Source organism: Oenanthe melanoleuca, chromosome 3, assembly GCF_029582105.1.
Source record: "Oenanthe melanoleuca isolate GR-GAL-2019-014 chromosome 3, OMel1.0, whole genome shotgun sequence".
Classification (NCBI taxonomy): Eukaryota; Metazoa; Chordata; class Aves; order Passeriformes; family Muscicapidae; genus Oenanthe; species Oenanthe melanoleuca.
The window spans coordinates 52,308,680-52,452,858 of NC_079336.1; the positions used below are offsets into that span (position 1 = coordinate 52,308,680).

General features: G+C 39.8%; 2 protein-coding genes across 7 annotated transcripts; one reads left to right on the forward strand and one right to left on the reverse strand.

The window, feature by feature from the left end:
* Positions 1-503: 503 nt before the first annotated feature.
* AKAP7 (A-kinase anchoring protein 7) lies at positions 504-81,081 on the forward strand. Of its 6 annotated transcripts, XR_008840056.1 has the most exons (9): positions 1,753-2,033; positions 7,345-7,494; positions 8,541-8,686; positions 11,996-12,132; positions 16,234-16,394; positions 22,943-23,055; positions 33,012-33,156; positions 78,849-79,162; positions 79,811-79,899. XR_008840056.1 is itself a non-coding variant. In XM_056487051.1 (8 exons), exons 1-8 carry the CDS (start codon positions 529-531, stop codon positions 79,049-79,051), a joined length of 1,074 nt encoding a protein of 357 aa, XP_056343026.1. In that variant the 5' UTR covers positions 504-528; the 3' UTR covers positions 79,052-81,081. The 6 variants fall into 6 exon arrangements, 5 of the variants coding, with proteins under 5 accessions (XP_056343026.1, XP_056343025.1, XP_056343023.1 ...); XM_056487051.1 differs by lacking the exon at positions 1,753-2,033 and adding an exon at positions 504-547 and having other exon boundaries at positions 78,849-81,081; XM_056487050.1 differs by lacking the exon at positions 78,849-79,162 and having other exon boundaries at positions 1,751-2,033; positions 79,811-81,081.
* MSH5 (mutS homolog 5) lies at positions 27,280-29,802 on the reverse strand. Its single transcript, XM_056487047.1, has one exon. The coding sequence runs from the start codon at positions 29,794-29,796 to the stop codon at positions 27,361-27,363; it is 2,436 nt and encodes an 811-aa protein (XP_056343022.1). The 5' UTR covers positions 29,797-29,802; the 3' UTR covers positions 27,280-27,360.
* Positions 81,082-144,179: the final 63,098 nt, after the last annotated feature.

A 144,179-nucleotide genomic window follows, 5' to 3' on the forward strand; every position in this document is an offset into this window, starting at 1 on the left:
TATGCAAATCAAATTAAAATTCCATATGAATGGCAAACACAGCTCTAAATGGATCAAAGGAGCAGTAAAAGGAAGAGCCAAATACAGGAACTGCCTCATTTTTCACTTTTCTTTCAACCAGCTTCTAGCCTCCAGCAGCCACACTGTATCCTCCAACCATCCTATTTTATTTATTTGCTTTTGCCATCTATGGAGAACCAGACATAAGCATTTTTTTGTCTCAAACATTGTGCCTGTTACAATGGGAAAGGTGTGATCTAAAGGTGTAGAGGTGGGGCAGCACTGTTCTGACCCAACTTCCTTCTCCACCTTGACACCTGTGCTCAGTGCCCCTGTCCCCACTCACCTCCTGTGGGAGGGTTCCAAGGGCTGGCTGTGCACACGTGAACAAAACAGGGCAAAAGATCTGGTTTACATAAGAGGCTCGCACCAGGTTATCTATAAAAGAAAGCAGGTCAGACCCTCTCACAGTCTTTTCCTTCTCTTTCTCATCATTCCAGCTCCAGACCCTCCAACACAGCAGGACTAATGCAGAATCTGAGGATTGGTGATGCTCTTTGTAACTCTCTCCCTTTTCTTTCTTTCTTTCTCTCTTCTCTTGCTTTGCCTGGACAAAACAAGGCTGTCATATTCTACCTCCCATACTGAACTTTGTTGTAGGGAGCTTGTGGAAGTGTGTTGTGGCTTCCAGGCCAGCACCTTCGAATAGTTTGTTTTACAAGTTGAGAACGTAATGAAGTGTATGGTATAAAATTAAGGACTAGTTAGCCACTGTGTTTGTGGGAATGTATTGTAAGATTTTAAGGGCTTGTCAGCAAACAACTCAGGGAGGGAGGCTCAAGTATGGGCTGGTTGCCAAAGGTAAAAAATGCAAGAGTTCAGCCTGATGAGAATTTACAACTAACATCACTCCTTCACTGATGAGTGATGACACCATCCCTACTGTATTTAAAAATGAAAACAGGAATCTTTATGTGCACATATATCACCTGCTCCCTCAGATCTGGTTTACATGGATAAGCCAATCAGCAAAAGCACCAGGTGGCATTTAGCTTGGCTTCTCCCATCAAACACCCTGACAGGATTTGGCTTCCAAGAGGCACCAAGTCTTTATTTAAGCAGGAAAGGACCATCTCCCCTTCCTTCCCGCAGACAAGCAGCCTCTCCCATAGGCAGCCCTTTTATCTGTTTCTCCACTGGTTCCAGCCACTCTCACAACCCGGTGTGCATACCTTTACATCCTTTTATCTTTCTTTGCTAGTCAGTTTTTACTATCTACTCGGCAACTTCAGGAAAACTCTGAATTTCTATTCTCCATCACCCTTGAGGCCGTTTCCAACACGAGACTGCACAGCCAGAGCAGAGCCCTTAGTGCCAGCGGTTAGAGCGCCCGGGGCTGCTTAAAGCAGAGCACGTTCAGAGCAAGACCGCCTATTCGCCCCCAGACCGCTGCTAAATTACTGATCATTACCGCTTTGCCGCCCTAAGCTACAGCCGGTTATTTGAGGGACGCCACTCCCGCTGGCTGCAGCCCCCCATTGGGGCGAGCGCTGGGGCAGCCACTTTTAGCTCAGACACCGAGCGAAAGCTGCGCTCGAATCGCGGATCCCCGGCTGCAGGCCGCGCCGCTCGCTGTGAGGGAGGCCCCGCCTCCCGCCGCGGAGCGTGCCGGGAGCTGTAGTTCCACGGCCGCACGGCCCCGTGCCCCCGCTGCTTTCCCGAGGGCGGCCCCGCCCCCCGCCGCGGAGCGTGCCGGGAGCTGTAGTTCCACGGCCGCACGGCCCCGTGCCCCCGCTGCTCCCCCGAGGGGAGCGGAGGCTCCGCCAGACCCGCTCCGGCCCCGCGGCTTCCTGGCGGGCAGCGCTGCTCGTCCCGGCCGGGTATGCGGCCGCTGCTGCAGCGGCTCCTCCCCGCGCTGTGCTCGGCGGCGGCCCGAGCCGTGCTCGGCCGGAGGGCCGTGCCCATGGCGCTGCGGCCGGCGGAGGGAGCGGAACGGGCCGGGGGCGATGCGCGGAGCGCGGCCCCGGAGCACGGTGAGAGGCGCGGGGCAGTGCGGGGCAGTGCGGGGCGGGGGCAGAGGACGGGCGCTGGCGGGACCCCGCGCCCGCCTCCCCCTGGGCTGCGGGTGGGCGCTGGGGCGCAGGGGAAAACTTTTAAACTTAACTGTGGGCTCTTGTTAATAGGGCTCCGGCGCTTCCCTGCCTGCCCCGCTCAGTCCCTATGCTTGCGACTGTGTATGCATCCGACCTGATTGAACACATTTTTTCCCCTAAGTTTATTACTACTCCTTTTCTTTTTAGTTCCCTGTTTATCTGACCTAGCTGAACACTAACCCCACAATTTTTTTCCACAGGAAACTGTATTATTATTATTAGTAGTAGTATTAGTGTTATTTATTGTTATTATTTTGTTAGCTATGTAAACTGCAGTGCCAGCACTGGAGGTTCAAAATGCATCGACACTAGACCATCTATTTCTACAGCAGCTCGCAGTTCAACTGTCTCTAAAGAATGCATTTGTTATTAAAAATATGAAGAGAAAGCAGCGGGTCAAAGCTCAGCCAGAGTCAAGGAGCCCCAACCCTCTTGCCATCAGATGGAGGGGAATGGGAATGGAAAAGACTTGCTGCTCTGAGAGGTAGAAGAATCCCTTCCTGGCACCCCCACCTCCCCAGGTGCCCTTGTGGTATATGTAGGGAGGCTCTGGATCCTGAGGGTCATGCAGACAACAGTGGTTTATCTGGGGGGTCTTCCAGACCAAGGGAATCAACCAGGCAGATCACAAATACAGGTTTTTAGAAAGAAGGAGTAGCTGTAGTGGGTGATTTCCTTCTGAGGGGAACTGAGGGCCCTGTATGCAGGTTGGACCCATTCTACAGAAAAGTCTGATGACTTCCTGTGGCCCAGGTAAGGGGTATTACCAAGAGACTCCCTGAGCTAATTCTGCCCTCTGGTTACTACCCACTGCTGGCTGTCCAGGTTGACAGTGATGAGGTTGATGAGAGAAGTACCAGGGTAATCAAACATGACTTCAAGGCACTGGGTTATTTTGTTGAAGGGAAAGGAGCACAGGTAAAGTTTTACTCACTTTCTTTGTATCAGGGATGAATGCCAGAAGGAGCAGGAAAACCCATGTGATCAACAAGCAGCTTAAACATGATGCCTTTGGTGGAATCTGGGGTTTTTTGATCTTGGGGGGATTTATGCAGCACCAGGCCTGCAGATGCTGTTCACCTGTCTAACAGGGGAAAAAGTATTCTAGACAGTGAGTTGGGAGGGCTGACTGAGAAGGTTTGAAGGGGGAAGGGGGTGAGCCTAGGGTGCATGCAGTAGCCCAGCTGAAGTGCATCTACCCCAGTGCCTGCAGTAACAAACAGGAGGAACTGGAAGCCATCGTGCCATGACACCATCAGGGAAATGTGGTGGGGTGACTGTCATGGCTGGGGTGCTGCAGTGGGTGGCTACAAGCTCTTCAGAGAGAACAGGCAAGGAACAAGAGGCAGTGGGGTGTCTCTGAACTTCAGGGGATGTTTTGACTGCACAGAGCTTGAGGATACTGATGATAAGGTTAGGTACCTAGGGCTGAGAATTGGGGTGAAGGCTGGTAAGCCAGATATCCTGGTGGGAGTCTATTACAGACCATCCAGCCAGGATGAAGAGGCAGATGGAATATCATGTAGGCAGCTGGCTGATGTTTCACAATCACTAGACCTTATTCTTGTGGGAGACTTTAACCTTTTCCATCTGCTGGAAACCCAGCACAGGTTCCTGGAGTCTTATTTGGAAGATATGTTCTTGACACAGCTGGTGAGGGAGCCTGCAGGGGCAGTGTCCTGCTAGACCTGCTCTTTATAAATAGAGAAGGGCTGGTGGGAGATGTGGTGTCAGAGGCTGCCTTGGGCAGAGAGACCACAATGCAATAAGAATTTTCAGTTCTTGGTGAAGTAAGGAGGGGCAAGAACAAAACCTCTACCTTAGACTTTCAGAGGACAGACTTTGGCCTATTCAGGACACTGATTTAGAGAATCTCTTGGGAAGCAGCTCTTAAAAACAAAGAAGCCAAGGAAAGCTGGACATTCTTTAGGAAAGAAATCCTGAAGGTGCAGGAGCAGGCAGTCCCTGTGTGTTGGTAGGGAAGACTAGCCTGGCTGAGCAGGAAGCTTTCACTGGAACTTGGGGTAAAAAATAGGGAGTGTATCACCTTTGTTGTGATTATCACAACAATCCCCCACAGCACTATAGGGTGGGGCAGAGTGGCTGGGAAATGGCCTAGTGGAAAAGGACCTGGGAGTAATGGTTTTGATTGTCAACGAAACATGAGCCAGCAGTTTGCCCAGGTGGCCAAGAAGGCCAATGGCATCCTGGCCTGGATCAGCTATAGTGTGGCCAGCAGGACCAGGGCAGTGATTATCACAATGTATTTGGTACTGATGAGGCCAAGCCTCAACTGCTGTGTCCAGTTCAGGGCTCCTCAATTCAGGAAGGACATTGAGGTGCTGGAGCATGTCCAGAGAAGGGCAATGGTGCTGGTGAAGGGTCTGTAGCATAAGCCTGACGAGGAGCAGCTGTGGGAGATGGGGGTGTTTAGCCTGGAGCAAGAGGCTCAGGGCATCTTATCTCTCTACAACTACCTGGAAGGAGGCTGTATCCTCCCCAGGTGGGGATTGGCCTCTTCTTCCAGGCGACCAGCAACAGGACAAGAGGACACAGACTTAAGCTGCACCAGGGGAGGTTTATGTTGGACATTCAGAAGAAATTCTTCATGGAAAGAGTGGTTTGATACTGGAACGGGCTGTTGGGAGAGGTGTTGAAGTCATGTCTGTTTAAGGAAAGACTGGACATGGCACTTAGTACCATGGTCTTGTTGACAATGTGGTGTTCAGTCATAAGTTGGACTCAATTTCAGAGGTCTTTTCCCACCTATTGATTCTGTGATAAACGTATTAAACACATTAACATAAACATAATGAACAGGGAACAGGGCCTGAAGATCAAGTCTCATTGTGATCTGTGATAATTATATGTCAAATAATAGAAGATTATATCTGAAACGATAATCTGAGTATGTAGAGAAGGCAGCTGGTATGAGAGCACAATCAGATATGTTTTTATTGCTCTGTATTTTTGTGGTCTCTATGAGGTAGGTGTATAATGATTTCTTTTTCTGCTGGAACAGATTACAAATGCTGGTGAAGATCAGCAGTGACCTAAATATGAGTAAAGGAATAATGAATACACCTACTCATATATGAAATTTGAGCAAATGTAATTAAGCATGCAATTAAGTAAAAGAGCTTATCCTATAACAGCTTGATGGTCAAGGAGTTCCTACAGAACCTGGTTGTGTACTCTAGGTTTCAGATTATCAATATTATGTCAATAATTTTGAAAAATCTTGTTTTCATGTTGTTTTATTGACTAGAATGCAACTCTTGAATTTTGTTGCTGATTTCTTTAATTAGTAGTTCCAAAAAAGCGAGAGAGTTATTTTTTGGTTTTTTTTGGTAGAGGCACAACCTGTAAAATTTAGACATAGTGCCTGCTTAGTTGGGTTTACTGGAGGTGCATTGTTAATTACTTTAGCTGTGCCTTTACTATTGTGAACAGGCAGCATTTTGCAAAGTGGCACAAGTATCTTGCTTTTTGAGCAGACAGAGCAAAGGAAACCTGTAATCTGCAATATACACCCCTCAGATTTATGTGAGTCCTTGTTCTGTAGCTGGTGATACCTTAACAAACCCCTTTTGCTTCCCAGCTGATGATGATTCTGCACTGCTGAATTTTGAAGTTTTCTGCCCCAGCCTGACCTACTTGTCTGTCGGTTTCATGGACCTCTGTCTTGTCTTTGAGATCTCTTTGGATCCAGGGTTATTTTCTGTATGCTTGTGGATACCAGAAACAATCTGTTTTGTGTGAGCTTTAATCTAAATGTTAAGTAATAATTTTATTATTGCTTTAGCATCTGTTTGTTATGCATAGTTCTTAAGTGTCTGCAGGAGGAACAAGTAACAAAGCTAAATACTTTGTTTCCTTTGAATAGCCTGGGGGGATAAAATTAGGTGTCAAACAACAACCACAGAGTGATTTATGCCTACCTACTTTAGCCTGGAATGAATTAGCATTGAATCAGGTTGTTCTTTTATTTATCTTCCCTAGCATAAAGTGATATGTGTAAGAAACATTCCACAGGATGATAATCACCCACACTGGGTCTGTAATATCGATTTTATGCATGTGTAGCCTTGCATGCCTCAAGAACATAGTGTACATTTTTGCTGCTGAGTTTCCCTCTTAGGCCAGATTTGGGCCATCTGCACTGGTCATGAGAGGAGCTCTGAAAGTGTGTTGTCTGTAGTAATGAGCTGTCCTGGGATAAACTGCAATTCTAACATACGGCTCCTTCTACTACAGTAATCCCATTGTGCAGTTGTCCCAAAAGAGTATTGCTGGGTGCCTGATTTTATGCCCGTTGTTTGCTGCTGGAGAAGATTTTGCTTGTTCTTTTTTTTTTTTAAGGTATAAGTTAAAATGACAATATTAGAGTTTACTGATGCAGAAGCGTGAAGTAGACATAAGGAAATTACTCACGCTCAGTTAGTACTCTTGGGGGAAAAGACCTTTTAAAAAACTTGTTAGTGGACATTATTCTGTCCTGTCTAACTCAAAATATTCTGTGATTGTGGTATTACTCTGGTGTAGAGCTTCGTGTAGAGCTTTGTACATGCGACATGTGTTTTCATTTACACTGATTTCCTTCTTTAGCTTAAACACTAAAAGTCAGTTTTTAGAATGAGAAATTCAGATTATTGCTGTCTAAAATATGCTATACTGAGTGGGAGATGCAGGAATAGTAATCATCTCATTCCTGAATGATAGAGTCAGCTGAGAACCCTTTGTTATATGTGCAATAATAGGATTCCCGTCCTCCTTCTTCATGCCTCATTTTCAGTGTGTTTACAGTGGAATTAATTTGCCAGTGTTTGCACTGAATTTCATATGTCATTACTGTTATCTAAAATGAACTTTATGTGATGTCTGGAGGGTATTATTTTTTTTTGCTCAGTTATGAGTTTGGTGGTTTTTGCAGTAATTTCATTTACTTGGAACCAAACAAGACCATAGGCTGTTAAAACATAGAAAGCAGAATTCTCCTTATTTGCTATTTCACTTAAAATGTTGAGATATTTTTACTGATCTGTTGACAGAGGAGAACAGGATCCTTGTGGGGTTATATGTCAATATTTGCTGATAATTAATGAAATGTTTACTTGGTGTGTTGATTATGTGTAGTGTCTCAGCTATTTATATAAAAAACTAAGACCCAGTTATTCTAAAAATATTACAGATGGGCTGGAAAATGTACAGCAAAAGAAAATCTTTGAAGGGAATAAGGAAGAAACACAACAGAGAGAAGAGCCATGTGCTGCTGCTTCAGTAGACTCTTTAATGGCAGAAATGCCATTTGTGGACACAGATATTGAAGACGAATGTGCTAGTAAGTACATTAAACAGAAGTTACATGAAAGCATAGACACATCATGCACTCTGTTCTTAGTCTTACCTGTTGGTGTGGACACATGGGCTATGCACATGGAACAGTCTCCCTACAAACAGGTTACAGTCCAGAGCTTCTTTTATTAATATTCAGTCCTGCAGGACTTGAGCATATTAAGAATTCACCTTTTTGTTATCCTGTGGAGCAATGAGTCACAAAATAAAGACATTTCATATGTCAATTCACATTACTGTATGTGAGCTTCTCAGGTAATGGGCTTTGTGAGCTGTCTTTCAATATGTATATTCCCAGCATGGGGCTGGAAGTACTTCTAATTGGGCACTGGAAGTCTGCAGCCTGGTCAGCTTATGGGTATGTATCAGGCCATGTGGTGGGAGAGGGTCTGTAAAGGCTCAAGAAAATGAGCCGAGAGAAAAACAGTTATGTGCAAAGGAAGAACTGAGGACAGGCATATTTCTTTCACTATATCAGAAGGTCTCTGGGAAAGGAGGAGGTGGAGAGCAGATCTTTCTGGGATGGTATTTTCTTCTGGGGTGGGTTTGGTTCCTGTGCTATAGGTTGGTCAGTCTACTACAACTTTTTGCTTTTATAATCCTATGCATTACTGTGTTTTATATTTCAAAATGCAGAAGGCATGGGATTTTTGAAGATTAATATTGGCCCTTCTGCTCTGCGGTCATATATATCCATGTTCAAGTGAGGACAATTTGCATACATTGGCTAAGGGAGGCTCAGTGGTTTGGAAGCTGTGTGTCTATTTGTGTTAGCAGCTTATAAACCTTGCTTAGAGGTGTAGGCTGTTAGTTCAGGTGTGGTACTTCATTTGTATGGCTACATTAATTCAGATCAGAGTTGGATCCCAGTCAGACAGTTCAGAGCATGGGCAGAGCAGGTGAGTGGGAAGACATGTTCCAGTCAGCTGACTGAAGTCCAGCTCCTGTTGGTGTGATATTAAGAGTGTCTTTGTTTAAATGTCTGTGTGCTGGAAGTAACTTGGTTTTTTTTTTTTTTTTTTTTCTCTTCAGTGCATGCAACTTCTGAACTAAGTATTAAGAAGAAAAGAAAGCGGACTACTGGAAGGGAAGTTGAAGAGGGCACTGAGAGAAAGAAGAAAAAGAATAAACAATATCAGCCAAATTATTTCATTTCTCTTCCAATTACAAATCCAAAGGTGACATTCTTTATTATGCTAATTTGGTATAACCAGAATTACTTCAACAGCTGTATGTGTTTATAAGAAGAACAGTGCTTGATATGCAAAATAATTTTTTTCAGATATTTTTAAAGAAACATTAGCAGTCTATTCAATGACTAATGATATGTTATGTAACATTTTTGTGAATAAAATTGCTTTTCTAAAAAAGACTGGAGGAAAAATACTTACATTTTTATTCAGTTTGTCAGTCTTGTGGATTTTACTGAAGCTGGCTGAAATTTCCCCTATGTAGTGCTACTGTATTGCCTATTTTGTTGTTCATGTAGAATAAGGAAGAGAGACATTCCTATTTAATTTAATAAGAAAAACTCTAGCAATATTTTTAGATTTCTTTATAGATACAAATTTCTGTTTGGATGTGTTACTGTTTTAACTTGGCAGTTTGTAGATTTTCCAGTACAATGATTCGTCTCATTTAAAATTCAAATACTGTTGTTTTAGTGAGATGTTGTTCACATAGATTCAGGAAATGCAAAGAACTCTTTAAGAAAATGTGTTTTCTTACAATTACATGAGTTGTCTCAGGCAGTAAATGAAAATGATTTCTTACATGCTGCAGGTTGTCTCTGGTACATCTTTGATATCTTTCATGTCTGAAAGAAGGAAAATAGGTGCCTTATGTTTAAAAGTTGAACCCAGCAGTTTAACACCATTTGCATTTAGTTTGTGGGGTTTTTTAATATCAAGAATTATCTCAGATGAATTTTAACTCATCCTACGTCTGTATTATCAGTTTTCTGAAAAAGTAAAAGAAGATTAAGAACGTATGAAATGAGAATAAAATAGGCTTGAAAATGACACTGCAGGCTTTGATTCTTCAAAACGTAATATGTGAAGAAGAGCTTGTAAAGGCTGGTTTTATGAGATCCAGGATAGCCTGATACCAATATTGTAGGATATCTTTTGTGACATCTTATTCTAAAATATCTTCCAGATCTGTTTAACAGGTTCCATGATTTAACAAGTGCAAGAATAATGTGGGGGTTATATAATCTGATAATTGAGAATTCCTGCTGACAATTGTTTCTATGCCCTAGGGTTGATTGGGAAGGTATGCTTAAGTACGCTTGTTTTTTATATGTCATTATTTAGTCATATCATTTACAGAGGTAAAGAAAAAAGTCCTTAAATTAAATCCCAGAGCAATTGGGAATTCTAGGATTTTGCTAGAAGGTTTTGTTTATACTTGCCTTAGAAGTAGAGTTGTTCTGAAAGTAGAAAATACATGTTGGAATTTTTATAGGCAATGTTAGCCAAAATTTAGACACCTGGTTTCTTAATAGCCAGAGTAAATCTGGTAATTGCTGGTAGTATTTCAGTTGGTAATGAGAGACCTTTATTTTTTTTGAAGATCTGATTTTATTCAAATAAATTATTTTAAGCATTATTATTATTTCTTTGTACTTTATTGGTAATTTAAGCTTTACACAGAGGAAATTTTGTAATAAAGGATATTTCTGAAATATTTAATCTACTGTTCCTTTTGGAAAATTAACAGTTTCCTTGTTTTTCATTTTAATTATTTTGAATCTTCAGAAATTAAAAGTGTTCCATTAATTTCGAATTTATATTGAATTTGGCATTATTACTTGTGCAAAAATAGTTCAACACAGTTCCACTTCTGTCTTCTGTACTCTGAAGGGCTTGTACACTTACATTTATTTTTTTTCCTTTGCCAGCTAACAGCTGCAAATTAAATTTAGAAGCACTAGTTGAAAATTGAATGAAATTGTAATTAGTATCACACTTATTTGCTATTCGTTTCTTTGTTTTGCTTTAGGTTATAAACTTGAATAATTATTCAGTCAATGCATTGTAATTAGCAGGGATCACATTTACCAGTTCTTTGCTTAAATATGGGTTAAATTCCTCCTGTATCTGAGACAATGAAACTGTTATTTATCTAGGATAAGGTCAGTTCTGACATATAAAGGAAGATGGTCTTATTACAACATGATTTATGATAAAATGTTGGTGGAATTTTCTTTTATCTGTCCATCACTACTTAAGACACTTGTGGTTTTGTAAATGCCATATCCCTTTTTCTGGCGAGTAGCTTTTACCTTCCATCCTTCTCCCTTACCCTAGCTACCATCGGTTCCTTTGAGTTACAATTTAGTTATATGACACTACTAGATATCTATGGCTCATTAGGTAAATTTCTGCATGGCAAAATTCATCTTAAAAAATTCAATCAGAAAAATCTCATTAGATTGTGGGTTTTTTTCCCCAGGAAATTTGTGTTCCTTAACAGAGCAATTAAAATATATCAATGGGCTTTTTTATACCTAAGAGTTACTTGTGCTTATCTTATAAAAGTGAAGTCTGTGCAGTACATTTGTGAAGTATTCAACACTGAATTTCAAATAAATAAACAACAAAAAAGTGAGATTGGAGTTTTTGGCATGCTTCTTTTAGACTTTATACACCAAAGATGTATAAAGTCTGTAACTTGTCTGTAATGTCTTTGCTCACTGTGCATTTTGTCAGTAATCAGGTTTATTTGACTTGATTTAGTTTTCACTAGCATACTAAAGAATTGTTGCAAGCTTTTGGTGTTTTGTTTTTTAAATTGCTACCGTACAACTAGCATAATGTCAAGCACAGTAAGCATTTTGGATACAATTTATAGAGCATGTATAACCATATAAATTATCTTTAATAAAAAAAATGTAATTCCAGTATTTTTAAAAAGAAAGATTGATGAAGTTAGAACTCTATACCTGTTGGAAGAAAATTTGTCTAAATACATTTGAAGGTAGTATATACGTTATATCTATTGGACAATATAATCAGAATTCCAAATCAGGTATCTCTATGAATTATTTACTGAATATTCTGGTTTTGTGTGTGCCCAGTCCTGCAAAGATAAGTTTTTTCCAGTCACTTACCTGTGCATTTCAAGACAGACGTTTAGCAGAGTGGACAGAGAAATTCCTTGAAGAAGCTTTTTATTGGTATTACTGGCAGTGTTAAACTGGATGATCTTAATCTGCTTCAGGAGTTTATGATACTTATGGAAGGAAGCTCCTATTTAGATGTAATGGGGAGTGTCCAGTGATTTATTAATCACTCTATTTGTACCCAGTTTGGGTTCACTCAGGTCAATTAGCACAGCTTTGTCAGAGGGTAGAACTTCCTTCTGCTAGAAAGGTTTTTACATAAACGTTTGTTTTTAGTTTGTGTGCTTTCTTGTTCACTTGCATGATGGGATACAGTAATTGCTGTAGTGGCTGACTGGTGTTTCTGTGTCTTTATTCCCAGATTACTGGCAGTATTCAGGCTGTCCAAGATGCAATAATACAAAAGGATCAAAGGCTTTCCAAAGCAATGGTTCGCTCTGGCTCATTGCATGTCACCATGTTAGTGATGCATTTATCCAGTGAAGAAGAAATTCGCATGTAGGTATTCAGTGTAAATTTAGTATATGCTAGTATTTTTGCTTGATGTGGTCATAAAGAGACTAGCAGGGTTAACTGACACTTTTTTGTGCCATACACAGCCCTAATTTACTAGAGTTACTGAATGTTTAATTAATGTTGTTTTTAAAACTCTAATCTTAATATTAGCTATTTTCATAACTTATGGTATGTCATAAGTTGTGAACAAAGTGTGTGTTTTTCCCTTGTGTTTTTCCTACTGTGTGCTGAACGTGCACGCACGGATCTTGTGTTTGCTAAAGTAATTATTTTAAAACGATTATTTTGGTATAGGGGACAGGGGAATTAAAAATCTGTTGAAGTGCAGATTGCTCATAAGAAAGTGAGACTCCAAGGCAGAATGTAGGAACCATTTGGTAGTCAAGGGCATGCTTCTAATAAGAGAAGTATTTTGGCTGAAAGCAATTGACACACCTAAAAATAATAAATGATCAGTATATCTAAATCAGTTGCCTTGTTTTTACACACTTATTTTCTTTGAATACTATATCCTTGAGATCTCTGTACTCCTACCTGTCCTGTGAAGATGCAAATTTATCAGCATCTTCAACAGTCTGATCTAAGGGAAGAGAAATAGCCAGGAACAGAGAATAAAAAGGCAAGCAAAGGTTACTAGATCTGGTAGATTCCCTTCTCTCTCCATGTGCCTGGTTAGTGCATAAACTGTGATAGCACCTGCAAATTGGTGAGAACAACCACCAGCTGTTTATGCGAGATTTTTTTTAATGGTTTGAAGTACAAACTTTAAAAAAAAGGAGCATGGGATCATACCTTAAAGTACATGTGCCTCTTCATGACTATTTAAGAGTCCAAAACTGTATACCAAAACAAATATTCTCAAATTCAGGATATTCTGCTGCTCTGTGAGCCTCTTCTCAGCTTTCACTGTCTGAATGCCACCAAAGCACTGACTTACAGAGTTCTTCTCTGCCTCTCCCCCCAGAACTCTACAGTCCAGGCACTCAGAACTATCCTCTAGTCAGCAGCAGCTTCCTCAGAGATTCACCCCTTCCCTGGCCAGATGCTCCTATAGGTTTCTAGCTCAGCCATCCCCAGGTATTCTAGATTGCATGTTCTTTTAAATGATTTTTAAAAACAAATTAATAACTGATGTTTTTTTGTTTAATCTTCTGTGAGATCTCAAAGAGTAAAATGCTGAATTTGCCTCTTTTGCTTCACCAATTTTTGATACCAGGTTAACGGAAAGAAATCAAGATCCAGGCTGGCAAAAGAACCTGTGTGTAATGTTTGTAACTCTCAAAGAAAGTACAGCTAGTCAACTGGGCGTCTGAGAGTTCACAGATCCTTAGGTTTGGATCCATTAAGTTACTTAGATATCTACAGTTTTTTAACTGTGTTTGCACAATAGTGCCTCTGTCTATACAGAAATGAAATGTGTTGAATGCTATTTGAAGTCAGATGCGTGATAAGAATTTACTAAACATAACATTCAGTTCAGCACAAAGCCCTTTGTACGGTATTTTAGTACATACAGCTTTTACCCTGAAAATGGAAGATCTGTATTCTAGGCCGCTCTTTCTAAAGGAATCCAGACCTGCAATTCCCATGTGAGTTTCCTAACTGATTGACTGTGGTCTAGCCTTCATGAATACACTATACATCTCTTGCTGTAGGACTGTATGAAATCAAGAATGTGAGATTCTGAAACTAGAAAGAAAGAAAGCAATCAAGAGTCACGACAGCACTCCCTTCAAGCCAAGAAGTTCTACTCTATGCTAACCTATAGTTATAGGATCAGGTGCTAGAAATCAGGATGTTGCCTTTGCAGTAAATGCCTGATTATGAGATTATAGTGTCAAGTTTTTCTTGCCAGTTTTCTGTCAAAAACTCTCTGAAATCTCACCTTTGCATTACAAATAACTGAACTGATGGAACTGAGTTTGGCTTTTTTGTGAGATTGCTTTTTCTAACAAGTGATCCAAATTAAGACTCAGAAATTTCCAAAAAGAAACTTCGTGAATTTTAACTGCTACAATATTTACATTACAACAATATAGAAAGAAAACAGACACTGCTTGTATAATTCTAGCTTGTGTTCACTTAGAATGTGCTGCTTTTTTTTTTTTTTAATTCCTTTTTGACTTTAGATCAAAGTGCTTGTAAACTTTTGGAGTATCACTGTGGATTAGTTGCGCTGAGTGTAATTACTAGTTGGCATTGTAAATACTATTTGGTATGAATAATAAGTAAATACCACTGTTGAGTTTTTAGCTATTGACTTCAGTGGAAATATTTGTCCTTGTGCATTATTCTTACAAAGCAATTGTTAGACATTATAAAGTGGTTGATAGAATAAAAAAGGCAAGATAGCTAGAGTGAGATGACAACTATTTTTCTACATATTTTAGTGTTTTCAGGATTACAAATAAAAGAAAAAGTAGAATTAGATCTTCAATGCCACAGTGATAAACTGAAAGAACACTGCACTGTGTGGATTGACCTTTCATAGAAGTCATTGGGTAGACTTAGGCTGGTCAGTGAGTTCTGCAGCAGATCCTACAGTATGGAAGTATAAATCTTTGTTCAGCTGAGGAACAGAGCCTGTCATGGACATTCTATGGACTAGTTCTCACATGTAAAAAATCCAGAGATGGATTTCATTAATCATATATATTCATATTTCATTAATCAATACTTTAAAGCCCTCTGCAAGCTTTAACGTAGTTTGACTCAGTGTATTTGAAATATCTGTACTTGTTTTGGAGTAATTTTTAGGTTCATGTTGGTAAATAAATCTATGCCTGCTTTTGTGTGAAGTAATCTGACAGGTAGAACCAGTATTAGATGGTGTTTCTGAAAGATCTAGAAGTTCAGCACGTAGGAAAGACACAGGAACAGGCTTGTCTAACAATGATAAGAGAGTAGGTAAGTGATAGAGACTATGCTTAAAGTAATATATCTTTGACAAGGAACAAGTAATGACATTGGTGTTTAAAATGGTTATAAAGGTGCTAAAGTACTTCTAGCTTATAGATTAAAGCCCTCTAAAAAGACCACAGGAGGGCCTCATGTATTTCTTTACTTGGCCTAGGTTCCAGTTAATGCACAGTTCACACCATTGTTAAACACAATGGGAATGTGTGGAGATTCTTGGAATTGTAGGCTTCAATGAAATCATTTAACCTTCTGTAGAAATCATAGTGATCGCTTTCATTCAGCTTGGACAGAATAAGTAAAAATACCTCTTTTGAACATTTTTAACCTATTACTGCCATCTAGTGTTTATAAGGTCTGCATCCATTTGGGGAAAAGATTAAATTCAGGTTCCTTCAATAGAATTAAAACTGTGAGATGTGAGAGAACTTTTAGCAAACACTAAGAATGTTTGTGTGGGTTTTGTTCAGAATTTGAATCACTTTAAGTGCAGGTCAAAATTATTTCATGTAACTGTACATAGACTTGATGTGGCTAATTAAGATGATTATTAAAAGGTTTGTGCCCTGTTATTGTGTGTGTGCCTCTTAGCTTTTACAGAAAGCAAATGTGAATTGCGATAGTACCTCTTTTAATAACAGTTCTCCATGAGCTTAATTGTAATTGCCATATAATTTTTTCATTATATCTGTAATGTCACATTTGTTTATAATTTAGCTAACACTGTAGTAACTTTGACTGAAAAAGAATCTTAGTTCAACTGATATGTCAGGAGAGGAAAAAATTAATTTAAGAATGGAAAACTAAATACTTCTGAGTAATCATCTTACTTAAATGGGATGCACAAAGTAACAGGGGCACTGTCATGTTAGTATCTGGATACCTTGAGGGCTGAGATAAACTCTTTTGAGGAATTACACCCACTGCTAAGTCTGTCTTATTTGTATGGTTTTACAGCACAGCATATGAATCACTTTACCTTTATAAAAAGGTGGTGGTAATAATAGTAATAACAACAACTGTGTTGATAGGAAGTAGTGCAAAAGTACCATAGTAGATAATAAATTGATACTAAAAAAGACTTGTTGCATTTATTGATATAATGATTAGTAGCAATAATAACAGCAGAAATATATTTGACATTAGTATTTTCTTTCCTCTCGATAGAGCAGTTGGTGCTCTTTCAGACAGCAAGATTTTTGTAGACGATCTCCTGAAAGGAAAAAGAGTGGATTTGTCTTTTCAAGGAATTGATCACTTCAGAAATCAAGTTGGATTTGTGAATTTGGCAGAAAATGATCATACAACACTACTTAAGGAAATTGCAGGTACAACTTGTCAATCTAGTTTAAGTGTTTTAAAGACTTCTCCACAACCTAAATGAGAATGGAACACAAAGATACTAGATGCTAATTTAGTCAATATTAATTTACTTTTAACAACTGTAAATGCTACATAACTAATTTCCTAGCCTACTTCGCATATTTCAAAAGGATGTTAGTTACAGACAGTACTGCTCTATGATAACTTTTTATTTAGTATATGTAAAAAACATAGTGCAAATTTGTAAATGGGATGTAAAGACTCCATGCTACCTTGTTTTGGTCTCATTTTTATCTGCCTATGAGTCTATACTTAAACTATGTTGTTTACAGATATTTAATAAAAATTCTCAAAGAACAGTACTGTCTGTAATTAATTTGTGTCCTTTAAAACTATCCCGGCAATTCCAACTATTCCTTGGAAAGACTCTTTAAAAGAGTTTTTCAGTATTGATGAATTATCTTTTGTGCTCTGAGGAATGTGAGGTCACACCATTTTTTAATAGAGCAATAACCCATATAGGACATTCTGCAGAGTAGCAAAGACTTCTGCTGTCACACTACCTAGTTGCAGTCCAGTAGAAAGGGAAAAATCGACAAAGTCTTTATTAATACAGTGTTTTCTCTAGCAATTCATTAGTTTCATTTCTGAAGTGCAGCTGGTTTGACCTTTTACAAAGACCTCAGCTGAATTTACTAAAGAATCACTCTTTCGCTATTTCAAGATTATGTATGGCTTCTGCTGTGTTCTAAGGTGAATTATGATTTCATGTTGTTATTTTGTGTTGTACGTGAATGGAGAAGAAATATTGATAATATAGAAAATAGAAAATAGATTAAATAAGTTAAATAAGCTTCTAAATGGTAGGAGATGATTTAGTTCCATAAATTATATAGAAAATTGTTTGATAATATCTGAACATGGTCATTGCATGTCTGCTAATACCAGTGTAAATGTAGGTTTGAGAGAGAAGAGACAGAAGTCCAGGAAAAGCAGAGCTAATGTGAATCTTCTGTTTGTTCTGATTTGCTAGTTACTTCCCAAAAATCCTTTAAAAGACATTAGCATAATTTAATTATCTACCATGAATAGTGCTGAACTGTTCTGACAGAGGTTTGAGGCGTATTTTAATAATTTTGTCAAAGTCTTCTTAGAAATTGTGTGCTTACATATACAATTACAGGACGTTTTAAAAAACTTTCTTTTTTATGCTTTGCTGCACCCCAGAATATTTGAAGGACTGTTGTGGTTTAGTCCCAGCTGGCAGCTCAGTCCTGCACAGCCGGGACTCAGTCCTCGCTCACTCTTCCCAGGCTGTTTGGCAGAGAGAACAGAAGAGTAAAAGTGAGAAAATTTGTGGGTTGACATAAAGACAGTTTAATAGGGAAAGCCAAGCCATGCACTCAAGCAGACCAAAACAAGGAAGTCATTTACCACTTTCCATGGGCAGGCTCATATTCAGCCATCTCCAGGAGAGCAGAGCTCTATCACTAAGGGTGACTTGGGAAGACAAATGCCATCCTCCTTCTTTTTTCTTTCCCTAGCACTCTGTATGCTGAGGGTGATACATATGGAATATGTATGGAGTACCTCTGTGGTCAGTTGGGGTCAGCTGTCGCAGCTGTGTCCCCTCCCAGCTCCTTGTGCACCTCCAGCCTGCTTGCTGGAGAGGTGGGCTGAGAAACAGGAAAGGTCTTGGCTCTGTGCAAGTGCTGCTCAGTAGTAACCAAGACATCCCTGAACGATCAAGCCTCTGTTCAGTATAAATCCAAGAAATAACTCTATACTAGGTACTATGAAGAAGATTACCCAGCCAAAACCAGCACAATTAGTAAGTGAATTTGGAAAAGGTAATGAATTGCTTGGTTTTTATTTTTACTTTGATAACTATATTGTAAATTCTGCTTGAAGCTGATAAAACTGAGTAAATGGATCATGTTTTTTACCTACAGGATTTGCAGATGTTGTTTTTATGGTTTAATGATGCATGTTATGGTCTGACCATGAGAGGGAGCTTGCATTTCATGAACAGAAAAGATACTCTTCTGTTTGTATATACAAATATTTCATTTGCTTTTGGTCCTTTATTTTTAAGAAATATTGATTCGTTTCCTTAGATATTTTAATACAGTGAGGACTGCACTGTAGTACAACAGTCAGTTGTAACTTAGTAATTTTATTTCACTTTAGCTGTGCATAAATGATATTTAATCTAATCTCTTTGAACTGGTTTCCTAACAGTCCACACTAAAGAGCGAGAGAAACAGAAAGCGAGTCATACTGCCTATCTTCTTTAGATGCATTACAGCTTTACTCAAGCATAAACTTACATTGCCATCACACCAAAGCAATCTGACCCCTTTATGTAGCCTCATGGAGAATTCAGCCGTGGTAAAATTAACATTTTTACCTTTGTCAGCTAATTTTTAGCCTATTCAGCTTGCCTATGAACTTTACTGTGTAATGTAACATAACTGTTGGCAGGAAAGATAGGAGCAGTGGCAGGCATGGGGCTGAAGAGAAACAGTCTATTCTGATAAGGATGATAGTTTATGAGCTTCTTTAAAAATTGTGAAACCACACATTTAGCATCCATTTGAGGGTGAATTGCATTGCCCTTCCTTCAGGCAGCCTAGGGAAATAGTTTAATTCAGTTAATTTAGTTCACTTTAGTTACAGATGGCTGAAGCTGTGATAAATGAATTTTGCCTCTTGTCAGTTGTTCTTAGGTCATTTCACATGATGAAACAATTGGAAACTCAAAGGTATTGTAGTTTTCCATTTGAACAACTGATTTGTACAAAGTGAACAAAAAAGTAGTTGAATTGCTGCTGTTCAGTTAGGTGAGATTGGAAGTATGATTCTCCGAAATCATACTGAAAACAAGGACAGCAAGTGCTTTTGGATTTTAATCTACATCCTTTTTCATATTTTGCTGCTAAAAACTGAATTGCAATAGCTATGATAATAGCTCACTAAAATGAAGCAGTATTCTTATTGTGGTTTAAAAGAAGGTACTCTTACCCACTTCTTTTGGCGATTAGAATGGATTGAAGCCAGTATAAGAAGCCAATTGTATTAGGAAGTTATGCTTTTTCAGTTTAGGACCTTGCCTTCATATTGTCACTGTCTTGTAAGGCTTACCTTATGTACTGACATGCACAAAGTGGGGATTGCCTGGCCCAGCTGCTCCATGGATGCTACTCTATGAACAAGCTCATCTTTCTTATGTATGTGCATGTGGTGATGGAGAGAAACAGAACAACCCACACATACTCCTGATCAGTGCTTGAAATAACAGTACAGCTTGCTGATACATGGCAGTGGTCTGGGACAGTGACAGCTCACTGAAGAAAAGCCTAATTAATACACAACCAAGGAGCAGTGGAGGAACTATTGGGAAATTGGCTTGACCCTGGCTTAGATTTTCGCCCATCTCTTAAAAAACCCGAAGAACTTAATAATTTTAGCATGGCTTAACATGATAGTTCTAATGGTAAGTTATCTATGCTCAGTTTTTCTTCATTTCCAAGTGTAAAGTTAAAAAAAAAAAATCAATAGAAAGACAGAATACTGTTTCTAAATTATAAACCTTTTAACTGAAGAAACAAGGTTTTGAGACAAGCAGAAATTAATGCCTGGAAGTAAACATACATACGTAGCAGGTTTCTGTATCTAATGACATCTCGAGAAAGAAGATGGCCATTTATATTATGGAATATGGCTCAATATGCAATTTCACTATGAATTGTTCTGTATTGATCTAGCTGTTGAATTTTTGAGCTTTTCCCATGTAAAGTGGTTCTAAGTAAGTTTCATATACCACATTTCCATTCTAATTATAGGGAAAGAGTTGTCTAATGGATTCAGCTGCATCCAGTGTAAGAGGAAGATGACATTCAGTAATTTTGACATTATAAAAATGAGGTACAAAATGATATTACAGAGTACTTCAAACTGCATGAAAGGCAGTCTGAAAGCTGTCCAAAAATTTGTTCCAGGAAGTCATTGAGCTTGTAAAAATAGCTTTAACATTTCTAGGGTATACTTTGAAGCTGGAAACATCAGTCAGCCTGAGGCTAATAAAGGAAAACATAGATTTTGTTTGATTTTTCAGTCTAGGTAGTAATGATAATGTCTGGAGGAAAGATGGAGGATACTCGTTTGTAAAGACCCCTGGGCATTATCTGTCTATTTTTCTCATCACTGGCCTCTAATTTCTTTCACTTTAGGTAATCTCCATCATAAACTTTAACTTTTGTGTATTTGCCAGTCAACAAATCCACTTTTATGCTGTTTCACAATCCTAGAACTTTCTCTTGCCCACAGCATCCGTGTGTCCTTTCCAGTTTCTGTTAAATCCTTTCTTGTAGCTACTTCTTCAAAGAGGTTCATGGATATTAATAGCATTACATTATCTCGTAACCTTCCTGTGCTCTCAGGAAAACATTTCGGTTTTTCCTCTCCACTTACTCAGATTTCATTCTGTTTTCATTATATTTGAAGAAGGAAACATTGTGTTAATTATGTTCATAAATTACCCTAACCAGTAAAATTTCACACTTTCTGTATGTGTCAAATTCTACAAAACTGGGGCTATCTGTAGTCCCAGCAGGCCCAATGTCTTGAGCCTGTGATGTTTAATATAGCTCTGCCATGATAAAGCTGTGTGAGAAGTCTGATGCCCGTGAGAACATGTGAGACCACACCTACACACATGTAAATCTGTTAAGTTTACAACTGCAGTCTCTCTCTGCATGCTTTTCTCTTCTGACCCGGGTTTTCATTGTTTTTTTTGATTGGAATTGCCAGGTATGGAAGAGCATTTTGGAAAGAGAAGTGGAACAGATATTGAACAAAGCTATTTTGCACAAAATGAAGACAGGCAGGCCGGTGGCTCTGTTCAGCAGGGTAAAGTGCAGGTGCTCAGCTGTCCCACCCAATTCCCACACAGTCACAGCACTGTGTGATTGGTCTGCCCTTCTGAGATCCCTGGGCTCAAGTCCCATGATCAGAGGCACATTGGCAAACTTCTGCTCTGATACTAAGCTCTTACCACACCTGGAGAGGTGCAAATCTTCATCAGCACAGATCCTAATTGCAGAATGTGAGATAAGACTGCATGGCCTAAGATGTGATGGCAGAAAAAAAACCTGGAGTTTTCAGAGGGGAAAAAAAGACTGCTACGCACAAGACTGAGTCAGAAGATCACATAGTAGTAAACTGGGGTCTGGTATCACATAGTCAGAAGATCACATAGTAAACCTGGGTCTGATAAGATTTATCCTTTGCTGGAACATCAGCGTCAATGGGTCCCCAAATTGCTGTTCAGAGAATAAATACAGGAGCCAGAAAGCTTAGAGGAGATCCAGTGTAAATTTAGAAATGTCTCCCACAGACAAAATTTAAAATAATACAAGTAGGTCAGGTGTACTTGTGTTGTTTGCTTCCCAATGTAATGTTGTTTCTTCCAGGTGTCAGAAAAAGGACTATTAAATATCAAGAAAAAAAAAAAATTAAATGAACATACATTGTTTTGTTAAGTGATGATTTAATCTATGTGATAGGATTGATAACTTTCCCCTATTTTGATTTTAGTTTGATTGTATGAGCGAGCTAGACCTGCACCTAGTGAAAAATTGGAAGTTGTATTTGCAAAGAAAAAAAAAGCTTAAGCATTTGCAGTTTTTCTGTTTTTCAGTAATAAAAATCCTCTATTTGCCAGTATTATTTTTACTACAGGTTTTTTCAATTTTTATCTAAACCTTTTTTCAAGCAGAAATTTTTCATGTTGAAAGTATTTAATCTAAAAAGAAAGCATGGAACATAATTCATAAGTTACACTGAAGTTTATTTCCAAGAAATTAAACATTATATTGGGCAGATGAGTTGCAAAATAGTAAACTAGGTCAGTGTTATAGAGTTGCTTTAGCCTGGACTGTAAGCAGATGAAAGTAAGAAAAAGTACATTAAAAGTAGGAAATTAGCTTAGAAGGCAACAGTGACACTTTAAAATGCAAGCAAAAATCATCAGCATGCCTGATATATTCTCTAATGCTAGCATGTAAATCCAGTACCAAAACTTAGAGCTTTCATTTCCAAATCTCCTCTGGTCTGAGTGGGAGATTACCCAAATACAGATAATAGAATTCACCACAGAATATTGTTTTTAAATTGAGAATTCTGTTACATACTCAGAGTTTTCCTGAAGTTTCCCACACTTCCAGTGAGAATGACTCCTGAACAGTGTTAATGTTGAGTTTCTATTTTGATAGCAAAATCAGACAGCATGGACAGCTTTCTAATTGCTATTATTTAACTGATAACTGCAAATATTTCACATGAAATATTATATCCATTTTCACATGAAATAATATATACTTCTGAAGAAGAATGTGTACCTTTGAAATTAAGTAGAAATATCCCTACCTTTTAGTACTCTTCTTGTTTCTTTAATATGAAGAAGCTGTGACTAAAATTGCATTTCAAAGCATATTTTAAACATTATATTATGTAATATATTTGTATTTATACACTTTTCTCCTCCTGTCAGAGACTATGAAAAAGATATTTCAAGAAAAGGGGATCATGACGGGAGAAGAAAGAGATTTTAAACCACATCTGACCTTCATGAAGTTGTCAAAATCAACAGAGCTACGTAAGGAGGTGAGCTCATATTTCACATAGCTCAGCAGCAATCTAGAAAGTTTAATTTGGAGATGGACAGTGTTGTTTATGCTGTAGCATCATATTTGCCACTTTGTAACCAGCTGAAGAGGTAAGACTTTAATACGTGGTTTTTAAAGAAATAATTAATGCATCTACTGTAAAAAGAATCCTCTGCTGTAATTTACCACTGTCAATATTCTCAGTGCAGTAACATCATGGTCTGTTTTCTGCTGGGAAATTAAGCAAGGCCAAAGGATAGAAGGGATATATTGTATGCATGCAGTTTGTTTGCTGAGTTTTCTTACTGTATAGGAGAAAATGAGCAAATAAGCAGTGGAATTTCTGTTTGGATTATGCATAGTAGGCAGACTGTTAGTTCCCTTACTGAATTTGCTTTGGTGAAATTCAGAGTAATGAGGAAAAACTGTATTAATACAAATATGTAATATATGTATTATATCTATATTCTCTCTTGCACGCAGTTATTTCTTGCTTATTTATTAGTTTTTTTGACAAAATACACAAATATATGAAAGTAGGATATAACTAATTAAAATATATAGAAGCAATACTAGTGTACCTATTTTTTACTTCATACTAATTTAACTGGAGTACTGTATTATTTAACACAAGGTGTAAGTTCATACATTTTTTACTGACATTGTATAGAATGTTTTATGTGATTCTTTAACATTGTCTAGGAGAATAATTTTCAGAAAAAATAAGAATTAAAGTACGTAAAACTAATCTTTTAAGTTGATATTTCCTTAATAGTGGGCATTAAAAAAAGTGTTTTAAAGTTTAATTAGAAATATCTCGAAAAATTCTGAAGGGGCATGTTTCAATTAATTAGTATTTTGAAATCAGTAAAAAGCAGGTAGTGGGATTTGAGATACATCAAGAAAATTTGAGGGTATGCATACTTTCTGTAAAATAGAAATAAGGACTTATCCACAGGATGGTGGTGGTATATGATAGATATTAAATTTGTAAACTCACATTTTTTTGCTTGAAATGACATTTGGGTTTTTAAAATGCTAATTTTAAAAAATCCACAGATCTTCTAGAATATCAGATTTAACTGGTTAAAACATCTGAGACAATCAGAGTGAGGTTTTTGCTATTCTGTATTTTTACTGGTTTTTTGACTGGTTGGTTGTTTCATTTACATTTATCTACTTCCATGAAATATTAGCCAGGATACATCCTTTCTGTGTTCTGATATTCACTGCTGCTGACAGAACCAGGTCAATGTCATTCCAAATCATCTGCCTGAGCCCTCCATAATGCTGGATAATGCGTATGATCTATTGTATAGAAAGATACTATGTATTTAAAATCTATACATTTTTCTCTGTCAATTTAGTGTCAGGCATTAGCATCAGTCTTTACTATAATTTTTTCTTTCATTGTGTTCCTGCAGTTAGTTAGGTAGTTTCATGCATTTATAGAAAACAGTAAATAAAAATATGTATCATAAGAGGAACAATTATTTTGCAGCTCATTTTAATATGATGTCTAATTGCATTTTCAGATCATACAACAATATGAAAAGCAAGAAAAGGGAAGTGGATGAAGGTTACATGAGCAAGCTTATAAAAGAGCAAATAGTACTGAAGTAGTTGAGTATAATTCTCAGCCATAGCTTTATAAGGATATTAATTTATTTTTTAAATAGCTTCCTTATTTGAAACAATATTCTATTAGTCACCCTCTACTCAATGATATCTAAATTCCACCAAAGTTCTATTTTGGGGGGGGGGGTTAAAAAAAGTCTGTTTTTTAAACCTTAATATAACTCCAGGCATTTTGAAATGCATATATTCTGGAGGAATTTTAACTTTCCCAAAGTTAAAAATTATATTTAAAAAGCAAAGAGTTTGAGAATTCAGAACTAGTAAAGATCTCTAGAAACCAGGTTTTCACTTTGAAGGCACATCATTAAGCTAACAATGGTATATCTAAAACACTTGGAAACAGATATTAATAAAGGATGAAAGTGTGAAATAAAGTGGATTAGAAAAGGGCTATCTGGTTTACTATACTCCCTCCAGCTTCTCAGACTAAAGGACTTATTTAACTACTCAGAAGTGGGACCAACTCGTTCTTCATGCTTAGATGGACATTTCTCAGATTACATGTGCTACTGAAAACTTCCCCAAAACCAGGAGGTATAGTGTGCTCCTAGATGTCCTTGTGGAAGGGAGACAAAGGGATGTAATTTACTTGCACATGTTCAGCTATCTCCAGAATTATTTGAATGATAAGAATCCTGGATTAGTATCAGTATCTTCTATGCAAAGAAGCTAATGAAGCACAATAAAAGAAGCAACTGGAGTTTTGCATTTGAAGATAATGTTTCTGTTTCTGCTTCCCTCACTTGCCTCCTGAGTTGCCACCGGTCAGTCACAAGCCCTGTATTTTCCATTTGTCCAGATTCCTGTTTATTTCAGGATGTGTTGTGAGGCACTGGATAAATGCTGTATGATGTTTTAAGTACTAGTATCCTTTGATATCTAGTACTGCCAGAACTGCAAATGCTATGAAATGAATTTCATAAGTAAAAGATGACTGACAGCTAAATTGCTCTGATGGCATCTGCTTAATTAGTATTAGTGTTAGAGTATATCCCTAGCCTAGACAGTGGTTGACAACAAAAAATGCCAAAATTATAAATTACTAATCTTTTGTATGGTGTGTCTTTAAGATGCTGCATGTATACTTAGTAAGAGAATATATTATTGATAAAAATGTTTCTATTTTCAACACTTTAGAGTGTTGTTCAAGGCCTGATTTACTGTTGCCATTCACTTCAATAGTAACATCACCATGAAACCAGATATTACACAGACAGTATTATTATGATGGCACTGGAAATAGCATTAAATGCACAATTCAGTAATTTACTATTGTATTTTTTAATGTAAATTATGTTAAGCTTCTGTCACTTTCTGGTTTCATACATAAATAACATAAGGTACTTATTTGGTAATAATAATAGTTTCCTTCATCATCAAGGAGGAAATTCCACACTGAAACAAACCCAAAGCAGTGTCTCCAACTTCAGATCTTTTTGATGTATGATGATATTCATCTTTTTGCTATCTTTAGCCAGATACACCACATAACATGTTTAATACTGATAATTATGAAGGGATTTAATTTTTTTAATGTAAATTTTCTCTCAGTTTATGTGACATTAATATTTTTGGCTTCTTGAAATGACATATAGATGACAGATGTCGTATGTCTTTTATTTGCCATAATGTAAGTGGTTAGAGCAAATTTTGGCAGATAATAAGCTATCTAATGTCTCCTCTGTCTTATTTACATGAGGAATCTCAGGCACTTGCCTGCTGCAGGAAAGGTTATTGCTTTTGTAGTACTTAGATATGGCTCTTGTGTCATTAATTTTTTAATGAATTTTTCTTGCATACACATACATAAAATACTGTGTTCAATAAAGATCCTCTGCATGGCAAGAGAAGTGAAAGGGAATCCTCCCTTTGTGTGGTATTAATCCTTAAATGTTAGTAATTGTAAATAGAATAAAAAATGTGAATTTCTCACATTCCTAGATTTGTAATTTTGCCTTTATTTATACCCATGTGCCATAGACACATGGTATATGATACAACTGTATCATACAAGACCTTAAAGAAGGGAACAGTTTTCAGTAAAACCAAGGTACTTCTATTTACCAGCCCCCACTGAATCTGACCACCAGCATTCTTTTTATAGTAACTCCTGAGATCTCTTGGCATTTGGACAGAAAATCTGGTATAAGAAAAGCCACAGAGCCATTAAACCCCTCTGCATTGCCACTTATCTGCTTCTATGTCAGTGATTTGTATTGTGACAACTGTTGTTTTTGAGACATGTATTTATTTGGAATCTTTGATGCTGATCCTAAAATGGCTGAAACGATTGCTTTGGCACAATATGAAACATAAACACATTCCTTTAATAGTCTTCTAAGACCAGTAGAAATGTGTTGTGATTTTTCTACAGTATATTTTTTAATCTGAGGTTCTAACAACTGGGACAAAAATGCATAAACTGGCTGACCCAACAGCTGGAAGAGGTTCTTAAAATTCTTCCTCTTCATACACTCATATGATATACCATATTGCAGGGATATGGAAGTACTTAGTTTAAACAAGAAGAACGGACATAACTACAGACAGTTTATTGTTACAAGCTAAATGTCCTGTGAGGTGTTATGTCATTGTGATCATTCTTTAAAGTCCCAGACTCTCCATGGTGGATATGATGCAGTCTGTGCATTGACACAGACCCTTGCTACAGGACTGAGGCTGCAGAAGGCAACACCTCTTTAGACAGGAACTCTTCCAAGTCCACTTGGGGATCATCAAGGTCTATGCAAAGAAACCTTTCCACAATAGACTTGCATTTTTCCATCCTGTCATCTTTTGAAGGATGATCAAGACGTTTGATAGGTTTTCCATTGCGAATCAGTTCTGAAACTTCCACTCCTCTTTCAATAATTTTGGCTGGCATTCCTGCTAATGCAGCAATATTGGCAGCATGACTAACCGTGGACATTCCCTCTTTGATTTGATAGAAGAATATCAACTCCTCTCCATCCTGATGGGTCTCCATGGTCAGGTACTCCAGAAGAGGTGTGTCAGGCAGGAGTTCTAGCTGCATTAAACTGTGAAAATTAGTGGAGACAAAGACCTGTGGACACTGTGTTCCTTGTCTGATCCAGTACCTCAGGACAGCAGCCAGAAGGGACAGGCCATCCAGCGTGTTGGTCCCTTTACCAAACTCATCAATAAGTACCAGGGACCTCTCTGTGGCATTGTTTACAGCCTTGGCAACCTGGTTAAGATCAATCATGAATGTGGAGAGCCCTACAGAAACTGACTCTCTACTGTGGATTCTTGTGTAAATCCCATCAATTACTCCAATCTCTGCCTCTGCTGCAGGGACATAACTGCCAATTAGAGCCATGAACACTATAAGACCTACTTGCTTTAAGTAAACGCTCTTTCCAGAAGAGTTGGGCCCTGTGATGATCTTTATTCGTCTGGTAGCCTCGCCACTGTCCGCAGGATTGGCCACGAAGGTCTTTGCACATAGTTCCATGAGTGGATGTCTTCCGTCCTTGATGTGGAAGCCGTGGTGGTGAGTGAAGCGAGGTCGGCAATAGGCGTTCTCCCGGGCGATCGCTGCCAAGGCTAGCAGCACATCCAGGTGCGCAGTGTACTCAATCACACTGTAAAGCACTTCAGATTTCTCCAAGATCTTCGTCTGCAGCTGGTGCATGATGAGTGTTTCCTGGTCTCTGACCTCAGAGTGCAAGTCACCCAGCAGGCTGTCTAGCTCCTTGGTCCGGGCACTTCTGTAGTGCAGTTTATCCTCCGACAAGAACATGAAGTCCAAGCCTTCAATTTCAAAGTCAGTCTTATCCACCATATTTGGTAGGCGTGGAATGGAGAGAAGGAAGCCAATCAAAGGAATGTAGATCACAGAACAGAAGGGAATATGGTCGTCCAAAGTCTCCAGTTCTTTTCGTGCCACTTCTGTAAGGAAGTCTGACAGTCCCATCAGCTTTCGTTTCTTCTCATCAATCGTGGCATCGACATTGGATCTAACAGTGAAGCGGCTCTCTGAGAGGCTGCCTTCAAAATCTACCACTTTGCTGATTAGGTTAGCAATGTAGTGCAGATCATCAGTGAAGACACGTGAAATAGTCTGAAAAAGTTCAATAGTATTGGGCAGAGAACGACATGTATCTCTAAGGCACACAGCATTGTACGCTGTCTTATACAGTGCTTGCCAATCACTAACTTTTGTATTGGAAAGAGTCATTCTCTTTAAAATAAGAGGCACATTTTTAATATTCTTGAGGCAGTTCTGAAGAGTGAGGACTGTTTCATAGTTCTGAGCCAGCAGGAAGAAGTTGATAACATCCAGCCGTTTGTTCAGCTCTGTCAGGTTCCGGGTAGGTCGTGTGAGCCACAACCTCAGCAGTTTTTCTCCCCATTTGCATCTGCAGCGGTTTAAAATTCCATATAAGCTAAATCCTTCTTTTAGTCCACTGGATAGCTTGTACACAGAAGGATGGATATCACTTTTAAATATCTGCAAGACACAGTAAGTGTCTTGGTCCATATCCACAGTATCTGACAGTACAAATTTTTTAAAGGCCAAAATAGGAACTGCTATACTGCTGTCTTCAAGTTCAACTCCCACCCTTCTTCTGTCTAGAAACTTAAGGAGGCCCCCTAAGGCTCGTATCATGAGTGGACTCTCGAAAGGGATGATTGAGGACAAATAGAGAATTTTCTCTGTGGCAGTCATATGAGATGGGATAAATGGAAATTGCCTAGACAAAATCCGTTGCTTGCTGACTTCTAGACCAAAATCTATGTTAGGAAATAGGACAATTTCCGGTTTTCCTATGTCTTTTTCAGCAGCAGTAGCTGTTAGGTTGGTCAGGAATTTGGCAATATTCTGGTCCTGTTTTGCACTGGTCACTATGCATTGAGGGTTAAGTTCCCCAATCACTTTTTGCAGTAGCTTGAGGTCTTCATTATCAGGTATCTCAGGCATGAAGTAGACTGAGCAATCTTCTGTATCATAGTAAGTAATTGCCAGCTGCCCTGCATACCACAGAACAGACATATGTGTCTCCGAGCCCTCCTGCTCCTCTTGCTCGGGCTCAAGCGGTGGTGGCAAGGTACAGCTCGTGGCTGATGTGGCACTCATTCTGTTGGCAAGAGGTATTTTTATTCACAACTCATCCAAAACGTCCTGAGAATTGACAACAGGAGGTGAACACTCACTTTTCCAACCCTGGAGAATCTAAGATGCTACCAGGAATTAACTATAAATGTTCAAGTTAGACAAGAAACAGCCACTGTCGGCTTTCAAGGAAGGTGTAACAGAGCTAACTATCAGCATTAGTTTTACAGTTTTCCTTTGTGTCCTTTAATTTTTTTTTTTAAGTATCTATCTACACCCAATACCCATAAATACTGTAACGTGCAGGGACACGTATGTCCATGTACAAAATCATCCTCTCCCAGAGGTTCGTGACACACACCTGCGCTGACCGTGGCTCCCCTCAGCAGTGCAGCCTGGCCATCATTTCAGGGTGGCAGCCCTTTATGCATGCTGCACCATCACACAGCACCAGTTTCTATACAAGCACATAAATACAATCCCTGTCAGCAGCTCACTTCCAATTTGCTCGCTACTCACCTCCTCACCGCAGACAGGCAGTTCCTCTGAGCTGCTGCCCCTCACGGCAGGCCGCGGCCCGTGTGCTGTGCCTTTTCCCTCCCTCTCCGGCGGGAGCTCGGCGCTCTGCGGGGCGGCCCTCAGGAGCCCGGGCCGGACCCTGCGGCCGGGCCGCGCCCACAGCGGCCCTGTGGCGGCTCGGGGGGACCTCGGGCCCCGCCTGGGTGGAGCACGCAGGGCTGTGCTGGGTTATGGGGTCTGGCACGGCGCCGGAGCTGCCCGCGTCTCTGCTCCCTGCGCTGGAGCCTTCCTGCCGCTGGTCCCAGGGCTGACTGTGGCAGTAGCCACGGGGACTGTATGGGATTCAACTGCTGGGATAGCAGGCTGCAGCTTCCCAGAGACACGGGGAGAGAAACCAGCCATTGCAGGGCTGCCAAAGGCATTCTCCCTGGTGCTCTGGCAGTCCTGCAAGAGCTCCTCGTGCCGGCCTCTCCAGGCCCGTGTTACACAGCCATGTCCTTTACAGGCATCATCCATCACAGTGCTTCCTCGAGCATTTCTCTTCCTCCTCCCCTTCCAGCCCCAAAACTTATGAAGTGGCCTCTCAAGTACTCATTTCTCACCCTCCCCCATTATAGCTTATCTTCTTTATCAGGATCTGTACTATTCCCGTGTGATAACAACTTTTCTCTTGCATCTCTACTGCTCCAGACCCTTTCACTTAAGAAATGACCCATGACCTTCCCATACACCTGCATCGCTTCATCCTTTCACATCTCACTGCAACCAGCACTCCAGAAATTGTTGCAGTTACTAAAAATATCATAATTTTCCCATGGCTGCTTTTCCAAATACCTTTCAGTAATGCATCACAAGCACAACTCAATTCCGGAGCATTCAGCATTTGCTTCATCCCTTACCAACCTGTCTTTGACAAGCAACATCCCAGCCTTTTGTGAATGTTATTTTTTTTATTGGAGCATGAAGTTGTGATGTTTATCTTAATTTCATTCCAGAAGTGCTCAAGGCTTCGTATTTTGACAAGTGTTCTCCTGGCTGAAAAGGTCTTTTTTTATTACTAATTGATGTCTAACTGTATTTCCAAGAACTGTCAGCCAAAAAGCAAGGAATGATGATTTAATGTCAGAATAACCTTAGTACATACGGACTAGTCTAGCCATAGAATATAAAATTTTAAGTAATTAATGTGAGGATGGAATAAATGTGGACTCCCAAATTTCAATTTCCTCAAATGAAAAGCATCCACCACTAGATGTCATCATTTCAGAGATTAAGGGAATGAAAAGACATTCGACCTTGCTAAAACAGACTTTACTTTTCCCACTGATGAGCTGCCGAGAAATCACGCACAAACCAGGGCTTTGCAGATGTTGGGATGTACAGCCGAGGGTCCAGGATGCTGGCAGTCTGACTGTGCAAATGCATGGGGGGTGTGCAGGGAGAGAGGTTGGGGAAGATCATAGAACAGGAGTGGCCAGTATGTGCTGCAAAAAGGGCCAGTCCTGTTTAAAATGAGGCTGGTGGGTGCACTTGCCCAACTATTGTCAGGGGCAAATGTTTGTATCCTCCCCATACTGTGTGTGTGGGGAGTGCAGGTGTTCACAGCCAAACTTCAAGCTGGGCCAGCGAGATCCGTGGGCTCAGTAAGAGGTGGCAATCTCGGCAGGGGTGCTGGAGGGACAGAGGGGCCAGGATGGTGCTTCAGGAATGTTCACAAACGTGAACATGGAGAGAAAGTCACGTGCATGGTGACCTTCTGTCCCTGCCAGGAGTGACCTGCACTTGTGTCTCCTGTGAGCCCCATGTGCAGGTGCTGGTGAAGGCAGTGGCATCCATGTAGCCAGCCTTGTCCATGTCCTTTGAGCATGGGTGTGTGTCTCTGGGAGGAGGAAGCAGCAGGTACATCCATCAAAGACTGAGGTTCCCACTGGACTGGAGTCCAGCAGCCAGGCAGTAGGGAGCACTGGGCTGGAGCTGCTAGAGGCTCCTAATATTCCTTAGCATAGAGTAATGATATTCAAATAGCAAACAGCATTATTGGGAGGTGGATTGAAGGAGAAAATACTGAATTTCTACAAAGATCATATATTTTTATAGATGATGCAATGGAATGAGGACCTCTAAACTCTTAAAATAACTACTGAAAAGATGTTTACTGAAAATAGCCTAATAGAATATCATGTTCCACTTCATATACACAGAACTGCATAATGATTCCAATATTATAAATCCCAGTAAGTTTTTGGATTTAGTGAGATAAAAAAGTCTAGTGATAGTAAAATACAACCATTTTTTCCTGTGTGCTGATTTTAATGACTCAGAAAACTGCCCTTGATGATCATTTGAGATTCTTCCTTGTAGCAGCATGCCCACCAATGACATCAAGAATTATTTCCAGTTACACATTCCATGAGCACTGTTGCAAGCCATTGGAAGTTAAAGTAGTTGTGTATGTCTATTTGTTTCCTACAGGACAGAAAAGGAAGTGGTAGAAAGGAGGACTAATGGCACTTTTATTTTATTTTTGTTGTTTCTGCAGTAGACAGTGCTTCCCTAAAACAGAAGATTATGGACATGATTATTTATGTATTCTTTTTGCATCTTGAAGTAGTTTTCCATAGTAAATGTACTTATTGTTAAAATGAAAACTATAGAAATTAAGTATGAAAATTCAGTCTCCAAGTGGAATGCCTAATTGAATTTTATGTTGCATTTTAAAGGTGAAAAAAATTGATTCTAGTCTCTATGAAGATTTCAAAAACCATTATTTTGGAGATGAGATCTTGCACCGCTTTGATCTTTGCTCCATGTTGAAAAAAAAGCAACCAAATGGTTACTACTACTGTGAGTCCTCTATTATTTTTGGTAAGTACATCTTACTTTTCTTCTGGTCAGTTGTGTCTCTGAGTTCAATGTGCAAAAAGCCATTTTTTCAGGAGTGTGTGTTAGGCAATTCTTGTAAGATCCATGTAGTGTGACAGAGGTCTCTCCCTCAGCCTTGGCTCTGCAGGAACTCTGTGCATTGGTTCTCACTGACAGCTAAAGTTTATGTTCAATTATCCATCTCCAGAATCCTGTTCCATTTCTCATGCTAAAATGAGTGTTTGAGATAAGTGAGATGTATCACTCCCCAGAGCTGTTCATCTCTCTGTTGACTTTAAAGACAGGCTGTGTGACTAAGTCAGATTAGACACGGTACTTATAGATGATTAAAGCTAAGTGAAATGTCTCTGGTTTGGCAGAGATGTGACCTTATTTGAATTACATTCATGTACAGAGAGAATTTCAGTGGTACCACAAATCTGATAAAAACTCTTCTTCTTAAGACTTTAAACATTGTACAGAAACATTGCTAGATTATTACAATGCTAGGAATCACAGTTGTGTCTTCCTGCTTTGTCTGAACAGAAATACCACTATTAGAAGTTAATGCTGGTTTCAGGACTATGTGTAGGGTTTTGGTGATGATTTGGTTTCTCCCTTTCTCCCTTTTAAGACTTCTTTGTGCCACAGCATTGTTGCTGGAAGTGCTTACTGGTCTTGAGGATTGTTCTGAGGACTTTTAATTAAATACTTATACAATACTTTAAATATGCCAGGCACTTCACAAATTCTAGTTGCTGTTAATGTTTTGTTTGTACTTAGCTTAGCTGAATTGTTACCAAAAAAATCAAAAGCAGTACAGAGGAAAAAATTATGGGAAATGGCAAAACTATTGCACAATCTAGATCAGTCAAAATCAAAATGAAGTATATTTATACATATTTATTTATCTATAAATCTGTCTTATCATATTTATTACCTTGTACTATGTAAGTCTCAGAGTTATGTTTATCTTTGTGTATATATAACTATATATAATGTCTTCTGTATATGGTTGTGCATTTAAATATTATTTATATGCATCCAAATGCTTCAGAGAAAGAAAAATTACAAGATTGTTTAACATGGTATAAAATTTTTGATTTGGGTGAAATTGAGGCTCTGCTATTTACAAATATTCTTCAGACTCTTCTGGAATATGATTAAGGAATTTGGTATATAACTCATTACACAAAAAAAGAATCTGCTTAGTAGTATATTTGGTAGATATGTTTTTCCCAAACATTTGTTTAAATCTGTCTTATTGAACTTGACTTCTTACTGACATCTCAGATTGCTAAAATGAGACAGTCTTTCAGCAGTCTTTTGAATGTAAGTCCTATTAAATGGTTTACAACATCAGTCAATCAACCAGTATTCAAAGCAAGAATCAGATGCTTGTTTGGCTTTAACTCAATCCCAGTATGACCATGCATAAAGAATTTATGTGTCATTTTCACAGTCCAAACAGAACTCTGCTTTGAATTACTTTTACATGAGCACTACATCTGACTTTCTCTAGCCATAGAGAGAATGAATGTTCTTCACTGATATTAGATTAAGAAAGGCCACTGTTATTATCTCAATTTTTCTCAGTTCTACATGGATTTAAATGCATCTTGGTGAAATATATGCATTTAATTTCTTGATTTTGTACATGTTAATATGTATTTATTTAAAGCCAACAAGTGAAGGCAGACTATATTGGAATGACTATATTAAATTACTTATTTTTTAATTTCAGTGGAGAAGAAATTGTATTTTAATGAATTTTGAAAAATTCATTTTGAAGTGTTGTAAAATGTGATTTGAATAGGGTTTTTGTGATTATAAGTAGATAGGACATTAAAATAAGAGAGTTAATGTATCAAAAATAGTGAAATTGGAAAACTACTTAATACAGACAAAACACTGTATCCAGGTCTAGTTCTTCCTACATGTACATGTACACAAGCACTTATCTTTTCCTTGAAGTACACAGAAATTACAGAAACAGAATTTACTTGTTGCCTAGAGTTTAGTCAGAGTTGAGTGTTTTGCATTTAATAAGATGAAAAGATCTGAAAGGGGATCAGAATTAATGTTAGAAATCCATTCACAGTGGAGACTTGCTTACTACCACGTCCTGGCAGCCAGGAGGGCCATCTCTGTCTTGGGGGCATCAGGCACATCATCACAGCCAGGCAAGGGAGGGGATTGTCCTGCTCTGCTCTGAGCTGGGGCAGCCTCACCTCCAGTGCTGGGGGCAGCTTTGGGTGCCACAAGGTAAAAAAAAACGTTAAATTATTAGAGTGTCCAAAGGAGGGCAACAAAGATGGTGAAGGGCCTTAAGGGTCAGCCAGGGGGAAGTGGCTGAGGTCACTTGGTCTGTTCAGCCTGGAGAGGAGACTGAGGGGACACCTCACTGTAGTTACAGCTTCCTTGTGAGGGGAAGCAGAAGGGCAAGCACTGATCTCTTCACTCTGGTAACCAGTGACAGGACTCGAGGAAATGGCCTGAAATTGTGTCAGGGGAGGTTTATTTTGGATACCAGGGAAGAATCTTTCCCCAGAGGTTGGTTGGGCACTGGAACAGGCTCCTCAGGGAAGTGGTGACAGCACTAAGCCTGACAGAGTTCAAGAAGCATTTGGACAATGCTCTCAGGCACATGGTGTCACTCTTGGGCTGTTCTGTGCAGGGCCAGGAGTTGGACTTCATGATACTGATGGGTCCCTTCAAACTCAGTATACTATGATTCTATGTCTAATAAGTGTCACAGCACCTATCAGCTGCACACTTATTTCAAAGTGTGTTTAAAAATAGGGGAACCAAAAGAGATTGATATGAATAAAAGGCTGAATACAATTCTTGCTGAACTGCATCAGTATGAGCCATAGGTAATCGGGCTTTGACAGAATATTACGGAGCACTAACATCCACTTTACATCCACTAACTTCAGCAGAGCCTACATCTGCACCAGAAGCTTTCTCTATCTGTGTGCATGCCCCACAGGGTATGTGCTCAGGAGTTAAAAGTTGATGTGATAGTGAAGGTAATGTTAAAGCTTAATCTTCAGTTTGCTGTTTAAAGCAAACAAAACAGCAAGGCAACAGTGTCCTTCTTTGGGCCACCCATCTCATGGCAGCTATTGTATGTCACCTCAAATCCCAGAGAAGATGGGTGAATGCTGGAATGAAAGCTTTTCAATATATACTCCTTCACCTGGATGATTGGTCAGTTTTTGATATTGTGGTAAAGATGTTCAATAGATACTCTGACTCTCAGAAGAAGCATTATGTAAATCTTATGTCAAATATACCTTTAGCATTAAGTGTCTCAAATATTTTCAGGATCTATTAATGAAGATTTTTGTAGATATGGTTCAAAGAAAATTTGTTTGTAGTATTATAATGTAAAATGAGATTATATACACATTAAAGAAAGTTATCATATGCCAGTCTGTTTACTGTGATGTTTCTTCTGAGTGGCTTGTAAGAAGTTTATACATCAGATTTCCCCCATGCTATCTCTGAGGCAGAGAAACTTCAAGAAGTCTATGTCTTGGTGGAAACCACCCAACAGGTTACTGTTACTTTCTGCACAGCCAAAATTCATATTTCTGGAATGTGGAGGTTAAAGTACTCTTACAATCCCCCTTAATCCTTGCAATCTAGCAGCAGCAATGTGGAAAACAAAATATCAGACTACAAACGTCTGTTTTATCTGCATAAAAGCATAATAATATGGTAAAAGGTAATGCTTCTCTGTGCTCAAGTAACACCTCAGAGATGCCTTTTTAAGTAGCAGAACATAAGTGGATCAATTTGGTTTTCAGTGGGTCTGTGTACAGGTTTGGTGTCCAGTCTGACCTTGTCACCAAGATCATTCTGCAGTCTCTCTGAGATGAGAGACACCTGCAGAAAATTGTTCTTCTGATCCGAAAAGGAGTGTCTAAGGCAGGATCTAAAAAGTGTCAGTGATAACCAAGCTGTGAGTATAGGATACACTGCTTGAGCAGCAGTTAATATTTGTTAATTAGCTTGCTTGCTAATTCCATATATGGGTATATATAAAGATACAAGTAAACTAAATGGTGAGAACATGCATTATATTTGCAATCTTTAAGTTTCTGAGGGAGATCAATAACAGTGTGCACAGAACTTGTTGTAGTAAAACATAATTCTTGCTAATTGCTCATGTTAGGCTATTTAAGCCATTTAAGTAGCATTTTTGTTGCTTTAATGAACTTTATTAGGCTTTCAGGATGCAGTTTATACTTCCACATTACATTGTACAATGCTAGCCAGGCAGCTGCTCAACACCCATCTCTCAAACAAAGAGTAAGATGCTTCTGATGGTAACTTGTGTATGAGCCCTCCAGACTGAAGATAAGTTTGTCAGCAATAGGTTTGGGGATACCCACAGGGAAGAAAGAATTGCAGAAGAAAGAACAGTAGAAAGACTCATCTGCACCTGAAACAAAAAATAGATAATGGATAATACTGAGAAGAAACAGAAGACTGAAAATAAAAGAATTGGAAACCAGTTGATAGCTGGATAGATTGTGAACATCCCTCAGTTTGCTCTTGATAAAAATCCACTTACAGTGTCAAGCAAAAACTACAGTAGCATTTCACCTTCATCATCAAGGACGAAGACGTTTCAAATATAGCATGCAATTTAAAGTATTGCCAGTTTGTCTGAAAGCTTTTTGCAGTGGCACTACCTTAAATGAAAGATTGCCATTTGTCTCCTGTAGATGATCTCCTGCTTTTCTGTTTACTGGTGGTTTGACCTCAATGTCGTTGATTTTATTTATATGGCAATTGAGCATTTTCTCAAATTGGGAACAGAACTGGTAAGCAGATCAATGCTGCTTTAATTGTCCAGATTCTACACCCAGCAAGATTACACATATTATGGTTTGTTTTCTTTTCACCTTCCTTCTTAGTTCATGACAGTGAATCACTTCATTAAAATAATTATACATTCTTTAGTTTTACCTGTTACGTGCCTTCTTTCTTCTTTGTAATTTCAAAATACCCTTAGGTTTTTTTCCTTCACTTCTTAATTTTCTTTTCTTGATAGTCTATTTGTAGCCTAGCTTCTACTTTCTTCACCCTATTAGATTGTGAATAATGTGTTTGAGATTCTTGGATATCTATGGCACTTCTTCCAAATTTTAATTAATTGTATGGTAGTCATAGTGCTTCTGGATAAAAATGTCTTGGGTGGTTTCCAATGGGTTTTTTCTTAATATTTGAAATTAGTAATTAAACCACTGTTTGTGTTGAGTTTATCCAGAACTGCTGCAATCTTGTGCATGCAGTGTGCTGAATAAGTATTTGCCTAAATAAAAAGCAACAGGTGTTACGTGCTAATGAGTGAAGTCTTTTACTAAAGCACTGTTTCTCAGCTGAGTCATGGTAGAATATTGACTTATAAAAATGGTGCTTTTAAACATGGCAAAGAAAAATTCACATATTGGTGATTAACCTAGAAGCCAGTCTCTTTATTGACACCAACTAGAAAGTAGTCCAGGGGTTTCTTACACACATTTCTCAAACATTTTTTGGTTTCCTAATGACAACAGAGTGGTGCCCTATTGATTCTTTTTCACTACTCCTGCATTAGAACTTGATGGATGGGCTCTAGCAAAGTATCTCATCTTGTATTGCTCCACTGGGCAGTTGCTTCTGTATTTGGCAATTTTCTGCTATTGAAACACTGATTATTAGTATTGCATTTTTCATAATAAGATAACATTTTTACATTAGTTTTGTAATACCAGTTAAGATCTAAAATCTGTATGGGTACTTGCTGTGTCTGGATAAGGAGAAGAGGCTAATTAAGAGGAAAGTAAACAATAAGGTTTGAAAATGGAAGTTTTTATTTCTGGATAATATTTCATTGTTCTGAGGCAAATTCTAATGTTTAAGCTTTAATGTTGGCAAATGTATGACAAACTCTTCATGAGACAATGACAGGGAGCTTCAAAGACAGGACCATGGAATTCAATCATTGGTCTCCTAGTACTGAAAAGAAGCAAAAAACCTTCTCATCACTTTCTGTGATAATGAGATTTATTTTTTTGCATTTGATTATGAGATTTACTTTATAGTATGGGATAATCTTTGCTATGCTCTTTTTAAAATATCATAATGCAATTCTGTTCAAAAGACTATTTTCCTTTGTTTTTCAACAAAAAAAATACTTGAAGTAGTGATGTGCTTTTGTGCCAGAGCTGTCATCAGTAGTTGAAAATAAGTCAAAATACGATTTTCCAGAATGATTTCCAAAAATATGTGAAACAGTGGGATAAAACTGATGAAGTAAATCTAACGGGAGAGCAAAAAATCCTATCTGATGTAAGATTGTGATTCAAAACTGAAAGTTTAGTTGAGTATATGAAGAAGGCAGAATTGATTTTTCACAGCGTAACATAGTGTGCTGTATAAATACAATTTAATAACATCCAGCAGGATTGTAGTGTCTTAAGTATATTTATGCTTTAAAGATATTTTCCTCAGCAGATTTACTGTTCAAACAACTAATTTATTTCTAAATTTAATATATTAAAAATACCTTGAAAATGCATAAAGCATTGATATAAATATACCTTAATTGCAAAAGAGTAAATAGACCACTTAGGTGGTGTGGAGTAAACCAAATATGTAATATTCTATATTGAATGGATTAGTAAATATATAATATTCTTTCATTGAATGGATCAGTAGAAGATAATTAATTTATATTCTTAAAATTATCCTAGCTAGCAAGGTGCTCTTGTTGATACATGTTACTTGCATAGTGTTGAAATCAAATAAAAGGTATGTTTGATTTACCATAATCAAATTAAGCTCTTTCTGCAGTTTCTGAGGAGTCTTCTTCAGTAGCTTAAAGGACCTGGAATGAAAGGACCACCAGTTTTCCATTGTTCAAGTGTCACCATTTTTAGTTGTTTCTAGTTAATGTAGAGCTCTTACCTAGTGTGCTGCATGGTTCCACAGAGAGCCTGTAGGCTTCCTACCTAATCCTTATGAGGTATTCTAATACAAAATATAACCATATAACAGGTCTGTACCTCAGGGATTATGACAAATGCTGACATAAAAATGTAGCTGTTGGGGAAAAAGGCTTGTTTTGAGTAATACTACAACTTGCATTCTCTTTCACAACATTACTCAGCAATTAATTGATACAGATGTTTCTAGGATAAAAACAATAGTTTTCTTATTCTAGACTGTGCATAAAATATTTTTGAGGCCCCTAGTATTTGTAAAAGTAGGTTCTTTTAGTGAAAATAATTTCAAGATGAAATGTGACAGATTTTAAAGATGCATTGTTAATGTGGCTTGTAGTGTCATTTCTTGTTTCCAAGAAAGCCACAATGTGCTTTTTCTCATGGAAGCAGTAGAATGTAAGAGCAAGATTACATCAACCACAAGCTAAAACATGACATCATTGTTTCAACAGTAGCTTGCCAAATTACTTGGTTTTAATCTGTTCTTAAACACAAGAGGGGGTTGTCACAGTACCTATGTGATCTATTTTTTAAATAAAGATACTTAAAATCTGCATTAATATTTGATGACACCTAAGATACCTGAACCACTTCTCTGTTTGTGGGATAGTAAGGCAGTTAGGTACAAAAGGCTGGAGATGTCACTCAAGCAGTATAAAGACCTTTCTGGGAGGGTGCATATATAGCTTGTTGCTATATTACATATGTGAAGAGTTTTCATTTCTTCTTGATGGAGTATGTCTCAAGTCTGCGTGTGGATCCTTATTTGTCAGCCATCCAGCACTGCATATAATCCTCCTGCCCCACACTTACCAGGGGATGTGGGGTTTTACACTGCCTGTCATGCTAGTGGCAATTCCTTACCTGTTCCATTGCAGGATTAACTGTGCTAGCCACCCATGGCATAAGCTTTGTGGTATTACTTTAGTGTTTGATGTACTTGTTCTCTTGTCTTGTGGAAGTGACAGGGAGCGCTTGGGATCATGCAGAGATGACAATGCTAAATGCAGCCGTTCTTCCTGCTTCTCAAGTGTGGGTGCCACCACTAAGCTGACGCTATAAAGTTTAGCTATGTTCTAATTTCTGTACCAGCATCAGCAGTTCAGGAGGTTTACATGGCCAAAGCCATGGTGCCCATGCGTAGGTTGAACATGCAAACATACTCATACTTACCAGACACACTTACTGACATCTGAAGGTAGGCTTCCAATTTTTTAACTTTCTAAACATGCCTACTCTTTATTTTCTGAGACAATGTGGGTTCACACTGCTTGCATTCTAAGCAAATATCCGGGCATATGTGCCAAGGTGCTGATCTTGACAGTTTCTGTTGGCAGCACAGATTTCTATTCACCTTGATTTGGATCAGCTATTGGTACATCAGGAGCGTCCTCCTTAGACTGCATGGTTTTACTTTGGGTAAATAGTTTACTTTCTGAAGTCCCAGGACATTACAGTTGACCCTTTGACACATACTTTTAAAAGCCTGTGCTGTTACTTCATGTTTTGTAAACAGCAGGTTTGTCTTACAGAATTCTGAGTAGCCATCCACAGCCTAGGGATTACACCAGAAAGTAATTGCTGACTGAAGACTCTTTGAAAAACCTTTTGCCTTTTAAATCATTTATTTAGAGAAGCAGTGAAAATGCCACTATTGAATTTTAATGCCTATGCTACCACAGCTCTTTTTTTAAATGTTTAAGATGTTTTGAATCAGAAACCTTAGATACTGAACTTTATTGTTTTAATCATCAAGAGAACAAACAAAAGCCTTTTTTACACATATAAATGCTCCTAATTAAATGGTTTTGGAAAGTGGGTCAAGCTGAACAGGAACAAAGCACTCTCTTATTCCAAAATAAGAGTGTTCACGTATGGAATTATTCAGAAACAGCTCTTAGTACTTTAAAATTCCCAGGCAGTGTTAATCTGGCTTATCTTTCAAATGCAGGCAAGCTCTATAGTTTTCCTTCCCCATTCCTATCATATTGCAGACTGAAAACACATTAGTGTTAAAATTTTCCTCACTTGATTAGGTTGTTACACCACTCTGAAAAAAGAGGAGATTTGTTAGTGTGTCTTTAATATTAGAAATGTTATTTTCACATGAAAGCAAGTAAAAGTAATCATTATTTTGCATGGGATGTACTCTTTCAGATGATTATGTTGAATTCTTTGTAATCTTTATATTGGTAAATTCTGCTTTCTATACATTGCAGTTTCCTTTCCTGATGTATACAATATCTCAAATAACATACCATCCACAATCCAGATTATGATTACAGTATTTCTATCTTCCAGTTGCCTTGCAATTAACTAGTCAGAGCTTCTCGTTTTTATCTTTTTTATTCCCAGAAATATGTGGAATATCTGGTTTAACTTTATTCATAATTCATTACCTGGACTGGTCTGAATGTACTTAGTGGTTATCTGTACTCTTGGCATAGCTTTTCTTAATTTCTAAAAACACAAAACACATGGAGGTATGCTGTATCTCCAAATGGAGTTTAAAATATTATAGTGCAACTCTTTCTATATAAGCACAAAACCCTATGTATTTCAGAGCAAACCAAAATCTATAATTTGAAATACAAATTGCCCTAGTTATTTGAGAACTATTGCAAATATTTCCCAGATAAAGAATCATCTGTATTTTTACTTCTCTGTATCATGGTGCCTTTTATTGGCAGATACCACCGTATTACACTATGATGTTTATTCAGGTGCTATGAGGAACAAGGACTAAGGTTTTCAAGATTTAATTCTTTCTAACTCTTTATCTGCACGTTCAATTTTAAACTCTCCACTCACTTTCAGTCCTTTTCTTCTTTTCTTTCTCTGTTTGAAGCTTAAGTAATACAGGGCCAGTGGTTGTGAGGCTCACCTATTGAGATTCTAAGGAAAGAAAATTATTTTGGGAGAATGTTGGTTTGTGCTAGTCGATTTTAAAGGTGAGACTTATAAAGTAGAATGCAACTGCTGAGTACAAATGTTTTTATTATTATTTGGATATATCTGAACTGTTTACCATCCCTTTTGTTTAGAGAAGGGATCTTGTCTAAATGAGTGCCACTGCTCAAACACATGGAATTAGTCAGCTGCATACACCTGATAAGTTTCTCTTCTGTAGCAGTAGCTATTCTGACTGTTGAATTTTTATTTGAATACTTTTTCTTTCTGGTTTATTTAATATAGTGGAAGAATCTGTAAGGGTTTGTGTTTTGTCACATAGATACAGTTTTTCAAATTAAATTTACATGTGTGTAAATTCAAGTGTAATGATCTGTCAGTGCAGTTATATTAGTAACTTTGTACTAGTAGGGCAATTACAATAAGAAATTGACAGATCTTCAAACTCTCTTTTAAGGGCTGTTTTCCCAAACAAATTTTGGTCCACAATGCTGCCCACAGTCTCTTGCTCTGGAAATATAACACGAACTGAGTGTAGTTACCTACCTGGCTAAAAAGTGCATTTTATATGTGTATTATGTTGAAAAGTCCTTCTGTTTTGTATTAAAGGAGGGGGTTGTTACATATCCTTGCGTATAAATAAAATTTACAAGTAAAAAAAAGGCTTTAGATGAATATTTTTTGTAGGAATTTGGCCCCAGAATAAGATACCTTCATTTCCAATTGTGTGGAGTCCAGTATCTCAGAGTAGAGTCAAGGTAGGCTGAACTGAATGCTGCATTGAACAAGCCAGGTATCAACACCTCTTTGTCTTACTTTGATTTTTGAGTTAGACATTTCACCCAACTGGGATCCAAAACCTCTTCTTATGATACATAGGGTATTTAAATCAGATTTCACTTTTTATTTTAAGGAGGAAATACTTTTTACATACATAGTTTTCTTACAAATAAAACTGGACATTTGGACTTTTTTCTTCTCTCACCTTGGGGAAATTCAAGCCCCCAAAGACTAGCAAAGCCACAAGTGGCAGTTTAGCATGGAAGCTGAATGATGCAAGGAGCTTCAAGGAGCTTCACCAGAGCAGCAGAGAATTCAGATATCACAGAGGCAAAGAATGAGCTCCACCCCTGCCCCAAATCAGACTCTGTAATCCTGTGATTATTTCCTGGAGTGTCTAGTCTTATGGAGGTCACAAGCACAATGCTAAAATGCTCACTGAACTCTTAATCTTGTGGCTGATTTAGAAAAGGGAGTGTCCAGTTTCTGGATCCTAAGCCTAAGCTGTTCAAACAGAGCCAGTTCTGAACATGACTGTATCTGTTACTGGACAACAGGAGTATATGTGGAGTTTATTCAGTTTTTGGATGCAGACTTATCACTCCTGGCTAAATGCTCTGTTTGGTGCTTGTCTTTCTGTGGAATTCATTAGAAACAAATTATCAATATATAGGATTCATACATACCCACATACATACATACATACATATTATATTTATGTCCCTGTCTGTGTTTGCATGTTTGCATGTAGTGCACATGCATGCATGTTTACTGTGATGCAAAACACTGCTTTTCAGCAGCTCTTTTCTTACTGAAATCCTTGTAATCAATTCAGCCACAGCAGTGGGTGATGTTCACGCACATGGGGGAGGTTATAAAAAGCACAGCAGAAAAGCATTGAATACATGTGGGTTTGGACAGCCTTTGTCTATAGGACTTGTATGGTGCCTTGCCATATATCCAAGCTGCTTCCTACCAGTTGCACAGTAGATGCCCCTATGATAGGCTTTGGATTGACTGCAGCCCAGATGTTCATTTTCTCATATATTGTTAGTACATGTTTCATTGAAATGTTCCTTTTCTTTGCAAACAGTTCAGAGACTCTCATACATGCATGTCCATTTAAAGGAACATCTTTTTTGACTGTTGTATGTTGTTATCTTTTGTATGTGAGCTTATTTTTCAAGCTATGCTAGTTTTTGCATTCTTATGTAAAAGTTTCATTAGCACTTAAAAAATTCATGTTTAACATCATAATTAAAATGCATGGATAAATCCTATTTCGTCAATTAGTATAAAATAGCAATTTTAAAATCAGCACAGATATTGGAGGTATTACCAGTGATTTCTACTCTCTCCAAAAATGTTTATCATTACTAAGGAAAAAACCGAATATCTCTTTCCCTTCTCAAGAAGTACACAGAAATTTTATGGAAATTAACAGAATGAGAACAAACAAAAGAAACTATTTTACTTCATCTAATGCCTGCTAACACGAGTAAATTTTGTAAAGAAATACTTTTCAATACATTGAGGCATAGAGAAGGAATTTGTTATTTCATTTAGTTGATATTGTATCCTCTTGTTCACAGGGCAAATGTAGAATCACATTCCCTTTTTTATGACCTTTATAAATACCACTGTGTCCTTTGAGTATAGAAATATGTGGAAATGCTTACTCAGTTAATTACATTTTACTCAGTTAATATAAGTGTCTCAGTCTCCCAATTCTTAAATTCCTTTTTGAGAATGAAAATATTTTTCTCAAAATGGCACAGGTCTTTGTACAAATAGGTCATAGGTATTCATATATGAAACTAAAATTCCAGAACACACTTCCTTCATATTTATATATCTTAAATACTGAGATTGGAAGGCAATAAATGTATTTCTAGGTGAAGATACAAGAAAGTCTTTGAGGTGTAGTCCCGACTGGCTTTTTTTTGAGAACCTTTCAGTAAATCACTCCTAGCTATTAGATCACTTTTGACTCTATAGTTTTCTAGGACTTTGAGATTATGCACTGTCAGTGTTCCAAATTTTATATTACGTAGATATCACTTCTATATCTTTTTATAGAGATGTGAAAGAAAGTCACAATGCATAATCTTTGCTTCACGTGTTTTTACTTTACATTTTACTGCTTCCAATTGTGCATAACATTCAGATTAATTATTGTCAAGTAATCTTATGTGACCTACAAAGAAACTGATCACTTAATTTAAAACTGAAAATCTTTTAATTTTAAATCTGTAAGAGTATTCTGTTAATGTCTGAATATCTTGGGTAAGTCCTATAATTACCTCTACATTATTTTATCTCCAGTATTTTATCTCATCTGTAATTGGAGGCCAGTGAAAAACTGGCAGAACTATTTGTTTGAATCAAAATTAGGACACTGTTGATCTGTAGCAAAAGAATGGCCAGGTTCTAGATGAAGTGTCTATTAACTTTAGGTCAGGACTTGATTTTTTTGTTACTTAGTGGGTTTAGAGAAGAATGTATGAAAGGAATAACAAGAATCTCTGTATGACTAACCTAAATGAGTTTAGTTCACAGTCATCTGAGAAAGCAAAAGCTGGCTGGCATTCCCAGTTCTCCTTTTCTTTCCATTTAGAATGAGTTTTCTGCTTTGGTCTTAAGAAAATTTGGAGCAGAATAGCATAAGAAATGAGTCAGTGTTACTGCCTGTGCTGATCCTTTAGCAGAGTCTATCTGGCACTTCTCTTTGTGATGATAAATCCGGTAGATTCACACACAGGCAGTCATGGCAGTGTAATGCCTTTTGGCTGAAATCACACTAGCAGTTACCCAGCTTTCAATCCTTTGGTGTGTTTGTGATGTGTTGGTAGACCATATGCTAAGGGGTCAACTGCAAGTGATAAATGCAGATTAGTCACTACACTTACTGCAAAGACATATTAATAACGAATGCATTTTTTGCGCCTGTTTTTCAGATGAACATTTCAAATTCCATGCTCTTTTCCCCTTTCTTTTCATAGTGTAAATTAAAACAGTGATAAGAAAAATGCAAAAGGAAAGAAACAGCTTTTTAAAATTACAGTCAGTAAATGATTGTTCACAATATTCAAGAATATGTGAGCTAGATCCTGAAATATTTTGCATTGTCCAATTCCTGTCTTTTTAAGAAGGTGTGAGAGCAAAGTTTTTCTGAAATAAGTTTTATTTTAACTGGTATACTCAGAAGAGAGCTTAACAGTTTAGTGCATTTGTTGTCTGCAAAAGATTGTTCTTTGTTTACTAGTTTTAGCTGAACACAGATTGGAGCTTCAGCTGACATGTACTGCTTTAAGTGACATTGTGCATGTCAGCTGAAAGCCATGGTGCTGCACATTAATCAGACAAAACTATTCAAACAAGAGGGTGGCCTGAAGGATCCATACTTGGTTTCTATATGAAACTCAAGGTGGCAAGCCCTTTGCTGAGGTGAATGGTTTTAGATAGCCCAAAAAGATGATATTCCTGAGGAACCTCACAGATGTGTGGTCAAGTGTGGGATGGGAATATTTTGTTTGCTGCCAATGGCCAAAACCCGGGCACTGGGGGAGAGTTAACTGCTTGGAGACTAAGCTGCTTTCTCGTCTCATTGGCATGGAGGAAGCTAGAATTCTCTGGGCATTGACTTAGGCCTGACTTCTTGCCGATTTTGTGTGTATATGCCAGTCAAGCTCTTAAAATTGAGGATTGCTTAGGACTGAAGATGATCACTGGTCAGAGCATCCTTCTTCCTCCATGCTGCATTTACAGACCTGCTTTCCACTTTTTTGAAGGAATGTTGGCTGTGGAAGAAAAGGCTGAATTTAAGGATTTATTCAAATCCTTAGAAATTCATCTTCTGAAAGGTTTTGAGGTGAAATGTGTGATTTCTAAGGAAAGAATTAATTCTTTTCTTTCAGAATATTTATTTTCTTTACAATCTGACCAAAGAGATTGGTTGTGTTCTGTGTACAGTTTATTAAAGGAAATGGCAGTGCACAAACAGATTTCAGTGAACCATATTAAGGTGCAATCTAGCTGATGACAACCTTATTAATTGTGGTTTTAAATGCAAGTTGTACATGGATTTCCTTTTCCCCCCCATCGATCATAAAAAGCCTTTGATACAGCCTTAAAAACATAGCTGTAACACATGGTAACCAGTATTGGTCCCTGCATTTATTTTCTTAAATGCTAAGTACTAATTTTCACAGTACCAAATACCTCATTTTCACTGGCATTCAGGAATAATATGACAAAAAGGTTGAAGAATTATGTAAAATACAGGGATTTGTTCTCACTAGAAAGTCAGAAAAAATAACCTGTTACTACTGATTTCCAAAATTTCAAAGAGCAGAGGGCATCTGTCTATTCAACATTTAATTTTTCTTCAGACTGTAAAAATACATATTTAAGGAGCCTTCTGTGGTTGTACCATCAAGTACTTCTAAAATAAATAAAAACTTTTACAGAAAAGACTACCTTAAGTATCAATTCTGTTATGACTTGCATTCTTGCCAGTAGTTTTAACAAGCAGGGGAAAAGGAAAAGGAACTTTGTAATTTCTCAGAAAATTAACAAATGGGCACTGGAGCACCAGATACAGGAGATCAGGGAAAAGCTGCAATACTGAGGAGTGTTGCAACTGGAGTGAGAAGGGGACTCAGTAAGGACCTCCCTGCGAAACCTTATGCCAGCTAAATTTTTGGGCACATTCAGTGAGTTATTTATGTATTTAAGGATTCCAAACCCAAGAATAATTTTAGTAAAGAGTGGTAAAAGAGCAATACATCAGCAATAAAATACTGACTAGGGTCAGTGGCAGTAGCAGAACAGATACACAAAGCTGTGGTACAGTGTCATGCATTTCAGTGACTTTCTTGACAGTCTTTGATGGGAAAGAACATTAGTAGTCAAATTAATTGTAATTTCTTGTTTTCCTTTTTAGAAATGTATTCAATTTTCTTGTTCTTAGTGGAAAACTCATTTCAGTTTGTTTTTTTTAACAAGAAATGTTCTAGTCTATGCACAACACTCAGCATTCCAGAAAGAAAGTTTTAACACAATGTGATCAAAAATATATGTTCATTGCAAAAAATATCTCACTCTGCTGTGTGCATAATGAATTTTATTTTAAATGTAAAAAATTGTCATTTTTGAATGGAGAACTAGGGAAGGATTTACAAGAACAGATCTCTAACTTCTTTTTCTTGGTTAGCAGGGTTTTCCAGTTCTTCAAAATAGTAATTCAGAAACACTACATGTAATTAGAAAAATAAAATATTCAAAACAACATTTGGGGGGAAAATGAAAGTCCTCTTAAAAAAAGGCAAACAACATAGTGATAATTTGTTAAAAATTAAGATTTAGCAATGTAGATAAACAGAAATGTCAGAACATAGTCATCAGATCCTTGCCACTGCTACATCTTACTCATTTTATTTTTATACACATGGGAAAACACCTATCATTATTTTGCTATAGTAAATAATTTGAAAGTGAGAGGAATCTTTTATATTCTCCTTATATTCTCCTTTGGTGCCCTCACAGTCAGGTTAACTCTCAGTAAAGCATCACTGGACAATAATAGCCGTGTGTAGCTACTGACCTCTTTGTAGAATTGAGAGATTGCATACTAGAAACAGAACTCTTTCAAGCCTTATTATCCCAGCTGTTCAGTTTGCCTTATTTCACATGGAAAAAGTATGTAAATACCAAAAATTTTCCCTAGACTTTTATTATAGTTTTTTGGACATATGGCATTTAAAAATTTGTATTAAGACAGTCAGGATTTTGAAGGGCGTTTCCCTCACAATAACAAATGTATGCTTCAGTTACTGGTCCTCATGTTTTTATATATTCTTTAATCTTGCTTTTCCACAGAAACAGCAGGAATTACCTGAATATTGAATGAAATTAATGCTTAGGAGGTCTCAGAGGCTTAGGCTTGTAAACTGAGCCTTGGGAAGACCCTGAAGTGTGAGGTGTACCTTGCCCTGGTTTTTCACATTGTCGTTGTCATGGGGCTTGTCTACAAGTCTTGTATGTCAAAGGGGATGCATTCTTGTACTGGCAAGCCAGTATAAAAGTCCCTCTCATACACATCCTCTCAGTGAGGCCAAATCACTTCAAGAATAGATTGGAATGTGTACACCATAGACAGTCATATCCACTCTGCAAAGAGGGGTGCCATGATATGTTTGTGGTTTGCACCCAGAAGTGCTGTATGGCTTATTCTAAACGTGCCTCTAAATGCCTTCCTGAGGGTAACAGTTTGCAGGTTTGGTCTTGAGCCTTGCCCTCAGGTAGCATTAAAATAGAAGGCAGGCTCATTGGTGGCTGGTATCCCAGCCTTTCCTGACAGGTACAGTGGGTTCCGGAAATGGAACTCACAGGAATAGTGATTTGCAGTGAGTAGGAGCAAGATTCTCTCTCTAGAAGGCAGTGTTGTAAAACATATATTAGTGATGAGAGTTCCCTGGAGGATTTTAATGTGGTTTTAAAAAGTATAGCTAAAATATGCACTCATGTATTATAATGCAACTGCCAACTCATTATCTTCTTCTTTTTCCTTTTTTTTTTTTTTTTATATAATGCATGTTTCTAGGATTATTCTTAAGATATTGAAAGAAAATAAAATACATTTAATTTAGGGTCATCATTTAAAAAAAAAAATTGAATTGGAAGTATTTTCAGAAAGGCACAATTGAAGCAATTGTTAGAATCATCCAATGCATTGCAAACCAAGTATCAGAAAGAAGTGGGAACATAGTCTGCACTGTCAAACACAGTGGGAAAATGTTTGCATATTGGCAAGTACAACAGATCATTTGTTTATCCCTGTTTTATCTTCTAAATGGAGATTGTAATTCTTATTTGGTAGGTACTCCCAAAACAAAACTTACAGTGATTTACTCTCTTCTGCACTTTGTGTGTGTGTATGTGTGCTTTTATACATAGGTTTGGGAACAGCTTCGGTTCTCAGTGCAAAAATGCTTTTAAATTGAAATGCAGATCAGCTTTTCCTCCTCACCCACTTTTTACATAATTTGCACCACAAGCATCATCTAAAAAAAGCTAGGTTCCTTCTGATCAGCTGAACAGTATTCAGGAGCATTAAGAAGGCTGAAATTGCCTCTGCTTAAAATGAATACATTTTAGTTTCTCTTAGTCTTTATCTGCTGTGAGGAGAGAGACTTTTCAAGATTCAAAACCATAATTTCTACTTGGGGAGACCAGTAGTTCTGTGTGCTGGTTTTGTTTCAACCACTTTCTTTTGGCTAATCTGAACAGCCATCCTTGATAAAGGATGGTACCTTGCCGTTCCTTACCTGGAAAAATTTTACCTCTCCATTTCAATCCTAAGTCCTTCAGTTTCTCTGCCTCCAACAAAATATATACCAGTATCTTTTGGGCCCTATTCATTTTTAATAATGATTTGGCTGTTTATGCCTCATGTGGCTAAAGTTATTATAATTCTTTATCCAGCCACATGTGCATGAAACAGCTGAAAGCTTTGCTGCTCTGCTGTAATCTCTGTCAAAAATATACTTTTCGTATATCACAAAAATTTCAAGAGATGTCCAAACAGAACAAATGGCAGGCCTTGAGCTAGCAAAGCATTGAAAATATGATCAGACCCTATTTGTTAGTGAATATCATATTTAAAATATCGAAGATGGACCCTGTCCAGTTCTGGAGGTTTCAATGGATTTGATGGTCCCTACCCTCATCTTGGAAGTTGGAATGCACGTAGAATGATGGAGTCAGTGTTAAAAGACCAGGGCTCTCCTAAAATCCTCTGTTTCTTCCTTGTATACACATTTGTGCTTATGTATTTTGTTAGTTTTGCCTAAAAAGTGGCTTATAGATGGATGAAAGAGGTCTATCACTGGTTGTGACTATTCCAGAATTACTCAATAGGTTATTGTCGTCCTGACATCCATGGATTGCTGGGACTGCTTAGAAAGTGATCAGTAAGAACTGTGGTTATTGCATGTTTTAACAGAAGGATTCTTGGGTTTAAGTTCAAGAGGACTTTGTGCTTCTTAATACTGCTTAGTTAAACATACTTGTGGAAAGATGAGAGCGTCAGGAGCTCTGTATTGATTAAGGTACTACATAGATGTGATCTGAATATATAGGAGGAGATTGTGCTTACATAAAACTGAAAAATAAATGGTAATGTTCGTTTTATTGAACATTTTTGACTGTTTGGGTTTTTTCTCTTTAAGTTTTTTTGGTTGAGAATATTTGGAAGGTTTGCCTAAAATTATGTCTGTCTTGTTTTGATCCTGAACAGAATGGAAGATACTGCTCACTCTTAGAAATACTTTCTCAGTGCTTAGATGACTGTCTTCACTTATGCCCTGTAGTATTCATGTTTAATTTATTTATCTTGTAGAATATGGGTCACGTTCTTTTCTTTTTGCTCTGGGTTAGGCTGACAGCAATTCCTCAAGCGAGGGAACTACACAGCTGAAAGGAATTTCATTGAATATAGATCTTAAAAATTGTTACTGTTATTTTAAAACTTGTGTACCACCCTGATTTTTTGTTTCTGCTACTGGAAGATAGTAATTCATTAAACAGTAGATTATCTAGTTATTGTTAATAACAGAGTAGTAAAGGAAAAGAATAAAAATTACCACCTACCAATCTTATGCATTTTGTTTTTTAATATTACGTAGCTTAAAGACAATCCTAATTTTATGAGAAACCATGCTTTACAAACATGTTTAATATGTTACAATTGTTCTTCTGAGATAAACTGACTTATCTCTGTAAAAAAATTGAAATATTCATAGGATTTTCCAGTCTGAGATTCTTACTTTTGGGAGAACAAACATGTAATTTCTTGAATCAAATGGTAGTTTGAATGTGAAATAGAAGAGATTTTTGTGAAGAACTTCTTCCACTGGTTAAATTATTGGCTTTATGTAAAGCATGTCATATGAACTAGAATATTTAAAAAGTGCAGATTAATAGTAGCAGAATTCATACCTTCACCTGTTTGGTAACTGGATTCTTTACTCATATGTAAGTATTAGTCTTTATAATAGAAATAAGAATAATAAAAAGTCATCTGAGCCTTACGTTTTACTTCATCAGTCTGATGAGGAGAAACTTGCATGCTTTAACATCCTTGATATTAATATCAGATGTTAAGAGCCAATGCTCTCACATGCTGCCTGTAATGGTGCTCAAGTGTCAGTGACTGCAGGTATCACCAGAGGAGGTGTGCAAGATTAGGTCTTTTAATGGAAAATAATTGTGGATTTGGTTTCTTCTGATTTATTTTTACCTTCTGAATGTAGAAAAAATTACTTTCAAAAGCAAATTGAGTGCAGTCATGAAAAGCCAGTTTTCAAGTGCACATGGATGATCTCTTAATGAAACACAGTTTTCCTGGATCTCTTGGAGAATTGTGTTGTCGTTCAACCCCAGCCAGCAACTAAGTACCACACAGCTGCTCACAGCTGCTCCCTGTCCACCCCCACCATGGTGGATTGGGGAGAAGAAGCAGAAAAAAAGTAAAAGTTGTGGGTTGAGATAGGAACAGATGAATAATGGAAATAAAATTGTTGTTGGTGATGATGGTGATGATGATGATGATGATGATGATGATGATAATAATAATAATAATAATAATAATAATAATAATAATAATAATAATAATACAAAAGGATATTAATAAAAGCCACTGGCAAATGGATTGTCAGCCTGCCCCCAAGCAGCTATTGGTGCCTCCCAGCCAACTCCCACTGCTTCATATACAGGGCACAACATTCTACAGTCTGCAATATCCCTTTGGCCAGTTCAGGTCAGCTGTCCTGGCTGCACTCCCTCCCAGTTTCTTGTGCACCTGCTCACTGGCAGAGCATAGGAAACTGAAAAGTCCTTGACTTAGAGTGCACACTGCTCAGCAACAATTAAAACATCAGTGTGTTAACAACATTGTTCTCATCCTAAATCCAAAACAGAGCACTGTACCAGCTACTGAGAAGAAAATGGAACTCTATGCCAGGACAGCATGCAGACTTTCTAGTCTAATCCCACAATTTCTATGTACACCTGCATTCCTTCATTATTACCCAAATGAGGATGTGTGGAATGTTTTGCTGATGTGTATATATGTGTATCTGCCCATTACAACACTAACCTTAAAAGTTGCTGGCAAATTTCTAGTAAACTAATCAGATGTAGGAATCTTGAAATATTCAGTATCTACATGTTGGCAGAAATACACATCCCGATAGAAGAGAGAGATATTGTATTAATTCCCACAATTAAGCAAAAACTGCAGTATGAGTTTGAATTTTAAGAGCCACATGGTATCAAGGAATCTTGCCATTACGAATGGCTGGCCATGGGTCAGTCTTCAATACGAGTTCATTGGACACAAGAGAGCTTCTCAGCCACTTGTCATTTACATTCCTTGTTTAACAGAATAGCTTGTGCTGGCAGCTAATTGCAGCAAAAGCTGGGATATTCACATAGACTTGACTTACCCTGTGAAGATGCTTTGATAGCCAAGTGTATGAGCACCCCAATAGTGTTTGATTTCTTTAAATTAAAGGAATTAAAGGAACCACAAGACAAAATAAGTAGAAAGCTGGGTGGTTTTGGTTCTGGTGAGTGGACGAATACTTAAACAAGATGTATGTCTTTTAATTCTTTTTATTGACATACTTTGGAGGAATAGACTCAGTTTGTCAAAGCCGTACAGGCTATGCTCATTTACTATCCTTTCTCTGTGTATGCCAAACTTTCCCTCTTAGGTGTTTTATCATTTATTTACTTTCAAGTCAATAATGACTGTTGAGTAATGTTAGATCTAATACTAATCCTTGTAGGACTGGCTCTGATTCTTTTTTTTCTTTAATCACTAACTAATGTTGCATCTTGTTAGTATTTTATTGCCTTAGGAAATCCTAAGTTTATTACATTCACCAGGTGACCTTCATCACCCACACTTGTAGTACGCACGTGTTGAGAAAGGAGGACTAGTAACCTGAAGTGAAGGTGGCCGGCTCTGTTCCTTCTGAAGTCGGTGGCAAATCCCCACCAACAGCCAGAGCGATAATCCCAGTTTGTTTCTCAGCATCTCAGGCTAGGGCTGCTATGCCGCTCCTCCAGCTGCTTGAGCAGCTTTCTTCCTTCCTTAGTCTTATAACTTAATTTTTCCTTATGGGGGGAAAGAAAGAGAGGCCATGCATTAACTATAAATACTAATATATATATATATGTAATATGGCTTTAACTATATTTTGTCCCGTTTCTCAGCACACGGCTGTGGAGCGCAGGGGAGCAGTGGTGGCAGGGGCGCTCAGCCCCACTGGCCGTGCCGTATTTAAGGCGGCCAGACGGGTGCCTGTATTTTCTAGCGCCCACCCTTCCCGTAATGTCAGGATGGCAAAGGAAAGATCTGTCTTTAAGCAAATTGAATGTCAGGGAGACTGACGCGGGATGCCAGTGATCCCTGGCTCCTTGAGCTGGGGCTGGCGCTGGGGCTGGGGTTTGGGTCGGAATTTAGACTGGGGCTGGTCCTGAGCTGGGCGCCGGGGTTTGGATCGGGATCAGAGCTGGGGCTGGGATTTGGGCTGGGGCTAGGCAGAGCTGGTGCCAGGGTTTGGGTCAGGATTGGGGCTGAGATTTGGGCTGGGGCTGGGCGGGGTCTGGGGTTTGGGTCAGGATCGGAGCTGGGGCTGGGATTTGGGTCGGGATTGGGGCTGGGATTTGGGCTGGTGCTGGGCGGAGGCTGGGGTTTGGGTCAGGATCGGAGCTGGGGCTGGGATTTGGGTCGGGATTGGGGCTGGGATTTGGGCTGGTGCTGGGCGGAGGCTGGGGTATGGGTCGGGATTTGGGCTGGGGCTGGGGCTGGGCGGGGGCTGGGGTTTGGGTCGGGATTTGGGCTGGGGCTGGGGCTGGGCGGGGGCTGGGGTTTGGGTCGGGATTTGGGCTGGGGCTGGTGCTGGGCGGGGCTGGGGTTTGGGTCGGGATCGGAGCTGGGGCTGGGATTTGGGCTGGGGTTTGGGTCGGGATCGGGCTGGGATTTGGGCTGGGGCTGGGCGGGGGCTGGGGTTTGGGTCAGGATCGGAGCTGGGGCTGGGATTTGGGCTGGGGTTTGGGTCGGGATCGGGCTGGGATTTGGGCTGGTGCTGGGCGGGGGCTGGGGTTTGGGTCAGGATCGGGCTGGGGCTGGGATTTGGGCTGGGGTTTGGGTCGGGATCGGGCTGGGATTTGGGCTGGGGCTGGGCGGGGGCTGGGGTTTGGGTCAGGATCGGGCTGGGGCTGGGATTTGGGCTGGGGCTGGGCGGGGGCTGGCGGGGGCGGGGCGGGGCGGGGCCGCTCGCTCCCGGCTCCCGCTCGCTTCCCGGGAGGAATAAGCAGTTTTTGCTCGGACCGCCGCCCGAGTCGCAGGTTTTGCGTAAGGTGCAAGCAGAGGACGAGGGGGAGGCTGAGGCGGCGGTGCCATGGGCCAGCTCTGCTGCTTTCCCTTCTCCCGAGGGGAGGAGAAGATCAGTAAGTGCGCGGCTGTGCGCGGCGCTGGCTGCCGCTGCCGCGGGGAGGGAGCTGCGGGAGCATTCCTGCCGGGTTTTTCCTGCTGGAAATTAACCGATTGCTTTTAGAGAAGGGGTTGAGACAAATTAAGCAGTATTTCCACTAAGTAGATGAATATTTCTTTCTGGTGGAGATAAGTAATCAGGTCTAATTTTGTTTGTGAGCATTCTGTCAGTCCATTTCTGCAAGCAAATGTAGCCGAAGTGAGTATTTTGATTTTCCTTTTTGGTAAGTGCAGTTTAGAGTGAGAGATGAGAAGGTTTTGATGTTGTTAGCGTGTGCATGTTAGTGGTAAAGCTCATTAGCAACAGATAGAAAGAATGGAGATTTTGTTCTTGTGAGTGTTGACAGATGACAAAGGATTTCCATTTGGGTGTTGGTTGGATGTGTAGTTTCAAGGTGACCAAGTGAGGGAACAGTCACACTTTTTGTGTGGATCTGGTAGCGTCTCGTTTTGCTTTCAGTTGAGTAAATGTAAGTTGAATCAGAATGAGCATTTCTGATCTCTTGATCCTTTGGTGTACTGAGTCAAGCTAGCTAATTTGACTGGAATGTTGTTTCTGCTAAATTCTGTGCTGAAAATGATGTTTGTCCTAAATTTGGTTACACAATAAAATATTTACTCTCGACTTCTTGCTCAGTGAAATACTTTCAACCTTTCTTCTAGAAGATGCAGCCAAATTTCTGTCACATTGTGTCTGAAATCAGTTCTAACTAAATTCACATAATTCATTACTGTAGGCTAGAAAATCCAGTTTTCTAATCTGGTTTATATTCATTCTTGTTTCTCAGGAAGCTGTCTAGGCATAAATAAAGTGAGAGTTTATACCATCAATTAAACAATAAATGTCTACCAATAGTGCAAGAATCTAGAAAACAGCCTCAAGAAGATGAGTTGGCAGTTATTTTAAAATGTTTTTTCTTCCCAGGTCATGGTATGAAGATAAATGTTACAAATTTTGCACTGGGGAAATTGCTAGGAACATTGTATATTTCAAAACTATATTTTAACTAGCCAGTACAGAATATCTTTATTTGAAGAGCAAGTAAGTGGTGCATCTCGCTTCTATTATATGACTTGATGAAGACAGAGAACAAGTAAAAATTGTTCTTTTGACAGAAAACAAGCAAAATAAGAAAGCATTATATTCTGCATCCTGCTTCTCTCAGTCCCTTCACTTCACTGCTTTTTAACTTTTCTTCTAACATCACCTGCCATGCACCAGCTTTCTTTGTATGTGCTCTTGTGAGTGACTGGAACATACACTAAATATAACATTTAGCACAGCGTGACCTCAAACTAGGTGTAATCAAAAAAATCATTCAGGAGATGTCATTATGTATGTGCAAAGTCACAAAAGAAAGATGTCTGCTTTTGGCATGTAGCAACTGAAAGGTGTGGCACCCCTTCACGCCTCGAGAATGTGGGAAGGAAAAAATGGGTAGTTATAGGATGAGGGGAATCTGAAGCAAGGAGATCTGGCTGTGGGTGAGGTAAGAAGGTGATGTCTGAAATGAGGAGAAAAAAGTAGATGTGGCAATGTTTTACCAGTGTTCATAGGGGAGTAACCTGACTGAGCCATCTTAAAAAGGGAAAGAGGAAGTATAGGATGAGCATGGTGAATGTGATTGGTTTTTCCCTTCGTTCAGCACTGACTGAAGAAAAGGGACAAAAAGGAAATTGCTTTCCTTTCATCTGGCCTCCCTCCCTCTCTTCTGCCACATCTGTTTCTCCCTCTGTGTGCTGGGAGGAAGCACTGCTGGGCATCTAGCATGACCCCAGCCAGAGAGGCGGTTTGACGCTGGCCATGATGAACAGGCAGAAGGGAATGTGTCTCTCATCCATTTTTCCTCTTCTTATCATATTGGCATGCTGACCTCTAAACTAATTGTGTTTAGAAATTAACCCAGGCTTTTTATTGCCACTAAATTATCCTGGTTGGGAAATATGCAGGTGCAAATCACAATCATGTGGCTGTTGTACACAAGAACCAAAAATTACATTATAAAAGTGCAAGCATGTGCAGTAAACAGCAGCTCACTGTGCTACTTGACTCATTTCAGTTGCAGTGAAAATGAAAATGTATAAACTTCAGTATGGTTTTCCTATAAGTTTTGTTTCAGCTGAGGTGCCTCAAGTGAACTCAGCCAGAGATTGAATTGCTGGAGGTTTGTTCCTTGTGCAGTAAGGAAATGTTTTCATTTCATGTAAAGCATAGTTTCAAAAAGTGTTGTAATTATATTATCTGGTACTGTTGCATAATACATCTTTTTGTTGCTCAGTGCTTTCATAGTGTGCTTTTTAAAATTTCAGTTTAGATCTATTTCACATCAAGTGTGAATTGAATTTAGCTTCAATGCAATATGCATTGTTAAAAAGAATTCAACTATTTTACCTTAGAAATTAATAGGTGCTTATGACTGGAACACACCAAAGTACTGACAAGTGGAAGCTGAGTTGTATTACTAAGTTTTAACAGCCACTTGCTTACATCTTGTATCAACACAATTAGGTATTTCACATCCCTTTCTATTCTCTTCAAATTTAGGTATAGCCATGGAGAATATTTAATCAAGTTTTATGGTTATGGTAAGATCACAAGAGTGATTGTCTAGGCCAGATTTAGGATCTGTCTCCCTAGCACATGCCTAACAAAGCCATTAGAAAAGGGCAGGTCTGTAAGAAGGTGTTTCCTCAAAATAAAATTCTGATGCTGTAGCAGTTCGAGATTTGTGGACTTGGTGAAGCAGGGTGGCATCTTGATAATCATGAGTGTTTAATTATATTTTCCAGTCTCTTCTTAAATCCACAGCAATTTTTAATATCTGTACTGTCTTCTGGCAGGAGGCTTTATGGCTTAAATATGGTTTTTGTAGAGAATCTTTTTAGCCATGCTACCAATGCAATTTTTTTACTGAGTACTGTCTTAGTAAACAGTTTTCTGCTGGTAGAAATCAATTCCCAGAATGTACTCTGGGTAGCAGAGATCTGGGGTGTTCTGCAATGAAGGAGAGGAAAAAAGTATCTCTTCTCACCACTGGCTGTGGGATAGGCAAAAGTAAAGCATCAGTAGAAACTGTTAAAACTTAGACGTGTAGGACCTTCACAATGTGTTCCTTCTGTTGTCTTAGTGAATGGTCATGTGCATCCACTCTAAGGATGAGAAAGCTTTCTACAAGGATACAGACATGCAATTCAGCATAATAAGTTCCAGTGAAGTTGCCTGGTGTTTCAAAATTTGGCTCAGTGTGTTCAAGGAGGAGCCTTTCAAAGAGTATATATTTCAAATAAAGACTAATGTTTAGTCTAACAATTAATTCTTTGTATTCCTGAGATCATGAAGGAATTGCCTCCATGATAATCCTATACTTGCATTGATTTGCTTATGTCAATGCTCAGTAAGTGCTTTTTCATTTTGGAAATGGTCTAAAATTATTCTTAACTGCTTTTGAAATCATCTAATTGTAAGTTCATTTCGAGTCTAAAGTTGTTTGTTTTAACTTCACAGCATGGTACTTTTTAATCTGACATTAAAGAAAGCACTTTACAAAATAAGTATTGTTACACCTCATTATAGCTGAATATGTGGTAGCTCATTTGCTACTTGATAGGGAACCAAGGAACAGAGACTTTGTTGTACTGGCCAGAAATTGTTTAAAAAGTCTGTTAAATATTGAATACAAATATCAAAATTCCTATATTATACAATTACTGATGTCTAATAAGGCTGGTCATATGATCAAAATAGAATCTGAAACTTATTTGCATTCTAAAAAATGTGATTCCCAACTTAAAAGAGCAGAGGATAGCAGTGTGAGCACTTTTGCATGTTTTAATTTAATGAGATTAAACAATTTGTTATTTGATAGCTATTAGAAACAGGCTGAGAGCAGCCCTGCTGAGAAGAATTTGAGGTGCTAGTGGATGGGAAACTGGACATGACACAGCCATGTGCACTCACAGCCCAGAAATCAAGCTGTATCCTGGGCTGCATCCAAAGCAGTGTGGCCAGCAGGGCCAGGGAGGGAATTCTGCCCCTCTGCTCTGCTCTGGTGGGACCCCAGCTGGAACTCTGCATCCGCTGAATGCAGGATGCAGGGGAAGGACATGGACCTGCTGGAGTGAGCCCAGAGGAGGGCACCAAGATGATTAGAGGGATGGAACACCTGTCCTATGAGGAAAGGCTGAGACAACTGGGGTTCAGCCTGGAGAAGAGATATCTTTAGTGTGAACTTACTGTGGCTTTCTGGAACCTGAAGGGGCCTGGAAGAAAGGTGGAGAGAAACCTTTTACAAGGGCATGTAGTGCCAGAACTAGAGAGAATGGCTTCAACTGAAAGAGCATAGGTTTAGATCAGATCAGAAGAAATTCTGTATTGTGACAGTGGTGAGGCATTGGCACACATTGCCCAGAGTAACTGTGGATGCTCCTTCCCTGGAAATGTTCAAGGCCAGTTTGGGTGGGGCTCTGAACAGCCTGCTCTGATGAATGGTGTCCCTGCCCATGGCAGGAACTAGATGATCTTTATGGCCCTTTCCAACCCAAACCATTCTATGATTTTATTATTAGATGTTAATACTCATAGTGCATATTAAATATAGAATGGGTAAACAGTTGTGGAAATGAGTAAATAAACACAGGACCTGAGGCTGTGTAGCCTGTGCAGAGGAACCGAGCAAGCTGGCAAGTTCCAACATGCAGTCCAGATCTTTTGGGCCTGACCAAAAATAACCCAGCTGTATCAAATAAGGGATTGGATTTTGAGGGTAAAGGGAAGTTTGGTGAACAGAATGTAGCTACTTTATTTAAGTCTTAAATTGATTTTGAAAATACTGAAAGTTACATTTATAAATCAATGACTTGGTCAAATTTGCAGTTTGGGGTAAGTTATCATGATTTATTTTGTGCTTACGTAGCTGTAGTACAAAAGTTGCATTGTGTGGCTGTCTGTCATGAGAGACAGGACAGGTTTGCCTACCACAAATAGTAAGTCAATCCCTGTTGTTAAACAGGCCTTGAACATTTGCCAGGCTGTCCAATACTGATTGTTCCCTGTCCTGCAGGTTGTGTCCTTCTCACTTCTGTTTTGTGAGGTTTTAACTCTTACTTGCTCAAAGTGATACCTGCTGTGGTACTATAAAGACTCTGTTCTTTTCCCTTCTTCTTCCTGAAATGTGGAAACACACTCATCAGCTGAGGTTGGTGAGTCCTATTTATACTCATTCTCCAGTGCTTATGTTCTGTCTTGCCAATCTCCCTGTGTGATGTTATTTCTTCACTCCTACACATACGTTCACACAAGATACACACAAAGAGGTACATGATGTGGATGAAAAAAACAAACAATTTGAAGGAAAGGTGCATTCCTTGAAATGACATTTTGAATAACAGCTAGGTGTTGTTTGTCTTTTTTCCTCATAGAACTTCACAGTGCCTGTGATTAGATTGCTAAGATTGTTTCCATTCTCTATGGGAAGAAAAGAAAGGAAATTTAGCAGTCTAAACCAAAAACTAACTATTCAATACTTACCATGTCAAAGTTGGAAGTTACAGAAGTCTTCATCTTCCTGCAACCAACATTGGGTTTAATGACCAAGGCAATAAGCCCAGCCAGGGCCTGAAGGCAGCCAAGACTGTCATTAATGTCAGTAGAATCATGAGTATATTACATGTATGTCCATTCTTGGGTCTGACAGCTGCTGTCAAAAATAATCCCTCAGTAATGCAGCTAGATGCTAAGAGAACATTTAGTATCATCACACTAGTGGAAAAAAAATCTAGGAGAGAAAATAAGGTGTTAAGTTCACTTTCACTGCAAGGTGTCAAGGAGATGGATGATAGAAGGACAGGCTTTTAAATCTGAGGAATGACATTTAAGAAAGCCATCAGAAGTGGATGCCTTTTTGTGGCCTCAAAAATGAAGAATATAGTCACCTTGAAGTGAAGAGCATAAAAATACTGGTGACTGTGAAATTGGGAAGTTTTAAAAATTGCATTGGATATTTCCATGTGTCTTAGGCAATCCTCCTTGAAATTAAAATATCTCAACATATTTGGGGTAGTTGGTTGGGTTTTTTAATTAATAACTGCATTTAGAAAATAGTCCTGCATGATAAGAACACATATTGCTGAATTTTCTTTTGTGTCTGATCTATAGTAATTTTAGGTGGTATTTGACTTTATTTGAAAAGTGGCATTTAATTTTTTTCTCCCTTTGTGTTTGATACAAACACAGGTAAGCCCAAATTTAAATTCCAACCATATATATGGTCTGTGGAATGAAATTAAATCATTGAATTTAATTTTTATACAAGTTTTTATTTGGGTATAAGGAATTTTGAAACATAGAATTGTATTTTTTTTAAATATGCTATGTTTTACTGTTTTACTAGTATGCATCAGAGTGTCTTTCTCTATAATCTATCACACTACAAAAGTTGGGCTCCCTTCCACCTTCCTGACAGGAAGTTTTGTGTAAAATAAATTGCAGCTAGAAATTCTGGAGATGGATCGAGTCAAATGTGATTGCTTTGTGATTAGGTTATGTTACTGATGGTGGGAAAAAGCAAGAGTGTTTATTATATAATTTATTTAGGGGTAGACAGAACTGCTTCTTTTCCTGAATGGAAACATGAGCAAAGTCAGTTCTGTAGTTCATAATCAAAAAATGCTGAGGTTAATTTGTAGCTGTTCTAAAGTACTGAACGTAAATTCTGCTAAAAGACTAATATTTATGTAACATACACTTATGTATGAAATGAGGATGTATCTGGGGCTGAAGGCCTTATTTGGAGTACTGTTGGCCACAGTGATCCTTAACTACACTATACTGAGAAACTTCAGGAAAAGTCTTAACTAATCCTGTTTGTATTGAAGGACTTGAAGAATAACTCATGAGAAGATAGGAAGAGATTTCATTTCATTTCAGCTGTAGGAAGCAGCAGACCAGAATTAGCTAGATGGAACAGGTACAAACCAACACTTCTTTTGATCCCAGTAAGAGAGGATGAGACAAAGTGCTGGAGTTCATAAGACCCTAATGAGAGACTTTGAAATGGAGCTGAGGTTGCTAAAATTGGCTCCATGTTGATGGAGTTGGGACTTTAATGAACTTAATGATCATTTCTCATAAAAAGTGTGTCAGCAGAGAGCCAGTCTCCAGTGAATTGTGACTGTGTAGCAAGATGAGAACTGCTCAGGTAACAGCCATTCTTATTTTAATACACTGTTTCCTGTCTTCCACTGATGCCAATGGGAGAAAATGTCTGTTTAAGATTTTCTTTCAGCTTCCATTTAGGATATTGTTGTGGGCACTTTGCCGCAGTGTGTTGTATCTAGACTGTCCATTAGCTTAAGTGTTCAAGAGCCATTTTACCTTCAGCTTAATTGCCAAACCATCGCTCTGCATAGGTGGAAAAATAAACACCTTTTTGGCTGTCAGGTGGCACATCATATTGTGCAGAAGTATTTGCATAGATTCCTCCTATGTTATTGAAATAGTATTTTTTTCTACATTGTATTTTTTTCTGAGGCCAAATGCTCTGTCTTCCATTCACATGCTACTATTACTTTACAGTCAGTACCTCTGGAACTGTATTAGGTCCCAAACATACTGGGAGAGAGTATCTTTTATATCAGTTTAATGACTGACAGAGGAGGATTTATGTAAGTAACTGTTTTTTGCTTTCACCCTCGCCATAACTCAGTCCCTGATGGGGGAGTTGGGTCTTTGGATAAGACTACCAAGGTGAAAACTGGCCATACTTTTTATAACCCTGTCTGTGGTTTGTGGGAGTTTGCTACAAGCTGCCATCTTTCATAGTGAGTTCTAGTGAGAAATATGTGATCACGTGCAGTACTGGTTAACCTGGCTTCTTACAGATAAATGTTGATAGAAACTAAGAGAAGCAAAACAATAATGGTTTTATGACCATAAAACCCTATCCTCTTCTAGATTAAAAAGTGCTGACAGAAGAAGTTGCAGATCCCATGGAATCATTGCTACCACCACTCCTGCTTGTGTGCACTGTGCACTGGTGATCTGTGCTGTGTAGACTGACCCATAGCAGAGCAGGTTTTATGTGAGTCCTCCTTTAATAAAGGCAAAAGACCCCAGTGAGGTTAAACGCTTCTCCATCATTAGCTGACTAACCTGGGTAATTTTGTTGTAAGTGAATTACAGAATTCTCAAAACCCCTGGAGCAGCTGATTGTAAGGGTCTCATAGCCACAGTAGCTTCTTCCATTGTGTGACTGATCTAGGGAAAAGTAATGCACTAGAGAAATACACAGCTCAGTTTTGTGAAGTGCAGAGCAGCTTTGATACCTTGTGAACATGTGCACACGTGGAGATGCTTCCTACTGCCGGTGGATTGTGCTGGAGTGGCAAGGAGCTGAAGCTTGTGATGCACGTAGAAAGGACTAACAGAGTGTGAAGAGGAGACATGGACCAAAAAAGCTGATTATGAGGTCTTTCTCAACAGAGTATACTGCTGCCTTGGTGTAATGAAAGGGTTTTTACTGTGTTTAGAGTAATGAGCTCTGCCTCTGTGCAGATTGATCCATTGGTACATGTGGGTCAAACATTAAATCATGTAGATGTCAGATGGGTCAGCCCTTCCTGCTAAGTGCAGCAGTCTCAGGACAATGAAATGGTGTCTCTGCACCTACCCTGGACTCAGATGGAGAAAGCAAGGAAGACTTGGTTGTAGCCAACTGCTTTTCAGAAACTTCAGGAAAAAGAGCTGGAAGGGCAAAGCTCTGAGAGGTGTATGGACTCTGTATCACCCTCTGCCACCCCTCCCAGTTGTATTGCTTCATATGGCTGCTGCTCCACAGGATAAAGTCCTGTACTTCTTATTGGCTGGCCAGCTTCCAAGGACCTGTAGCATTTATCATGCTTATATTTCACAGGAAGGTTATCTTTATATTTGTGTGCTTTCCCATCCTCTTCTGATCTGCAGAGCTTTAATTCAGAAATGAGTTTACTGACAAAGAAGTGACTGTTAGTTAATGCCAGTCTGGAAATGTTAAGAGACATGAAAGAAAATTTTAAACTTATGCAAGTTTTTCTGCTGTGAAGGGCATTGTGTGAGCCATCTGTGGATTTTTTAAGTAATCACTGTTTAGTCCTGTTATTACTGCAGTGGATAACTCTGTTATGGGACTTTTCATTGAGTGAAGATGAGAGACAACATTAAAACTGTTTTGTTTACAGCTGAAGGCTTCTCTGCAGATATGGGTAGCAAGCCTGTGATCCCAGTGAGTCCATACAAAGGTCACCACTGCTGGAACTAGCCAGCATGCTTGTCAGGCTGACAGAGGCTGCTGGTTGAGGGGGCTGTGGTTGTGAAGAATGTATTAGAAGTTGTACTGTGGTTATGCAGTGTTCAGAGTGGAAATAAAACACAGGTGATGATGAGTACCATGCAGTATTGCTGCTGTTGTGTGTATGGTAAAATGTTTATTTGACTGCACATTGATTCACTTGATTATTTCTGTGATTAGTTTTCTTGATTTTGCTCTCTATTTTAAAATTTATGGTCAAATAGCATTTTAGTATACTTGGCTACAAAGTCAGACAGTGTATGTAGAGAAGTAATGCACTGGAAAGTTGCTTATGTGGAGAAGTTTCTAACCATGATATTAGCCAGACATTTTGTTCATTGTTTCTGGATAGTATTTCATTCAAAAAAGCACATGAATAAAACCAGCAGATTCCAAAGGAACTGTAGTGTTTTATTAAACTCCTTACTGAGCACATTGATGCTGTGTCAGTTAAATTGATTGACAAAAGTTTGGCAAGACAATAGATGCAGAATTCGGTCCTGTATTTCTTAGGTTATGTAGATATCAGTTAAAATTCCATCCACCACAGGCAATTTCCTTGACCTGTGAGGGGGGAAAAAAAAGGTCCAAAAATATATTCAAACACTCCATTGGCAGTTGGAAAAAAGAAGCTTTATGATGATCTGGAATATGTGCAAATTCTGCTGCAATCACACTGAAATAGCCCTGAGCATTACTGTGGGCCACCAGCTGCAGTGGCAGATTACAGCTGAAAGTTGCATTTAAAATTCCAAACTGTGCTGCTTTTTGGTTCAAAAAACCAAACAGACCAAAGAACAGTGAATGCAATTTCTCATGGGGCTAAATCTTTCAAATGCAATTAGTTTTTTTGTAAATCTCCAGCATAAAGTTAGACAAAAAGCTTGAATAGAAATTAATAACTCTTTTAAAATATACTGTTATGATTAAGTGCTTTTAATCTTTTATAAATGGGTAATAACTGACAGTTAACTATGGTCTATCAATTTGCAATATAACATAAATAAGAGTACATATTGTTTTAGCCCAGAAAATGCATTTCTGTGTAATAAAAATAATTATGCAGGTAATTTTTCTGGTAAGATCTCAGAAAACTTTCCAATGTTCAGTAACTGAATTGTTAATTTTAATAATGTTTATATTAATTAAAAATAATAATTTCAATAATAGTATACCATTTAGTACTGCAATGCTTGAAAGCTGTGTAAAAGGATGCTTCACTTGGAATATTCAATTAGAAACAAGCTAACAGTGTTTAAGGATTTTTGCTAAACATGCAAGTAAAACCATGAAAGGGAAGCAGATTAACTGGGGCATGAATCAAGCAGTACTGAAAATGTCAAGTGAAACCCTTAGCAGCAGTAAGCAGGACTAGTGCTGATTTATACCAACCAAGGACCTGGCCTGCCAAGTGTCGTGGCTGTGACAGTCCACTGGCAGCCCCTGGAGTCCAGAGCTGCAGTGAGATGGATGAGAATATCAGCCAGCCCATTTAAAAGCAGACCTTCTATAAATAATATCAGAAAGATTGGTTCAGATGGCAAGCCAACAAATTGCCAACTCCATCTGGAATCCTCTTTCTAAGTACATACACAGCAAGGGAAGGAGCCTGGGTAAAATGCTGTTTGTGCAGTCCTGGGCATTAAAAATCAGACTGGTAGTCTGCTCCCTTGGCTCTTGCAGGAGACTTCCAACACAATTTCTTCAAGAGAGGGTGAGCCTGGAAAGAAGATCACTTTTAAGTCTGCATTTACACTGTTTTTTCCAAGCAGTGTGTCTCCTGCCATTACATTTTCTTTTTGGGTTTAAAAGGGGAAAAAAAGGCCAAAGAAAAAGTAAATGTACATAAACATGTTGTGGGTGAATCAAAGAGCATAATTTCCTTGATGGTCCTGTATGTAGATGTTCTAGTTAAGAGAAAGTGTAACTCATACTTCTGTGAGTATGCAGGTTAAACATTATTGCTTATTAGTGGAAAATATGTTTGGTATCCACTCCATATACATCTAGATACGAGATATTTTGTCTTTTAAGCTGTTGAAATGATTTAAAGATTATTTTAATAACACTATTGCCATACCAAAAAAAGACTGGGTTCTCAGAGGAGCTCTGTTTGCTTTGCTCTAGATATATTTGAATAAGGCAAAGGCTACAGCATTATATTTTTATTGATTTTCAGAGGGTAAATTACAGGTCATTGCTATCAGATGATATTAAAAGCTGCCCTGTATTCCCAGTGAACAATATCCAAATACCTTATTCTTTCTGTGTTATGGAAGTCCTCTCAGGACTATTTCTCTCCTTCATTATTGCATGCTCCTGTCTCAGTTTACTGAGATTTGTGTGTACTCTGGCACAGTGCCTCTCTCTAGTCACTATACAAATTGTGTTACTCTTTACACACCAAACAGTAGAAGGAGCAGCATGGTTTTCTGAAGTGCTGTAAGGCTTGCTCTGAAAAGTAAAAAGCATTAGAAGGTCTAAATGTTTAGAGCTATGAATTTTGCTTTTTCATGTCGTTGCTTCTTCAGGTTAAATCAGAACTAGTGCAGTCAAGATTTCATTGTAGTAAAAGAGGAAATGGAAATTCTGTTGTTCCCACAGCTTTACTGGAGTCAGGAGCCAAATCCTGTCCTCTGGCACACATGTTGCTCTAGCTACTACTGCATTGCTCTCTGAAATTGTTCTTAGTTCATACTTCTGTTTTCATTTGTGCTGGGCTGCTTTGGAGTTACGATTCAAACCTCTGCCAGGAGAAATCCATTGAAGTAACTGTTCCACGAATGCAGAATTTGGCTGATGTACTTCTCAGCTTTGCTACCTACGGACACAGCCCAGCTCTGTGACTGCTCTGTGCCTTGGACTCCGGTGCACTGCACGCTGGCGTGTCTGGGGCTGCACCTGGACCCTGGGACTGCCTTGCCCATGCCATCCCCCTGGCACTCTTCTGGGCCTGGCAAACGTGCTGGAGAAACTCCTGGGCGCTGCTTAGCAGTTAGCACCAACCCAAGTACTTTTTCAGCAGGTGGTTTGGATCCAGCCACAGCATTTCAGAGGCCCACAGAGCTGGATGGGATGGACCTGAGTTTCTCTGTGCTAACTGGCTGTAGAGCCAACAAGTGCTGGCATTGTAGAGCTCACATGTGCAAACATAGGCAGGTGCCTCTGCATGAAACACCAGGTTTCAGAGATGCTTTCTGTGGTACTGTGAGAGCAGGTGTTTGTCTAATGTTAGCATAGAGCCCGAGCTGAATTTTCCTTCTCTGCTCGAAAGTGATCCATAGGCAAATCCGTATTACAGCCAAATAGAAAGTGCAACATACTAAACATGAAATACCATTCTCTGTTAGTGTATGTGAACAGCTACCCCTTCAATTTAGAAACTCATTTGCTGCAACCTGTTGTCTTGCTATATGCCAAGTCCTACTGTAATTTAATCCCTGTGAGTTTAGAGTAGAGCTGCTCACAATGTAGAAATTGTAGCATATGGGTGAAACATCTATTACAGAAATAGGATAGCCTCACTGGAGAGTGGGAAAGTGTTTGTTTTACAGCCAAAATGTGGTAGTTGTCTACTTCTTCCTAAGTTGATATTGTAAATATACTGTTTTCCCTTTGTACTATCTGATTTGTGATGCTTAATGCTAGGTAATGGAGTGCCGTGTTTGCTAAGGAGAGTGATATTCCTGGAAGCAGACAGGCATGTTCTAACCTTGATTTCAGAAACCATTAAAAATTATTTTTTTTTTTAAATTACAAAATTGGCCTGCACAGCCTCCATTAAAGATGCCATATAATTAAGAAAGAAAAAAATAGTTATTTTGTTTTATTAAAGGTCTAGAATATGGAATATATAGAATATGGACTAATAATCAGACTGTCAATTTTGACATTTCTATACTGACCTGGAATGATCAGGAAGCTGTATTCAGTCCTCTTTCAAAAAGGGGTGAAAACAGATTTCACCTGTGAAAAGGGTTCACTTCTGGGAAGGAAAAAACAATCCTCCAAACCCTTCTCTTTTTTCCCCCCTCCAGCAGGGTCACATGCTGCCAGACCTATAACCTTTTGGCAGAAATGGCATGCATGCAGTTCTAGCTAAATCTGCCCTGGGAAGATCAGTATAACTTTTGTCCTAGAAGCTTATGGAGCAGAGGAAATAGATGTTTGGAGGAAGTACTGTGTTTCCAAAAGAATATAAAGCTTGAAACGTGAGGTAGGAGCCCAGCCTGTGCTTGAGAGAATGGCTGGGAGAATGCGGAGATACATCTTGGGGAGCTCTGAGAGCAGGAGCTAGCTAGTTTGGAAGGGGGAAAAAAAATAAAAAAAAGCTACAAAGCCAGAAGGAAGGAGGAGGAACTGGTTAACATGATTAAGCAACTGTTAGGATAGCATGGGATTACTTCTATTGCATCATGCGAAATAAGAACAAGAGAGAACATTTTGTATATATTTCAGAGAAAGCTTCCTGTCAGTGACAGATGCTGGACTGCAGAGAGTCTACATTTTGCAATGTTGTGACCAAGATTTTGAGATTAAGGCAGATAAACAAGGAAGGCAAGACAAACAACAGGTCCTTGGTCAAGTGAGGGGTTGTCCTTTAGATGACATTGGTCTGTTATTATTTGTGAAATTATTATAGGCAAAGTGGTAAATAAGATGACTTGAAAAGTATCACAGTAAGGCATACTGATGCCTTGTTCAGCAGCTGATTATTGATGGTTTAGTAATGTTTTATGCCAAATCATTTTCCATTCCTAAAATTTGAGTGGTCCTGGTTCCATAAGCTTAGAGTGGGGATTAGAGAAATTTGGGGTATATGGTTGTATATGCTGTGTAAGTTAGCATGGTGTCCCTCTCCATGGCAGAAGGGTTGGTAGTGTATGATCTTTAGGGTCTCTTCCAACCTTAACCATTCTATAATTCTGTGGAGCATGAGATTGAAAATTGTCTTAATAGGAAAATGGACTGGGTGCTGGCTGTCGTTGAGCCTTAAGCAGCTAGAAATACACTGTACCAATGACCAATTTGGCACTGCCAGACTTGTACAATAGTCAGTACTTTTAGACTTGTAATTCTGATGTTGGCATACACAGCTGAACTTTTGTCAGGCTCTTGACCCTGCCTGAATTGTTGTCCTAAATTGGTGTAGGGGGAATTCACATCTTATTAGGTATTTCCTCTGGATCCCAATCCCCAAATCTCAAAATCCACCATTAACTTTTCTGCTGATGGCTTAATCACTTTGAATATCTGCCAGTCTCAGGTGAATTTGATCTGGGCACTTGCTAAGTTTCCTGTGAGTTAAGATCCTCAGGCATGGATAATTCATTTCACTCATTTGAGATTGAATCCTTTTGCTAAGAGGCAAATTGCCTTACCCCATGGTCTATTATTGTGTTATTCTGTTTCAAATCCTAGCAATAATTTTTTAATGAAATTTTATTCAATCTTTCATTTTACTATGAAGCACAATGATTGAACAAAACCATATTAAGACTCAGCCATGCTGAGTGCAATCAGCAAATGTACATTTTTTTCTGTCTTAAAAATCCATTGCCATCTAGTATAGCCTAATGCAGTCAAAAAGTTTTTCCTTTCTTTCTTTCTTTCTCACATCCTCTTTTGCTTTTCACATATACCTCATTAATACAATGTGAGAGGTTTTTCCAGCACAAAATGATGAGTTTACTCTTGCAGTTCTACAAACTGTAACCTGTGATGAGGTGAATTCTAGGGATTGAACCCTCTTCTAAAGTCAGGGTTTCCCTTTCCCTGTTAGAATGAAATTTACTGTAGTGTTTTTATGTTTTGAAGCACAGTTGATCCTCTGATTTAATGACTCAAGAAATCTCAAAATCATGAATGACATGATCTGCTCTTGAGGAGAGCCGTTGCCCATTTCTTTCCTTCTCTTCATCCTTAACAAAATTCTCTTGGCCCCTCTAGCCCAGTATAGAAATGGGAGAACTCTTCTGTATGGAAAACATAAAGACAAAGCAAACTAAAGTACCAGCTTTTGACCACACAGTTGGTTCTGAATAGAGTGAAAAGAAAGGCAAAAACTGGTTATGGCGTGAATATCCACCCTTTATTCTTTTACTCAGGAATTGAGGAAAGGCTGAGAACAATACTGCTTTAAAATAAGAGGACGAAGAAAATAGATGAAGCTCCAAATTAGAAATGTTTAGCCTGATAGAAGTAAAGGCCCAAAAGACCAGCTGGCAAAAAATAAGCAGTTTTCTACTGATGTTGTGGTACAAATTTAGAATTATTGGTATGCTAAAGACAAAGGTGTGGAATTCTGTATACTATATAGGTGGAGAGAAAATTTGCAAATTGAAAAGGAGCATAAAGAGATGAGAGCCATCAGTTTTAAGGCATGGTAATGAGCAGTCCATTATGGTACAGAGTAAATTAGTAAAAATTGTGATGATTAGTTCAGTTTTTTGGCATAGCAGACGTATTTTTCTGATTGATTGATTTCACTGAAATGTTGCTAGAACAGTCTCTGACTCACTGAGTTTGAGGAAATAGAAATATGGGGGAAGAAAGGGAGGGGGAGTTCTTATTTTGCTAGAATGCAGTGTTAGAGCTGTATAGATTTACTCTCATTAAAGAAGTGTTGCTATTAGGTAGGGAAATAGGTTTTTTAAGGAGTTTTATGTTGTTTCACAAAGAAAATGCTTTTATAACTGTTCAGTATTTAGCATAGAAAGGATATGGAAGTAAGGCCCAGTGGTTTAAAACCTGTAATTAGGACTCAATTATTCTTGATTTTAATGGTGAAGCGGACTCAAGAATAATGTTAATTTTGATTATTAGGTGCTTGTTCAGCAAATGAGGTTATTTGTTCTATTCATAAAGAATATAGGATGGGAAAAAATTAGTACTGTCTTCTCATATTCTTTCAATTTTTTCTCATCCTAGATTATAATGTCTATTTTTTCATGTGAAGGACTGATTGCATTAAATTTAGTTTTATGGCATGGTAATGTTTCAGGATTTTTTCATCCACAGAATTTGTTCTGCCATGCTCTAGCAATGATTTTTGCATTTCTGTGAATTAGATTAAGTAAGCTGTAGTCATACCTTCAACATTCTTAGCTCTTTATCTACATTTATTCTGATTTCATGTCTGAGGTCACTCCCATGGCACAGAGCAATTTATTATGACCAAGCACATGCCTGAATTTGTTGTTTATCTTGTCTTTGGAATATTTTTCTTTGGAAATCAAGAGGGGCTTTTTGCAAGGTTATGTGGTGATAGGACAATGGCTGTAAACTGGAAGAGGGTGGTGAGTCCAGAGAAGTTGTGGATGCCCAATCCCTGGAAGTGTTCAGTGCCAATTTGGATGGGGCTCTGAGCAACCTGGTCTAGTGACAGGTGTCCTGCCTATTGCATCAGGGTAGAACTAGATGAGTTTTAAGGTCCCTTCCAAACCAAATCATTCTGTGATTCAGTGTTCTTGAAAGTGGGTGTATTTGGATTTTTAGAGAGCAATAAAAGTTGAGGAAGAGCTTGTTCTGAAGAAGATTCAAAACAATGTTTTTATGCATTCAAGGCCAGAGGATTTAAAGAGAGATCTAAACTTCTATGTACTAGTACTCTCCAAGTATCAAAAGTAAGCTTCATGTTTACAATCCTTTGTGTGGTAAAGCAATGAACATTTATACAGCTACATCCCACAATATCAGATTAAAAACTGATAACAAAATTGTGTGAGAGTCTGTGATAACATGAGTTTGTATGGAGCCTTTTTCTGAGCCCAGGCAGAACAACGCAGATTCAGCTTATTAGGATTCACTTATTAACACTCATTTAACAATCTGTCTTCAACAAAAACCAAAAAAGATTGCTTTTTTTAGTATACTTAACAGTAGCATGGAAAAATCACAGCCAAAATAGCATCCCTTTGGAAGCTGTATAGTAACACATGTATCCTAGAGGCATAAAACTGAAGTTCCCATAGACTATGGGAAGGATAAGGAGACAGTGACAAGAGGTTAATATTGATTAAATGACTTGCCTTGTCATGCTTGTGAGTAAACATTTGGTTTTCATGGTGGACAGGTCCATAAGCAGGGACTTTATGGTTTAATGTAAGCATTAAACTACATTACAGGAGTTGGGGAATTTCTCTGTCAACAAGTCTCTTTTAATAGAAAAATAAACCCAAGATATTTAACAGAACTCCCTGTATGCCAGAACTAGTCTTACACAACTTCTTAAATTTTGTTTGTTCTGGAGGCTCTTGCCTGTGGCATCACATCCCTCAGTGCTTGAAGAGGGGTGAGTATGTTTAGCAGATCACATCCTCTATCTTCATTTAAAGGTGGTCAGAAAAGTTATATCAGAGCTTCACAGGGGTTTGTGTGAAACAAAACAAACTTTTGCCATGTTTGCCAAGTCTGCTGCTCAAAGTATCCTGTGGTTACTCCTGCTGTCATTATAGAATCTGGCAAGAGCACCACTTTCCCCTGAATAGCTGCAACACCCTTAATTTCCTCTGTAGCAGAAATTCCTAACTTTATCAGGTTTATTCCATGATGTGCCAAATTAGATAAAGAAACCTTTTCAGCAAACTAGAAACCATGTATTCAGCATGAAGGACAGATTGGTGTTGCCTTGTAAGACAGTCCTGTATTTACAGAGCAATATATGTAAACCTAAAGAAGTTTGTTAGATGTCCCACATGAGGTGGGAACATCCAATAACAGAAATGTTATCACCCTCATGCCATAATGAGATTATAATTTCACTCTTCCTCCCAGTGCCTTAGTTGTGTCAATTTCTTAAGTGACCACTTAAGAGACTTTTCATGATAGTCCTTCTTAATTAACAAGGAAATGTTCAGAGTTGTGACTTTCCTGTCTGTACTTATTGTGTTGATTAGATATGGGCATGGGCTAATATTTGTGTTCATAGAGTTTGTAAAAACTGTATTAGAAATAATTATTAGAATAACCCAAAAGGCTATTCTGTTACCACAGCCCTCCCCAGGTCACAGAGCAGAACCTCTGCCACCAAATTTCTCAGCAGGTCTCAGTCGCCTATTCAAAATATTAAGGGTCTCTTCTATAATGTTCCCCATGTTATCAGTGTTTTGTTGCCAAGAAGGGTTGTTGGAAGGAAAAACAAAGCCCAGTGTGTTCAGGCCACGAGGGAAGGATTGCAGAATATTGTCTTGGAGCATAGCTGGTAAAAGGTTGTAAAACTGGCTTTTCCTATAAAAGGGATCCCCTGTTGCTTCCTTCAATTAAATCTGTTACAAAAAAAATCACAATCCATGGGCTAATCATATGAACAATAGAGGGATTCAAACTGTCCTGCCTCTCTCCAAATCTGAGATATCTGCACACACTCTAAACAGGCTGTGTCAGGGCCATGAAAGTGCTGTACTAGGACCATGATATCTGATTTGTTCCAATATAATATTTCAAAATTCAGCTCACAATCTTGTAATGTGTAGGGGGGTGCAGACTTGGAGAGTAAACCTAGTCCAGTAGAAGGATCCAGCAGTGAATTTTAATCCAAACTTGGCTGTGGTTGCAGGCATTTGGTTCGTGTCCATAACTGCTAGCAGTAGGATGTAGGATCATAAAGCCTCTTTTGAATAATTCTGTGGAGCTGATAGTTCCCTTTGTAAAAAATGATGGTCATTTCAGGATAACTGGTATGCTTCAGTTCTAGTAATAAAAAAACACTGCTCATCATGAATGCATTGAGGTACATTCACAGAGTATGAATTGGTTTTCATATTTTGAAAATTATAGAAGAGAATTCTGGGATAAACAAAATGAAAGGTTTTTTCGTTGTTATTCTGAGCAATATTGAGGAGAAGACAGTGTAATTTTTTATTCACAGGCACAGAAATAAAGTATTGTCACAATATTGATGCAAATACAGTGCTGTGGTATATCTGTTCCCTTTTCAGAACAGAGATTACAAATAGAGGAAGTGTGAATTTTTAAACCTCCTTTTTGAATCTAAAACATTCATATCTGCAATGATTTCTATAGATATTCCAGTAATCCCAATAATGTTAGACAGTCCACTCAAAGAAGCATTTGCCTGCTGCAAAGGAATTGTATTCATTAAAGAAGCAGGTGAGCAGGAGCTGCAGCATGGAAGGAGAGATGTAAATAAGACAGATGTGTGTTAAATTGTCAAGTAGATGTAGATGATCAATACTCATTTTTATTACATGACCTGTTTCATTTTATCAACAAATTTTCATTTATTCATGAATAGGAATGATACAGTGCTACCCAGCTACCTTGCCAGCCAACTGTGGCATTGCAGACACTCCCACAACTGCTATTTTGGGAGTATGAGAATAGAAGCAGAGCACCAGGGGATCATATAGGCCCCTGTGCCTGTCTGCCAGGATGACTGCACAGATAAATCCAAGCACAATCTTCATGCAAGGATGTGCATGCACTTGCATTCACATGTCAGTCAGATGTGTTTCCAGTGGGAGTGCAGAGCTCTCTTAGGAGGAGCTACAGTCTTCACCCTAGACTTTTGAGGAGCCATGAATATCTCAAAAATAAACAGAAAAAAACCCCCAAACCCCTTCTTATGTAGCTGTATAAACTGTACTTTTAGAAGGCTCATTTAAGCAATGTGACATTTTTCATGCTTGAGAAAGTACTTATAAGTGAGCTACCTGCTTATTTTGAAATAATAAACACAATAGTAGCTATATGGATTTTATATATATCTGTAAGTGAGAATTGTTCTGCAGAAAGTATTCATGGAGAAGAGCTCTGGCCTTTTTTACGCCATAATACATGATGTACTGCAACTAAAATTACTCTGTGAGTAAATATAATCACTACTGTTGTGTGGAATCTGGAGGCCTCTGTGACTGATTAGTCATATTCTGCATATTAAGCACTACAGGGTCAAGTGTGAGAGTGGCTGAGCACCATATTTCCCATTGATTTTGTTCCCAGTTGCATGGATAGATCATTAGCTCTGTGTGAGTAACAGTTTCCATGACCCACGAGCAATTCTGAAAAACAAGAAACTCTGCAACTGGAAACCAGTTTTATTTTAAATAATCAGTAAGTATTTTAATTATTTTTTCTAGTGACTAAATAGACTGGAGCTACCAAAACATTTTTGAGCATCTTTACTGAAAGCAAAGGAAATCAGTAATCAAAAGGCTTCATTTAAAGGAGTGTGTGGGATCAATTCAGAAAAGCTGTGAGGAGATGCTGCTCATAAATACCTTGGATGCCCTGAGGAAGAAGAGTCTGAATAAAGTCTGTCCTTTCTGTAAGTGAAAGGATAGGCTTAGACCCAGGATTTAGAGATAGCAAAAAGTTATGGTAAGCAGTGAGTCAGAGAATGTGGAGTATGTAGCTATTTGGTTTTGGGAATAGTCTCTCTGTCTCTGTTGCATGGTAGCCTGAAATATTTCTCCTTGGAAATGATAATTCTGTTTTTAATGTAATCTTATATTTACATTCTTATAATACATCCTTATAATGTATTCTAAGGTTTGGTTGTAACCAACACTATCCCCCTTGACATTCTTTTTAATATCTTTAGAATATTTATCTGCGCTTTCTCCAAAATGTAAAGAAATGTTTTACCAAGACGTAGGCTGATGATTCTTCAGGGGGAGAGCACAGTTCTTCCATGCCTGTACTAACAGTGCTGGAAGAGCTGCTGTTCCAGAACAGAATGATCAGATTAACAGCTAATAGAGGCACTGCCTCTGAATATGAAGAGTTTTGTTTGCTTCTCTCTCCTCCTTGAATCCCCATATGAATTATGCTTTATCAGTGAAATCACTCCCAGGTTGTGCGGTACATTAGGAAGAGTAATAAAAGCCTTTCATAACTATTATCTAAATGTGCTGGCAAACTTTAATAAATTTACATCTATAAAAAAATGAAAAATTTAGGAACAGTACAAAGCTTTGTGCTGAGAGTGTACAATGATATCTCTTTCACCAGATGCATGTGACTAAGCAGCCTCTTATTACTGGCTGCAGAATGCAAACGCCAGAAGAGGACATGAAATATATGACCTTTAAATATAGATGGAGGGAAACAGTATTTACCTAGTGCTGGGGACTCTAAAATAGCAAATGGCATGACCAATGAGAATGGGATGATAAAATTTGCTTTTCCTGAAACAAATTATTCATAAAAGCATGATTCTGCAGTAGAGTTTATGGTTTATTGGGAAAATGTTTCATGGAAAAGTACCATTTCAAATTACATTAATGATGTATGAGAATTCTCCCTATGTGTACAGTTGGTTTGTTGTGTATGTAATTCATAGCAAAACAGGGAGATGTCAGCTTCTTGTTTTTATCAGCAGATATTTAGGAATGGACTGCTGGATCTTGCAATCCTTTAATTTAGAGCTTTAAGATAGAAAACAGAAGAGAGGCAGGAAGGGACTATATGGTTTTTCTAAGTTTTATGCTTTGTTTAGAAAAATATTTGTAACCTGTGCTTTGAGTGTTTTAGTAATTTTTCCCATGGGAAACTCCTGAATTACAAGCAATGAATAAATAAATCAATTTTAGATTTATTGAGCAAAATCGCAAAATGGTGGCACCTTAATTTAGGAATGCTGCTAAAGTTTAAATATGCCTTATGCTATATTTGACCCTGAGATTGACTCAGAGCATGAGGTTGATAATATCATAGTTGCGAGCTTGATTCCCTCAAGGGCCATGTACTTATGAGTTGGACTTGATGATCCTTATGGGCTCCTTCCAACTCAGAATATTCTGTGATTCTATGATCTTTGCTCAGATGTCACAGGTAATCGTTCCCAGAAAAAACTAAATTTGCACACTTACTCTTCAAAGCTGAATGAGGGGCTTATAACGTTAGCCAGAGGTTTTTGCTGGAGTGTTATACGAAATATGAGCAGTGAAATATTTTTGATCTAATACGCTGCACACATCTTTATGGAACACTTTTGGTTTGGAGCTTGAGGAGGGGAAATATAACTTTTTACAATCAGGAAGAGGCAGCTAGTAAGTTAGAATCCAGCTCAAGTCAGAGGCTCCTGATACAATCACAGCTACTGTCTTTGCATGGCAATGAATTCCTTCTCTTGTCTGTTGTGACGCATAGGTGAAAAACAAGCAGCAGAGCCAGACGATGCAGAGCTGGTGAGCCTCAGCAAAAGGCTGGTGGAGAACGCAGTGCTGAAGGCCGTGCAGCAGTATTTAGAAGAAACACAAAACAAAAGCAGGCAGACTGATGGGAGCCCTGCAAAAACTGAGGAAGCAGCGAGCGGCAGCAAGAATGGGAGCGACAATGATAACAGCAAGTGAGCACTGTGCACAAAGCCTGGGAGCAAATATCCCACCAAGAATAACTACAAAACCGTGTTCCGCTCCCTGCTGAAGTTTGCAAAGTGGTGCTGGTGTCAGGCATTCTGCTTTGTGAGTCTCTTATCAAAAGTTTGTTCTGCATTGTGAAGGACACTGTCTACTGGTTTAGTTAGTGCGTGCACTGCTGAAACTCTGTCGAATGCTGGGAGGGATGGACGGTGCAAAAAAGACAAGAGTGGTGAAGCAGGCGGCTCCGGTCTTCACCTGCTCTCGAACCAAGGCTCCCTTCCTTGCTTTTGAAGAGAAACTGAACATTTTGCATTTGTCATTGGACTGTTGTGGATGGCTGTGGATGAGGCCTTGCCATAAGTGGAAGCGATGCCCTGTGCCCGAGGGCTTGGCAGCGCTGCAGGGCTGCTTGCTCCGTGTGAGAGCACGTGCTGTTTCCTAGTCAACAGCAGTCAATACCGGGCTAAAAATTGCCACTACAGACACTCATCGCAGATACTATTACACAGTATGTAGTAACACAGGAGTTTCCCTTAAATGTGATGCTGTACTGTTCTTTACATTTTGGTAGCATTTGTTGATGTAAATTATATTTTTTGATGAAATACCTTTTTATATAAAATCAGTATGGGCAAAACACTGAGCACTTACTACTGTCCAAACCCAATATGATCTGTTTATCTCTGTACAGTATTGATTCTAAGTCACATTAGTTGTTACAAAATGTATTATATTGTTGTTTTCCTCTAGGAAAGAGCCATGAAGCAGACTTAGTAAAGGAAGCTTTACGCAGAGAAACGCAGGCCCTGTTACCCAGACTGAATCAGATAAAGGAGCTGTTAACGAGTCCTGAGATCCGCACAAAAATTAGCAAAGAGCTGTTTGAAGACAGGCACAACTCTAACAGTAAATGGAAAAGTTGTATTGACTGTGAGTCTCCAAATGCATGACTGTAAATTGCCATGATGGAAAATCTCATCAGGTTGTTTAAAGACAAAATATTGCGGCAAGAAATTTTCAGGTTGGTTTGTTCGGATGTTTTTAACTGAAAATGTGAATGGGTGCAAATGGCTCATGAGATACTTGCATAGAAGGATTGTATTTCATAATAATGAAGTATAACTACTTCTCAACACTGCATTGAAACATGTTTGAGTGTGCAGGTATATGTCATGACTCCAAAATGGAAAAATACTGGTTTCAAATAGAGCTGAGCAAACACTGTGCCCTTCCTTTATCATTGTAAATAACTCCGTTTTTTCTCATATATTCCTTCCCTAACAATGATGTACAAGTACTAAAGAATAGGTGGTTTTAAATACTTCAAAATGTATATTTGGAAAAAAAAAATCCTCTTTTAATTATCTGCCTTTTGTATATGTACTAGTATTTTGGGTTAGCATTGTATGTTTTTTATTGTTTTTTTAAACAGCACTTGAATACTTGTATAGATGCTGACATTTAGTTCCTGCTGATGTTTACACTAAAGCAAGAATGTTTTAAATTTCAGTATGAAATTCAGGCTCCACTCATTGATCTCAATGGCATACTTTTATTGGCTTTAATGGAGTCAGGATGCTGCAATTAAGATTTCTCGTGCAAATAATAATATTCCTTGGGATAATATTTGCCTTTTTACTTTTGTAGAACAGTGTTTTTGTCTTTTGTTTTTGATGTTCCTCCATCTCTACCTTCTGCTGCCTGAGGTGGGGTGTCAGTTTGCTCTCATTGTTCCCTCCACACACCTGCAAGATTCACTGAAGATTTGGATGATGGACAGCAATACAGGTGTAGGTCCAATATTTGCAATTTTATAACCATTGTCATAAAAGCTATATAATATGTTGTGATTGGTATCAGAATTGTGCTGTTAGAACAGCTGTGTGCATGTTCCTCATTTTTTAAAGCACTGTTCATTTATCTCACGTCAGAGCTTTTTTTTCCTCATTTGATATATAACAGTATATTCTGAAATGCATCTTATATGTGCCATGTTCACAATAAAACATTTTTCCTTTGCACTCTGTGTATGTTTTCACCTGTTTCCAAATGGACTTGAATAAAATTAAGTACTTGCAAGTAACAGGGTTACAGGAGAGAAACAGTGCTCCAGTGAATCAACCATTAAGTTGATGACAGGGTGTTGTGCCCACATACAGCTCTGGAGTTTGGCTGCTGAAATCATGCAGATAAACTACGTCCAAGTCATTATTGTTTTCAAGGAAAAAACTTTTAAACTCTTGGGATCAATTTAGGTTCTGGGCAGGGCGAGTTTAGAAATAAATACTGGGTACAATTTCCTAGAGGTCCACTGTTGAAGTGTGAGTTAAAGGCGTAGTCTCAAAATACTCTAGAATGATAGATTTAAAAAAAAAATCTGAATCTGAAATCATCCCTGGAGATCATTGGGAGGTAGCCTTTTAGAGGCTATCAAGCAATTTAAATCCAACTTGCACATAAAAACAGAAAAACAGACACTCAGCTGTGAAAACAGGAAACAATTTATTGTATTATATCTGAATCATGGATTGTCATCTCCCATTCTTCTATACAAGTCATTACCATGATTAAGGGCCTCTTTATATCATTCAGCTTGTAACAGTCATTGTTCTCATGTTTCAAGTAAAACTGTGGAAATTAATCACTGAATTTATGTCACCTATCACTTTGATAGGTGACCTCATTATTAGAGAGCCTGCTCATTCAGTTTCTATGGACAGCATCAAGAATAGCAGCTCTGAGAAATGTTTAGGAGAGTTAAGGGGCATATCTGAGATGTACTGGAGTGAGTCTGCCAGGTATGGCACAAACTGTAAAGAAGACTTTCTACTGGATCAGGAACTGTGAGATGGGCGACATCCCAGAGCCTCTAAAAAGACTCTGGATACCTTTGTTTAAGCAATCCAAACCCATCTTTAATTTCCAGATGTTTTGAGACAGGAAAATCAACAGGGCTTTTGTTTCTGAGGTATTCACATTCTCTTAAAATAGCCTTTGCTTCTGGTTTTGACAAGAACAACTATTAATTTACTCAAAATTCAAAACAATATGGGGGAAAAACCTTTGCATCTAGATTCATTTTCTTATGACAACCCTTCTTGCTTTCTCAAAGTTTTTGTCCCCACTGGCACTGAAGCCTGGCTGCCAAATTGAAGGATAAATCTCATGTATGGAGCTGTGAGATGAGCACTGAAGAATGCAGATGCATAAAGACTGAACCTAATACAGGCAGGTGTGAAGCTCGGAGCTGCACCCACCAGAACAAATATGTTGCCTTCCTCACACTTACAAATCATTTTCAGACAACAATTTTGTTTCTTAAATAATCCCTTCTTCTGGGGAATGTCTTAAGGTAGTGATGCACAGGTTATTCAGGGAAAGTGTTGGCATTTCAAAACAGATGGTGCAATTTTGACCATGTTTTGTTTTCAGTTCTACCATCCAGTTTGCTCAAACTCAAAGAATATTTCTACACTGCTGATTGTAGAGCTGTTTGTGACAGATTTAAAAGCAGTAGCTCAGATTCCAGGACTAATCTAGCTGGAACTTCCCATGGCCCACTGAGAAACTTCCTGACATCTAGGCTTGGTCCAGGCATAGACCAAAAAAATTGTGGAAGGCATGCATTGGATATCTGAGCAAACCATGCCATAAATTCCCTACAAGGTTGGGCTGTGCATCAGAGCTGTTTAAGGGTTGACAGAGTAACCAGAGAGACAGGAAATCCATGTAAATCCTGACTAAGAGACACCAATTCTCTGATGAAGAAGGGAGACAGTTGGGAACCCCGTGTCTCCAAGCACAGGTGCACATGGCATAAGGATGCTCAGTCTGGTAGCTAAGGGGTAATGCACCAGCTGAATGTGCATCAAGGCCTTTGTGAGAACAAAGATAAATGGTGTTTCTGTGTTGACTGAAGGTGCCCTAAAGCTAAAATGGATTGGAGCTTAAGGTCAGATTTGAATGCTGTATCCAGATATACAGATACAGGGACCCACGCTGGATAACTGTGTCTGTTGATGGTCCTACTGAATTGTTTGTAAAATACTACTTCTTGGCAAGGTTATACAGTCTGTAAGTCAGGATTCAAGAGGCTTCATGTTATATATTTATAGAAGTTTCTGATTATAACTGCACGCTTCTGTGTGTGCTATTTTAGCCTAAAGACCATGTGAGTGTGTCATGGATCAGAGTGTGAGCTATGCTTCATTCTAGTGACAAGAATGATACTGTTTCATTTTTATGTCAGTCTAGACATGACTCACATATTCTTGTTAGAATTCTGACTTTTTAAAAGTCTTGAGAGATATCCTACATATTTATGTAGTCAGCAAGCAGGAAAAATAGCAGAGCAAGCCTGCTGCCCTCAGTGGAACTTGTAAGTTAAAATTTAGTAAAAACACACATTTATTTTTTTTCCACTTATGTCCAAGATATGCTTGTGAAATTAAGTGTAAACTGAAACTTTTTCTCTGCAGATGGAATACTACCTGCAGAGTTGGCTGCAGCCCAGTGGAAGGCAGGAGGAAATCTGGTTGCCTCAGGTGGAGCCTGGTATCCAGACACCTGAGGGTTGCTTCACTTTGCTTTTAGCCTCAGACTTGGTTTTGCACATTTTCAAAATGATGCCTTATCAGTGCATGCCCTCTGCCTCTGTTCAGCTGTTAGTGGTATATTGTCTCCTAAAAAAATGAGGGGCTGAACTGCTACTGTGGCATTCAGCTGTTTCCATCCCTTTGGAGGAGGGGAGAAGTTGTTGCTGGAATCCCAAAGAGATTGATGTCTGCAGAGACACCTCTGGTCTCACTCAATGGGCTAGAGATCGAAGGGGGGCTACATGACTGTTCTCTGAAGTCTTCATCTGGCAGTGACCACTGTCTGATCCAGCCCAAAACCACCAGACAAAAGCAGTTCCCAAGGGATGCACCCTCCCAGAAATGACATGGTGAGTGGGTCAACTGTGTGATTAGTGATTAGTGAGCACTAGGATAAAGTAAGTGGTGTTTTAGCTTCATGAAAATTGTGTTAAGTAATGGTCGTATAATAATTTAACTTTGAAAACCTTTTGGAATTTCGATTCTTCTGGAACTTTTCACATAGTGACAGGGGGTAATCTCTGAAACTGATGAAGGTGCATTTGCTTTCAAAGAGCTCTTTAGTGCCATACCATAATCTTCTATAGAAATACTTTGCACTTTTTATTTCAATTAAACAAAGTCTTTCCTGGCCTGGTTTCAGAGGAAAGGACTCACACTATTCTTTTGGGAAAAGAAACTGTTTGAACCGTGGAAGTAGGAGCACGTTAATGCTGACATGTGTTTTACTCTGCTGTTCCTTTGATCAATAGTTTCTGTATAAGCAACTTCTTAGCATGCACTCATCTTCTCATTTATATTCTCCTCATGTTAAGCCTTTATAATGAGAACATTTGTACTGAATGAAAATCAGTCCCAAGGGACGGTTGGGTTGAGAAATAAAACACACTCATAGTGGAGCAATAATTAGAACAGTACAAGGAAAAACAAAAAGTGATATGCCTGCCATTCCTGGCATAGCAAAAAGGGCACTCTGGCATTGATAAGCAAATAATTCTGCAGCAAGAGACTGGAGTTTGACTGCTGGTTTGTGGTCTCTGCTCCCACTGCTGTTTATGTTCTTTGTTTAGTGACTCTTGGATGAAAAATGCATTAGCAGAGACTGGGACGTGGAACTGTTTCTTGAAGGAACTTTCCTCATTGCTGGAAAAAAAAAAAAACTCTTTCTGCTCATGGTGATTAAGGATTAAATCAATCCAAAATGCAGAATTAGGGTAGTTAAGAGGAGATAATTAAAAAATTACACATGGGGATTTCAGTAGAAGCTTATTTGAAATAAAAGTTGCTTTTCTTTCAGATAAGAAAGGCAGAGATGATTTGAGGTCAAGATTAACTCTTAGAGATTCTGGTAGGATTTTTTTAGCAAAACTACAATTTGAATTAAAACTCAGAGAAAGCATTACATTTCCAGACTACTTTTTACTTTAATTCCTTTTTTCTTTTCTTTTCTTAGCCATACAGAGAACTTCAGGCACTGTAACACTCAGAAGATAAGAAGGAAACATGCTGATATGATTTAACTTTGGTCATAACTCAGAAAAGCAAAACATAATAGAAAAACAAAGCAAAGACGAAATACCAGCAACTAATGATAAAATTCAAAGGTAGCTGCCAATGTGAAAAAAATTTAGGAAGTTCAAATGTTTAGAAGAATAGAGGGTGCAGTGAAGCAAAAGAATAGTGCTCTCTGCATCTGGTCAGTCAAATAATGAGCACTTGTATTTGTCACTCTGCTCTACTGTAAAGGCAAATGTCCCATTTGAGGTGATGCCTGCAGCATCAAGGCTTGTTCTTGCTAGGTACAGGAAATTGGAATACAAACCTCAGCAAACTTATTTAGGTTAATTACCAAAAAGGGTCCACAGCAAAACCAGGCTAAATCAAGTAAAGACAATAACTTGATAAATTAAAACCTTCTTTACCATTGTGCTCTAAAATTATATGTATCACTGGACTGGGATGGATCCTACTGTTTGTAGAATGATTGCTAACAAAGGAAATAAGTGGAGAATGGCTAAAGCAACGTCCTAAATTAATAATTCTGCAAAGGTGAGGAAGATGTTTCAAAAGTGAAGGTGAAAAAAGGAAAAAACAGATTAATTTTTGAGTACGTCCAGGGTTTCTTAACTTCCATCCATCCATCCATCCATCCATCCATCCATCCATCCATCCACCCACCCACCCCAGTAAAACTTCAAGTTCAGGTACAAGTCTAATGTGTATAGTTTCATTGCACTTAAACAAAATATTATGCTTATCAAGGAAATATAACTGAAACTGCTTTTAGTGGCAGATGTAGAAAACATAGAAAAATAGATCCATTGCTCATCAGGCTAACATTGCCAGTGACCTGCCTGTTACAAATTTATTCTATAATTTTCCATGTAGACATAGTAATGCTTTTTTCTAGAGATGCAGGGAAGGCACCAAAATACAGAGAACACCCACTTAATTTGTACCTTAAGATTATAAAAAAGAAAATGAAGCAATGCATTTTTGAGAGACTGAGAATTAACTTTATTGGCTATATACTAGACAGTTTTTGCACTTTCAGTATATAAGGGTGATATATACTTTGAAAATGATGCAGACAAAACACATTGTGGAACATCACTGGATTTAGTGATGGATTTAGTTACAGAAAAGATGAGTACAGAGAAGTCACAGATCAATTTATCTTGTTTTGTCTTGTTGCCATCCTGTAACCTTAGACTCTTGGAAGACTGATTTTCGTCTGTCATGACTGAAGAGATGCTCCTTCATAATTACATATTAAGTTGCTTGATTTTTATCATTTCTGGATCATCTGCATGAATTAATAATTTATATACATTCGTAATTTACACTAGGGACCATGATGGAGTAACAGGCTGGAGGCCATGGGATCAAAGGCAAGAAGGATCTTCTCAGTGAAGTCACCAGGGTCATGAAGAGAGGCTGCAACACTGTGTATGAGGAGCCTGATCTCTGGGTAGAGCAGTGTGCTCTACCAAGCCAAGGGGGCAGCCTATTCCACCAGCACATGAAAACCTGGGCTGGGAAAGTGAGCATGAACAGGAGCTAACTCAAAATGTGCTATGGCCTCTCTTTCAGCTCAGTTTGTTTGAGCATCTTTAACCAGGCAGAAGGAGACTCCACAAACTGGACGTGCACAACTCAAAAGCATAAAGTGGCTGTTTATTATGTAACACATTAAAAAGTGGGTTTCACAAGCTACTGAGCTAAGCTTTAACACACTCCCCACCCCAAAGTCTCTCTGCTGGTCAGGCAGCCATGAATTAGGAGAGAGGGGTGAGTCCCCAGAGTCCCCTGGACCAAAGTCTCCATGGTGCTGAGCTGCCACCTGCCACCCCCTCCCCAGTGCTGGTGTGAGCCAGCAATCCCTGCATTGCTGACCTCCAGTCACCCCACCTCACACCCTTCATCCAGCCTCCATCAGAGCTGCAGCTGTCAACATGAGACCTTGTTCGCAGGCTGGGGGAGCCACAACGTGCCCAGCAGCCTCACCTCATCCACACCTGTCATGTGGGCTGTTCTCCACACCAGCAGACATTTCCATCCAAACACTACATTAGCTGATGCATGGATGGATTAATGTTACTATTTGTATTCCAGACTCAAGCTGGTCCTTGCAAGAATTAGATTAAGGAGGTTTCAGAGAAGAGTCAGCTAACATTTGTTAATCATTACTCTTGAATGTAATCTCAGAGCACTTGGCTCTGCCATAATACTGGACATTTTCCTCACCCTGTCTCCTTTCCTCACTCCAGAGAAATCCAAAGAGAAGCTTGCTTCAGCCACAGCTGGCCCAGAGGATTAGTCACAGAGGCACAGGAAGCCTATGGACAAAATCAAATGGAACCCTGTGGCAATGGCCACTGAGCACACAGATAAAATCTTCATATTGCACGTAGCCTTCTCCTTCCCCTGGTTTACTTGGAGGTCATCCTGCAGAGCCCCTTTGGTGGGAGGTATGCCACATGGGAATGCTTAGTTTGGCTGTTCTGTGAAATTCATCCTTCACTAACCATGTTTAGAGTTGTAGGTTTGTGTAAGACTAGTTTAAAAATAAACACGAGCTCAACATAGACCTAGCACAGTCTGGTGTGAACATGTTGTAGCATCTGTGTTAAACTCTCCCCATATTAAAGAAACTTCATAATCCTACTAACACTTAGCCTGGAAATCACACAAATATACTAAGAAGTTTTCAAAATAAATCAGAGTGGATTTAGCTGCTCTATCTAAGTTTTAATAATTGCACAAGCAGACACACCAGGCTGTGCACAAAGCACTTGCCTGCACTTTGTTCTGCTGCTGCAGAAGTCCATGCCATGTAAGTTACATGGCAAGAAGAGTTTTGCTCATTCATGTGAATACCATAAGGTGCTTTATTGGAGAGAAAAAGAGGCTCAGAGTGGCAGCACATCCAAGAGCTGAGCAAACTGGGGTTAGGAGACCCCAGATCTAGAGAATCTGTTTTCAAACCAAAGTTATCATTATGAGGGTCTTTCATCACCTAGACTTCTCCATTGAAAGGACAAGTAGAATCCCAAAACTGAATCAGTAAATGTTTTTTAGGCAGTTGTTTATAGAGTGGGCTGCTGGCATGATGTCTAAAATAGCCCTGTTTTTAATCAGACTGCTTTAGAGTGTGTTTAAAAATGAAAATACCCTTGCTACCCAAGTGAGGTAAATTCCCCCAGCAGGGAAAAATATAACCAGGGTGTCACATTTGCATTAACAGGAATGAAAGAATACTAAGACCAATACTGAATAGCTGTAGAACACTTGTGCTGAGCCTCTGGGATAAACACAGTTAAATAATGGCAAAATAAACCTGCAAGCATACTTACAAATTCATTCCACAAGTCACAGTGTTGCTTTTTATGGGATCAAAAATCATGCAAAAAATTATGCAAGGATATTCAGCCAAGTTTTTATGACAAACAAAACATTAGAGAAACTCAACATTTTTTGTCTGTTTTTGACTGTTTCCCTTATGGCCCCTCTCCAACTCAGAGTATTCTGTGATTTCAGAGCCAAATGAGAATAGGAAACCTGTCTCCCATCTTAACAGGTATTACATATATCAAGCTGTAGTTTACATGCATTAGCATATCACTTTAAAAGAAAAATTTCCCCCCTCTGCTTTACTCATGTGACTGTAAGAACTGAGTTAGCAAAAAGAGCCATGCTCCCACTTTCAGGAGCAGTGGCTGCTTCAGCTGAGTGTTTCTTTCCCTGGCACATCCTCCCAGTTTCCAGCAATCAACCCTTAAGTGACTTTGTGAGTCCCTTTGTGCATCTGGAACTGGAAGCTGTGATTACTAGCCTGATTAGCAAAAATGAAAATTATTTCCAGAGAGCAGAGAAGAGATGTAAGATGATAATAAAAGATAGTTGAAGTTGTAAGTGAATTAATGAGTAGAAGGCAAACTCAGTCCTATTTCATAATAATGCTTTGGGTGCTATTTGGTATAGTCCCAGCTCTCACAGCAGCAGAACTGGGCTGCAGAGTGCAGAGAGGTTTGGGCTGCTCTTATGCCCTGCTAAGCCACAAATCTGTATCCACAGTGGGCACAGGAAATGGCCAGGCTCATACTGCACCATGGTTCTTAGCATCCTGTGGCAAGCCTTCTCCAAAGCTCTTTGATGCTCAAACTGACAGCTGTCCTTTCATTGCTGAGCCAAATCAGAAAGGTTTGGCTGCCAAGGTCAGGGAGATGCTCTCAGAAACAGGTTGGTGGGCAGCTCTGTTTTTCAGACAGGATTGCAAATCCTCACCCCCTGGGATGATTTGCCTCCAACTGAGGCACCATGGCCTCCAGCTGAAGAACAGCCATGTGGTTGTGCCTGGCAAGATCACCTCCTCACAGGCAAGCAATCTGGGTAATTTACATCCTTCCAGGGCAAATGTATTTCAACTAGACCAGAGAGTCTAATGCAGTACATTGGACCAAACACATAATGCATGATGGATTGTGATTGCAGAAAATAAAGACTTTTTTGAAAGAAAACCTTTTTAGCGTGCTATTACATCAGGACAAAATGTTGCCAGAATAATAATTACAATTGAAATTGCACTTTTGTTTTTCCACTTTGGGGTTTGGGGCCAAGTAGCATTTACAGAGCTAGGAGAAAGTCTGGTCCTTCTTAATGCACCAAAGCTGCTAACTGGAGAGAATGTATCATTCATATTGCTCTTCTGTTATGTTCCTTTCCTATTTATCTTCTATCAAATTATGGTCCTTCTTGAAGACATGCCAGCAGGCTGGGTCTGTGTTATTACTCGGTGCTTCAACAGCCTGGATCCTTTCAAAATATTGTGTTGCAATAAGGGACATCAGAGGAAGCTGGCAGGACACAAACAGAAGAAGGGTTTGGCATACAGCAGATAATCGACCTGTGGAACCTACTGCAGAAGGATCTTGTTAGTGGAAAATCTTTACATGGCTTGAGGGATGAATGGATGACAGGAAATCCACTGTGGGTTGATAACAAAACCACAGCCACTTTAGGAAAGCCCCAATTGTAAAGCTCTTTCTGTCTTTTAAAATATGAAATTTAATAAATATTTCATTTGGCCAGTTTGCAAAACATGTGACCTTTGTTACCCTAACTCCTTGGGCTTTGGAAAATTGCTGTTCTATTAATTTGATTATATACAGGAAAGCATTGTTATCAAGCTGAGATTGGATTACCTATAAAAATGTAATCGTAGGCTCAGTAAATTCACAAGAGCCTACTGAAGGTGATAATATGTGCAGATTGCTCTTTTAAAGCCCAAGGGGATTTTCATGCTTCAGCAGTATCCTTCCCACCACTGGCACAGGGAATTATCCTCATCCCTTGCACCTTAGCTGAATTTAGAGTTCCTTACTAACACAAAAAAAACGCTTATTATTTCTCTTCTATTTGAGACTGTTGTTTTTTTCTCATATGGGAACTGTTTTATATTTATTATTTTTATCCTTTCTGGCCATTGTTGTGCCACCTCTTGTGCCCTAGGACAGACCTTCTGGACTGATGTGACTAGAACTGAAGAATTGTTATCATTCCAGAGTCATGTATAGTCTGGCATGATGATGTTTTCTTTTATATTTCCCATTTCTTTGCTAATAATTCATAACATTCAGTTTAGCTTTTTGATCACTGCCCTGAACTAAGGTGAAATTTTCAGAGAAATAGAAATACTCACAATGATTGCAAGATCTTTTTCCTGGGTAGCAATAACTCATTTACAGACCATGATTGTGAACGTGTAACTAAGGAAGTTTTGCACTGATTTGTATTCATCAGTATTGGATTTATTCAGCTATTGCATTATTTATGGATATTCTCACAAAATATTTTTACAGGTCTTGGTAAACTTAACTTTGACTACTGTGGTTAATTCAACATTATCAGCAAAAAGTCTCTCCTAAGTCTTCACATCATTTTCATTATCACTTACAAACATTTATGGAATTCTACATTTCCTATTACTCTACTTATTTTATAATCATAATTGCTTAGTTTCTTTAATGCATTTTGAGAAAAGACATTTTTTAAATGATTAGCTCATCCTCAATTGTATGTTTGTTGGTATCTTCAAATAGCTTAAATGGCTTTTATTCTAAAAGCCATGTTGATTCATTCCATATATGACATATTTATTTTCTGATGTTTTCCCATTAATCTGCTCAGTGTATAAAGCACATTTATCTCCCTGTAATTCTCAAATTTTCCTCAGGAGTTTCATTAAATATTGATGCCACATTTACCACTTTCAAGTCCTTGGGATCTGAACTAATTTTAAGCAATGGGGTACAGTGTGGTCATTTCAAACCACCCTAGAACTGAGTCATGCAGAGATTACTCATGTTCTGGTAGCCAGACTTCACCATGTCTGTTTTGCTGCCTTGCTTCATTTTGGAGGAAAAGCAGTGCAGGCTTAGCACCTCATCCACCTTCAGATGAGCAGCACCTTTCATCTGTATCTGTTGCTTTCAATCCCAGGACTTTTGGATTTTCCATGCTACTTACAACGTCATGAGAGGAAGTAGTAAGAACAAGCACGTGCTGCCAGTGACCTTAGTGGACTGTGGAGTACCCTTTCAGCTGGGAGATTTTACTGGTCCCTGTGCCAGAATATACTGTGACAACTGTGCTAGATCCTTTATCAATACAGGTGTAACAAAACCAGCATGGATAAGCTAATTTTCCTATGTGAGGAGCTCAAAGAGTTGAGTTCATGTGCACTGCCTACTTTTCAATTCATGTTACCAGAAGAAACTTGGACCATATAAAACCTTGCAACTGAAAAGAAAAAGGGTCCTTCTTCTCTTTCAGATGCACAATTTGGCTAATGAATGCTCCCAAGAATGGGCTCACTTCAGGGGAGAAATAGAGATGCTAGTGGAGGTAAAATTGCATGCTGTCTTCTTTCATACTCTGCCAAGGCTCATGCAGGTGAAATCACGGCACAAACCCAGACAGGCGTTCATTGTAGGAAGGAAGTGATGGGAGACCTTCCAAGCATTCACAACAGTTCTTTTCTCTTTACTGTATTTAGATTTGATCAGTTTGAGAGGTAGGAAATAAGGTTCTGAGAGAGAAATAATTTAATGAAAAGAATAACCCTGCATGCTGAAGTTAATAATGTTTTATACAAGAAACTTTGTTTCTGGCCTTCAAAAAGAAAGATGCTTTCAATTTTCTGTAATGCTAAAGCCATTTTGCACCATCTGGACTTATGTTGCAGTTTTCAAGCAGGAAATGTTTTCATTCTTGTGTAACCTTCATATCTTAGTTACAGTGATCTCTAAAACTCAGTTGCAGTAATGATATTTTATGAAATAGACTAAATATTAAGCATCAAATACCAGATTGATTTTCTCTTCAGAGATTCCATTTCTTTAATGTGCAAGTTATTTTGTCCTTGCAAGAAGTCTGTTACAGCTCTTTCCCTTCTGCTGGTGATGGAAACAGAACCCTGTTCAACCCATGGCTTGAGCCCAAACCTGCTAAGTGTACTGGCAATGCTGCCTGTGATTTTAGCACTATGGAAAGCAGGCTTGAAAGGCTCAAAGTCCCATGAGGGATGTGGCAAGAGTAACAGATTCAAGAATCCAATTTAATTCTTCGTTTTCAAATGTAAAACTCAGCTCTGGAGAGGATCTTTGGCTTATACCAATGTAGTTTTATTGACTTGAGTTTATTCTACATCAGGACAAACCTATCTGAAAAGTTACTTTTAGGATTATGTTTTCCACAATGACAAACAGATGTACCCAGACAAAAAATTTCCTGTATATTTAGACACAGTCCACACCATGAAACTCATTTGCAAGAGTACAAATTCTTGAACTTCAGTTCACAGAATCTGTCATCATAATATAAATTCAAAGCAAATGCAACAGTCTCGTGCCTCCTGTTATCTCAACTGCCAGCGGTAAGTAAGCCTGGCAAATCCACTCAGAGATAACAGTAGGTGTTTAGACACACAACTGAAAAATCACCTTAACCTTGTGCCTGGGTTAGAACAAAGTTTTCCTTATGATCACTTGGATTTTTTGCTTCCATTTGGGCTGAAACTACTTTGGGAACATTTTAACTCAACTATGAACACTTTTAGTCATAGCAGCACCTGTGAAACAGAGAACAAAACATGAAAAAGCAAAAATTAGCAAGTCCTAAAAATCCCATAATATTTGTTTGGCATTAATTATTACTTTGAAATTAAAATCTGAAGCAGAAACCTTCCTTTGAGGAAGAGCTGCTCATACATTTCTTTTCTTGTGAAGGTCTCTCTTCCTTCAGAAAAATGCTGAAAACACCAAGAAACAAACATGCAATCTCTCTAAGTTTTTCCATCTGGGCAGCTTTGTTCAGCTAAAATATTGTTAATCTCTTCAGCGTGATCTGATGCCACTTCTTTGCAGGCTGCATGAGTCCTCTTCTGACCTTGTAAATTGAGTTTATGTGTATACTCATCTACATGTTGTTTGCAATGCCACAGGCAATTCAATTGTTTGGTACTTTCATTAGTCCCCTATTGATCAGCTCCTCTTCCTCCCTGCTGTGCACAGAAAGGTACCTTTCCTGTTGCTATTTGCTGTTTACCAGAACCCTCTTACTTTTTTTTGGCATTTTGATGGAATTTGATACTAATCTGACCTGGTTGTTCTTAAAGCAGCACTTTAATTTAATATTTTATTTAAAGCAAACTTTGAAGCAGCCTTATCTGGCCCTGGAAGTTCTACTCTGAATGCTTAGTCAGTCACTTCTCCTCTCTCCCTCCCTCCCAGCATCCATTAAATCGAGTACTGCTCTGAGGAGTATTTCCTCACCTGGCAAAGGCATTCCTGACAAATGCTGTGGCACGCCCTCCAAGGCTGCTGTCCAGCACATGCTGGGAAGCATGGCACCCTCACACACTGTGGGTGTCATTAGCTGGGACTCTGGGACCTCTGATGTCCCAGAGAAGAGTCTGCAATTGCCAGGTGACCTCACAGGAGTCGGGTGAGAGAGCAGCCAAGGGAAAACCCTGGCCTGCCTTGCTCCAGTCAGGGCTGTTACACAAGATCACTGTGATGTATTAATTTAAAACAAGTTTCTTTCATGCCATAAAGCCACAGCACTCACATCCCATTTCTCCAGCTGATACCTTCTGTCCTAGGACATTTGCTGACCCGTGGGAAAAGGGATTCTCCAGCTAACACCCTTTGGAGGCAGTGTTCTTATGGATTGCCATGGTGGGATGCCTCTACCCTGTGGTTTGTGTTTTGCTCCCATTCTGTGGTCATCAGAGAGTAGGACTTCTTGTTTTCAGTTTTCAAAATAAAAATTTCATCCACTTCAGTACTTTTTATTGTATTGGTTTTGTTTCATTTTGTTTTAATGGGATTTTGAACTTTTGAAACAGCTTGGACATCTATAGGTCTGGGAGAACGTGTTGTTTAAATGCTCACTAGCACAGAGGAAAAAATAAAAACTTCCTTCACTTTTTTTTTACAGTAAATCCCAAAAAAATCATAACATGTTATTTTTAAATTGTTCATGCTTTCATTCAAGAGCCCTTAGGTGAGTTACTGGGGCAATGACCTGCTGTGAGGTCTCACAACATACAATTTGAGAGGTTAAGGACAAAGAACAGCTGAATTTGCTAGTCATGAAAAACTACACTAAATTTCCATGTCTGTGTGTTTTCATGTTGCCCAGCCTGCACAGAACAGGACTAAAGTCATTGGAAGTGGCAACATGCCACTTCATCAGTGCTGATGTGCCAGGATGACTCAACTTCAGCCATGTGATGTGTAAGTAAAAATAGGAATAAGCATTGACATTGATTTATGCTATGAAAGATCAGATATTGAAAGTTAAATTGTTACAAACTTTATTTTAATCTGAAAAGTACTAGGGCAAACATGAAAAAGGTCTGATAGTGAAGTTCTCCATTGCAAAGGCCTTTCTTGTCAGCTGAATTTCTGACTCAGCCTCCAGCAGGAAAATCCTCTGCCAAAGTCCCACAATCCAGCATGGAAATCCCAAGTGTCATGTAATATATCCCCTAGGGTAACTATCAATATGGAAACTGTCAATCCCTTTTTTGTTTCTGGCTGTTGCCCACACTTCCCAGAACTTCTCATTTGTGCATGAGGTTTGTTTCCATGGATATCTTCTTTTTCCTCAGCCCTACCACTTGTTGTAGCTCAGGCAGGGCTGTGCTTTGTCCACCTGTGAGCACGTGTAGGGGCACCAAACCCTCCTGCCCAGGAAAACCCCTCTCCCTGCTGCCATCAGTGACCTGGGACAAGCTGTGTGGCACACAGCTGCAGGGTCCTGCTCCATCTCAGACAGTGATGAGAGCTGAGCTCTTAGAGGGGAAAAGGAAGAGGAGTTACCAGAGCAAGGTCAGAAACAGAGAAAGCCTCAGGGAAGGGACCCCAGCACTGCCCCTTCTGGTTCAGCTTTGCCCCAGTGACACAAGAGAGCATCCTGGAGTGCTTGGGGTATCCCCTTTCCCTGAGGCCAGCTCTGATGCACATCTCCTTTCCCTGCCTGCACACTGTGGTTCTGACCATGCTGGGAGGGCAATAGGTTTCCTGGAGGTAGGAGACCCTTCCCTCTGGCTGGACACACCATTTCAATCCAGACTCGGCCAGAAATGGCTTAATGTGGTGCAAAGCCCTTATTTACAGGAATTAAATCACTGAGCTCTCTTGGGATGAGTTCTTCATCTTCCTTCAGGGAAGCTGAGTGTCTCATGAGTCACAGCAATTCCTGATCTGCCTGAGGGCCCTCCATCCCTGCCCCATGTTGCAGACACCCTTTGTGCCATCTGTCGTTTAAAATGGCATTCCAGTTGTGCCCAAGAACCCAAGCCCTTGGTGGTCTCTGGGGCCCTGGGGGTGCTCCTAGGCATACTTAAATGCATCCAGATTATGGCCAGGGTACAGGCACACAGTCCTCTGCATTTCCTATCTTTAATAAAAACAAATATAATTATCTCTACTCTAGCTTGTACAAATGATGAAGTTTAAATTACATCCTGAGAAAAAACAACATGATCCTTGCTGCTTTGAGAGTTCAGGTTTCTGCAGCACAAACCCTTCCCTTCAGCTCCCCTGCCCAGAGCTGGGCTGCTCAGGGCTCCTCTGTTTTGTTTTGTCCTCATTTCACTCTACAAAACAAGTGCTTAGATCCCCTGTGGGTGAGGGTTAGCCAAGGCAACATGGCTTGCCAAGTACCTGGTGCTGAGCATGGAAAGGGTTTGGTGTCTCATGCTTGGTTTGGGAAGGAGCAAACTGAGCAGAAGAAATCACCACAGCTCATTTGGCATGGGAGGAACCCAGGACTCTGGGGTAAGGTGCCATTGGGCACTCAGGGGCTACAGATTGTACAAGTTGTGCTTTCCCACTTCTGTCCAGTGCACATGGCTGCCTGTTGGAAGTGGGATGACAAAACTGGAACTAAAGAAGCAAAGAACCCAAATCATCACATTTTGAAGAGCCAGAGCTCTTGGAAATGAAGTGTTTTCTCACAGGTTGAAACAGCAGTGGCAATACCATGCTGCAGTTACTGCATGCAGCACTGGCTTTGTAGAATGCTGAACTGAGATGGACCAGCTTGCACACAGGTAATGGATGGATAAAAAGGACACTCACAGGAGCCATTCCCAACACACTGTAGCAGATTTAAAGCCTGCTGCAAGAGTCCAAGGCCAGTAAGGACTACATGCTGGAGAGAAGAGCAGAGAATCATAGGCATTGCTCAGGTTTCAGATGCACTTCATTAAATGAAACCCCTGGACAATCACAGAAAATGGACCATAACCAGGTGAAAACAAACCCAGAACACTCAGTGCATTCAGTCCTGTCCCACTGACATGCTGGAAGGATCACCCAGCCAAAACCAGTTCAGTTTTGCATGGACAGCTTGGGGTACACTAATCTGGCATGTGGGCAGTTGTAGGTGACAGGAGTACCAGGATGTCCATGTCCTGCCTTTGGGTGCACAGCCCCCCAAGAAAGGGAAATTGTTTATCTGAAGTAGGCTGCAGATCACCAAAATAGCACCTGTCAGACATCTCAAAGCATTTCCATTTCAGCCACCACCTGAACAAAAGCATCTATGCTGAAAGGCAGCAGATCAGATTTTAGGGAACAGTGATTTTCCTCTCTCCAGAGAGTGGAGGGGTCTTGCCCATGCCCAGCAGTGTGGTGTGACAGGGCTGCTGTCACTGTCTCCCTGCCCTGTGCAGTCACACTCATTTTGCATGGCCAGCATGCACTGTGGGCTCCTGCCCCGTTTTCCTGCAAATGCATCCAGCTTTCTCTGGAAAAGAACAAGAGATTTCTTCATTTCTGTAAGCAGCTTGTTCCACTAAGTGCTCTTGGTGGTAAGAATATGATCCTAATTGCTGATTGGATTTCTCTGGATTTGCATTCCAGGAAGGGGCTTTTACTGATTTTTTTTTTTTTCTGATAGATTTAGGAAGCTCTTCCTATCTTTTATTTTTCACTTGGAAAGATATATTTGTGCTGCAATCATATCACTATTACTAGCACAGTTATCACCTAATAACTGAAATGAACTGAACAAATCCTATCAGAAGTGATTCTCCATTTTTATTTTTAATTATTACTTTTCCTAGGACTTGTGACAGGCTGCTATATATATATTCGATTGGATTAATCACACTGGTAGTATTTTTAAAACTATTGGCACTATATTATCACCCTTCCACAGCATCTGAAACTTCTGTTCTCTTAATACATAAAACCCTTCTCAACAAATTCTTTTGGGACGTGGATTATATCTACTGACTTTAATTTTTTCCCTGAATTTTCTTAACTTCCTTAGGAGTTACTAGTAGCATCCCCATAGAATACAGGCAGCTTGAAATATTTCCAAATATAGAAAGAAACATGCAGGATTTTTTAATTATTCACAGAAATGAAATGGTTGGTTAGTTGTCAGTGGGATTCACAGGTATATGCACCCACTTTTGTTAGTAAGTCCCTCTAGGTTTTGGTATTAAGTGGAAACATCAACAACAGCCAGGAATTTTAAGATCACTCATCTTACTCTGTGCCATCAATGGGGTTTGTGCCAGTTTGAGCAGCACAGCCAGTGCATGGGAGACCAAGGAGAAGTGATGCTACTGCTATTTATCATCCATTATCTTTTAAGGCAAAAGATACTTTAAAGATAGTAATACTGTTTATAACTAATGGATACCCACCAGAACACACAGGGAGGTGTGTGCTTACAGATACAGACTGCTCTGAGCACTTCAGCTTAACTGAGCATGAGGCAAGTCCAGCACAGCATGTAAACAAATTTCATCTTATGGCTCCTTTGTTCAGTCACAGACATGGTTTGTGTCCTACCAGCCTAGATCTGGAACTTAAAATAAGATATATATTCATCCACTAACACAAACCCTCAGTATACTGTCTTAGTTTTGTTTCAGTCTCTGCTCAGGATTGATGTTGAGGGGTTTTGCCTTTAATGCAGAGATCTAAACCAGAATGTGTTCTTTCATCATTCATTAATTCAGCCTATTTATTTGGGAATAATAAGAAATTGGACCCAACGTGAGGACTGATAAGATGAAGAGATCCTATTGGCAGTAAAAGTCGATCAGGCTTTTCACAATTCAGTTGATACATTTTGAGGACATATTTAACAGCTTCAAAGGAGATCTTTGAACACACACTGTTACACCAAACCATTGCTTCAGGCATTGGAAGGAAAATATTGCAAGCACGATTAAGTTACTGGGACACTGTGTAAATGTATTCCTTTGGATTTTTTTCCCCTGGCCTATTTTATATATTAGAAAATCTATGCAAGGCTTGCCCAATGATCACACAATTGTACAGCTGGGTAGCATGTTCAACTGTCATAAAGAGGGTGTATTTAGGAAGGGAAGCTTTTTCAGTTGTTATGAGTATAATGCAATCTAAAGACACAGCAGTCATATTTTTGTAAACATTCACTGACATGTTTCTATCCTGAATGTGAAAGGAAAATGCATTTTCCCAGGAGTGCACCCAACTCTTTTTGTGAGCAGATGACACCAAGGGCAGAGAAAATGCTTGGAACTTCCTCAGAAAAATCCTTCTATTGGAGATCTCCAACCATGCTGTCCATTCTTCCAGGTAAACAGTTTTTGTGACTCTGGAAGGTGTGTAAGGTTTAAAGGCTGAAGAAGGGACATGCCAGAGTCTCGTGTATCCAGCAGGTAGAGCAGAGATGCCTGCTGTCCTGGCAAGTGGAGAGGGGATGCCATGAACAGGAACAGAGAGCCACATCCAGCACCTGTGTTAGAAACTGGGAGTGTGGGGAAAAGAGATGCAGAAACCTCTGAAGGGTCATTAGTCTACTCCCACAGCATGATTAGATCAGTTGGGTCAGTTTTCTAAAGGCTACAGATGATTGAATTAGTCAAGGATAGGTCAGATTATTTCTGCCTTACTGCCATCATTACTGTGCTGTAAACATATCAATTAAAGGAGTTTGCTCTGACAGGATTCCTGCTGTTACTAATTCAGTGGCTCCTATTGTGAAGAAAACCACCTGGGTGGCAGCCCTGAGGAGGCTGTGGCAGCTGAGTGTGCTGGAATGCCTCAGCTTGGGAGCCAAGGAATATCTCTCTTTTCCTAGGAAGAGTACACATGACTGGCTGTGATGTAAAGGAAGCAGAGATACAGGGCCAAGACCTCAGGTTTGGGTGCAAAGCTTTTATCTACACAAGTAAGAAAATTCAGCTGTGCTTGCTTTTGAGAATTCTGGGGACACTGCCCACCACCATGGGTTTGTTACCCCCCAGTTAGATCAGTCCCAATGCCATGCCACCCTCCCAGCTGGGAAATAGTTCTTTTCCTTGGACATTCCAGGAATGTGTTGCAAAGATGCAGTCATACCATAATCACAGTGTGCACTGGGCTTTTGAGACACAAACTTGAACACCATTTTGTCTTCATACCTAACACTTTCCAGGAGAAAAATTAAACCTTCAGACTGAAAGAGTCTGATCTGTATTTCCTCAAAGCAGTAACAAGAACAATGGTGTGGGATAGCAGTACTAGCATAAAAGTATTATATATGAAGAAATCCCTATCTGAATAATTGTGGGTGGGCTAACAGCTCACTGATCACAGAATTATAGAATTGATAAGTTTGGGAAGGACCTCTAAAATTATTGAATCCAAGCATTAACCCAGCACTGCCAAGTCTACCACTAAATCATGTCCCCAAGTGCCACATCTAAATGTCTTTTAAATATCTCTGGGGATGGTGATTCAACCACTTCCCTGGGCAGTTTTTCCAATGCCTGGCTTCACTTTCAGTGAAGAAATTTTTCCTAATGTCCAATCTAAACCTTCCCTGCACAACTTGAGGCCATTTCTTCTTGTCCTGTCACTTGTTAACAATTAAACTTTTCAAAAACTGGAGGACATTTCCAAAAACTACTTTCTGAAGACTTGTAGTTAAAATGCAAATCAGTGCTCTGACCTGGGGATTATGAGATCTTAAAGCTTTCCCATCAGTCACCCACATCAGGAATATTTTGTGGGACTCTTAAATTTTGAATATGTCATTTATTTTCATAAAATACATTACTCTTCCAATGCACACTAGTTTTCTCACAGTCCCTGCAGAATAGGTGGATCTTTCTTCCTGATGCCTGAAAACTGTTAAATACACAAAGAAATACTCAGATTACATAATTATTAGCATTACAGGCTGATGATCCCCTAAGCAAAAACTGTGGAAAGAGCCCTTTTATGAGAGGATGGCTGCTGCAGCCAGGGGTGGTCTGGCCTTGCTATCACAGGCTGACTCCAGCTGATGCCTTGCCAGTTCACTGATGCAGCACAAGAAAGCACTGCTGTACAGCTCTGTCCACAGCTCTGGGTTGAAATCTTCTCTACTTGTACATCTTGCTACACGGGTGGTCACATTTATGACTCAAGGAGTGCCCCTATCCATCATATTGTCCTTCTTTTCAAAGCTTCCTCTGTGCTTGCTCATTCTGCCTGTGCTCAGAACCAGCCTGCTTTTATATCAGATATTTCTGCCACCTTTCTTCAGTGCACTATGGCAAGGCATTGCTGGAACATGAACCTGAGGTTGCATTTCCCAGGACAGACCTGTCTGGTTGTGTTATCCCTGTTTCTCTGCACACTGCAGACCTGGGGCTTTGTCCTGGTTTGGAGAACAGGTGTCTGCCAATAAAGGCAGGAGCTCCTCTTTGAAATGGAGAATGTAAACCCCCTCCCTCCAAATTATTATAGTTTTGAAATTAAGGGGCTCTCAGGCAAAGATATGGGAATTAGGAATAGCAGTTCTTTACTAGGAAAACAAAAATAGAAATACAGTATTATGAAGAGCAATCCCAAAAGCACTGGCAGAGTCAGAATACAACCTGGCACCCCATCAGTCAGGGTGTTGGTAGCAGTCCCATTAAATGGTGGCTGCATCCTCCTGCAGTGGCAGATGTGGTTCAGCTGAAGCAATGGTCCTGTAGATAGGTTTAGTTTTCCTCTGAAGGTCCAGGGAAGGCCCAGTTTTCCTGTGGAATCCAGTGGAAAATGTTGCTTTGGTGTTCAAAATCTCAGTTTTTATCTAGGTAGGAAAGGCTTGGCTCCCCCCTTGGCTGGAGCATCTCCCAGTGGTTTGATGTAATTTTATCAGTCATACAGTGGGACTCGATGGCCCAGCAGCAGATGATATCTTTCTGGAGGGAGGATGGGTTGTGGAAAAGATAAAGATGATGCCCCACCTGGTTTTAAAGATGGCCCATTAGCAGATAATATGTGCCACGGAGATAAGGGTCACTGCCCCACCCAGCTTCAACAGATGGTGAAGATGGTGGCTTTTACTTTTTTTAATGCTTGTGTCGCTACATCACTTCACCCTCTCACATGGTATGTGTGGCAGGAGGGAAGCCTAAGCTGCAGCATTGCTTTTTCTCTAGCACTGGGTGTGGTGGGGACCAGCAGCAGCTGCCCAGCACTTGCAGTCCCAGTAATGCTGGGTAATACAAGCTTTGCTGCCCTTTAACAGCAGAAGTGCCAGAGAGAGAAGGGCATGTACTGAGCAGGAGTTTGGAACACACAGGTATGCTGGAAGAGGACACTGACAGTATCTTCTTACCTATGGGACAAAGGTCACTTCTTCACAAACTGCAGGTTTCCACGGCACCATAGGAAGGTGATCATACAAAAAAAAAAAAAAAAAAAAAAAAAAGTCCATAATTCATTGACATTAAGATCTTCTATTCACTTTCAGAAAAAAGGCAGGAACATCTATAATCAGGCACCTTGGACATTTTCAGCTTTGTTAATTTGTTCATTTCTACTGGAGTCTGAATTAGGATTACTCATACTCATCAGATTACTTTTGCCTTTTCATGACCTAAAATGAAAACTATATGGCTCAGACCAACCTGAAAATTGTAACCAAAAGCTGTTTTAAGACCCTTCACTTTAAATTGGAGTTTTCAGTACAGAGAATTAACAATTGTCAAGTCACATCTACAGTTCTCAGAGGCCTTTTTGCTCAAAGGTGTCTGCTACAGTTTTACATTTCCTCACATTTTCAGTATTTTTGCTCACCACCAAGGTGGTGGAGACAGCTGTGAATGAGGAGTAGGGGGAGGCAGAAAGAGAGCAGGGCCCCAGGGGGAGCTGCCATAGCTGGAAAGCTCCATCTCATCAGGGACAAGGGACACAAATGCAAATTCTGACAAAAAGAAAGCCCTGTTGGAGCTCTGGAGAGGCAGTGTCTGTGATGTGCTCTCTTCCTGAAGGGAAGGCACAGCAGCCCATGGGGTACGGATGTGGTGTGCCCCAGAAGAGAGATCTCCCACAGCACCCAGGGACCAGGCTGGTCATGCAGCGTGCTACATGGCTAATTAGGGACTGCTGAAGAATGCAAACCTACAGAGTCTAATTACTGCTAATTTATTGCATCAACCATTCAAAATCAAAGAGTGAAAAGGAAAAAAAATACAGCATTTTTTCAGGAAGTGAAAAGTATTGAATTAAGCAGATTGAGTCTCTCACCACCACTCTCTGTGTTGCTTCTGCATCTGCTGTGTAGGTTTAGCTGGAAGTGCTTTCTAGAGACAGGAGGACAACTAGACAAGTACCTGTGAAAAGTGTTGGTGTTGGTTGGTTTTTATAATTTGGTCTGTGTCAGAAGGAGAACACTGCCAACATGCATATGGAATTATAGAATTCTTTAGGTTGGAAAAGACCTTTAAGATTATCAAGTCCAGCTGTTAACCCAAGACTGCCAAATCCAGCACTAAACCATGTCCCCAGGTGCCATGACTACACATCTTTTCAATACCTCCAGGACTGGTGACTCAACCTTCCCTGGGCAGCCTGTCCCTGTGCTTGACAGCCCATTCAGAGGTGATGTTTTTGTAACACTCAATCTACACCCCCTGCTCCCCAGCGCATTTTGAGGCCATTTCTTCTCACCCTATCACCTGTTGTGTGGGAAAAGAGGCAGACCACCACCCGGATACAACCTCCTTTCAGGTAGGTAGAGAGTGATGAGGTCTTCCCTCAGCCTCCTTTTCTCCAGCCAAACAGCCCCAGCTCCTCCAGAAGCTCTCCAAGACATGTGCTCCAGACCCTTCTTCAGAGGCCAGGAAGAACTTGACTTTTTCCCTGCTGCTAACTGGGAGCAAAGTGCTACTGGGCTTTCTCTTCTTTCACATGTGGCACTGAAAATATTAAAGAGCATCCATTTACTCCAGACATCCCTCACCACTGAACTGAGATCAGGTGGTGGGAGCCATTGATTTTTTTTAATGTCTTGCTTGCTCTCCTTTGGAAACATAAAATTTCATTCTCATTTGAAGATGCATCTCATTGCTTTCACCAGTCACACCAGCCCTTTCTCTCCCTCATGCCATGTCACTGCAATTTCACAGTAAGCTACTGTAAAAAAAAAAAAGTGTGAATGGCCCTTGGTTCCCAGGCAGGCCCTGCTGTGCTGGGGTGGCAGTGCTATAAAAGGGCTAATTGCAGGTAGGAGTCCTGCTGAGTTACACATGCTGAACATGGGGCTAATTTCCTGTGCCTTTCCTTCAGACTCCCTTGCTGCAGTGCCTGCCTAGTCCATCCCAGCAGTGCTAACAGAGATTTTTGTGAAGGGGCAGATGGGGTGGGGGCAAGGGTCTCACTCTGCCCAAACCTGTGGTGAAGGTTTCCCTTCAGTGAAGTACTTTCCCTTTGTTTGCTCAGGTCAGGCTGCTTGGCTGGACAACCTGCCTTTTGGCTGAACACCACATTTTAAATACAAGGTCCCCAGATCTGCAGATCAAGGGTATCCTTAGTTCTCAATAGACCTTCCCACACAGAAAGTAATTTGAATTTCAATCAGGGTATAAAATGTAGTGTATACTCAACAAAGCAACTGAAGGCAGGCTGAGAAAACATAAATGAGCTTTTCATTTTAGTTGCTTTCAAGTTCCTTCTGTATAATCTTTTCAGTTCTTATTTACTGTAATCAACATCCATCTGATGGCAATTTGTAGGCAATTGTGCACTACAGTTTGTTCAACATTCAGAGAAAAACTGCATGTTTCTGAAACCTGAGGTAAACTCCACAAATACATAGAGCTCTGGATAGGAGATGAAAAGGCCTCATAACAGGACACATTGTTCTGCTCCAGATAAAGGTATTGGGAAGAACAAAGGAGTACCAGTGGCTCCAAGCAGTTTTTTACATCAAGATTATTCCAAAGATCAATAAGTTCAAAACAGATTCAGCTCTTCAACCACTGTGGGCTGTGGCAGGTTAAGTCACCTGGATTCAGCACTTCCCATTGGAGAGGTTTTCTACGGAGCCTCTTCCTCTTGCCCTTCTCTGACCAATTTGCCCAGCTGTAAAAGAAGTGCAAAGTGCATCTCTTGGCTTCACTGTTTCTGTCCACACTGCTTTCACTTCCCATGCAGCCTCCTTCATGCAAAACCGGGTTTTATTGTAGGAAGAGCAAGAGAGGCGGAAAATGCCTGGTGTTTAATGCTCTGTCATTTCAACTTCATGACTGCTGTTTCAAGTGCTGAATGAGCTCTTATTGCTCACGACACCAGGTGAGAGAGGCATTAGTTTAAACCTTGCCAGGCTGAGATCAATAAACTCCCCCACATCCTTACGCTTCTCCCTGATCACAGTTGAATAGCTCATTAGCCTTGCTTCAACTATTACCCTGGCACAGCACTTTTTAAACTGATCTGGTCCTTCCTTGTAACAGTAACGATGTGTTTATGTTTGTAAGGCATCGGGCACAATTGCAGGTCTGCCTCAGTCGTGAGCAATAACGAGTGTACCAAAGGTCAGCCCAGCCGCCAGGCTCCACGTGGCTGTAAGCAGCAAGCCTGGTAGGAACAAAAGCTATTGCAGTTACACTCAGATAACCTAATCCTCTCAGGTAAATCCAGTGAGATGCTATCCCGGGGAGAAAATGGAGCAGCCAGTGGGAAACTTCACTTTATAGGGGCTGAACAGCGTGTGCACATCTTAAGCGGTGGCTGCAATTCAAGAGGGGCATTTTCCCTGCGGGTCTTGGCATTACTGGAAATTTTCAGGCACTGAGCTGGTTTAACATCTTGAGACAGGCTGTGATCTAATTGTTCTCTGCCTCCATGTGAAAAGTACTAAATTTCTATGCACAGTCTTTTTCCCGGAGCATAGGATAACTCTGAATTTATGATGTGATCAGGGAAAGCACTTTTTGTGGTAAGCTTTAAGTGTGACAGATCTAATTTTGAATAAGCCATTCTTATCAGATTGATCAGCTATTGCCTCTGCCCTGGGCTGACAACCAGGTCCTTTTGCTTTGCATCCAATAATGTTTTAAATCTTCTTTGACAACCCAAATGCCTAGATCCTTGCATAAACAAACCCACAAAGCTAGTTTGTGAGAAGTCAAATTCTCCATGGAGGTCTAAACACTCTGCAGCTGAGAGACACATATGAAAGCTGCTTTGGAATAGCTAAACCCATTTAAATCCATTTAAAAGCCTCACAATTAAATTTGCATGCAGCCAGCTACTGCTCTGTCTCTCCTGAGTCACAGTGAGCTTAGCAGGCTGGAGAAAATCAGGGCCAATTTTCACCAGCACAATCCCAGTTGGTTTTCTTCCCCACTTTTACCCAGATGAGCTATGGGAAAAAGGCACTGTTGCCAAAGTGCCTCGGTGGGAAGATGATGGGGATAATTCAAAACAAGCAAAGTACAAACAGACAAAGAGAAAGTGAGTAAGCTCTCACTCAGCAAGCTCTCCCTGAAAGAGCAAGGGGTGCCAAGGGCCAGGTGTGCCTCCCAGAGGGGCAGAGGGGTGGATGAGCACAGCATGCCCATGGAGGGGCTGCAGGATGCCATGGGGCTGGAGGGTGCCTGGCACTTCAGGCAGCACAGTGCTGATGGAGTGAGAGTGTTTCTGGGACGCCAGCATGGACAAATGGAGAAGGCAGCAGTAGTACCAAAGAACCAAGTGCTGCTGGTGAGCAAAACTGCTGGTTTGGGGACAGAAGAGGCCACATGTTAACTGGGCTCCCAAACACTTCCAGCAATCACTGCTTCTCATTAAAAAGCTGCTGACGGCAGAGGTGTCACTTGGCAGCTCTTTGTCTTAGGAGACAGAGAGGAAATATTATCTTTGCAATGCAGATTTAGGGTCCCACCTGTCCTTGGGTTGGGTGCAAATGGTCCTTATTGAAACAGATGGCTGCTGTGGATTGATGAACTGCCAGGGGCTTGTGTTGGAAAAAGAACATCTTCCTGCAGCCACGCAGAAATCCTGGGGTTGGTTAAACAGGCATTTCTGTCTGCTTTCAAATATGGGCCAGAGCCATGTGTAACGGCAGCTGTGTGTTCCCAAAACAATTTCCATGCAATTAGGTTGCAAGGAGACAAAAGCAGCCAGCCAGACTGGCTTCTCCCTTTCTCTGCTCCAGCCTCAGGGACTTGCTGTGTGCTGACACCAGCCTCAGCAGAGATGCTGCCTGTGAGGCTTTCAGCGTTTTATAACCCAACCTTGCCTCCCAACTCCTGGAGCAAGGAAGGCATCCATGTCCCTGTGTCTCTCACCCTTTTCCTGCTAGCTCTCACAGAAAGTTGATCAGGAGGTCACTGAGCATGCTTTTGTGATTTTTTTCCCCCTAGTTATTATGAACATATTCGTAGTAGGTTATTCTGGATTTCATTCAGGAAGGAAAAAGTAAGGCAAGACAATGTTTCAGTCTGAAAAACACAAGCAAGGAAAGCACTAGCGACAGTTTGCATTCTGAAAAACCTGTGAATTTTAAAAGTTGTTTTTACAAGAGCAAAATGTAACAGGACATCTTTTTGAGAAACAAGACTAACCCCACCTTGACCCATCCTGTATGTGTCAGAAAATATTTTATGCTTTTGTTGAAGGACATCAAAGTACTCCTGTGCTCCATACAATACTCTGTATTCCCTTAGTCCCCCAAATGTCCTTTGTCCCTCTCCATTGTAAGTCCTGCTGCTCCAAGGAGATGCAGAGCTGGCTGCTGGATATGTGTATGGATATTTGCTGGATGTGTGTATTATCACATTGAAATGTATGTGGCTATCTTTCAGTAATCTAATGATTATTAATCCTTTAGCTGCTCAGAAATACTGTCAGAACAAGCAGTTCTAGCAGAAGAGAGCAAAGAAGGTGTGTGCTTGCATGTGTATTTCCTTCAAATTCTCCAGGCATGAAATCATTACATGTCTAATTAAGTGGCAATTACAAAAGCAACACTCTGTTGCTTTTTTAGTCCCTTTGGCACAAGGGATCTTTCTAGATGTTTTTGATCTCACCTTTCACAGATTCCACTGGAATTCAGGTTGAATTTCTGAAGTTTTTTTTGCCGAACTTCAAAGGAATCAGAGTCACCTCCAGAGGGATGATGGTGGGGATGAATTCTCCAGGCCAGCATTGGGGAGGTTGGGTGTTTAACTGGCTAGTAGTAGGGGTAGTAATACAGCTACTGTGGGTTCAATTTGTGGAATACATTACAACAGCAGTGTGAAAAAATTACTCTTAGGTTTTGCAAATTGATACACTAGAGGTTTGAACTAGGATAGGGAGGGGCCGATTTGCACTTCAAAACCCAAACCATGCCCTCGGATATATTTGCCGAGCTCCATCAGAAGTTAATAAGGACCGTGAAATCAAAGAAGATACAATTTAGCTTAGCTATTTAGATGGCTAATCCATTTGACTGTGCCTATTTTACATCTTCCACAACTCAGTTTTACTACTGAGTTTCTAAATGTTCAAGCTGAGGCATCTTAAGTAAAGGAGGCAATTTGAAGGCTTGTCCAACAGACCTCTCCTAAAATAATAGATACCAACAAATTAAATAATCCTCAAATCTCAAGGTTCCTCAGACAAGAGAGTCTACATGTCAAAAACCTCATTTCTTTCCATCTAAGGTCAAGTCTGCCTACAAACCTTTTCTTATCAACCTGCCTAAGAGTAGTATGTCTCTTTGAAATGTTCCTGATTGAAAGTCTCCAGTTTTCTGTGGAGTGAGGTTTTCCCTCTGTGTATTCTTACTTCCTTTTTTTTTTTTTTTTTTTCATATCAGTATTTTGGCTGAAAACAGCAAACTCTTCATTGTTAATAGGCTGGCAAGATTTTTTAGCATAAACACAAATCCAAAATAAGCTTGGTATTTTAATTCATCTTCTCATACCAGTAAAAAGACCAGTGGAAAAGGATGAGTGAAGTATTTATTTTTCATTTCAACCCATTCCATACAAGGAAGTGACTTAGACCTGGTCTCAGATATTTCTAAACCCCTGTGGTTTTGTGGCAGGTTGTTCCTAGCTGTGAAACATACAGAAAGGATTAGTCTTCTACAGAAATCAACTTCCAGAGAAGGATTTTCTAAGGTGTAAAGTGATGTAAAGTGAGAGTGCAGGAAGGTGTCAGAGCATAAACACAGTGTTACCTTTCTCTAGCCTGCCTTGCTCTACAAACAGGTGAGTGCAGCACTGCCACAAAGACTGTGGTGGTTTCTCTAGTTCTTGGAGGGCCTAGAGACTGGCAGAAATAAGAGCAGGATCTCAATTCCCATCAATTAAAAAAAAAAACAAAAACCAAAGACAACTGACCAAATATTTTTTAAAGCAACTTTTGCTTTTGTTTTCTTTTAGATATTTTTACTGTGATGATAACGCACCACTTATTCCTCTCTTTCCTGTTTCTCTGCCTTGGTTTTTGGGAGTTTGAGAAGCTGCTGCTGCCCCACAGATCTTTCAATGAAAAGGAAGCAAAGTAAGTCTAAGGGCCTTCCACATGGCATAGGAAAGCAGGAAGGAGCAAGCATGGCATTCAAAGCTGGAACAGTATGAATAGTTCTATACTATAAAGCATTTCTGCAGCCCTTGGATGCTGAGCCAGGATGCCATCAGTGTTTCTGGAAGCTGAGCTGTCACTGCTGCCTTTTGGCTTCTCATTCCCCTGGTATGCAAGGGCCACACTGTCACTGCCACCTGTGTCCTCTCACACTACAGCCATCTCTGCTTGGAAACTCTGGGATGCTGAGGATCAGAGGAAGATTTTGACTGCAGCTCTAACTGATTTTGCTTTACATTTTAAAGCCTATGATAGCAATTCTGAGGTTAGAATTTATGGGTGGGGTAGGCATTCTTGGTGCCAGAAGAGAGAAATAAAAGAAATAATTTAAAAATAGAATAAAATAAAATAAAATAAAATAAAATAAAATAAAATAAAATAAAATAAAATAAAATAAAATAAAATAAAATAAAATAAAATAAAAAAATTCAGCTTCTCTACTTCTAAAGAAACTCCAATCATGTGATGTATTCCAGGGCAGGGAAAAAAAAAAAAAGCAATAAAGAAAGAGATGAGATTTGTGGATATTAAACTTCTTTCAAACTGAATACTTTAATACCAGGAACCAAACAGGAGAGGAAGTGTGGGGGATTTTTCATTGTTTTAGGGCAGTTCAGGCATGAATTTTTCTTGTTGACATGAGAAATCACCAAAGAGATGTACTATACTAAAGTAGAAGTGCAAATGTCTTAGGTGGAAAACATACTTCTCTTATGTACCTAGATACATGAAAATGGCTTATCTGGGTTCCAGAAGAGCAATAGGCCCTATACTAGGTCTTGGCTACCCAGGGCTTGTTCCTACATGTCAGTCAAGCAGTGCAGCTTGCCAGCTTAGCCCATGACCATGCAATCAACTTGCAGTGATTTCCCCCTGTGCTTAGCCAATAAAGAAATTTCAACTCTGTAAGGACCCCAAGGCTAAAGGTACATACATATACTAAAAGAAGAGAAGGAGGAACAGATGGAAGATTTAAGGTTTATAATACAACCTTTGACTCTTAACAATAAAGCAGTTCAGGAATCCCCTGGAGCTTGATGCTGCTAGACTGTGGCCAAGCTGTGAGCTGTCCTCAGCAGCACAGCAGGAAAACATGACCTTTTTTGTCAAAACAAGTGGAAAAGTTTAGTCAGTTTACATCTATTGATTAATAAAAAGCTTTTGCTTTCTCTCTAAGAAAAGAGTTTTCCAGCAAATTCAAGTGCTAAGACCACTCGTTTGCTATTGTCTTGCTAAAATACTAATTTACATTTAATTAATCTAATGTAACAGTACCCAGTATTGCATCTCATTGAGGAGCCATGAAATATGTACACAGAACAATGTGAAGAAAGCATATTCTCTCAGTCAAAAATACTGCATGGGATACATCTTACTGAAATGCTGCACGGAGAAGCTGTCCTTTTTATGGTGCTGCTAATTGACATCTCCTTTCTGGCAGGAGGAGAACTCTCACCTTTCAGGGCTCACATCAGTATTTATTACCATAGAGACCATAACAATGTCTCCTTACAAATGTTTTGAGTAGTTTTGCCTGCTAGCTGCCTATTTTCCTGGGCTATTGGGTTATGAAATAATTTAAGATGGAAGGAGTCCCTGGGGCAGCATGACTTAGACCATGCTATCCAGAGCCTTCTGGAGTCTGTTTGTGAATATCTTCAAGGATGGGGAGTCCACAATGCTTCATTAGCTAAAGCAGGTTAATTAATGAATTGAATCTAAAGAGGACTAGGTGAAATTTTGTGTTGTCATTTATCATTTACCCACAGCTGTACCCTGCCTACTTCCATGGCTTTAAATCAGTGTGCAGCATTAAATTAGTGTGCCTTACCCTTCTTTCCCATGTGGTCCTGCAGTCCAGGGCTTGGACAAGCCACTGTCTGATGCTGACATCCCAGAGCATACTCCATGTTCTCTGTCCTCCTCCTCAGCCTGGTGGTGCCTACATGCCACGGACAGAGCAGAGCTGAGAGCACCCAGGAGCAGCTGGGCACACAGACCTGTCCCTGCTGTCCCTGTGCCTCTCCTCACGTCCCTGTGCTAACCTGAGCCACTTCAGCTGGCACATTCAGTGTAAAGGGAGGCAGAAAGTGAGCTGTGGTGGTTTTATCCTGTGAGAAACATCAGTTAGTTTTTAATTTCTTAATGTCAGAATCTGCTTCTCAGCCTTGCTGAACTGCAGGCTGCAGTTCTGAGATGCCCTTTGCACTCCAGATAGGAGGAATAGCTCCTCCTCAGAAACATTAGTATGTATTGCTGTCATTTGACAGCTGCAGGAAACAAATCTATTGTTGCTGCAAAATATATGCTTCCTGAATAAAGTGGAAATAGATATAAGGAATCCCACTGAGCTTTAATAATCCCATGGTTCTGAAAAGCCACCTGGATCTGGTGATTAAAATACTGATGATTTTGGTGAATTAATGCAGTAATGGTACAGCATTGCCTTTCAACATTTAGCTTGACTGCTGTGTCTGGTGTATTTACAGTGGGCTAATCCCCAGATTTACAAATGAAACTGAATTCCCTGGGGCACTGTGTGTGAATGTATTTTTTTTTTTTTAATGGGAGATGCTAAATTGATGAAAACAGCCAGCTGTACCTATAGGCTGGGGAAGCCACAATGCTTTTATTTATTCTCCAGGTGTGACCAGCTTGCAGCAGCAAGGCCAGCAGGGTCCTTGTTAACCAAAATCCCTCAGTATCTGATATAGATGCAGCAGTGGAAGAAGCTTCATTAGATTTGGAATGAGTCCACAGCACTGTGAAGGCTGTGTTGGTGTATCTGGTACCACAAAGCTGACTTCCTGGGGGAGAGCTGGACCTCTTCCAAGAAAGGCTTCAATAACATGGCAAATGGAAGGCAGGATAGGAGATACAGCAATACTGAGAGCAGACTTTAGAAGATGGATCATCAGACAGTATAAATTCTGCTGGCATGGTGGATGTTAATGACTCATCAGGCCCTTTTCTTCCTCCAGGCCCAGTTTGAGTAGAATATTGATTGCTTTACAGTAAGTTCTTGTTTACTGCAGCTAGATTCAAACACGGAGCTGCATAAAAATGTGGAAGTAGAATTAGAAGTTTTCTAGGAAAAAACCAACATATTTTACTTAGGCTCCAATTCTATACAGTTACCCTTTAAACTGTTCTGTGTTTAAGGCATAGGCAAGAGCAAAGAAGAGAAAAGAAACCCCCAAAAGTGATCAGAAAAATCCCTGACATTTCTGGTACTTGGGTCTGCATGTGTTGTCACAAAACCAAAACAAAATCAACTACTTTTAAAGCTCCAGGCACTAGTGCTGTAACTAGAGGAGCAGGACTGCAGAACTGGCATTGTGTCACCCACGTCAGATGGTTGAAAATGCATCAGGCTGAGTGTCTGGCAGCACGTGGCAGTTGTCAAAACCAGGACATTGTTTGTGTGCCTACAAGCTGTCTTCTCCATTTGCCTTTTTGACTTCTGGAGGGGTGAGCAGAAACTGGAATTCAGAGCAGGGCACTTGAGGCAATGCCTCTGATTCCTCCATTTCCCCATCTTTATGTGCAGGTCGTACTGTAGGAGCTGAAGCACATGAAGTATTTGTGCATTTTTGGATGTAAAGTGCCATTGAGAGCACATCTCTTGGCAGTATTCATCCTTTTATTTCTTATGACAAGCCTCTGCATAGTGGAAATAGTCCCAAAACAAAAACATACTCTACTTGCTGGTCCAGGCATATTCTGTGCACCTGAGAAACAATACACCATTAGTTTGTTATTTCCATTTTCTCCCCCCTAAATTTTTGGTGGACTCAGGGCACTTCAGGTCATACAAACAAGAAGTTATGCTTTGCATCAGGAATTTCTGACCCTCAACTTCCAATAGAACACATGGGTAAGCTAATAAAAAAATGGAAAGAAAAGGCTTTAGAAAGGTCAATAAACTGCTTTTATGCAGGAAGTAGTAGAATTTTAACCATAATTATTTTTTCTCCATGAATTATTAACATATGCTATAAAAATGCTATAAACAAAGGACAAACAGGACATTCTGAGAGAATTTCAGAGTTTGATATTTTCATCTAAAACATAGCCTCTTTAATGGTACAGTCATTAAAACAGGGATATCCATAAAAGCTGTTAAACATAAGGAATGTTACTCTCTTATGGCTACTTTAAAATCCAAGGAGACTGAATCTTGCCTGCTCCTTACATAGTAATGACAAAGTTTATAATTTTACCATTATAATAAAGAAATTAAGCTGAGTGCTTAGGAAAGTAGTCAGACAAACTGGAGTGTTACCTAAGTGTCTTCTATTGAAACTACTTCTCTAAGATATTGAATGAATACAGCTCTGTTAAAGACAGTTTTCTTTTTACAAATTTAACTCCTGTCATAAATACTTCCCAAGAAGGAAAAACGAAACCTTTCCTAGAAAATAGTTTCAATGTTTTCTGAATCTTAGCATCAACAGCAGCTGTCCTGCTTCGCCTTGTTATTTTCTAACAGGCTGAGCAGCACAGCCAAATAGCTTTGCCTTGGTACAGAAGTTGCTTTACAGGGGTCACAGAGAGGGCTTGGGTGTTCTGCAATGTTTCCAGGTTTGCCTGACTCCAGGGAAAAACACAAATAACTCCAACACTAACCTGGAATAAATAAGGAGGGAACTAGTTGTTGCTTCAGCAGACAAAGTATTCTGATTCTCAAGTAGAATGGGGAATCTTCCCCTGGCCAGCCCCACTCAGGAGCAATCTGCCTTTCCAGAGATACAGGCTTCTGAACTTCCAGTTAGAAGAAATTCTAACCTGGCCTGAGTAACACACTGAGGAAGAGCAAGAAAGGAAAAGAACAAAAACCTTGACTAATACTTTCAGCTCCTTTCCTTCTCTAGACTGCAGTTTATATAAATGCCAACAATGACTCTAATTCCTGAGGCTATTGATTTTTCAGCACCCTGCCCTTAAATCCATCCAGGCAGAGAATTACATGTGAGAAAAGAGAAAAAATATGAGCTGTAATTGAAGGCAGCCACTTTCATAACCTCTCAGTTGCTACAGACCAGAGCAAACAGCCTCAGTTTGTTATTGGATTTTATAGATCAGCAGCTATGAGGATTGCAGGTGTGGATATTTGGTGAGGCCATTAGTTCTCTTTCCCCATGGGGTTCAACCCTAAATTTGTGATCAGCTTGCAGAAAGTACATCAGATGTACCCTGAGGTACATTGCAGCACTTAGACTGCAAAAGGTGAGAAAAGGTTTTTGACACAAGTCATCCCAGCCTTCTTCCTAGCTCAGCCTCCTGCAGAGTGGGGTCTCCAGTGGAGGGTTGAAAGCTTTGGTTTGCTTGATTCAAACACCAAATAAAGACCTAGACCTCATCTGAATGACAGATCACAAGCCCAGTAGGCACAAAACCTCTCAGCTCTCACCATAAGCCACAGTCCTGGTGGTGGTCAAATCCTACTAAATGCATGAAAAACTTCCAGGGTTTGTGAGAATTTTTTTATAACCCTCATAGAAACCATAATTTAGCACAAAATCTCCTGAGAAAGAATTAAAAAATCTTGCTCCTGAAGGTAACTAAACACTTGTCACCCACTGGATACTGAAACCATGGTGAGGGCTGCCTCCTTCAGAGCTGAGTGGGTGAGGGACAGCCCTGGCACAGAGCAGAGCCAAGCACCTTCAGCATTTTGCAGAGGGAATAACCATAATTTGATTTCCCATGGAGCCTACACAAAACAATACCCCTAAATGCAAAGAAAAGGGTGAATGATGCTGCAAGTTCTGCTCAGGCTGTCACTGAGGTTGTCTGGTCCCAGGGTTATGGTTGGAAGACAGAAGAATTGCAGAAGGCTGCAAAGTGATGTGAGAAGAAAGCTGGGGTAGGTGACAGCCAAAGGCTTTGTCCCTTGTGAAGGACAGGATGCTTCCTGAACTTAGGAAGATGGTCAGAGCAATTTCCTCTCAGGTCTGGAGAGGCTGGAGCAGGTACATGAATGAGTAATCCTAGGCTTTTGTGTTGCTTGGTTTTGTGGAAGGTGTCTGCACACTGTGCAGACTTGTGCATTAGGCTTAGAGTAGAACATGGAAAGTATTTCCAGAAGAGAGGTGGAGTCTGCTTCTTCTACAGGATAAAGTGAATGATGAAGAGATCTGGCAAAGTTTAGTGCCTGAACATCAGTTGTGCAAAAATTTAAAAAAGCATACTTTGATATCCTTTGTTCCGACTCCAGTGTTTTAGAATAATTTGAACAGATGTGTGTATCGAGCAGAAAAATAACACATCTGTGTGATGTGCTGGCTGAACATGGCATGGTTGTAATTAAAACTCTGCACCTGCTGCTTAAGTGATTGTATTGATCTGATATGAGCAACATGAGAGCAGTTAGCAGAGGTGCCCAAGGCACAGAATGTCTAAAGGCAGTGACAGCTCCACTCTGACCCAAGTGGGTGGGGAGGAAAAGGTGGCCAAACACAAGGCAAACATGTTCTCCTGTGGGGAAGGGGAAGGCTTTGCTTTCCAGAAAGGGTTAATTGTAGCACCAGGAGTGTGGGAGCTGTCTAAACAGGTACTCTCCTAAGCATGGTGTGTGCACACATCAAAGCTGCACAATGCAAGCCATGGTGGGGCAGAAAGATTTTTTTTCCCATTGATTACCTAAATTTAAAAATAAAGTAATATTTTTACCTTTATCTCATCCTAGTTTTATTTCTATTGTTGTGATATTAGTATAGTCCTACATTTATTTCTACATAAATAGATAGATAAATAAATAAATAAATACTGGGGGGAGGTGTTCAAAATTCTTTTACTGCCCATGCAAAATAGTTTTGGCATCACTGGTCTAATTTCTCATTAACAAATGCTAGGGGAGGGAGGGTCTAAAATCCTGCTTCTCACTTAACTTTAGTCATGCACTAGCAGTTTACATGAGACAGAAGCCCATGTCTTTATCTGCAAGCAGCAGCTTGCTGCTCTGGCTACAGAGACACTCTGCTTCTTGTCAAATGACCTCTGTTCTACTGCATGTGGAAATTTGCAAAAGACTTAAAGAGATAACATAATTTTCTGTCCCCTTTCATTCCCCTCATGTTGCTTCCCTGCTTTTTGGTGCAGCCCCAGGTGGGAGCTACTGTCTGGCTGCTCTGCTCTCTCACTCATATAAACAACCCTGACACCAAACATAAAATGTGATGGCATGGCCAGCATCTGTTATTTTACAACAAACATTACAGAAATAGGTGTGTGACCTGCTGCTGACAAATCCATGATACCCATAGCTGGCATTGCACTGGGCCACTGTTTCCATGATTTACACCTTCCAAAAGCTCTGCACCAATTGCTGCAGAGAGCAAAGGGACTTTCTGCCTTTAAAACAGAATCACAGGAAAGACGACAACAAAAAACACATGTGAAAACTAAAAGGACACTTGAGAAAAATTATATCTAACACTGGAGATTAAAAACTGACAAATGTATCATAGGGAGGAGCAGGGCTGTTTTGTGGTGGATGGATTCACGCTGGCTGCAGCCACTGGAAAGCCCTGCTGGGACCTGTGAGCCATGGTCAGAGCCTTTGCAAATCCACAGAGGCAGTGCAAAAACAATCAGCTTGGTTTTTTGTTGTACAGATGACCATGGCTGTAGGGCTGCATAATGAACTGCTTCTTGCAGCCTTGCAGCATTTTTTCTTGCCAGCCCTTTCACAATTGTTGGCAATTTCTACATCTTTCCCTACAGAGATATTGAGGGGATTAAATCAGTTGTCTATGGTGTATCAGTCTGTGTCAGTAATTCCCTACAATTGAGAAAAACTATCTACAGTCTTCTCTTTTTTCTCTTTTCTAATTCTCTGTGAAATACATCTTTCTCTGTTTTTGATGCAAGCTCTTTTCTGCTCTTCAGCAGGAAGAAAATACAAGCACAATTCCAGCAATTTCAGTGAAATGAAGTCAGCTGTGACTAGTTCATGAGCTAGCTATGCATTTTTGTAGTCCACATTGCACTCCTCATCTAACAACCGCTGCTGCCATGCAAACATCTCATTTATAATTTTGTTATTAGATGCATCTTCACAAGGAATCCTTCTCATTCTCCCTTTCCCAGCAGATGAAATGCAGACAAACTGCAGTACCTGATTTATAAATTTTATTCTCTCTATGGAGCCAGAAAGCAGTAGTCACACATATGAATCTCAAGATGATTCCTGTCTAGAAAAATTAAATTAAAGATTTTCAGTTGAAGTAGAAGATGCTTACAATACAGAAATAGACTGTTTCTAGTCAGCAGGATTAAAGGAAAGAAAAGCTCAGCAAGAATGAAGTTGCATTGCAGAGTTATCTCTATCTAGGCAGCAGACTGTCATTTCCATAAACTAAAGAGAAAATTCTCACCACTGCTTTTCAGGCCAAAGACCCATTTTTTAATTCCCTTATCTTATCTTTCTTTTCCTTAGTTCCCTCTGTGTCTTCTCTTTTGTGCTTTATTTGAGAATTGAAGAACAGTAAAGTGTAGAAAAGCATAGTCAATGATTTTATGGTACATTTAGTTGTTTATTTAATAGCATATTTTGCAAGCACAAACTTAACAGAGAGGGTGAAATGTCCTTTAACAATACTGCCCATTCAAGCCATGCTCTGAAAGGGTGTTATTTTCTCTTAGTCTCTTAAAATCAACACATGAGCTGTTTTTGGCTAAGCTGGTTGTCACTAGCTTCTCCTCACTCTCTTTAATTCCTCCCCTGACCCAGCCCTTCCTTTGTGCAGTCAGCTGCTGGAAATTAGCCTCTCACTGGCAGCTACAAAAGTAAAGTTCAGCTTTGTGGCAGATAAAGTCTGGGATCCAGCTCATTTCACAGCCCTGTTAACACTGGTACCAGTTTGAGGGACACCAAAACAACAGGCTGAAAGGTGACTGAGGAGAGATGAAACCACCTTTTCTACTCTATTCCACTCTTAAATCAGCTTTCAGGGATGGCAGAGCAGAACCTTGAGCCAAGCAATGGGAATGCAGTCATGGAGCTCCCCTGCCAAGGCATAGCCTGTACTGGGCTGTTTTCTATTGCATGTTGTAATAGGTGTCTGAGCCATCCCAGGCAGTCATCCTGAATACAGTAAGAGAAGAAACCACCATTAATGAAACACTGAATTTGTGAAAAAAAAAGTGCCATTCTAGTCTTTGATTCAAAGTCTCAGGTTGAGGAAAATTAAAAACAAGGAGTAAAACCCTGGATCTCTTATAGCCAATGGAGGTACCAAGGCAGAGTCAGCTTTACACTCCTGAAGCAGAGGTATGAACCTGGACAATGCAAGGTATGAAACTCATGGCTTTTCAAAAATCCACTGAGATTAACCAGAATACAGAAATGAGATTTTTTCCTTGAAGTCACAGGAGGAAGTCCTGGCAAACCAGAGTGTCACTGTCTCCCTTCTCCTGGCAGAGCCGCCGTATGACAGGGCATGTTGTCCCCTGGCAGTGAGATACAGCACCGTCCATCACACTGCAGGGATCCCCAAGACTCCCTGCATTCTTTGTTAAAATTATTGTTTTTGCTGTTGTTATTATTTTTTACCGCTACTATTGTTTTTACTGTAATGATGCTGTATTTTTACCATCTCAGTCCTCAATAAGTAATTAAATAGTATCTTTGCTGATTTTTGAATTTTACTATCATTGTTCAAAAGAATATATACAGGAAATGTTCAGTTTCTATTTTCCTATGATAAACAATCTTAAGAAATTGTAGACATCCCTTCCAGAACAATACCACTGGTAAGGTTATCCAAGCACAGAAAAATGCAGGCAAATGCTTGTGCCTTTTCTGTAGTGAACATGTGAAATAACCATACTTTTGATGGAAAAAAGTGTTGCAGAATACCTGCAGTAAATGCATACTCAAAAACTAATTGCACTCCTTTGTTTTATCCCAAATGTATATGCACATGAACAAATATCAAAATATATAAGATATTAACTTCAATATACACACATGTCTACACAGAAGGTAGGAGAAATATACATGAACACTCATAAATTATTTTATGCATATTTTCTATTAAAATCTATTTATCCACATGCCTTGATACCCAGCTTATTCAATTAAAATACCATTGGTTTGTCAAGCTGGCACATTTTTCAAGTAAATGAATTGAAGAGTTTTTGGACTCAGCCTCATTAAGCTATTTAGGGATGGTACTTAGCACCAAGGAAAAGCAAAAAAGGAGGAAATGATCCAAGCAGCCTGCAAGGCTGACTACTTCTGAGTGCCTTTGGCTACAGCCCAGGGTAGCCACCACACAGCCCCTAACCCAGCTCCAGAGCAGTGAGCTGGGAGCTGCCTCTCTGCTTGCCTCATTTGGCAGAGCAAGTCTTCCTCCTTGCACAGCTTTCCATCAAGTGGATGGATATATCCCCTAAGTTTATGCCATCCCATTTTTGTCACGACATGGTTTTGCACATCTCTTTACTATGGGAGGTGTCAGGGCAGCTGGGAGTTGCTGTGGCCCTGGGAGTTGGGGTGAGCAGCACCCACAGGGACAGGGGAGCCCATGGGGACTGTCACTTATGCACCCACATGCAAGTCTCAGGGGCCACACTCACTGCAAGCCCTCAGGATAGCAAGAGAGGATTGGTTTTGCTGACAATGGTGCTCTGTTCAACTAGAAGAAATGAAAATTAGAAAATGAAAGTTTTATTTTAATAGAAGGAGAAAACACAACCATATTTTATACTAATGAATGCTGGTTGGGAAACTCCTTTGCATTTACCAGCAGTTTTTAAACATGTCAAATATTGTATTTCTGTATACTACCTGAACTTTTGCACTTCTGCACAATTTTTACGCAGTGCCTGTAAGGAAATTTTGACAAAGTCATCTGGGGTTTTGTATGCATAATCAGTGGTGATTGACTCACAGATTCTGGAAGTCTAGAAAAAATATATACATGGCAGTTTTGTAGCTCTTCACTTTAAACACAGTTACAGACATCCCTGTATGTTTGTATCAATATGACTGAAAATGAATGCAAAAAAAGGCTTTACTCCTCTGCTAGGTCTTGCCACTCTAAAGATACCACACACTTGTTCTGCAATGAAAAGCAGGACTACATGGCATATTTGTAGGTTAAGCTCTGAGCAAAAAGCCTGTTTGATAGAGCTTTGCACATAGCTGTTGTAAATTCTGTTTTATCCTTGCTAATTTTGTCTCTGCTTTTGACTAAATAATAAATCCCCACTGAGTATCTGAATCCTTAAATGCTGGCAGAACTTGTTGAGTGGAATACCTATCAGTGCTGTCCATGCTGCCAAAGTGAAAAGCAACTCCGTTATGCTGTACAGTTCAAATCCAATCAAAGCCTCTTCTCCAAAGCCTTTCTGAGGCCAATTACAGGTATTTGTCAAGATCAAGCTAATGAAATTTAACAAGGCCACATTGTTAATAAGATGCAAATTTGGGTAAAGGTCAGAGAGGTCTGGTCCTATCCCTCACTAACACACATCTCAGGGCAGAAAGAGATGTGTCCTTTGGGCTGAGCATGGGCAAGCATGACTGCTTTCTAAGCAAGCCTCCCCTTCTGTGCTCTGTGCATTTCACAGAGAGCCTGATGCCAGCCCAACTGTGGGCAACAGGCACAACCTTTCCCCTTCCCCACACGAGTTTTCCCTGGCCAACAGGGAGCCCTGGAGCATCAGTCTAGGGTCAGATTTAGTAACTTTTAACAAGCAGAGAAATTCTGGCTTCAGCTTTTCTTTTTCGCCCTCCAATTCATCACTGACTTCTAAGCAGCAGCTGGTATTTACCAATGAGACTATGTTGGCATTGGTCAGGGAAGGCAGAACAGGCTCAGGAAGAGAAAGAAACATAGGAGGCAGGTAGCATAGATGGAAGAGTAAAGGTTAGGACCATAAGGAGGTAGATATGAAGGAAGTTAGTGTGATATTTAACTCTGTAACACAATGGATTGTGTTGGTTCAGGAAGGTATACTGTTATTAAAAGATTTCTGATTTTTAGAGGCGTCTCCTGCAGAGTTTTTTCTTTCTTTCCTGAACAAGCATTGTGAGCATCCTCTTCTCCATGCAAAAAAACTGCACTCTTTTTTTTTATCTTATGCTTACTGGGCTGTCATGAAGCCTTTTGAGCTGCAGTTTTTTCAGGAAGAGTCAGCAACAACTTCAGTTTTGTGCCTGCAGAGGGGTAGCCTGAGAGAAGCAGCAGCTGCAGGAGAGGTGGCCACAAGTCTTCTGAAAGGGGTCTGCTGCACCCCACTTTGTAGGCTGATGAGTTTTTGAAGCAAGGCTTGGTTTTACTGTAATTCTGGGATGTCACTCAATAAACAGAGCAGCTAAGGTTTTGCACCAAAAGGGAGAATTTGGGCAGCACCCCAAGCTCATCCCAAAGGTCCCAGCAGCCTGCAGATGCCTGTGCTAGTGGGGGTGAGCTGGTTGCTCCTTGGAGACTTGGAGAAACTGTCCTACCCACCAGCACCCTGTGAACTTCCTGTGTTTCTAGTGCAATAGACAACTTTTTACAATGTTCCTAATTGCTATTAATTTGTGTACATTTAGAGGAAAAAATATATTCCAGAAAATAGGTCACACAAAACCACCCTGACAGGCTTCAGGGCTAGGCTGGTTTTTTGGCAATAAGAGTTACTTTATCAGCAGAGTTGCTACACTGTACAAAAATGTTTATGTCTTAAAGGTAAGTACAATAAGTTTATGTATTAGCCTGAGCCCGAGTTGATATCTTTCTGCACTGGGCTCATCCTGCACCAGCCTCTCCAGGACTGCATTTCTGGAGCAGTGACTGGAAAGCTGGGCTGTGCATGGCTTTTCTTCATGCAGCCCTGCAAGACTGGTTACAAAGTGCAGGAGTGTAGGTGCCACCATGAATTCAGAAGCAGCAATACCTGCACTTTCCAGTTTTTTTCCATTATTGTCTATGGCTTCAGATGACAGTTTTGAATTCCCACGAATGGCTCAAGCCAGGAGATCAAAGGTGGAAGAGGCCCACTCAAAACTACAATTTCCCCATTTCATGTATGGAGAATACATGAGATAACATATTGTTCCATGGATGGCTGTAATCAGCCTGAGCACCAAAGTCACACATGTGTACTCAAGTAAAGCCAGTCTGCCACTGCCCTGCAGTCCCACCACCCTCAATTCTATTTCCTAAGTGCTTATCTGAAAAGGAAATGGAATCAGTCTGTCAGTGACAGTCTTAAATTACCTCTCACTGTGTTCTGAGCGAGTGCTGGATGCTGTTCCCCGGAGAAGGAGGCTGTGCAAACACACTTTGCCTCTCTGAAGGAGTCTGGCTTGGAGCACCCAGAAGATCAGCTCCTCACCAGCTCACCCCACAGCCCCAGCACCCAGGGTGCTTCCTTCCTCCAGTGCACACTGCTTTCCAGGAGAAATATTCAGGATAAATGAAGTGCACTGGGGAGAATCACTTGCTCACAGTATGAAACTCTGGCAGGACATGCCCCTTTGACACTGAGGCGTGTCTGCAGGTGCTGTAGTCACACCTAAGTTAGTGCTAAAGGAGGCAGCTCAAAGATGGGTCTCACTGAAGCACCAGCTCACCTGGGCTCACTGCCTGGGGCTTGGGAATCATGTTTGCTTGCAGATTTGGCTGACAGTGCTGCAGCACAAGTGTTTCATGCCTGGATCAAAGCTCCTTTACATCCTGGATTCTCCAACACTTTGCTCTTTCCCTTGTATCACCCACTCTCTAGTGCTGGCACTGTCTTGGATTTTATGAGTCAAATGGTCAGGGATTGAGACACAGTGAGGCCAGAAAGGCTCCCACAGATATTTACTTTGATCTTCTGTAATAGACAGACCACAGGATGGCTCTGATTCAGTCTTTGCTACACTCAAGCTTTCAGAAAAATCTATCAGGAGCTAAATGCATCACGTACTGGCTAACTGAGCAGTGTGTGTGTGTGAGCACTGGCCAGCTGGTGCCTGTGCTAGACACTGTGACTCACAGTCACAGCTGCCCTCCTCTGAGCAAGGACACGGCTCAGCACAGTGCTCTGCCCCATTGCTGGGTGTCAGGACACTTATGGATTTGTCATATCTTTTACATTTCTGCTGTCCCACTGCCTCACCCCAGTAGCACTGGTTGCAACTGGACAAGCACACTGAAGATATTTTACATTTACCTGAGTGGGAGAGGAAGATGGAAAACAGGGAGTGGAACTGAAAGATGAATAGGCTTTGCTATGCCTAGGAAAGCACATGAAAAGTACCCTGTATCTGGCCAGCTCGATTTTCATCTTTTGTATTTGTTTTTTAGTATGAAGACTATCACATCTCTCTTCCCCATGTTTCAAAAGCAAACAGCTCCTTGGCCAGCACACACCTGAGTAAACTGAGTAGATTAGATCCCTTGTTTTCTTTCTCAAGAGACATGTTTTTCAGTCCCTCAGTAATTTCTGTGGCCCCTTCCTGAATCTTCTCCAGTTTCATCAACATCTTCCTTGAATTTGTACACATCAGATGAGACAAAAATTTCAGCAGCAGCCTTCCTGTGGGAATGACACAAACCTCTCTGTTCCTTTTGCTTTGTACTGCTATGATCAGGATATAGGAAAGAGGAGAGTGAGTGGTTTTGCCATTATCATTCTGAAGTCATGCTCAGCAGGTGAAGTGCCAGGACTTCCAGCCTGCACTGCAGCCCTCCCCAGAACTCAGCTTGCAGTCTTTATAGAGAGATATTTCCATTATAGGCCACGCTCAAATATATATCATTTACTTGTATGTTTTCTTCATAATTGATTAGTGGACCTTTCATTTCTTTTAACATTTGCAGACGACTGCATTTCTCTAGGTTGTTACTGAAAGGTTTTAAATGGAATAATGTTAAAAATTTATCTCTGTGGGAACCATCTGAAATGTAACCATGTAATCAAAAGTCCCTATTACATTTTGAGACCTACTAGCAAGTTTTTAACCCACTCTGCCTCTTAATCAAAATGCCATGCTGTGCCACATCTTACACCCTGCAGAGTCTGCTACAACAACCTCAGCTGGATTTTACAATCACTCTTGCAATATTATCAGCAGATAACAAGTTACTTTTTTCATAATTGCACTTTGTTCAGCATTAAATATACCACTTCCTTTAAATTTTTTATTAGTTGATTCTTGGATCAGCTATAGAGTATTTTACCTGGATTCATTTCAAGTTATTGAACTTATAATTGCATGGACTCTTTAATTTGTCTTGCCAGGGAACATTGGCAAGATATAGCTGATTACTGGGGTTTTTTCCATGGGTGCAGCAATAGATGTTTATGCAAGATATAATGTGACATTGGCTGGATTGGTGTGTGGGGATATCTGCCTTTTTGTCATCTGGGAAGCTGCTGTGTTTGGGTCCACTGCACAGCTCCTTTGCTTTTCCTGGGCTGAAAACTTTAGAAACCAAATGTTTTGATCTCCAAGGTCAGACAAGATTTATCCAGAGGGAAAAGAATGGAGCAAACCTCAGGTCTGGTACCAGGAGAGCAGTAGACTATGTGGGGAGGTTGTGATGCTGCAGGGAGAATGGCTGGGGGTCCCACACTGGCAGCATCACTTTTGGGGTCTCTGTGCAGCACCCAAATTCCTTCCATCATGCTCATTGCTGTTGCTTCCCTGAGCTCCTGTTCTCTGTGTTTCCAACTTTTTGTGAGGTGTAAAAGTCCTATCCCTACACTCTGGTCCTTTTTGTCCCACTTTAGCTCTTCATTAACCAGTGCTGAAAGGGAGAGAAAGTACAGCTTGTTGTCCTTCTGTTTCTTACTCTGGTCTAGAAAAGAGACCTTACATTTACTGAGGAGTTCAAGTTTTACTGAGATTTCCTGGAAAAACAAACTTTCTCCACCTGAAGGTCATGGATAGAGGCTGTTGCCTGCCTGAGATTTGTCTGCAACAACAACAACATTGCTTTTCTATTTTTACCTCCTGTTTCCTCAAAAGTGATTTGACATACAGCACAATTGCAGAAGGGGGAGGCTCCTAGCTAGAGCCTGAAGCCAAGCACAATAGTTTTGGTGAAGCTGTGAGCATGTATTCATTTTCATTAACAGAGTGTAGAGCTGAAGCTGGGATGAATCAGAACAGCTGGTGTGTCTTCAATGGACCAGTCCCAGGTGACATCTGTCTTGGGTCTGATGCTGAAATGAAGGACATGCTGTACAGGCAGATATGGGTGTGATTATTTTTTCTGATGAATCCAAAATACATGGAGAATGAGATTGGTCCTTTATACAGAAAGAATCTAATAAAGTAGCTGAGATAATAAATGTGCCCTTTAGCCCTTCACAGGCATGTAGAAAGTAAACTCAGCTCTTTCACTAAAATGATGTGGCAGTAGAACTTGGTTTATTGGGTTCTTATAGTCATGCCTAAGACCCTGTCCCAGTTTCTTCCTTTCCCCTTCTACCTGCTCCTTTAGTAGCTGCCTGAATAGTTGTAAAACAAAGACAAGGCTGAAAATCAGATCCATTTTTTCTAAATAAAGCAGCAATTTAAAATCCCCTACGTGAATAAATAATCCATAAGTTGCCTGAATCTTTTATGACATGAATTCCAAAAACCAACTTAAAAAGCTTCTCTGTTGTTTTGGAAGTGGGTCAGAAAACTCGCTCAGGGAATTTTTAATGAGCTAGGCAGGCTCCCAGCTCTGGGTTACTGGTTCAAGCACGAATCAGGTTAGTAGGCAGCAGAAGTTGTCGCTGCAGCTGAAGAAGCCAGACGGGCAATAGTGGCACAATGAGCACAAAAGCACAGGGAAAAATGGGAAAAGGCTGTAGAATATGAGAACTGCTGAATCTCCTTTCATTCAACACCTGCCTTTAACCCATGCCCCAGCTTAGATGTTGCCCTCCTGTGTCCTTGGTTTCTTTCAGGATTTTCTCCCCTGCCTGCAGCTGTAAAGGGACCATTAACCTCAGCTGGCTCACAGATAATGAAATAACTGCTTTTCTCAAGGGAGACCTTAATACAAGTAAATGGGTGTCAGTTAGCAAAAGCTGAAAATGTAATTTTTTCTGGACCTCTGAATCTTCACTGTTGACAAAATTACCAGGCTTGATGTTGTCTTGACCATTATAGCCAGCCTATTTTTGACCCTTTATCATTGCTCTGTAGATCTTATGTAGACTAACTGTGCCCAAGTTTTTCAGTGTTTTTCTCAATAATTTTACTAAGATTGATTCTTTCATTATTTTTTCTTCCTTTCTAAACCATGCTTAATCTGTCCTTTTAATTTGCCAGTTTTTCCTTCCTAATTTTCCTATTATCAGAGGAAGACAGTGCTACTAGTGTCACATTTCTTTTATGAATTCTGACTACAGCAACTCTTGCTGTCATTCCAGATTCTCCCATCAAACTGCTCAAACACTTCTGTTTCCTTCCCAGCTTTCAGACATTGAATAGAACCAATCCCACTGGTTATCATTCCACAATTCACTCCAAATGTTTTGATTGATAAATATCTCAGATCTCTCAATGTTCACAGGCTGTGTCCCTCATGTCCCACATGGATGTAGTCAAGGGACTATGGAAAGGTCCCTGTGAATTACACTGAAAAAAAAAATAAGAAAAAGAAAACTACTAATAGAAAATAGAATAGAAGTGAGAACAGACAATAACTGCTAGTTTATTTTACTTCTTTCTTCTGTCATATGGAAATAAAAATAGAGGTATTTATTGAAAAGGTTATTTTGTGAACACTGCAAATAATGCCAAAACATGCATTCCTAATACTCACATTAAGAAATATGAGTGTTAGGTAGGATAAAATAGGAAAAATAAATGTCCTGTCACTCCCAGCTAAGCCAGAATCAGGCATTTAGGATCTTTTGATTTACCTGAAAAGAGAAAAGCCAAGGTTAGGGTTGGGTGAATGACTCAGAAAATGCCATTTCTGGAGGGAGGAAGGAAGGAAGGAAGGAAGGAAAGAAGGGAGGAAGCCCTAAGGAGACAAGCCCTAAGGACTAAACATCAAGGCAGAGGAAGGCCGTGAAACCTTGACTTACTTTAGGGAACTTGTTACACTAAGTAAACTATACACCCAGAAGAACAAAATGTTATTTGGACAGGGTCTGGGTATAAACAGATTATTTCTGAAGCTCAAAAAGTAACATATTTGACTGATCTCTCCCTGTGGGCCCTTTGGCACCAAACTCAGTGTTATTAGAACTTAGGGGGAAGTAACATATAATAGCTTACTTAGAGATGCAGAAGATGGTTAGTAACAATCAAAAGGTTGTTTGAAAAGATCTGGAAATAATACAAGACTGAAGGAAACTGGCAAGGTCACTGAACCACAGATCTCAGGAATTGCATCAGGTGATCCTTTTCTTAAGTGCTTTGTTTCAGAGCGGGTTAGGCTCAGGACAAATACATGTGTTGATCATTCCCTACCAGGCAATTTTAATAAGGGACAATCATTTTCATTGATGACATATATTTGATTTTTATCTCTGTCACAGTTTGACATGTATTTGACATGCATTTTGAAGTATGTGTCATCAGCATTATGATGTGTTGATGACACGTGCTGAAATGCTGAGAGGGAAAGAAACTTCCTGGGGAGAAATTACACACAAACATCCCTTTGGCAATTTCTCAGGGATATGTGGTACAATAGAGGATAATGGACTAGTATCAATTTTTTAGTCCACATCTGCCTTTCTAACAGGGAGAAATATGTTTTTAAGCAGTAAGGATTAGTATCTCAGGTAAATATTTAATGATAAGAAAGTTGCTTTCCTCCAGTCCGGATCTCTGGATGTTTCTCAGAATAGCTCTGCAATACTTATGAATACTTATTGCTTATTTAATTTACTTAATAATACTTATTGCTTATTTCATGAGCAACTCATGAGACACCATGACTCAGAGGTGGACACATCTCACTGCATTTTGGATTGCCTGATTTGCTTTTGCTTTGAGGGATTTTTCTTCAGCTTTCTGCGGACTCCAAATTTCTGTTCCCAGAAAGGACCTTGCAATCTGATAAGTACAAGCAATTTGTTCCAGCAGTGATCAGACTAAACATGCATGTTTTGTTCTTTATGTTTCAACAATGGAGGCTTTGTGGTGGGGCATGGCTCCCTGCCACCCAGGGAAGAAAGGACAGAGTGAGCCCAGCACTCTGGGTGTGCCACTGTGCCACACATCCATACAGGCTGCACCTTTAAACCCACAAATGTGACCTGCTGCTGCTCTGCAAGGGCATGTCCAGGGTTCCTCACAAATAGAAATGTGATAGGAGGAAATTGCATTGGCTTTCCCATGGCAAAATGTTTGTTTGAGGAATTACAGGTGACGTCTGTGAGACTGACACTGGCATTGTCACCTCTGTAATCCCTCAGAGGGGACAGCAGGTTCCAAAACAGGAAGGTAGCTACACTGAGGGACAACATTTACAGCCAAAGCTGAGGGAGACTAGACCAAAAGACACTTCTTGACCACTCTCCACAGATAATTTTTAGGAAGGGTTTGCAGGAGAAAAAGACCTTCCTTCTCGGAGGAAAGGATGACTTCAGTGACAGGAAGTTCACTGGCTTTTCCAGGTAACTCCTGCCATGTAAACTCATCTTTCTTTCTTTTGTTTCTCTTTCTTTCTTTCTTTGAGAAAAAGGAAAAATGACAAAGAGGGAAGAAAAAATGGGCAGAAATTTGGTGTGTGTGTCCTCTGAATTTAGGTCTCCCCTTCTCCAAGGTTTGTGAGTACAGAAGGATCTTCCTGGGCCTTGGGGTGTGGGTCCTGATGCTCAAAGTATTCAAGTGCCATGTCTAACTGCAATTTGAGTTTTATCCCTCACTACAGCCCAGGAATTCAGAGCAGCACTTCTCATCTTGGATGCTTAGAGGCTTTGACCTACATTCCAGGTAATGGGTATGGATGGCTGGTTTCTATCTGTGCATTCTTGTGACAGACAGTCCATCAGCTTTAGGAGCCCCTTTCATGGCTGTATCATGTTGGTATCTCATAGCCACGAGTAACAAATGCACCCAGGCCCTGGTTAATGATAGCATGCAGTGAAAACATATTGTCAGCTTTAAATGTCTGTAGCTGAATAGCAGGAGGGACATTTAGGTACTAAGGAATGACTGTTCTGTCAATGCTTTGGGGGTGAGATATCTTAAAATAGACACAAGTAGCTTAAAATACCATATGGTATCCTACAGTGTTATGCTTTACTGTATTAAGATTCCTCCAACTGAGAATGAGAATTTTTCTCTTCTTACTTTATTTACCTTTCCTCTTCCAATCTGAGGATTTCACAATTTCCCTTTCTTTTTTCCTCCTTTGTATTTCCTCTATGCTTGTGTACCTGCAGCAGAAGACAATGAAGAGATGCCCTTCCAAAATCTCCTTACCAGAACCAAGAGCAGCAGCAAAGCTAGAGATTAGCAAGCAGCAGATGCAGAGAAGAAGGCAGATGGAGAATAAATGTAGCAGGAAGAAAATCCAAAAAATCTCTTCAGGGATCATTAACATACAGAAACCTATTAAACTTTCACAGAAAACCCCAAAAAACAACAACAACAAACCAAAAAACAAACAAACAAACAAACAAACCACAAAAACCCCCCAATAACAGCAAAAAAAACCCCACACAACAACCAAAAAAACCCCAAAATAAAACAAATACCCCATGAAATAAATGTCTGTGCCAAGGAAATAAGGACTCTGGATTAGCTGTGCAAAAGCTGTGTGACCCATTGAGGTTTCCAGTATCTCACCCAAAATATGGCATTAAGTAGCAGATATGTTCATCAGAAAATGTAAGCAGAACTTGTGCCTAAAGCCCCATGCTACTAATCACCAACAATCCATAGTGAACTCCCCTCTTTGCTGAAGCAGGATTGTACACTGAAGACCAAATCAAACACTGGTTGAGAATGTGAAATGTAACTCCAACACATACTGAAGAGATTCTTTTGCCTCACAACCCACCATTTTTGCTGCAATGAGGCAGAATCTTAAATTCTATCATGGCATAAATTGCATCAGCTGGGAGGTGCCAGGGGTATTGCAGTCTAGCCACAAAGGATGAGCAGAGGACTGCTTTGGCTTTGAAGTCCATTGGTGCTTCAATCCTTCTGGTTTAGGAACTTGTCACGAGAGATCAGAGTTAAAGACATCTCTGCATGAAAACCTGCATGGATTTCATCTGAGTGAGATGTGTAAAACGGATTATCACCTCACAGTCTTTGAAGATGGGTGGGCTCTATTGTTTTGCTTTTTTTGTCCCTTTATGACCATAATGCATATGTCATGGATTTGAAAATACAGTCAGACTAGACCTGACTGAGTAAAAAATCATTTTGACATAAATGGGATTTTTTCCCTTGAATCAGTGCCGCAGGATTGGCCTGACATTAGGATCTGTGGGATTCCAGATAGCACACTTATCTATCCTGCCCTCTTGACAGCTATTTATCCCATTTTCTCTTTCTGAAGGATCAGCAGTTTAACTTAGTAGGACACAAGACTTCATTCTGCAAGATGAGCATAAGCCAAAGGTTATAAAAAAGAAACCAACCCAAACCCAAACAACAAATGAGAGAACCTGAATTAAAAAGCAGCCTCTATATCATCCAAACCAGTCACAAGTACAAAGCTTCTCTGGGATATTCTGAAACAGTGTACCTTTCTGTGGAAAAGTTATATATCCTTCTTGACCAAAGCCTATCATTCCTAGGCTTCAAACTGTGAAGTCAGACAGTTGCAAAGTTTTCTTACTCTGAATTCAAAGGGAATATAACATTACACATATTTCAACTTCTGCTCTGACAGTGCCTTAAGAAACACTTTTAGGATTAAATATTACATAAGAAAACAGTCCCTGTACCTGTCAGTATAACACCATCCATGAGTGACATGCTGCTGACTTCTTTCCCAGAGGGAAGTAAAAAGCCTATTTATTTAGAGATCTGTTATATGACTCAGTCAATAACTCCTCTGTCATGTTCCCTTGACTATTCATTAGTTCTAATTAGAAATAAAAGCCTGGAAGATCAAAATGGCTCTGCTCAGTTAGTTTATTGATTATAAAATTTAAGACACTAATCAATAAAGACATAAATTCCTTTCATTTTTAGAGACCTAAGGCACTTCATTGCTCCTAAGGGCCACTGCTCTTTATAGCTGTTCCATACTCCAGACTCAGAGAACTCTACTCCAATATGCTAAATATGCTTCCCTTGATACTACTGGGAGTAATTACAGGTTGAAGTATCCCAAGTGTGGTAAAATCAGTGTGCCTTGTGTGGCAAGGACAGCAAAGCAACACCTGAGAGCATCTCCTGACTCACTGTGGTGCAGTGAGGACAGCCCAGTGTGGGATGGGATCAGCTCCTGGTCCCGGCACACAGGCTGGCTGAGGGAGCAGCAGGGTCACATCTGTGTCCTGTCTGGGGCTCTGGGCTCTTCTGGGTAACTCTCTCCAGGGCTCAGATCTGTCAGTGGTTGAGATTTGAGTGGTGCTGGCAGAATATTCACAACTTTTTGCCTCCCAGTCAAGCTGGTCTCAGTTCAGTGGAAGTGACATCACTAAAAGAAGTAATCCAGGATCCTGACCCACACTGCCAGTGTTTAGTCTGAGAGAGGGGGTTTCCTTCTGTACATATCTAGGGAATTCAGAGAAAGTAGGGCTGGATTATTGAAGGTGCTGTTGAAGACTATGTGAAAGACAAGTGTGAAAAATACACAGCATGGGTATGTCAATCTCTTGATGTTCTCAAAATGTTCAGCCAGATTCATACAGTACTGACAAGTCAGGAATTTAGGAAGGAAGAGGAAGTTCCTCTATGAGTATGTCCTTTGTAAATAATTTATCCAGCTAAAAATAACTTTAATGATGATGTTGTTTTGTCTTGAAAGCCTGACTATCAGGAGAAGATTTCAACTTCAAGTAGTCTGGAAACAGCATATTCAAAACCAGGAGTGATGGAAGAACAGTTCTCTTCATGAAGCCCTATATGTTACTGGATTAGAGTTTGCTTAAATCAGAAAAATGAAATTTTATGCATTTTAAGTAAGTTATCTTAGCTTTTAATGTTAGTCACCTAGAACATTAAAAATACATCAGTCACATGGGCCATGGGGCTGACCATAATCAACAAATGTCTATAGCTTTGTGACATCTGGTTTTGGTGGCTGAAAACATATTTTTAAATAGTGTTTAATTAAAAACATGAAGCCCTTCTACTCTCAGTGTAGACACTACCCTTGACAGGAAATTATACCTTTTCAGATAGCAGGTAGAGCAAGAAGTACATATATGTTCTGGTGAGTAACTATAACAACAAGGAGGACAAAAGAAACCCTAAACCAGAAATAAATTGTCAGGGCAACAAATTAGTCTGCCTTGGGTATGAGGCCTTGAACAGACAGCAATGCAGATGGACATCTCCAGTTTTTTATTACGAGCTGGAGTATGGAGTGTAAAACCAAGGAGCTGCAAGTTAGAAGATATAAATCATAGATTTATAGAAATGTAAGCCCAAACTATCAAGCCTTCTTCTTTCATCAGAGATATAAATTTCTTCCCAGTGACAAAATTTTACTAATTTGTACAAAGCACGTAATATTGAAATTAGGTAGTCTAGCTTGATGTACCTTTGTTAAAAAGGAAATTGCCACAGTGTTTTCCATATTGACTACTCTTTCACTGTAAAAAACCAGAAAAGAGGGGACTAAACTATGGTTGTTTATCTGAGCATGATTTTAATCCCCTTATTACTAAATCTATGCAAAATCAGAAGTATCTGCAGAAGTTCATGTAATTCCAAGTCCTAAGTCTCTCATATAGCTTTCAATGATGTCATGAAAGCATGAATGGCAAAACCACATTCACCCTTTTTTATTCTTCTGCAAAATATACTCACCAAGTAAAAAGAAGTGCTTCAGAAGCTGGAGGTTTCAGGGGGAAAATATGCTGCTACTTCTGCCCTCTTTCCTCTAGCACAGATATGACTTGGGCTACACACATCTGTATTCCCTGTACCTTTTCCAGATGCACTTGTTGACCAACTGTGACAAGACCAGCTGGGAGAATCTTGGTGGCATCAGGCAAATGGTGGCATCAGCCCTCCTTGTTATCAAAATGAGCAGATACCACAAAGATAGATAGCCATTGTGTATGGGAGCTGGCAAAGAGAGAACATGAAAAAAGTGTCCTTTCAAAAGCCACCAAGCAGACCTGCTCTTTTCCCTCATCTCTCAAATAGGACCCAGTTCCCAAAAGTTTTCTGGTGGTGGTGGGAGCCTGGCTGGTTGATCTTCTCTACATGGAGAGGGGAAGGCTTCCTGTATGTGCTGTCCATGGTGTGCCTGTGGAGGTGCTGGTAGCAATTCAGAACTAAGGGGGAGCACCTCCAGATGTCCAAGAGCCCTTCCTGTGGCCAAGGCTTTGAGGCCATCAATCCCTTCATGCACAGGACATGTCTTGGACACGTGCACCCTGCCCACCAGGTGATGGGACATCACTCACATCCCTCAGCTACATCAGCCCTCCCTGTCTGGGGCAGGCAGGGAAGTAGGAGATGAAAGCCAGAGACCTGTGGGCAAGACATGTCCCTGATCTGCTGCAGGGACCATGTAGGTTGTCCTGGAGCAGCCCCCAGCAAGGGCTCTGCCTGAGGGGACACCCAGCTGGCAGAATACACACTGGGAAAACTGCTATTTCAAATGACCAGTCTTCTGAGAGGGTTTCTGGTGTCTGATCTTTGAACATTTACATGAAAAGACAAGGGAAGGGAAGGAAAACAAGGGAAAACATTTTAGTGTCAAGGCTTTTTGACAACACAGATGACATGGGGCCTTGTTGTGTTTTAAACTCAGGATCAAGAAAATTATTGCTTGAGTTTTCCTGCTAGAACTTTGCAGTGCACAGGAAGCCCTCCCCCACCTGCTGGCTTGGCAGGAGAGGGAGAAACAACAACACAACAGCATAAATACACTTCTGAAAAGGCTCTTAATAAAAATAAAATTAAAAAGGGATTGTATATTTCATCCACATGACACCGACACATTCATGTGTCATATTATATGACACATACTTGGAATGTTTACATGACTGATGAGCATAATTATAAACCAGGCTTTGACAGGAAAATGTATTTCTAGGGTTGGATTTTTTTTGACATAGAGTTCTTCTGTGCTGGAGATAATTAGTGCTGCCTGCTTTTCCCTTGCTCACAGTAGAATTTTTTCCCATATTACAAAGATTAGTCAGAGCTTATAAAAATCCTGTTCAGCTAAATCTAACTGGTAAAGAATGGTAGACCACATGTCAAATAAGAGGCAAAGAGAAAATCAAAATAAAAGCTGATTCATTTAAATAATCATTTGAAAATCAATTCTGCATTTTGTCCTCAGTATGAAGTAGTTCATAATGAATATTGATTTTGATGTCTACTTTTACTATTTTTGCTAGACTAGGAGCCATATTAAATGTTTACCTCTGAATAGGGATGAGCAAACCAGCTTGGAAAATAATGTGCTTGCTGCTCTGAGCATTCTCTGAATCCTTACTCATTTAGAGGATCAAACCCTAACTGCAGCCAGCCTGAGAGCCTGAACTTTAGCATCCATGGGATCTTCTGGTTCAGTCCTCATATAAACCAGATCCACACCTCTGCTTGCATGGTAGCCTTTTCACTAGGAGTGTGCTATGCTACAGAAGGGTAATCCATTGTCTGTCATCTGCAAGGTGTGACAAGTGTGTGAATATGTTTTTAGAGTCTGAGATGGGATTGTTCCAGTTTCAGCTGTAGTAGTGATGGAGGCATCCCTCCTTCAGCATTATTTTTTCTCTATTGCAGTGTTGTGCAGTGCCTCAAAGACAGAAGAGTTCAAATATCCCATCATTACTCCTTCAATGCAATCACTCCCAAACTATTGTTGTAGATTTTCTTGCTTTTTCCCTTTAGTGCAGGCTGGAGGGGCCTGCTTTGGGTTGTTCTGCAAATCCCAAAGAGATTGTGACAGAAGACAAGTGTGTGTCAGGAGCATTTCTGCAGATCCAGCTGGGAGTAGGTGCTGCTAGCAGAAACTCTGTGGCAGAAATCAGCAGCAAGATAGGAAATGAAGTGGGAAGGGGAAAAAAAAGTTAATTCTTGCTAACTTTAAATAAAGTTGACGTTATGTATATTTAATTTTTATGAGTATGAGCACCAGTTTAATTTGCCCACAACACCATTAAAACATGTAGTTAGTACTTATTAAACCATCCATCTTTCTTTATGGCAGTACATCATCATATGTCATGGAGAAGTACCATTTACTCTGCCAAAACAGAGTTTATATGATTCTATATTATACTGACAGGAAGATGTTTGGGAAGATGTTTGAGGTGTTTTTGTTAATCAGACTTGATTCTCCATAGTGTATAAATTTGTAATTTGAATACGAGGGATGCCTTCCTTATAACAAGGTGAGGCCTTTTTTATTTTTTTTAATGAGCACCCAGCAGTATATTTGCTCACAGCTGAAGTGTCTCATTAGCATTTTATATATTTACAGCTATTTTCAATTTCTATGACAGGATCTTCTTCCAGCTACATGCTATGCAATGTTTTCTCAAAGGAAAACCCAAGGTCTACTACTGAAGTTGGCATCAGCTCAGATTGATCTTTCTCCTTTCCCTGATGCACGACTGTTCCAACTTCATGAAATTCACTGCTGGATCCTTACAGCTATGAGCAGTGCAGCCAAGTAAAGAAGCTAGGCCAACCTGTGAATGAGGGAAGTAACTCAGGTTCACTCTTCCCCATGTAGGGCTCATCCCTAGCCCAAATGCAGGTGTCTCCAAGCTCTCCCTGCTCCAGAGGGGAGCAAAGGAACGTTATCACCCTTGTACACATTTCTCTGAGCATCTCCTGATTCTTGAAAGAATCCTGCCTTTGGTCAAAAATAACCACAGTGATTTTTAATCTTGCAGGATTTCTTCTGTTTTTAAAGCAAGCTGTAATGTAACAGGGAATTGTGGTATTGCAGGACAACTGGGCTGGAAGGGACTGCAGGAGGTCTTTGATCCAGCCTCTCTGAGCAACATGCACCCCTGCATGACTGTTCTCATGGTCAAAACTGTTTCAGCATATGCCCATTTTCTCTCAAGCTTCTTAAACCTCATCACTCAGATTGTCTCCAGCTTGAGCAGAAGATGCATGCTTCTGTATGCCTTCAGCATTTCTACCAAATCCAAATGGATGTGGTAGGAACATCTATTGTTATGGTTATTAACACCTATGTTCTTCTTCTGATACAAACCAAGGAGCAGCATGGCAGGTAGAGGCTGGAGAATGTCCAGTTCTTCAACACTGGTCAGGTTGGTCAGGTTGGGTGCCACAGTGCATGTGCACTCACCCTTTGGAGTCAACCAGAATAGGTGGAGCTCCTGAAAAAACAGAGCTGAGAAAAGTCTGTGTTGGTGCCTGAGTGGGAGAGATACTTCAGAAAAATGCTGCACCCAGATGGAAAACCAGTAGGTCCACATCTGGAGAGATACCAAGTCAATTCACTAGGCACATATTGTTTCTTCCCTGGGGACTGACTGTAAAATGTTGGTAGACACAAGCCTCATATATTGTCAACTCGTCCTTGTCAGGTGAGAAGATGAATGAAGCAAACACAATAAAATCTGACTTGGCTCAGGCACAGGGGTTAACAGCCTTGGCAAATATACAGCAAGCAGTGGAGGCATAAAACACAGAAGAACTATAGACCTAAATCACTTCTGAAGTGAGACACTTAATTCATCAGCAACATGAGCTGTAACTTCAGAAGGGAAGAGCACCATCTACTGAATGACAAAGGCAGTTATTGCTTTTCTAACTCTTTCATGGGATCATTGGAAAGGACCTCTAAGACCCTTGAAATCAACCACTAACCCAGCAGTGCCAAGTCCACCACTAAACAATGTCCACAAATGCCACATCCATTCTTCTTTTAAATACCACCAGGGTGGTGACTCAACCTTCCTGGGCAGCGTTTTCCAATGCCTGACAACTTTTTCAATGAAGACCTTCTTCCTTATATCCAAATTGAAGCCTCCCCCCTTGCAATGTGACACCATCTCCTAATGTCCTGTCACTTGTCACCTGGGACAAGAGACTGACCCCCACCACATTACACCCTTCTTTCAGGCAGTTGTAGAGAATGATAAGATCTCCCCTGAGCCTGCTTTTCTCCAAGATAAACAATCCCAGCTCCCTCAGCCACTTCTCATCAGACTTGTCCTCCAGACTTTGTTCCAGCCCCACTGCCCTTCTCTGGACTTGCTCCAGCACCTATTTTGTATGGAGGGGCACAAAACTGGACACTTTCAGAAGAGGCTGCTCATTCACAGATGAACCAGCAGGTACTGGGGACTGTGTACACTTAACCTGTATTGGCAATTGGCTGGATTACATCAGGGAGAAGAAAGCATTTCCTCCCTCTCAAATCTTTAAGACATTCCTAGAACTCTGACATTCACAGTAGGCATGATGTCTAAATCCTGTCTTCCCTCTGCTGTCTTTTACCTGAATCACAGAATGTTCTGGAAGGGACCCAAAAGGATTATCAAGTCCAAATTTTAAGTGAGTAGCCCATACAGGGATGCAGCCTAGTGTTATTAGCACCGTGCTCTAACCAACTGAGCTAATCTCCAGCTAAGCTAACTCATTAAACTTCTAAAATATTTTAAAATAAGAAAAGGCCAAAAGGGATTTAGTTAAAGATTAATCAATAATACTGTTAATGTAATGGATTGTGAGTCAACCAAGAAATCACTCATTTGGGTTGACCTTTCCTACTACTGTAGTAGCACGCTCTTCCACCTATCATCAGTCCTTTGCTCTCCACTCTTAAAATAAAATAAGCCTCAGATTTATATTTCTAGATTTTTTTTTTAATTTTTTTTTGGTCATGGGTTTATGTTATTTCATAGTTTGGCTTTTTAAAGCGCTTGCTAAATTTGCTTTTAATATGAAGCTACAGTAATCCACCATCCTCCCACACTGCAGTCTGTTCTAGCCTACACCACATAAAGGCTCCTTTGCTGTCACGGGGTGGGAACTGTGCACTGAAGCACCTAAAATAGAATCAAGAGGAAAAGAAGAGCTACAAAGAAAAATGAGAAGACACTCTGAGTGTTCTGTTCTGTACACAGCACAAACTGCATGTTCACATCACAGTGTCTTTTGAAAAAATTGGCCCTTTACAATGAAATTTAGGATAATCTCACCAGTTTGATTCCATTTTTTGAAAGATATAACCTTATTAAAGCTTAAATTCTAAACTCTGTTCAGCTCAACAAGCACGGTACTACCAGCTCTGGAAAAAGGAATAACAGGTCTTGAATCAGAGATGCAGCCATTGTGTTTAAAAAAATCTGGCATGTGTATTACTTGCATAGTGGAAAGTACTGATCTCACAACACAACTGTTGCTAAAGACAGCATAATCACAGAAAAAGACCCACCTGTATGCTCCCTTAGCTTCTGGTACTTCACTGAACATTTCTGCAAAATTGTATTGTGACATCTGATTCACTCACACCATGATCCAAATGAAGTCTATACATGACACGGTAACATAATTTTTCTTCTTTTACTTGGAAGCAATTTTTAAACTACACTAAAGGCTTGCCAAAGAGATGATTTTCTTAGATTTGCAAATATAAGACATAAGAATGAACAGTAGGATCATATAAGTGTTCTACCTTTCAGAAATACAATTCATGTAATTTTTTAAGAATTACAGAAACTCCCAGTTTAAGCTTTATAGGCAAATCAGAAACAAAGCCTGTTCAGCTGGTCAGTTCAATGATGTATTATAACTTAGTCTCCCATTTCAAAAAGATTGTCACAAAATCAGAACACAAGTCTGACCAGAGGTCAAAAGAATCTCCAAAGCATCAAAATTTAGAAAAATCATTAATTAAAAAACCCCATAAGGTTATCAATGATTATGTTTTATATTCAACAAAGTATTCCAATTTTAATTTGTCTAGCAAGTACGCATAATTTTAAAAATTATATCAAAACCTCATTTTGAAAGGGAGAAAAAAAAATATGGTGAATAATTTCTATTCTTTCTGTTGAAATCAATGCAGTGCAAGTATTTCAAGTATTGCCTTCTGACAGAGAAGTCTTCTTCAGAGCCATGTGACTGCAATTGTCTCTAATCTCCCTGCTGATGTCCTGTTAGGTAAGATGTGTTTCTGACACACAGCAATTCTATTGTCAAGCTGACAGCAAACATGCACTGGCTGTTAGGGAAAGTCTTTGTGTGGACTCAGTGCAGTGATGCACAAAACCCATCCTTACCTGCAAACTGCTGTCCATGGCTTTAGTGCCACATTTTTCTCTATATAAGTATATATATATATTTTTTTTTCTCTCTATATTGGAGTGACACAATCTCTGCAGCATGGCTCTCTGTCTGCAGGGTCTCTGGGCACAGCAAACCCCTGCAGCTGTAGTGCCTTTGGGCACTTGTACCATCTGGTGTTTCTGGCTCCCAGCTTAGCACATACCATTTTAATTTTGAAAGACTGAAATATCAGGTCAGGCTTCTGAATTCCTTGAAAGGAAATTGAGTAATTCTTCTGGACTGTGGTCTGCAGAAAGCCATGATGCAGATGCAGACACCTCCTCTGACATGACCTTCTGTGAAATTGATGAGCTGCTTTAAGACCAGCAGTTCCCCAAGTATCTAATGTGGCAGTTTGATGTCTTTCAGTAATAATATGTGGAGGCAGGAGAATGTATAACCTGTGCTGGAAGAGCATTGCATTCCTCCTGTGGTAAGGCCTCCAAGTCACTTTGCATTTAACCATTTTCTTAACCACACTGAACTCTTGCTGGTGTTACTGGTGACACTCGTGGCTGGAAATGACACCCAGCTCCCAATTTGGGACTTGGCAAGTAGTTCAGCTCCACCTCACAGAAGGTAATGGCCCACAGCCTTGATGGTTTCACTCAAAGGACAGGGACAAGCACTTGTGCTATTGTGGTTTCCCCAGTGTGGAAAAGGAGGCTGATAAACTCCTGTTGAAGCTGAACTTTCTTTGTAGGTATCTGCATCAATTTTCTTCACTTGTGGAAAGTTAAGCAGATCTCTTCCCCAAAAACTCAGCTGCATCTGTATCTTCCAGATACCTGCAAGGTGCTCACATGCTCTCCACCCTCACAGGAAACATCAGGTGAGCAGAAATCCCAACTCTCTGACTGGATAGAAGTAGCAACCCCAGCACAGGGAGAGCTGAAGCATCCTGGTCTACAGAGGAGAATAGAAAAGAGATCTCCAAATTTAAGATAATTTCTAGAAAAACAGAAAAAAAAAAAAAAAAAAAAAAAAAAGAATCTCATCCCAGAATGTAAAAAAGGGAGTATCTGTTACCTATAGTAATATATAATTCCTTTATTTTTGTCAGTACTGGTGAGACCTCACTGTAGACCCAATCCCAGTTTTGGTGCTTCAGGGAAAAACTGATCAATGGAAGAAAGTCAGCCAAAGAGCAACAGGAATTATCAACAGTCTAGAAAGCACAAGCTACAAAGGAAGTTGGAAGCAACACAAATTGTTTGTCCTAGATAATAAAAGAAGCAGAAATGATCTGACACAAGTCATGCTAAGAGAAAATTTGCTCACAACATTAACTACAGAGAAGACAAGTAGTAAACTGTCTCAAGGAGATAAAAGATCAACATTAAAATATCAAAGGGGAATGGTGAAGCTCTGAAATTTATATGTTAATATTTCTCACTCATATCTATAGTGTGTGCCCTTGCTTACAGGCACAGAAGGTCTGTGTTGAAATTTCTTCTGCAAGATTACTTCCCATCCATTCCCCTGGCAGGTGCACTGAAAGATTGATCATGAAGCTAAAGCAAATGGTCATCTGTTTCTGAGGAGTTAGTGCTGTCCTTCACTATGTTACAGGGTGAAGCTACATCACAGCAAAAGAAAAAAACCTTACAGGAAGATGTTCTTACTGTGCTCTGCCAGTGCAGATTTTGTTAAAAGTGCATCCAAAGACCAGGCAGACACAGACACATATGGCACCTAACTGCTAATGTTGTCACTCTTCTTAAAGGTGATTGCCAAAAATGAGTCAGTGAAGTGAATAAATTGGTTACCATGTAAAGAAAATTAACACCTTTGTAGCCAAAGTCTGGAAAATGAAGGAATGCCTTCACTGTTATATCTCTGTGGAGAGGCAGAAATTAATCTATGTGGCTAGAAGTGTATACTAGGTGAGAAAAGACATAGTAAGAGGTCTAGTACCCTCTATTACCACTAAGAGGATGGTAATTGATAGGTACAACAGACACTTTGCTTTAGAATCCTCCCCTTGTGACATGGCCAGTTTAAAATAAAAAAAAATATATAGAAATATGCATTTTAAAACAAGATTGTGTAGAACTGAAGTAGGCAGTCCAGTCACCCAGGAACTTGATGTTTATCTGTTTTCTAGTGCAGTATTGAGATCTGTCTCCTGTTGTTCATGAAACACATTATGGGTGAGCTAGATGCTACTATTCAGTGTAGAATACTTGCTCTAAAATACTGATTTCTTCTTGTGTTACATGCTACGTTGTGTGTAAAACTTGAGCTGTTTTTTAAGAACAAAAGTCTTAATGAAATTGAAGGATTTCCTCCCTTAAACACGAGTGATTCCTCTATTGACATGAGTAAAAGTCTTTTGCACTTTCCATAGTATGGCCCTTAGTAGGTCTTTGCTTTCCTTTCTGCCAGTCCCTCTAACTAAGGTATTGAATCCTAAAATATGGATCTAAAAACCCATTGTACTTTGAACAGCAACTCTTTCATACAAACCATTAACAGACATGGGTGACTGAACAGCAATATTCACCAAGCAGCAGAAGCATCAAAGCTGCAACAGAACTTGTGACTTCTGAACAAGTCACCCCCAAATGATTAGACAAGTATTCCCTCTTCCTTTCTATATCAGGAGCATTACCTCCTGATGGAATAATGATCCTAATTGTGATAGCAGCTGTGACAATCACAGAAAATGGAGGTCACAATGCATCATTGCTAATTCCACTGCAGTGTCTCTACTCTCAGTTGGAGGTTTCCCTTCATTTCAGAAGCTGAGCATCACCCAATGAATAATTACAGCTTTACTACTATTCCCTACACAGTGAAATTATTTAAACTGAAATCCCTGTGATCACTGTTTCATTTCAGGCTTTTGAACAAATGCCATCTGAAAGGGCTAGGAAAAAATCATGGTTACCAAAGGTAATATTTGAATGAAGCAAAATGTCATTGTATATACAGAGGAGTTCATTCAGATTGTCAGCTAACTAAATTTTAAGTAATGCCCTCAGAGCACTTAGAGTCAAGTTGCTTTTTGAAAACTCCTTTTGCTGTTCTATCAAATGAATTTTATGTCTTGGAAATGAGTCAGATTTCTACTTATCTGGAAATAATGTGGCAGAGGTCAACATACTTGAATTAATGCATGAGATTTCCACTTATTGCCTCTGACCTCTGAAGCCCTTTTCAGCTCCTTTTGGTGCACCTGCCCAACCAGATTATTTTCAGTCACTGGGTTTTTGTCCAAGCATCAGCCTGGCTGGATCTGGACTGTCCCTGCAGGTGTCTCTTTGGGCTTCTGGGAAGGCTCAGGCTGCTTGTTTTTTTCACAGCTGCACTGACTAATGCAGAACATCTTCCTTTGGCTCACACAGTCTGTTGTAAGAGCTTTTCAACCCCACTTTTCACCCCCAAGATTTCTGATGAGAAATACATGCTTCCTTTCTTCCATTCTCAGTGATCATCATTATTTTTGGAAACACAGCTCTGGAGAAGAAGCTCAGATCTCCATGCTGTGTGCTGCAGCAGGGCAACACAGCCCACATAAAATAGCATTGTTCTGGGGCAAGGAAATGTGTGCCCCCAGAACACACCATTTTGAACTGTCATGTAACTGGATGCATTCTCAGCCAAAAAGCACTGGATCTGAAAATTCTGGGAAAGCTTGAGGACTGTAGGATAATAAAATTAGACACTGAGACATTAACTTGTACTTCAAATAAATCTCTCTGGTCTTGACTCCTCTCTCTACACTTGATCAGTTGTCCATCAATACATAATACATAATAATGATGATGGCATTGTTGCTCACACAACCAGCCATGCAGATTCATTTGCATCAAATCTGGGGACTCTTCTCTTGAGCAGGACAAAAAATACCCCAATGAACTCTCTGTAGATTGGAGCTCAAAAGTGCAGCTCATGCTGGTGTGACTCCACACATCCTCTCCTTGCCTGTAAGGTGTCTGGGAGTGGCATCCTTGCTACACTGAGAGTAGCCCAGATTGAAGCAGATGATGCCAAGAAATTTTTTTGTACCTAGAAAATTACAATCCAAGAGTCAGAAAAGCTGCTGTGGAATGTTAGAAGGTTCATAGTGGCTGCAGTCAGAAACAGGGATAGGAGATGTTTCAGCTAATGACAAGGGATGAAAACATGGGGTTTTTTGGGCCGGGAATAGGAGCTGCAGGTGTGGGAGACAGGCAGCCTTGTTTGAAGAATCATTACACTTGTGTGCCACATAGATAAATATACCTGCTGCTGTTCTTGGAGCTCTCTCTAGTTTT

Excerpts from the sequence above, each read along its gene's own strand:
- AKAP7 (XM_056487048.1), top strand. The coding sequence starts at position 1,883 with ATGCGGCCGCTGCTGCAGCGGCTCCTCCCCGCGCTGTGCTCGGCGGCG. Across the intron at positions 8,687-11,995 it reads TTCCAATTACAAATCCAAAG|ATTACTGGCAGTATTCAGGC; the intron begins GTGACATTCTTT and ends CTTTATTCCCAG. Across the intron at positions 33,157-78,848 it reads TGAGTCCTCTATTATTTTTG|GTGAAAAACAAGCAGCAGAG; the intron begins GTAAGTACATCT and ends TGTGACGCATAG.
- MSH5 (XM_056487047.1), bottom strand. The coding sequence starts at position 29,796 with ATGAGTGCCACATCAGCCACGAGCTGTACCTTGCCACCACCGCTTGAG.